Consider the following 144,179-nt stretch of genomic DNA (forward strand, 5'->3'; position numbering starts at 1 on the left):
TAAGGGTGCGGTCCTTGGTAATATTAGGGAGGTTCATGAGCCATCATAATAGTATCTCACAATTTAATTCTTCGCTTACAGGCAGCTGCGGCCGGCCCAGGGAAGCGGCCGGCCGCAGCTGCCTGTAAGCGAAGAATTAAATTGATACCTATTCCAGCGTACGTCGACTTCCCCCCCTCCCAACCTGCCCCGCCTCCACCATCCCACCGCAGTTACCTGTGCCAGCCGCCTCAGCCTACATGTTGGGCCTGATTTAGAGATGGGTGGAAATGGAAAATTCCAATATGTGGAGAAAGATCTAAATCGAAAGAATAGTCTACTTGCATAATTCTCTACAACACAGCGATATTACAGTGGAAATTTGAAATGCATAGTGCTAAATTACCATGGTGTATTGCTTTCTAAGAAAATTGCATTGCTAACAGTTGCAAATGGCCTAGCTATCTGCAGGTATTCAACGAAGACAGTACATAGGCCAGAGGCATGAAGTATCTTTGATTGAAGAATGCAGCCGTACTATTATGGGTTAATCTCATGGTCATTCTTGAATAGATTTGTTAATTTCTTCTCAACTGGAGCCAATACATTTCTTTTGTATCCGTGCGGTCATCCTGTGAAAAATTGCAATATGGACTCTACTTAGGACAATTCCTCTCCCTGCTACTACTTAATATATATATATATGCTTTCCTTGGCTTAATTATTAAATTATAAAGTAAATAACGCAGATGACATGCAGATATACGTCCACCAAAACAAATAGTAGAGAGGTATACCAGCATTGCAGAATGTCTAGACCATATCCACTACTGAATGAAGAGAAGTTATCTTTGCTTTAATGGGTCAAAGGCCATAAGATTGGCCAATTCAGACTCACTGCCCTTCTTTGGGCCAAATAACCTGGGTTCTGAGATCTCTTCCCACCTGGGTATGATCTTCGACTCATACCAAAACGCCCATCCATAAGCTAACCAATTTTTTAGATGAACACATTTGTTTTCATTCTGTCGGGAGATTAATAGGCCCTATGCACAAAAGCTTTAATTTTTTACATGTTCACATTTAAAATTGACATCTTTTTAGACAATGACTTTTAAAACACATTTGCTTGTGCTCCTGTATGAAATAGTGTTCTCAGAGAAGCCTTGGTATAATGCGCAAACTGTAATTGTTTGTTCTTGTCTGTTCATTGACAGCTCTGTATGGGTAGAATCAACAATGACAGATGGCCCAGAACTCAGGCACAGCACGGATGGGTCCAGTTTTGTTATTTAAACTGCACTAAGACTTTGTTCAACAGATATATTGTCGCGATCCCCCCGTGGCTGAATTCAAGCCCAGCGGATATCACTATCCTAAGAGGGACAGCAGCCTGTTATACACAAGACTGGCCATATGATACTGGCATGAAGGTAAATGGGGAGGTAGACTAATCAAAGGTATTTTTGCAGAAACACACACGTTATTCCTTATAGGATAGGCAGCACTAGGTAGGAGTACCATTATATAATTTCATATAATCAATGCATAGATAGAATGGTTGAATTATTCATCTTTCTCAAAATTCTTGTAATGCTGGTTACAATGCATTGTTATCTTTTATTAGTCATTGCAGCAGACCTATTTTACACCACAGTCCAATTGCTTCAATAAATATTTCAAATGTCAATTAGTGTACTTCTTTTGTCTCCCTTTGGACATGCCTGAGTTAACAACATTCCGTGGGGGAATTAGGGTTTTCATGCTCTGAGGTTGCAAATACCACCAAATACCCTGTAAGGTTCAGGGGGCGCACTGTGAGCTAGTCAGGGACTAGGTCAACATATTCTGATTAGGGGTGTGTGGGGTTGTACTCAGGGCTCGAGTCGGGGGTCCACGCGGGTGGACGGTGTCCCCCCACTCTTTTCACAGGGTGGACGCCATCCTCCCTGCCAAGAAGCTGGGCCTCACAGAAATATGCTGAACGTGTCCCAGTGAAATTTTCAGACACCGGGATACGTTAGGCAAGTGACGTCATGAGGTCATTTGCATATTGTCCGTCCCCCCACTTCTTTTTTATAGGACTTGTGCCCTGGTTGTACTCTTCGGAATAGAAATTTGCCTAGCCTACGAGAAGGTAAGTTTCAATTCTATTAAGGACGCGGAGGTCAGGATTATGCTCTAATTCTCTCTTCGCTTTATTCATTTTATCCACAGCAGCTTATTATAAAACCAACACCAACTACACTTCCCATAGCACTCGGGAAAAGAAAAACCACAGTCTCTAACAAGTCCTTCTTCAATCTCCATGAAAGGTCTTCCCATAAATCACTCTGCAACTTCCTGCACTTCCTCTTTCTTCGCTGGAGGAACTCTCCCATGGTTAGGCACTCTGTTTAGTCTGGTCATTCCCTGAAAGAAATTACATCCATCAGCCATAACGTCCAGAACCAAATTGAACAATCAAAGCCAGCAAAACAATGAACATTGTGCATAACTCTGCAATGAACAAAAGCAGAAAATACTTCACATTTCAACTCAAATTGAAAAACAGTTACTTACAACCCTTACGGTGAGGGATAGCAACCAACGCGCTTGCTGGGCGGGATAATCCTCGCCTCCGCGTCCCTAATAGAATTGAAACTTACCTTCTCGTAGGCTAGGCAAATTTCTATTCTATGTCAGGAGCTGAGGCGAGGATTATGCTCCTTCAAAGCTTACTGGCCACCACCTGGGCCACATTCAGCAGCGGTTTAAAATAAAATGTCTTGAAGGTCGAATCCGACGACCAATCCACTGCTCTCATAAGATCCTCCAAACGTACACCAAGGTTAAACGCCTTGGAAGCCATCGCACCCCGAGCGGAGTGTGCACCAAACGTTCTGGTATTAATACCTGCCTCCTGCATGACCCACCGCACCCAGCGGGCTATAGTGGGAGAAGACACCGGCTTAAAAGGCTTCCTGAGGGCTATAAGGATTTGGCGTTCGCCTGGGGGACAAACTTCCTCCATAGCTTCCTCATAAGCTTTTAAGCACTGTACCACACAAAGTTTAGGAGATTCATCAAACGCAGGGTAGGAAATTGTGCGTGTGTTCGATTTCGTGCGTCTACTCACCGTAAAAGTGACCCCATCCGGGGAAAAACCCTGGCTGTGATATCTAGAGCACGGACATCAGTACTCTTCAACAAGACACCAAACATAATACCATGGCCAACTTAGCCGACAATTCTTTCCGGGAGAGAAAACGGTTAGGCTGCCAAGACAACAATAAATTCTGAACTAGGTTCACATCCCAAAGAACCGAATAACGAGGCTCTGGCGGTAACGACAACCTGATGCCCCGCAAGAGTTTGCACACGAAAGGGTGCTCCCCCAAGGGAGCCCCGTCCACTGGAGCGTGGCCCGCTGAAATTGCAGAACGAACCGCGTTCACGGACCTATACGCCAAGTCCTTGTGAGCTAATTCTGCCAAATAATTCAGAACATGGGTTAAATCTGCGACCACGGGATCCACTTCCCGTCGTAAACACAGCATACTCATCGCGTCCATGCCGATTTATATCGTTTAGATGTGCTGTCTGCCCAAGCCCCGGACAGCAAGAGTTCAGCATGTCCGAAAGGCCCGGCAGTCGCCAACGTTGCCTGTAATCCGCCATGCTATGAGCTGCAGGGAGCCGTCCTCCACCAGACGGTGGGGAATCCCTTCCGGACTCAACAGGAGATGGGAAGTTGGGAGGAGTCGGATTGGAAAATCCCAAGAAAGTCCCAGAAGAACCGGAAACCAAACCTGAGACCACCAATACGGGGTTATCAGGACCACAGACGCCAACTGTCGGCGAACCTGGGCTGTCCCCCTGGTGATCATGGAAAACGGGGGAAAGGCGTACCCCCTTTCCCAGCTCCAATCCTGACTGAACGCATCGCACGCTGCCGCCAGAGGATCCGGCCTCCAACTGAAGAACCGGGGAAGCTGCCGATCGAGGCGGCACGCAAAGAGGTCGACTGAGAAGGGACCCCATCTCTCTTGCAGGTTGCGGAAAATCTCCGAATCCAGCTTCCAAACACTGGAATCTCGAAGGTAACAGTAGATTCTCCATTCCTGGAAGATACTCCGCCATCACCGATATCTGATGCGCTAGGCAGAATTCCCAAAACTGTTTGGTCATGATCGCCAATGCCTTGGATCGTGTGCCTCTTAGGTGGTTTATGTATCGTACGGCCGACACATTGTCCATCTTCAACAGGACTGAGGCATGAACCCGGTCTTTGGTCCAGCACTGAACCGCGAAGGAGCCGGCCAGAAGTTCCAGACAGTTGATATGAAGCAGTTGTTCCTGTGGAGACCAACTGCCGCCGGTGGAAAACTCTCCACACCGCGAACCCCAGCCTGCCCGGCTGGCATCCGACTCTATCACCCAGTCTGGTGCCAAGCCGAAAATTGCTCTCCCGTTCCACGCCTCCATGTGGGAAAGCCACCATTCTAGCTCCTCGCGTACCTCTTCCATCAGAGGGACCACTTGTGAATAACTGAGACCCTTCCGCAGGTGGTGCGCCTTCAGGTGCTGCAAGGCACGGTAGTGTAGCGTCCCCGGGAAGATCGCCTGGATCGATGCCAAAAAGAGGCCTACCAACCGAGTGATCTGACGCAGGGAGATTCCCTGTTTGGCCAAGGTTTGCAGGATCTCGTGTCTGATTTTGGCTACCTTCCTGGAAGGTAAACTGAGTGTGGCTGAGGTGGAGTCTATCACGAACCCCAGAAAGGTGGCCTTCTGAGTGGGGATCCAGAGGGACTTCTTCTCGTTGATAATGAACCCCAGCGACTGGAGAAGCGAAACCGCTAGCTGCAGATGGTCTCGCAACTGCGACGGACTCTGACTCAAGAGAAAAACCTGGAGTAAAGACTTGTTTAATGTTGGCTTGCGCCTTGTCAAGGGACTTGAACGTAGCTAAGAACTTCCCCAGTTCTTTTATAAATGGCTCTCCAAACAGCCCTCCTTGCGCTCCTTGCGCTCCTTGCGCTGAGGCTATTGCTTCGGAACCTGCCAAGTCCCCAAGCTTGGGATCGACCTTAATCAATAAGGACCTGTGCCTCTCCGTTGAGAGGGCGCAGTTGGCATTACCTACGAAACATATTGCTCGCTGAGCCCAGGCTGACAACACTTCGGGATCAATCAGGGAACCAGAGACGCGGGCCTCCTCCGCCATGTTCAGTATCTTGGCGAAGGGACCGGTGATGTCAAGCAACTTGTCCAGACATGCGCGCCAGGAGCGATCTATCCCCTTCTTGGGATCCTTAATGAACTTGGCCAGGAAAGTTGCCATCATGCTCTCTATGTCTGGGGTAGTTGACACTTTTCCCTCTAAAGTTGGCCACGGGCACACAGCCCTCAGTCTGCTCTGCGCTTCGTTTTCCAATGGCTTTCTAAGGCGGGAGGCCAAATACAAGGCCGCTTTCTCTGGCGGGACCCACTCTGCAGAGCGGGGATGAACAATGTCATCCGAGTCCAACATATCTGCAATCGTCGCCTTGGGAGTGTCCGTGGTACCCGAAGGCCTGACCATTAAATCAAATATGCCATTTATGGATAACTTATCATGTTCACAATTTACACAGGAAGCATAGCACTTAAGCAATGATTAACATTGGTAAACGTTCTAAAACCATCAACTGTATGTCAGGAAAAATTAGGAGGAAGAAGCAAAAGGTTTAGGAATAACCCAGCAAAACGTCCAACACTGCCTGCCACCCATCACCTCGGAATTCAATAGTATCATCTCCGGCTTACTCCAAGGATCATCCCCTTCCCCATTCAGTTCAAAACCTACATGACACCCCTCACCAACAATGTCAGAGCTCATGGATTTAATATCATATCATATGTAGTGCTGATCTTCGGGAAGAGCATCTCCCTGTGGGACAACGCTGGTGGCCCTCCATGCTCAGACCCACACCCACTCCAACAGACCACCCACACAACCTTGGCATCATCCTTAGTAGAAAACTCACCACGAAGCGCGAAATCAATGAAATCATCTCCTTCTGCTTTCACATTCTCTGCATGCACCAGAAAGTCTTCAGAGGATCTCTGTCAACACTGAAAAGACCATCACTCATGCCCTCATTACCAGCTTGCTAGAGTACAGAAACACGCCCTATACTAGTATTACTGGCCAACTTCTCAAGAGACTCCGGACCATACAGAATGCAGCAGCCAGACACAAGCTCAACTTATCCAGGTGGAACGGCATCACTTCCCACCTCAGGAACCTCCATTGGCTCCCCGTCGAGAAGAGATGCCTGTTCAAGATGCTGACACACACCTACAAGACCCTACTCAACTAGGGACCAGCATACATCAACCATCGCCTGTACTTCACCAACCAGCCAGACACCTACACTCCGTCTCTCTAGCCCTTGCACACACCACGCACATCCGCTGAAGCCAGCACAGAGGTAGTTATTTCTCCTACCTCACCATCGAGGTATGGAACGACCTACTCCTCCACCTATGAACATCGCCCTCCCTTACGGAATTCAGACAGGGAATCAATACCTGGCTTTGTGAATGAGACCTGAGAAACCTCAGCGTTTGAAATCCTCTATGGGTAAAGAGCAACACTTTATAAATACTTCTTAAGCACACACTGGACCCTAGAACATATACAGATCTTGTGTTTACTACAGAATGACATGCTATCTTCAAAACACTCACACACGTGCTCATGCAACACATTTAGTGACCCGCACAATCGCGGGAACCACAGGCTACACAGATGTCACTTTCAATGAGAAATAGCATTTTTAATACCACTGGAACAATGACAAGCCTTTACAATGATGTCGGAACAATAACAATGTAAGTATTTACAAAAACTTTCTTAACCACGAATATGCCTTTAAAATGAACGACTTTACAACAAAAATATAAATAATTCAAAAGGTAAGAGTATTACATGTATAATTAAACACCAGCTCCAATAATTCCCTGATAGAAATCAGACACTGACACAGGGGCTTGACTTTTCTAAAGTTTCTTCACGTCTATTATGCTGCGTTTTGGCATCTCTGCCTTGCTCACACATATTACATATATATTTTCTACTGGCAATCACCAGTAGGTATTTATAGTTAGTACCATGTTTCCATAGAAAAGTGTGTTTTGACTTCCTAATATCTTTGGCACCATTTGACAAATCTTCACTAAATGTTTTAAAAGAGTGCCAGTGATTCTTGAAGAAGGTGTTAGGGTGCTGTGTCAAGCTGGGGCCAAAAAAAAGGTGGGTGGTCAAAAAAGTGTGTTTCCCATGCGAATTCACATAGGCGCTTCAGACATGACTGCACAGCCTTCCTTCCATAGTGGCCACTCACACACCCACTCACAAACCCACTTACCCACTCACAGACCCACACAGACATTTACACACCCACTCACAGACCCACTCAGACACTCACTGACCCACTCGGATACTTATCAACCTACTCACAGACCCACTCAGAGACTTATGCAGCAACTCACAGGCTCACGGACCTACTCACAGACCCACTAAGACACTCCCACACCCACTCACAGACCCACTTATTTATTAATGTATTTATTTTTAAAATGTATAGAGTGCGAACATATGCCCGAGGGCGTCTTGGCGCTAAAAATAGATTCATGATTCCCTACTGATGTTGTCGGCCCAGTCATTGGTTAAACAGCCAAGTCTTTACATTCTTCCTGAATGACAGCAACGTATGACTCATCCGAATTGACAAAGGAAGAGAATTCCAGAGTCTGGATGCTGCAACTGTAAACCGTCTATCACCCCAGGTGACTGTTCTCGTACGGGGAATATTTAGATGAAGCAAGGTGGCTGATCTTAATTGTCTTGGTGGTCGGTATGGCGTTATCTGATTCCTAAGAAACTGTGGACCCGAGTTCTGGAGGGTCTTAAAAACCAGGCACATTGCTTTAAATTTTACTCGATTTTTGATAGTCAACCAGTGAAGATTGTGAATAGTTTGAGAAATGGGTTTGAATTTAGGAGTGTTGGTCAACAGTCTCGCTGCTGCATTCTGCACAGACTGCATTTTATTGATGACTCTAGTCTGTGCACTAGTAAACAATCCATTACAATAATCGAGTGATCGACTTAAAGACTCATGCACCCACTCACCGACCCACTCATACTCATGCACCCACTCAGAGACTCATGTACCTACTCACAGACCCACTAAGAAACTCATGCACTCACTCACAGACCCACTCAGAGACTCATGGACCCCCTCACAGACTGACTCACACACTCATGGAGGCACTCACAAACCCACTTAGACACTCACACACCTACTCACAGACCCACTAAGGTACTCATTCAGATATTCATGCACCCACTAAGACACCAACTCAGAGACTGATGCTCCCACTCACATACTCACTCAGCCACTAATGCACTGACTCCCAGACTGACACATATATGGAGGCACTCACAAACCCATTCAGACACTGTCATACCCAATCACAGACCCACTCAGCCACTCACAAACCCACACTTACACCCATTGAGTCACTCACATACTCACTCCCACTCCCACTGAAATACTCATGCACTAAATCACACACTCACTATCGAAGGTTACAGGTTACAGGGATTTTATAGTTAGGAAATAGAATTAAAAAAACCTTAGAAATTCACTGAAAAACCCAAAGGTTACAGGGACATTATTGTTCGGCGCTGATTTCACTCATACAAAAGCATAGAAAATCAGAAGTTATAGCTACCTGAGCTTACTGTAACTTACTCCGCCTCAATGCACTGCTTATTACCTCACATAATACATCACTCATGACATGATTAGTGATATCACTGATGATGTCAATGAAGACATCTCAAATGACTTTGAACTGATCGTTTACTGCACAATGTGCACTGTTATACTCTTGTAACCGTATTAAAGCTTGATGATCAGTTACAAGCATAAAAGGCTTTCGGTACAGGAATACATTGAGGTTTTCACACACCCACACCATGGCTAAACTTTCTTTTTCAGTAAGTAAATATTTGTAAAGTGCAACGAATGCCGAGGTGTCTTGGCGTTTGATGTGACATGTGGTTCATCTAAGAAGGTGAGGGAGATAATTGCTGTTTAATTGGGCAGAAAGAGCTAGGTCTTGAACATCTTCCTGACAGAATATCCATTTGATTGTAGTCTTATTGCAACCAGCGACGTATTCCCAAGTTTTGCTGCCCGATAGGAAAGACTTCTCCCACCCCCCTAGCCATTCAGATCATGAACCAACCCAGAATTTGGTGATATTAGGTCCCACCGCAGGACATACCAGGAAAAGAGTTTCTGTAGATCATGAAGCCGTTCCCCAAAAAGTGCTTTGTGCACCAGACAGAGTGCCTTACACTTACTCCTTTGGTGGACTGGTTGCCAGTGGAGGTCCCAAATGCTGTTGGATATGGGATAAAATTTGTTGGATATGGGAGGAAATTTAGGAATGTTTAGTATCACCCGAGCTGTGGCATTCTGCAAAGACTGGAGTTGTGATTGTAGACATTTGTCAATGCTCAAAAAAAGGACATTGCAGCATTCTATTTTGGAAAGTATCAGAGCGAATATCACAGTATTTTTCAGATCTTGTGCAATGAAAGGGAGAATCAGGGCGACAACCACAGTATTTTTCAGTTTTTGTGGAATGAAAGTAAGGATTTTGCACAGGATTTTTAGGAAAAAAACAGGAGGATATGACGAGATCAATCTGTTCTGAAAACAGAGCTGATCGTCAAACATAACTCCTAGATTTCTAGGTTTGTTAATCGAATCCGGACTATGACCTGTCTCAGCTGGCCATCAGAGGTTATTCCAGAGTGGAGGTCCCTTTCCAAACTCCACCACCTCAGTTTTATCTGTGTTTAGCTTGAGGAAGCTTTTATGCATCCACCTAATGATGTGCGTCAGACAGTTGTAAAACTGACCAGCTGCCAAGTCTGCGTAGAAAGATATAGATATGACTATCTGTGTATCATCTGTAAAAATACTATCGAAAAATCAAGCGCTTCAGTCAACTTAGCCGAAGGGGTGACATAGATGTTGAATAGAATAGGAGACAATGCTGAGCCCTGAGAAGACCTCAGATGTAGGATTTCCCCAACTTTGGGGCCTACTACGATAGTGCGCCCGCCACCACATAGTTGCATGGGAATGGCCGTCCATGTTGCGGTGGTCCCACCATTCAAATTAGGATGCACCCACCACACTGGCCGGCGCATCTCCCATTTTTTACTTTGCGACGGGTGGTGCTGTACGCAGCACCCGCCACAATATAAAAAATTAACATTGTGCATTTACATGCACAACATGACAGGCACTGCGCAGTGCCTGCCACCTTGTGCATGCAAATGCAGGTGGGTACCATAGGTATCCCCCATGTGCACCCCCCAACACCCTGGGGGCCTGCAACAGGCCCCCAACAGCAAAAAACGCATGCCTTTCCACGGCAGTTACGCCGCCATGGAAAGACTCCTCTCCGCCTGTATCCTGAAATGGATGGCGGTGTCTTGCAGACACACGCCACCATATTATGCCCCTTTTCCACCTGGTCGACGAGTCGACTGGCGGAAAAGCGGCGGAGGTCTTTCTGTCCGCCGGGGACCTCCCAGCCATACTAATATGGCAGGGGGTCTTTCAGGTTTGGATGGTGGATGGATCGTCCCCGCTGGGCCAGCGGTGGCTACCGCTGGCCCGGCGGGGGCGATCCACCCGCCACCCTAATAGGCCCCATAGTCTCTGTTCTCTTGACAAAAGGAAGGAATTGAGCATGGTTAAAGCCGTCCCTTTCATTCCTACTGACTCCAGCCTCTGAGTCAGCACCAGGTGATTAACGGTATCGAACGTGGCTGAGAGATAAAGTAGGATGAGAACAGCCTTCCCCCCACTGTCTAGCTGTTTGTGGATTCTTCAGTGGAGTGATTCGGTCTGAACCCATGTTGGGTGGTGTCAAGAAGATCATTTGACTCCAGATAGCACACCAGATCTTCATTCATAGTTCTTTTAGCAGGAAGTGGTAAGCAAGATATAGGCCGATAGTTTTTAACCTCTGTGGGGTTTAAAGAGTTTTTTTAGTATAGGACGAATGCAAACTTTCTTCCAGGATGTAGGAAAGACCCCTGTCACGAGAATATTATTTAAGAGCTGCGCCAAATGTGAACGGACCATGTCTGATGCTATAAGCCACACAGGTGGAGAACATGGATCAGTCGGGAAACCTGACTTGGTGGATAGTAATGATTCATTTACTCTCCTAGGAGATAAAGAAGAAAAACTAGACAGCACATTGGTAATTGCTTTACCGGATGCATAATAAAAAATTGACTAATCATTAGCCGAGGCAGATGGGTACCCAGAGAGCTCCTCATAAACTGTTTGCACCTTGGCCTGAAAAAAATTAGCGACTTTGTCGCAGATGGTTTGATGAGTTGAAAATTGATTCCTGTGTTGGAACTTAGACAGAGTGTTAACAGTTTTGAAAAGCACTCTAGCAAAGCTTTTTGCTGCCCCTTTTCATTAAGAAATAGCTGATCTCAGCTGCTTTAATTGCTGCTTTGTATTCTTCTACGGTTAATCTGTAATTGTGTTTGCTCTGTTCACTGTAATCTTGCTTCCAGGTACGTTCTAAGCATCTGCACTTGGACTTTATGCTTCTAAATTCAGCGGAATGCCAGGGGGCTGAAGATTGGTTCCTACGATATTTTATTGTTTTCTCTGGGGCCAGGAGATTGATTGCTGAACTGACCCAGTGATCAAAATTGTCTACAGCATTATTATTATATGGATCTAGTATAGGGGGATGTCAATGTAGGGCCTCTTCTAAATCAGTTTTATCAATTTTGTGCCACACTCGGTCTCAATGGCAGGAATTCTGTTATAAGAAGGGACTTCTGCCCCCGGAAGTAGGAGTTTAAAAATATAGCACAGTGGTCAATCCAAGTAAGCGGAAGCAGAGTAATATTGATGATATTGATAAAAATCCCATCTAACGACAAGCTGGCCTTATGTGTGGGCTCTGTAATAATCTGTTTCAGTCCACAACGGGCCAGGTTATCCACCAGATGGGTGTTGTCAGCATTATTCTTGCTGTCAAGATGAAAATGTAAATCTCCTAGTAGGTTAAGAGTAGGAGAGTCTTCACACGATTCCAAGAAAGTTTGCAAAGATTGTTTAAAGGAAGCCCTAGGTCCCTGTGGACGGCATAATAGAGTTCCTGAGAAGATGTTTGTGTTACTAAATTTAAAAATAAATATCAGTGCTTCTACTCCTAAATGCTGGGTAGGGCCAAAGGTAGCTTTAAAATTGGTAAAGTATATAACCGCGATACCGCCCCTCCCATTTACCTTTCCTATTTCAGTGTATAAGTTAGCACATTCCGGTTGGGACAAACTCCTACTTGCATATGCCCCAATATGCTTTCAAGCATTCGGGTGTTCACTATTCTGTGCAAGGATAGCACTTAAACCAGTAGGGCTAGCATCAACAACAACCGTTGTATGAAGCTTTGGATTGAAAAAATCTATTTCAATAGCATTCTTGATGGCTTTTTTTTAAACTGTTCTCACATTTATGTGACCACTGAAATGGAACATTCTTTTTCATCAACCCTCTCAAAGAAGAACTTAAAGTAGGAAAGTCTAATTTATATCTAGAACAATAGCTGGTCATGCCAAGAAATGAATGCACCATTGACTCATCTTGTGGGTGAATCAGCATTCCAATCAATCAATCAATCTGGGTTTGTTGTGCGCAACTACTCACCCATAAGGGTCTCAAGGTGCTGAGGGGGTGGAGGGTGCAGGTTCCAGTCCATCAAAGAAGGGGTCTGTTGAAGAGCCAGTTTTTGAGGTTTTTCTGTGAAGATGGGTAGTGATGTCTGCCTGAGGTAGAACGGTAGGGCCATCCATGCACTGTCCAGCAGGAAGGAGGCTCTTGATCTGGTCTTTTTGACGCGGGGAACCACGGCATAGGAAAGCTGGGCTGATCGCAGAGTTCTTTGGGGTGCGTGGAAGTTGATTCAGGTGTTGAGGTAAGCTGGTCCTGTGTTGTGGAGGGCTTTATGTGCGTGGGTTTAGGATCTTGAAGGTGATTCTTGCCTTAATGGGGAGCCAGTGGAGTGTGTGCAGGTGTTGGGAGATGTGGCAGTGATGGGGTAAGTTGAGGACCAGTCTTGGGGCAGTGTTCTGGATGTTTTGTAGCTTGCGGGTAAGGTTTTCATTCATGCCGGCGTAGAGTGTGTTGCCATATTCTAGTCTGCTGGTGACAAGGGCGTGGGTGATGGTTTTTCTGTGCTTGGAGGGGATCCATTTGAAGGTAGGAGGTGGAGCATGTGGAAGCAGGAGGATGTGACGGAGTTGATCTGGTGGTTCATTTTGAGCTTGGAGTCTAGGATGATTCCAAGGTTGCGTGCGTGGACAAGTGAGCGGGTTGGCTGCCGGGGGCGGTGGGCCACCAGGTGTCATTCCACACATCGGGGTGTGGGCCCATGATGAGTGCTTCTGTTTTGTCAGTGTTGAATTGTAAGCGGCTGCTTTTCATCTATTTGGCGACAGCTTCCATACCTTTTTGGAAGTTGTGTTTGTCTGCATTAGCTTCATTGGACAGGAAGAGGATGAGTTGGGTGTCATCGGCGTATGAAGCAATGTTGAGTCCGTAGGTACTGACGTTGTGGGTGAGGGGAGCCATGTAGACTTTAAAGAGCGTTGGGCTGAGGAGGACCCCTGAGGGACTCCTCAGGTTGTTGGCGAAGGGTCAGAGAGAAAAGGGGGGAGTCTGGCCCATTGCATTTCTACCGGAGAGGAAGGAGTAGATCCAGTCGATGGCCTTGTCCTTGATACCTGTGTTGTGGAGTCTGCGTATTAGGGTGTGGTGGGATACCATGCCGAAGGCCTTGGAGAGTTCGAGGAGAATGAGGGCTACTATTTCTCCTTTGTCCAGTAGGGAGCTGATGTTGTCTGTTGCGGCGAGGAGGGCAGTTTCTGTGCTATGGTTTTTCCTGAAGCCGGATTGTGACGGGTTGAGGATGCTGTGTTCTTCAAAGAAGGTGGCGAGTTGGCTGTTGATGGCTTTCTCGATTACTTTTGCTGGGAACAGAAGCAGGGAGATGGGTAGGTAGTTTTTGAGGTCGGTGGGGTCTGCTGGGGGCTTCTTCAGGAGGGGTTTGATCCTGGCGTGTTTCCAGTCGTCGGGGAAGGAGGCCTTTGCCTGTGAGCGGTTGATAGTATGGCTCTGTTGAAGATGTGGTGGGCAGGAGTCTGTGGGGGCCCAGGAGTGGTTTGACTTCATTGTCTCCAGGGTGTCTTTGGTGGTGAGGGTTGTCCAGCTGTCAATTGTTGGCTTCAAGGCATTGTGGTTGGTTGCTGGGGGTTCCTTGTGTTGGTTGTCTTCATCGAAGTTGTCGTATATGTGCTTTATTTTGCGGTGGAAGAAGGTTTTGAGTTTGATGCAGAGGTCTTGTGAGGGCGGTATGTCAGTCGACTTGCTGGCGGGTTGGGAGAACTCCTAGAGGATGTTGAAGTGTTCTTTGCTCTTGTGTGCGTGTGTGGAGATTCTGTCTTCAATTGCAGCTTTCCTTGTGTTTCTGATAAGCTGGTGGTGGGCGGTGGTGGTGGCTTTGAATTTATTGTGGGCTTATGTGGATTTGGAGTTCCTTCAGGTCTTCTCAAGGCAGTGGCAGGTGAGCCTGGACTCTCGGAGTTGGGGGGTAAACCATCTGGCCTTCTTGGTGTGTGCATTGTCTTCATCTTCCGCAGGGATGGGGTGAAGTTGCTGAGTAAGGAGGTAAGCTGGTTGTCAGTGATTTTGGTCCAGTTTCTTCATGGAAGCGGGTGTTGATGTCTGTGGATAGTGGGTGTTCTGAAGGTGAAGTGGATGCATCGATGGTCTGTTCACGGGAGTTCGGTGGTGTGGCTGAAAGTGATGGAATTTCCTGTTGTGAAGAGGGGGCTGAGGGTGTGTCATGCTGTGTGCATGGGTTCGGTAACGATCTCGCAAAGTCCAATGTTGTAGAGGTTCTCTAGGAGGAATGCGGTTTTGGGGTCTAGTTGGTTGTTGAGGTGGAAGTTGAGGTCTCCCAGCAGGGTGTAGTTGGTGAATACGATGGCATGCTGGGATATGAAGTCCATTCTGGAGTCTGTAAAAGTTTTGCGGGGTCCAGGGGGCCGGTAGATGAGGGTTCATCGGAGGATGGATGTAGGGCCGGCCTGTATCTTGAAGTGCAGGTGTTCTATCAGCATTTGACAGTGTTTGTTCTTTAGCAGGATTAGGTGTCATACCTATATCAGAAAAGATATGGCCAGAGAATTTTAGCTTTATCTTATGGAACTCACAATTATCTTCATTCAAAGTCAAAGTCAAACCAGTACACAACAAACTTGTATGTGAGCGTTAATGTGCTCATTTTGTGTAGCCCCAAAAATCAATATCTCGTGACTAATTGAACACATTCATGGCAGACTATATGACACGTCAAATGATGTCTTGAAAAAATTCTGCAGCTGATGACACACCAAAGTCTTTTGTATCAAGATAGACCAATATGTGTAGAAAAGGTTGTAATGTAGCTGGAGTCTTCTTCGAGTTCTAACTGATGATAACCTTTATTTGAATCAAGATGAGAGAAAACCTTTGCATCTTTTTATTGCATTATCATATCAGAAATGTGGAGACCTGGAAGTCATTCTCATTCAATTACCTTGTTTGCCAGATGCATGTTAATGCATATGTATACAGCTCATCACTGTCCTTTTTGGGAACTACCAAAATGGAAGAAACCCATGGCGTTGGACTAGTAGAGCGCTCAATGAGACATTGCTTAAGCAATAATTCAAGTTCTTTTTCAACAGCATCTTGTAAATCAACACCAATTTGCCTTTTACTCTGAGCAACAGGACAGATGTCCTCATTAATATAGAACTTTACTGTGATAGTCTCGAACATTCCGAAACCAATGCAAAACAAAATAAATAACTTACTATTTCATGGTGAACATTCATGTTGTAGTTTACAGAAACCAGTTCCATATCAGCACCAATGCTGAAGCAGAGTAGTAGACAGGCACTTGACACTGTTCCTTGAAGCACATGGATGGGTGCTTGCACCTTTGTTTTCTTGTGTTTTATTATCCCTACAAATAAACCTTGACTTTTTAAGGGTATCGATACAGTTCATGTATACACTATGGTTTTTTATTTCATACGTTTTGGTAACTGATGCAAATCATTATATTTCTCCTCCGGCGTAATGTTTATTAATGCTCCACTGTCGGTGATGAAATGTATTAATCAACCTTTCACTTTCCGCATAATTTTCAGACAATGTTTGAATGACTTTCGTGCTTTAGCATGTCAGATTATCTTTGACTGACATTTTTCTTCACAAATGCGGCCAGTCCAACATGCGCCTCTTTTTCTGAGGTAAATATCAACAGGACACAACTATGTCCTTCCCTTTCACTTGAATCTGATATAGAAGAACTGTTTGACGATAATTTAGATGACAATCAGCTTTGTTCAGTGTCGATTTGTCATCCCTGACATCTCCACTGGGCCTGTGGGTGCACGGCGAACGTTACTTCTGGAACATTCCTGTGACCATTTTGTCATTGCACTATGACACACTTGTTTTTCTCTTTGCTTTGCAAACCATCAAAAAATTATTCTCCTTCTCAAAGCCCTTTGAGATCTGTCCAATTGTGTGACATTTGTCTTCCTGTGGAAATGAAAATTCACAACAAAAACCTAACTTATTTTTATGTGTAGACTTGTGTCCCTCAGTCTTTTGCTTTGATGTACTTTTCACACTCATGACTGATTCATTATAGACACCCTCAGCCTCCATTTCAGCAGCTCGTCGATTGACACACTCTTCAGCTCTAGCAGCCATTAACACTCATTCCAGACTCAGATTTCCTCTCACCATTCGCCATCTGAATGAATCGGACAAGCATCAGTCAATGACCATAAGACATATGGCTTCTTCATCATTAAATGAATTAACCCTTCCGATGCTCATGACGAGCTCAGCTCGTCATGAGGCACGGTTGAGTTGTGCTTATGACGAGCTGAGCTCGTCATGCACAATGGTAAATCAAGGAATGCAGCACCGGGGAGAATGCATTGAAGGTGTTAAACTTACAATGTTTGAGCCTCCCTGGACTGGAAACAAGCATTGTAGGACCGGTTTTGGGCTTTCGGCCCACATCAGCCAGAATAGCTTGACTCCAGTGCCATGCAGAGCATGGGACTCACATCTGAGCATACCCGTTCCACTTGGGGTGACAAATTAAAAAAGAAACAATTGACTCTGCACCCAATCGGGACAGTCCAGCCCGAACTCCCATGCCAGGTCCTCCCTGGACTGGAAAGAAGCATCCTAGGACCGTTTTCCCTTTTGGTATCTTATTTGGAAGCAGTATGTTCCTTCTAGAATGTGCTGTGAACTTGTGACCTTCTGGTTCCACTGGGTTGCTAGGTACACTGAGTTTGGGAGTGATGACACAATTGAGGTAATGGCAAGTTTTTATTTCCAACTTAGGACTATGTAATAAACTGTTTGTAGTATTTACATTTCAGAAAAATGAACCTAGATATAGGTTTTCACAATTTCGCCGCAATAATCGCAAAAACATTTCGAAAACGAAAATGATGAAAGAGTGGAAATTTGAATAGATTGCCATTTAGAGTTGGTTTTTATGAGGCTGTTGTACCATTCTTGTGATTCGTTTTTACAAATCCTAACAGTGTCAAGAATATTAACAGAGAGCTAGAACAACAATATAATCTACAAACTCAATTTACTGGCATGTTCATAAATTATTAATCCTTCAAAAGTACATGGGAGTTTAAAAAAATCTATGAGATGTTTATTACAGTGTATATTTTATTGCAAAATAACAGTATAGCCTTGTGGAAAGTTGCAATGAAGAAATTAGAATGTTTTAAATGTCTAAACATCATCTGCAGAATAGATTCGTCTGTTATTTGCATTCTAGGAGTTGTAGTACTTACAGTAACAATACTAAACAGGAATAGTGTAGTGAGAAATAAAAGATGAGAACATGTTGTCAACCTGTATATGAATTAGAAAGAAGTAATACTTGTTAGGTATGTATTGGGAAGTGTTTATTCTATGTGGTTTTTACCTTATATGACCACTTTGCATATGCGTAGATGGTGAGATATGGATTTTGTGCGTGCACATAGCTATATATACTGTGGGACTTTTGAGTTTACTTAAAGATGCAAAGAGATATACATTTTTGGAAAGATGGTTTGAAGGTGTACATCTATTAGGAAATCATATATATGTGTACATGGTGATCTATGTTTAGTAAGGCTGATGAAAATGTCATGTATATGGTGAGAGTAGTGCTTTTTCTTTAAAAATGGTTTGTTTAAAATTAAGGAGGATTAATAGTGCACAATGCCTTGATAGTTCTTGTGCTAGCTTCATTTTGATTGTAACTTTTGTTTGGGAAATGCTGAATATATATTTTAGAAGCAGAAGAAGTATTTGAGAAATGATGTATATAACATTCACAAAACGTTTTGTGCTTTGAAAATATTTTAAATGTTGTTTTTCATATTAGAACCTTACTGATGCATATGCATGCTCAGTAACATACTGATGCATGCTCCCAGACAGCCATGTATGCAATTATATACCAATTGTGATATCTAGTAGGGGTGGGCGGAAATTGCGGAATCGTGTTACGCAAATCTCTGCGAAACGGTAAAAATCCCAGCGAACACGTAGAAATTCCACGAACACTCGAAATTGCTTGTTCGCAATGCTTTTTTACTGTTTTCAATTGCTGTTTGCGTACTCGGGGGGGAATATCTTGCGAACATGCATTTGAGAACGCGAACAAGCAAAAAATTTCACAAAGTTTGCGGAACGCAGAATTTTGGGCAATTTTTCGTTCTCCGCGGAACGGGAAATTACCCAAATTCCGCGAGCGTAACGGAATTTACCGCCCAGGCCTAATATCTAGCCTTACCTCATAGCTGAGTAGAAATGCCTATACACAGTAAAACAGGTAGTTTGATACTTACAGATGAAGATAACCACTGAGTCAGATATACAGTCACAACTGTTTTTTATCTAACAGTAACAAAGATACTTTCACAATATTCATGCACTCCTGCAATTACCCAACCATTAGTGAGGCAGTCATCAAATCAGTGATTCAGTAGCCATGAAGTTATTGAATTACCTGGACACTAAAATCAGGCAGGCAAATTATGTAATCATTGATCTATGGAGGTACTACCTATACATTCATCTAATCACTCAGATACTAACGATATACTAATGCAATTAACAGCGCTGTAACTATGCAATCATTATAACATTTGTGAAGAACCTATGCAGCCATTTAAAAACGCACTAACAACCCATGCAGTAATTGAAAAACTGAGTCACACGTGTGCACTGATGAAACACTCAGGCACTACCCATGCACTCATCTAAATATGTACAGAGTACCATTGTGGTAAACCTATCAACCATCCAGTACCTATGCAGTCATTTAATTACATAGGTAGGCTTTCCTGTTTTCAGTTTCTATTTTTGGTAAATTCTGGTGGGTTTTTTCAGTTTTTTCAATGCCTTAAAGAACTGTGTTTATCAGTGGTTACACATTTTGGTGCCATTAAAAACAACAGAAACAGTGTTTTTACCGGTGTTTCTGGAATTTTCATTTAATTTTAATTATTGCTTGCTTTCTGCAACAATAGTGCATGTGTATAGGTAGAGTATGCACAGGGTATATAAGGTCCAAATACATCTTTACTGCTCCAGAATGGACTACAAAGTTCATAGCATTCTTCATTAACTCTGAAGATTGTAAAGATGCTTTCAGTATACCATCTAGCAAGTGACAAGGATCTCTTACAGGGAAGCACTTCAGCTCAGGTATCAATTTTGACAGACCATCATACAACTTTTTCCTATACGTAGCTGAATTGCTGCAAATTCAAACAATATCACTCCAATATTTATTGAACTTGGATGGAATTTTTTTCAGCAGCATTCCAAGTGACACTGCGTTCCATGTTTACCAAACACCTGGGGTCATGTTTTCACCACTATCTCAGGTGCTTGGTGACAACATCCTTTACACATATACCTATCACTACATCTTGCGTTGAATGTTTAAAGACTCTGGTGTTTGGCAATTCACTTACAATCAATACTGACTCACTAGAAAAGGGGGCTGATGTATCAAAGGATTTCACCCATTCTCTATCTGTGGGTAAATGTGATGGTACATATGAGGAAAGATTCTTATGAAACCAGCCATTTTACCTATTAGTGAAATTTAATGTAGCCAACATTTTAAATCTGACTTTTACATTTCCCGACATTTTATAAAATAACTAAATAAGACCTAAAAAATGCTTCTAAACACTGCATCTTTAGACCGAAGACCACAAAACTAAAAAAAGAAGGAAGAAGAGACAATGTTTTAGTGACATCCCTGAACAACAAATTCAAGCAGGACAATGTTAGCGCAGTCTTTCTTGATGCTACTTTGTATGACAAAGTTACATTGTATTGGCCCTTTCAGGAAGAAATAAAAATGACTCTTTCACTCATCTTTTCCTTTCCATGAAAGGCACTTAGTTTGTGGTTAAAAAGGTGTTTTTTCAGTGTTTATATGTTTACACCAGTGATGGCCATTTTCCTTTCGGAGGGGTTTTATCAGTTATTGTAGGTTTAAACCTAAAACCAGATAGCCTATACATAGGCAATAGTCTTCCACTAATACAACCACCCTGGTAATACACTAGTCGTGGTCTCATCTAATTAGCTATGTACTACTGATGCAGGTAATCAATTATCCAGGCAATAGCCATGTAGTTCTCTAAACATCCAGCCACTAAGCTTCACTCAACCATAAACAAATGGGCAGCATCCAATCGTTGAAACACCATTTATGCACTCATCCAGTGGATTTTAGGTGCGATGGATGGACTTAAACTATCATATATGCACTATCCATACACTATGAATCACCTATATACTATGTATGCAATGTTGTCATCATCCAGGCAGTAGAGTTGGACTTGTTTAAACATCCCACCAGTATCTATGCATGTATTGAACTATTAAAGCATTAGTCACACACTTGTCTTATCATTCCGACTCTACTCATGCGCTTATCCAAACACCCATATACTAGTGGTATACTCATGCAAACACGCAGGAAGTAAGTATGCAGATATAGAATGACCTATGAAGTTATGACATAGTTATGGAATCATCAGGGCACTATTTATATCACCAGGGAATCAACTAGGCACTACCAGTGCACTCATTCAATCATCCAGGGAGAAGGGGTGGGCGGCAAATTCCGTTCCGCCGGCAGACCTTGCAACATTTCGTCATTTTCCCGTTCCGCGCGGAACGCGAAAATGTCCAAGGCTTCCGGTGGCATCTTCGTGGATAAATATGCAGGGCAGGATTCTTCCTGGCACAGTGCTCCTGTCACAAACATTAAACCTCAACAGGAAGCACTTACAGATATAAATAAAGCAGGTGCCCGAGTTTAAGCTCAAATTCAGTACCTCATTATTCAGCCCCCAAAAATCATGAGCTTTGTCGAGGCTGGGCAGGTGTGCTTTCTCCCCATATCTACCGCCAAAAATTAGCTGTGATGTTTGATGGAGGCATTTGCATTATTGACTTTCACGAGCGCAATCCCTGTGCAGCTCCTATGACCAGGAGCTTCTTTCTCCTCATCTGCTGCTCTGATCGGTCTCTGACCTTTTATAAACACAAGAGGCATGTGAACTCGCATAGAAGCCCTGCCCATTTGGCCCCGCCACACACACTAGCGGTGTGCACCGTCTTCCCGCCCTTTACCCACTATGATGGACAGCTCACTCAAGGGACCCCGGCGCTCTTCGGCGGGATGGCAAAGTTACACACACATGGTCACTGGAGACAACTCTTCTGGCCCTTTACACAGCTGTAGTGTAGACCTTTAAAGCACTATACAATTACCCAACGAGGTAGCACTTACTGATTAGCCAGTAGAAAGTACTCCAATAGCGTAGAGATATCGCACAAAACGGTGCCGTATTCCTGGATAAATATGCACGGCAGGATTCATTCTGGCATGATGCTCCTGTCACAAAAATTAAACCTCAACAGGAAGCACTTACAGATATAAATAAAGCAGATGTCCCAGTTTAAGCTCAAATTTAGTAACTCATTAATCAGCCCACAAAAATCATGAGCTTTGTCGAGGCTGGGCAGGTGTGCTTTCTCCCCATATCTGCAGTCGAAAATTAGAGGTGATGCTTGATGGAGGCCTTTGCATCCTTGACTTTCACAAGCGCAATCCCCGTACAGTTCCTGGGACCAGGAGCTTCTTTCTCCTCATCTGCTGCTCTGATCGGTCTCTGACCTTTTATAAACACAAGAGGCATGTGAACTCGCATAGAAGCCCGCCAGTTTGGCCCCGCCCCACACACTAGCCGTGTGCAACGTCTTCCCGCCCTTTACCCACTATGATGGACAGCTCACTCAAGGGGCCCTGGCGCCCTTTGGCGCGATGGCAAAGTTACACACACATGGTCACTGGAGACAACTCTTCTGGCCCTTTAAGCAGCTGTATTGTAGGACGTTAAAGCACTATACATTTACCCAACGAGGTAGCACTTACTGATTAGCCAGTAGAAAGTACTCCAGTTGAGTAGAGGTATCGCACAAAACGGTGGCTTCTTCTTGGATAAATATGCAGGGCAGGGTCATTCTGGCACTTATAGATATAAATAAAGCAGGTGCCCGAGTTTAAGCTCAAATTCAGTAACTCATTAATGAGCCCACAAAAAATTGTGAGCTTTGTCGAGGCTGGGCAGGTGTGCTTTCTCCCCATATCTCCCATTGAAAATTAGCTGTGATGCTTGATGGTGGCCTTTGCATCCTCGATTTTCACGAGCGCAATCCCCATGCAGTTCCTGAGACCAGGAGCTTCTTTCTCCTCATCTGCTGCTCTGATCAGTCTCTGACCTTTTATAAACAAAAGAGGCATGTGTGAACTCACAAAGAAGCCCCGCCCCCGAAATCTCCACGAGCACGCAAAATTCCGCGTGTTCGCTGAGTATTTTTTTGCCGTTTCGCGGAAGTTTTCAAAAGTTTTCGCAAATTCCGACCACCCCTACTGAGTATTGATGTATTCAGCCACAAACTCATGTGTTTACAAGTTTTACTGAGGAATATGTAGTCTTTTAGAACCATGTTGGGCATTGTATATGCAACCTGTCACACACTCTTTGCATGTACTCAGAATTATAATCTGTAAGATTTAAGTAGAAAAGTACTGAGAAAATAAATACACCAGTGACACAGTGGTAGAGAGGCACACAAATAGCTCTTATGGTGTGTTTTTGGATTAACATGGTTGAGACACTGTATGTACTCCAACACTTGGGTAATGCGGCGCAGAGCACCAAGCAATTTGGCTGCGCCATGCTGCATTGCTTTCAAAGCACAGGGATGCGCCATATTTACAATATGATGGATCCTTGTACTCTCCCCTCCACTGGTGCACAACTGGCTATCATGCTGCAATGGAGGTACACTTGCACCAAGGTGCAAGGGTGCCTGTGTTGTGGGGTGATGTTTTTTTTGCAGGAAGGCACATCTTCCTGCACCAAACAACCACAAGATGTGTTTTCCGCTTTCTATACATTCTGCAGAATGCAGCAGGCATAGAAAGAGGAGAAAATGATGAGAAATAACATTATTTCTCCTTCTTGTGTTTCCCTACACCTCCCCTAGGGAGGCATAGAATTCTGACACATTCCCAGGTGTATGAATTGTTGTAAATCTGGGAATGTGGCAAAATGCATGGATGTTGCGTGGGAATCCCCACAGCCACACCCTTGGCACAGTGCTGCGTAACAAGGGCCCATATTTACAAGGCTATGAAAAGCCATGCAGAGTGGCTTTACTTGGCCATGTAAATATGGAGCATCACCCTATGTCAATGGTGTGTCACAAAAAGTGCAACTTTGGTGCATGGAGCTTGTAAACACGCTCTCTTGGCTTGAAATTCGTTTTAAAAATGACTACAGAAGGCATAAACTCACCTTTCACCATGTATAAGTTAGAAGTGAGATATGGTGCAGCTCTGTTGTAGGACAGGGTGCTAAAATATTAAAAGGTAACTAATAAATAAAGTTTTGTGTTTTGCTGTGGGTTTGCTATATTGAAGTAAGTGCATGTAGTAATATATCTAGGTTCATCTGTTGATTTAAAACTGCAACATACCATGCATACCCAAGGGAAACAGTGCTGCTGAGTTCGGGCGCTCGCAGTGTTTTTTGCCTATTTTCCAAAGGTTTGAGGTGCTGAGAGTGAGATGAGATAGGAGTAACACTCCTATTACCTGCCTTTTTTTGGGGTGTTTTTGCTCTATGAAGACTCATTGGCGTGTTGGTAGTTTTGGGTCACGGTCCTCGGCCCTGCATGATCGGCGTCTCGGCGTGTAGTGGCGGCTCCGCTTGGACCCGCCCTGGTTTGTGGAGCAGCTTCCCGTATCGGCGCTTGCTGCTCGATCCTCCATGTGTTTCGAGGATGCGTCTCCTCTCTCATCGGGCTTGCTGCTGAGACACCAGCAAAGTTTGCTGCATTGGTGTTTGGCCGTTCTGGCGCTCCGTAAGGGGCGGCGGATCCGGAGCCTTCTGCAGGCCACCCGAGGCTCCACTGAGGGGGTTGGAGACACGAGTCACGCAGAGCTTCAAGGGCAACAGACGGAGGAAGACTCCCCTTCCAAGGTGAGCGCTGAACGGAGGAAAGAGCGCGACGTCCCGACCTGCTTAGTATCACTGAAAGCGGGGCCAACAATATGAAGGAAGGGGAAACGTGGGGCTAAAGCGAAAGCTCATTCCAAGCCACAAGAAGGATATACTATGGGTTTTAGTGACCCTCCTTCAACAACCAAAAGTTTAAGGCTCGGCTCCAATGCTGGAGGCATAAAGGGGAAGGATTCTGGGTCTGTATGGGCTAAATCTCACACTGGGATACAAGGTGTGAATGAGGAGAGAGTTTCCCCATTAGTAGTAACCAAGGGTACAAAAAGTTGGTCACAAGGTCTGAGCCATAGCTCTGCTGAAGTTAAAGGCAGAAGCAAGAGCAAATCCTCCTCTTTTTTAAGCACCGAAGTGAAAGCTAAGCGCTCAAAGGGGGGTAAGTCAGTAAAGGTCACTAAAGCGGTGGTGAGAGAAGTGGTGTGGCTCACTGGTTAGAGGTGGCAGACCCGTAAGCAGAGGACGACCAGGGTTCGATTCCTGACGCGGCAGGGTCGTGAACCAGGGTCAGCGGGCTCGATAATTCTCGCCTCGGTGTCTACTCCAGTCAGGGACCACACTCGGCAACTCTGGGCATTAGCTTGCCTCATCTTCACAACGGCCCCCCCAGACCGCCGGGGATGCTTGGTTGCACCTTAGAGATACCCATTAGAGACCATCTCTCAGGGTGAGCCAGGACGGGTTCCCCAGCGGTCGAAGCGCGGAGATACTCCTCCGGGAGTCGATTCTAGCGCTATATAAACCCACAATTAAATTAAATTTAAATTAAAGCTGCTATCCTAGGCTCAAGCTCAAGTGTAAGAATAATGCCTTCTCTAAGAACCTACTTCACATGGGGGTGGAGTTCCGCCAATTGAAAAATATTTGATATTTTGCATAAGGCATGCCAAATAGTAAAGTGTAAAGTTTGGGACTCCCCATCCTCCCCTTAAGATTGGTAAAGTCATGAATTTAGATGCTCTCCGTATTGCTTTCCCACTCCATAAAAATCGATCCGTTATAGATTGCAATTTTTTCAGTTCTAATGTGGGTATTTCCAGTGGTATTGCTCGAAAATAATATAACACTTTTGGGAGAATAGTCATTTTTAAGACATTTCGTCTCCCTACTAATGATAAATGCAAACATTCTATTTTGTCTAGTTGATTTTTAACTGATATTAATATATCTTCCCAATTTGACGAGACTAGCTGTTGTAGCATGAGCCTAATTTTAATGCCCAGATATTTAGCCTCTATCGTAACCCTGCTGTCGTTAGTACAAAGGCCAGGTGAGCATATGACCTGGGTTTTTTGCCTATTAAGGTTATATCCGGATACGTTACCGAACACACCTGTCAAATTTTCTATTTCGATTAGTGCAGATTCCGGATCAGAAGTTAACACTGCAATATCGTCAGCGTAAGCTAACACCTTTATATCACCTCCTGGTAAAGACATAGACCGAATTTGTTGGGATGACGTTAATGCCTTCAGCAAGGGTTCTATATAAATAGCAAATAATAAGGGTGAACAGGGACAACCCTGTCGTGTGCCCCGTGTGATACTAACTGCCGAGGATTCTTGTCCAGATATACAAATCTTAGCCATCGGATGCCTGTACATAATTTGTAGCGAAGATATAAGTTGTAGACCAAATCCCATTTTCCTCATAACAGCCCACAAAAATGCCCATGATACGCGGTCGAATGCTTTTTCAGCATCTAAGAGCACTCGTCCAACGTCTTTATGTAGCGCAGATGCATAATCAAGTGTTGCAATAACCCGGTGTATATGGTTAATAGTACCACGTTCTGGAAGAAAACCGTGTTTTCAATTGGCGGAACTCCACCCCCATGTGAAAGCCCGGATATTTTCTCTCTTCTATTAGGTCCACAATCTCGTCAAATGCTACTTCGTTTTATAGAACCTAGCTATTATAAAAAAAACAGATTCAAACTTATATTGTCTGCTTTCAAAGGATGGCGTTCTATTCGGAAGCTTAACTCACTGGGTCGTATTAATTTTTACACACCGTGCAATTCTATAGAACTTCTTCCGGTAATCTTCAGGGATCGAACTATGAGCATTTGGCGAGAGAAGGGCATAATAGCTATTGGAGACATGGTTAAAAATGGCATGATTGTTTCATTTCAGGAGTTAAGAGACCAATTTAGCCTGTCGAAACATGACTTCTTTAAGTACTTGCAAATAAGGAATTTTTTCCATACACACCCACATATTGTACCATTAAGCTCTAATGAATTTATGGAAATATTAAAAAAATCAACACACATAGGGACTGTTTACAACTCTCTGCTAAACTTACATCAGGACGATATGGATCAACACGCATTAAAATGGTGTACGAGACTAGGCACAATAACAGTACCAATTCAAGAATCAATATTCATGGCTGATAAAATTATTCTTTCTGCTAATTTATATTCTCAACATTACAAAACTTTATTTAATCTTTATCACACTCCACTCAAAATGTCAAAATGGAGCAATGCATATAACGGGAAATGTTTTAGGTGTCAATGTGATTTGGCAGATATTATACATATATTTTCAGACTGCCCTGTATTGAAACCTCTTTTTATTTCTATAGAACTTTTTTTAGCACATATCACTAAATGCGATGTAAAAATCTCTAGAGAGATGATTATTTTTGGTTTGTCGAACGATAATGAATTGTTCCCAGGTTATCAAGAGAATAGATATGTTATATTCATGGCCATGGCTGTTGCTCGCCTTTGTATATCTTCAATGTGGTTAAAACCTGAAGCACCAACATATGAAATGTGGCGAGCAAAATTTTATAATATCTTTAATTTGGAGTTTAACCTCTATCGCATTAAATCTATCAGGAAGAAGAGAAGAGGTTACAAAATCTGGCAGACTTTGATAGACTATTTGGATCATTAGCGATATGATTTATGTTATTTAATAATATGAAGATGCTGCCTAGACTGTATATATATTAGATGTTAAGATCACTTTTCGATTTAACTATCTCTATGTTTGTTGAAAATCTGTTTTCTTCTTCTTTGTATACATGACTTTGATCTGAATCAATAAAAGAATTTAAATAAAAAGAACCTACTTCAAGGTGGTCCCTCAAATCCTTGATCCAGCTAAAGAGGTACCGGCGTCTGAGCTTAATATTTCTCTTGTCCCAGCCCATGTCTCGTCTATTGTCCCTCTTTCCTTAATTGATTTAGAGGGTAACATACCTGGTCTGTGCAGTATGTCTTCCGACAACATGGTTTTGAATGTTACAAAGGGGTGTGGCAATGGGATAGAAGCTGAAGATAGGTCAGCGGACAAGGCTGGCCAGGCTGACCTACAGCAGCAACCGTTGCAGGCTCCAGAGACTTTGGCTGACCTAGAGTAATCAGGGTCAGAGGAGGCTCTACAGGATGTTATGGCTTTATTGGAAATTGGCCCACAGGGATAGTCTAGTTCCACCCCGGCAGAAATCTCATTGAAATCTATGTTCTCATCATTGTCTTTGGACATAAAAAAGGGGTTCAAGGTTTCTGCAGCCAATCAGTCAGAAATAAAGAATTTTTGTGAGTCCCTTGACAACAAAATTGATGGTCTCAACTCCAGGACTTCGGCCCTGGAGGAAACTGAGCAGGACTCTCGTTATATCTAGACTAGGCCAAGGCAGATATTGTGAGCCTTAAAAAAGAGGATCTTGCTCTTTCTGAGAGAATAGAGACATTGGAGAACAATAAGAGGCGCAACAATCTTCGAATTCTTAATGTTCCTGAAGAGAGTGAGGGCGCAGACATAAAGCAATACATTATCACGCTTTTAAGAGATTCGTTACACCTGGAACAGCCAGTGGAAAATCTGAGTACGGATATATAAAGAATCCATAGGGATCCTTTTAGGAAAAATCCGAAAAGATCAAAACCTAGGAAAATCCTAGTTAACTTTCACACTTACTCCCTTAAAGAGACGATCCTTAGTCAGGCCCTTAAACAGAAGTCTTTAAGTGGAAAGGGCTTTATTTTCCAAGTAAGGTCAGATCTCTCTAGGGCAACTCTGAATAAACAATAGGAGTTGGGGAGGAGACTAGATCCCTTTGAGCAGTTAGGTGCCTCCGCCCAGCTTAAGTTCCCAGCCGCATTAAAGAGCATGTACAACAACAAAATGCACAACATCAGAGCAGTTCAAGCGGCAGACGAACTGCTGTTGGCTTGGGGTAATAGGATGGTCCATCTAGTTAGGTGGGGGTATCCACTGATTTTTAGAATGTTTTTTCTTGGTTTTTACTCCTTTCACTAAAAATGATAACTAGGATAGCAGTGTTGGGAATATGCCTCAATTATATCCTTCCTAAATGAATTCATGTTGTTTAACTATTTTTCATTAAGAAATTAGGAAAGTTAGAGAGAAAAATAAAGAAGAGCTGGGAGTAGGAGTAAAGCAAAAAAAAAAAGCAAAAAAAAAAAAGAAAGAAATACTAAAATAAAAAGGGGGGAGGCTCCATACTCTAGCTCTCCTGCAAACCTAAGCATACTGCGAGTGCTCGGAGGGGGCACGATCTTCTGGACTTGTTCCGGATAGATAGGACAAGGGTTTCCTGGGTGGGGGTGTTAGCATGGGTCACGGGGCAAGGGGTGGGTGTTGCAAGGGGGAAAATCTAAAAAATTCCTCATTTCTTTCCTGGTGGTGCCTGTCTTTTTCTTTTGTAATAGGGTGATATTCGGCATGGTTGTGTTAATCTTTTGTGGGTTTTCCCTATTCGCGTTTGGCATTAGTAGGATGGCAGGAAAGAGGCAGCTCTTCTATGAATAGTTTGTGGATTCTCTCCTGGAATATCAATGGCCTTCGCACCAGTACCAGAGGGTTCAGATCTTGCAATATCTTCGTGATTGTGATGTGCAGGTCATTGTTCTCCAGGAGACACACTTGATAGAATTAGAGTTGTGTGATTTGGTAAAGAACAATCCATGGATTGATTTTTTTATTACCACAACGCAATTGATGAATAATAGATGATTGGCGATTCTGTTTAAAAAATCTTTAAAAGCTCGACTGGTATCCAAATTAACAGACCCAGGTGGCAGATGAGTCATCTCCACAGTTAGCATTGCGGGGGCACAAATTACTATTTTTGGATACTATGGCCCGAATGTCGATGATCCTTCTGCCTTGAAATCTGTTTTTTCCCATTTGCTTTCTTTTCCAGAACCCACTATCTTTGCGGGCGATTTTAATATAGTTCTTGACCCCCTCCTGGACAAGGCACCACACAGTCGGGCTTTGATCCCTTCTAAAGCCAGGTCTTTTCTTTTGGCCAATATGAAACTGTATGGTTATTTAGATATTTGGAGGACATTGTCTGGGCAACAAATGGACGTCTCATTTTGAAATTATAAATACCCTCATCAATCCAGGATTGACTATGTCTTGATCAGTCAGTCACTGAAAAGTGTGGTAAAAAACATCACTTACCTCCCCTCACATCTGTCAGACCACTCAGCGATATCAATGGTAATGGCAGCCTTTCCTCAAGCAGTTCCTAGAAGTTGGTCGTTTGACCGTTCTCTGCTTTCAAGACAAGATGAGATCTCTTTTTTGGTAAAGGAAAGCAACTGTTTTATGAATCTTAATATTGGCACGGCCAGTCCAGGGTCTGTATGGGACTCCTTTAAGGCCTTTCTTAGGGGCCAAATTACTAGCAAGGTCTCCCATATGAGGAAGAAGTATAGAGAGGAGGTATTTTCAAGTGAGGCTGAAATAGGCAGGCTTCAAAGGGAAATCGATTTACAATCATCTACCTCGCCTATTTTACTGCAAGAGCTACAAAACAAACTGGTCAGGGCTAAGGGGGTTTTGGACTCTGTGCTGAAGGTACGTGTATTACAAAGGTGGAAAGCCAGAAAAATTGCCCATTTCCAATATGGTGCAGGCGCAGGGAAACTCTTATCCTGGAAATCCAAGACGATAATGTGGTTTACTCTTCAGACGATGATATTAGAACAATCTTCCAATCGTTTTTCCAAAACATTTATAATCAGGATAAGTGCATTAGCCTGGAATCTATTGGTGAGTGGCTGAACGAGATATCTTTACCATCATTGACCTACGATCAAGCTGCGTCCTTGGATCAAGCGATTACACAGGATGTGGTCAGAAAAGCTATCTTGAACAGTAAGTCCAGGAAGGCGGCGGGTCCTGATGGCCTTCCAGCTGAGGTATATAGGTTCCTAGAGCACGCAATTGTACAATTTTTGACCTCCTTATTTAATCAGATTTTTCAGGAAGGGATGTCACCTCCAAAGTCTTGGGAAAATGCGTCAATAACTTTAATATCTATCTTAAATGCAGACTATCAAATCTTTGCATCTATTCTGGCAAATAGGTTAGGCATGGTCGCAGGTGGAATTTTACATCACAACCAGAGGGGTTTTGTTAAAGGTAGACAACTCTTTGAGTTGACTTATGATCTTATAGGTGCAATTGATATTGCATCTTCTGCTGGTTTCCCCCTGGCTGTTCTTACACTGGCTGCCACCAAGGCCTTCGACAGGGAGAACTGGTCATACCTGTCGGGGGTCTTGGGTAAGTTTAATATCGGAGTGGGATTTCACCAAGCAGTTGGATTGCTGTATCTGAACCCTTCAGCCTGTCTTCTGGTTAATGGATCATTAACTGATCCATTTAACATCACTAGGGGTACTCATCAGGGCTGCCCTCTCTCCCCCCTCCTGTTCGACCTATATATAGAACCCTTTGCCCAACGGCCGCGGGAGGATATTAACATCAATCCTTTTAGGTACGGGGATGGGAGAAAAGGGTGGCCCTGTACGCGAATGACATTCTGATCTTTACCTCAGAATTAAGTACAGCACTCCCTTCTGTTATTAAGTTGGCCCTAAATTTTGGAGGAATCTCGGGATACGAGGTTAAAGCCTCCAAAACTAAGATTATGACTTGGAACCATAATGATTTAGATGGGGGGTGTTCGGACCAGCTTAAAAATGCGATACTTGGGTATAGAAATCGTCCAAGATGTTAACAAAATTGTTGAGACCAACTTCTCCGCTATAGTGAAAGATTGACGGAGACTTATGAGTTCCTGGTCATCATTGCCACTGTCTATCTTGGGAAGGGTTAACCTTATAAAGATGACCATATTGCCGAAGATCACTTTTTTGTTTAATACTATTCCTCTCTATTTTGAACCGTTATTTTTAGTCAAACTACAGAGTGACATTAATTCATTCATCTGGGCCCAACGTAACCCTAGAATTGCCTGGAAAAAACTGAGGCGCCGAAGAGAGAAGGTGGGGCTAGCAGCCCCAGATATTCAATTGTACGCATGGGCATTTCAACTCACCCACTCTCGTATGCTATTGAAAACACCCACCATTACTGGGATTAGTTGCATGTTTAGTGCCATGCTCAGTGGGGCAAGCTTAGCACAGAATGGTTATTTTTTTAATTTGGTGACCTCAAATAAAAAAAAAACCTGAAGGTTTTGCAGGGTATGGTTAGAACATGGTCCTAAGTTAGCAGCCCCATAAAATTAGGATACTTCTCAAGTAAGGCTCATTTGTGGGATCTACCCGGGGGCCCCAATTGACTCAAGGATAGCCTTGTTTTGCCTTTGAGAGAGGTTGGGTTGAAAGTTTGGGGTGACTTGTTCGGTGATGGTCTTCTTATATTATGGGAATCCTTGAGCGTCAGAACAGGCCCTAATCTTTCTAGGTTTAAATATTTACAGATAGCAAGTTGGGCTCATGCGCAATCTACCATTAAGTCTAGATTCCCACTAGGGTGTGGGAACTAAGTATGGGTGGAAAATTCATTTCGCTCGCGAATTTGCGGATTTTCCGCGATTTCACGATCCGCGAATCACGCGAAGTTGGAGCTACATCCGCGAATCCGTGACGAATTTTTCTCAGGAAGCACTTACAGGGTTACAGCAGGTGCCCAAGTTGAAGCTAATTTCTTTGTAACCATTTACAAAATGGTTAAAAAAAATTTACTTCAACTTGGGCACCTGCTGTAACCCTGTAATTTCTTCCTGAGCGCCGCCTCGTTGCCTACTTGCAACTATTCTCTGACCCTGCTCTGACCCTCGAAGCAGGGTCAGAGAATAGTTACAATTAGGCAACGAGGCTCCTGTCCCAAAAATTAAACCTCAGCAGGAAGCACTTAGAGATATAAATCAGGTGCCCGAGTTCAAGCTCAAGTTCAGTAACGCATTATAATCAGCCCAAGAATCTAGTGAGCACGGTCGATGCTAGGCAGGTGTCTTTTCTCCCCAAATAGCTGTAATCTGTGCTGGAGGTCTAGGCATTCACGAGTTTCTCGAGCGCAATCCCCCTTTAGTTCGGGTGACCAGGAGGCTGCTTTCTCCTCATCTACTGCGCTGATCGGCCTCTGAGCTTTATAAACAAGAGGCATGTGAACTCGCACAGAAGCCTGGCCCCACACACACTAGGCTATGCAACCTCTTCCCGCCCCTTCCGCACTGTGATGGACAGCTCACTCGAGGGACCTCGGCGCCTAGGGGCGTGGTGGCAAAGTTACAGACACACGGGGTCACTGGAGACTACTCTTCTGGGCCTTTACACAGCTGTAGTGCAGGAAAAGCACGATACATTTATCCTACGAGGTAGCACTTACTGCTTTCTCCTCATCTGCTGCGCTGATCGGCCTCTGACCTTTATAAACAAGAGGCATGTGAACTCGCACAGAAGCCCGGCCCCACATACACTAGGCTATGCAACCTCTTCCCGCCCTTTCCCCCACTGTGATGGACAGCTCACTCGAGGGGCCTTAGCGCCTACGTGCGCTGTGGCAAAGTTACAGATACACGGGGTCACTGGAGACCACTCTTATGGGCCTTTACACAGCTGTAGTGCAGGAAAAGCACGATACATTTATCCAACAAGGTAGCACTTATTGCTTTCTCCTCATCTGCTGCGCTGATCAGCCTCTGACCTTTATAAACAAGAGGCATGTGAACTCGCACAGAAGCCCGGCCCCACACACACTAGGCTATGCAACCTCTTCCCGCCCTTTCCCCCACTGTGATGGACAGCTCACTCGAGGGACCTCGGCGCTTATCGGCACGGTGGCAAAGTTACAGACACACGGGGTCCCTGGAGACAACTCTTCTGGGCCTTTACACAGCTGTAGTGCAGGAAAAGCACGATACATTTACCCAACGAGGTAGCACTTACTGATTAGCCAGTAGAAAGTACTCCAGTTGAGTATAGTGTGCAATTGCAACAAAATCCACAATTTTGTGGGGAAATCCACGAATTTGTAGATTTTTTTGGCGAATTTGCGAACCGCGAGTTCGCAAAATTCGCCCATACTTAGTGGTAACCATCTGGAGTCTCAGCTGCTCGACAAAACCACGATTAAAAAGGAGATATCATTTTGGTACCACTCAATTTTGGAGGAGATTGACGGTGAATTCCTACTGCCCGAGAAAATCTGGGGGAGCCCCTTTCCAGACCTCGATGTGGGAAGTTTTTGGCTCAACTCTTTAAAGCTATTATGGGACATAGTTAAACCAGCGTGGCTTCGAGGAAACCATCTCTGTTCCCTGCACAGGACCTACTATTTGCCACAAAGGCTTTCAAAATTCTCCAAAGATCAACCAATTGCCTGCGCTAGGTGTGGAGCAATAGCTGCCTCGGATTTACACATGTTTTACGAATGTCCTTTCTTATCTCAATTTTGGGATTCAATATGTATTTCACTTCAACCTCCCTGGGTCGCCAGATTACGATAAATCCTGCACTGGTAATTTTTGGAGTTACGGAGGGGGTTATGGGACTCCCCAAATACCTTCTTTTTTACTCTATTCTTTTGGCCAGGAGAGAAATTTAAAAAAATGGAAGGACTCTATACCACCATCTTTTTCCGATTGGCAGGCAACGATGTTGCAGATCTCAAAACTCGATCTATTGAGATCAGGGAACCTAAATAAGAGAGCCTTTTGGCACCTTTTGAAATGGAATCAACCTTGAATGATATGGTTTTTTTAGGGGTTTTTTTTCCCCTGTTTGGTCCAATGATTATGCTGCCTTCGGTGTTCTTCGTCTTTTCCCTCTGCTGGCATACCCTGACCTGTTAGATCGTGATCCAGTGGCAGGTATACCTGTGCAGCAAAACAGAGCCCTTATGGTTTCCGACTATGGGTCCTGGAGATCGTGCCTTCACTGATAAGGTGACCCAGTTATAATACAGGCTTATCTATCCAGTTATCTGACGCAGTGGGTCGCTCTCCTTTTGACTCTATCAGTATGACCAGGGTAGATAACAAGGACCAAAAAAAAAAAAAACTGCAACATACCATATAATCTGTTTTTGTATTATGTGTGTCAGTAGTAAAATAGTTTGTTCGTTGGCGAGAGTAAAAATTGAAATATACTTTTTCTTTTTTTACAGAACAAGTTATACATAACTACACACAGAATGCCTACCAAAGCTCAGACGAAAAAGAAACAGAAGCAACTACAGTATCTCTGCAGAAAGGAGTTATAAAAGGGGCAAAATGGAGAATAAGTGCTGAATGACAAAAGAGCTACTGGTAAGTTATTTCTTAAAAATATATGTGGACATTTAAAAAGATGACAAAATAAAGAAAATATAATTATGACTATGATAAACAACAATAGTGGACCAAAGGTACATTGGAAGAAGAGAAAAGATTGTAACAAACATGGACACAACATAACCAGGAGACAGAAGGACTTTAAGGAAATTAGAGACAGGATGTTTTGTAGTAGAGTAGTTATAAATGTAATGAGAAATTTAAAAAAGTGTAGAAGAAGGAGCAATACAGTGAAATAGAAAGAATGAGTTGAGAGAGTAGCTTTGAGGCCTTTGCTTAGAAGAGGAAGCTTTGCATTTTGATTCTAAAAAAATAAAGATCTTTTGATAAAATAGTGTTGTGCATGAGGAGATCAAACCAGAAGAAAAGATCAATGAATAGTAGGAACTTTTGTACAGTTTTAGTGGAAAATGGATACATACTTTTGGTACAGAGCCTTTCTTTAATTATGGAAGCTCTCCTTAGGATAAAAGATTAGTTCATGCTATTGATAAAAGAGGACAATATTATGCAATAAAGAATGGAAGACCTATAGCAAAAGACTTGATGGTACCTACAAATGTAGAAGGAGTTATTGCAGGAAGAGGTACAAGGAAGGTGAAGTCAGGGTCCTGTATACAAATGGAACTGTAGTAGTGTTTGAAGTATTAGACATCAATTTATTGATATATTTAGAAAATTCTTACGTATCTTTCCAAGGCAAAGATTAAAACACAACAAAAGTTATGCCACTCAACAATGTGAACTTTAGTTAGGCGGCTGGACTATGTGAAAACTCCTGCTTTATTTGTAGGAGAAATTAATAGAGCACTTTTACATAGTAGTGTGACATACGTAGAAAAGGTTTGTGGTGATGTGCAGTTTTGTTTCTTTGTTCCTGAGCAGGACTCTAGGGAAAATGAAGAGTTGTTTAGAGGAGGAGTTGCAGAACAGGACACATATATTACAGTCGAGAGTTTTAAATAAGAGATCACAAAGTTTAACACAGGATTGTCTAAAAAACCAGAGTATGTTTGTATATGTTGTTGATGCACTTACTAGAAGATTTAAACATAGACTGTTGACTTATAGTTGAAAAGAGAAAAAGTAAATAATGATAATTAGCAAACATTAGCTGTGTATTTATTTGTAGCGGGACGGTTTTACTTGTCTATACAGCAAGTTATATGTAAGCAGAGTTACAATAAATTAGGAGATAATAAAATGAACTGCACATAGATATTATATACTCATGTTGTAGGATAATACAATGCCTTCTAATGTAGAAAGACTATGAAGTGACAAACATAAATAAATCAACATTTATTATTCTTTGTATTATTGCAAAGGGCTGTTATGGACTGCTCTCCAGCACTTTCTACATTTCCACAATCCATGCAGTATGATGCCAAGAGGGAAAACTGTGGAGCCAAATCTTTAAGTTGAGTTTGGACTTTTTAATGGACTCTCTGCTTTGATGATGTTGTGGCTGCTATTGAAATCGAGTGTTCTTCAGCTTTGCGTTGCCTTCTTGCTGCTCATTATGATAACCTCTTAAACATTGTTCTAGATAGGTAAATGGGTGTGTTCTTATTCTTTTAGTTGAAAAGTGTATTAGTCAATGATTTTTCTTTATTTCCTGGCGACATGATTTTCTGCTTTGTTTTTTAAAATATTTTTGTTTAGTTATTTTGTAAAGTTTAAAAACAAATTGGGACTGGAGGAATTCAATAAAAGTGCACTTAGAAATGCGCAAACAAATCTGGAACTTATTTTAATGGAATATTACCATGAGTGTGACTCCATTTTGATGTGTCACTTCCTGCGGAGATCCTAAAGCCACGGGGTCTAAAACCAAAACATCTTCAAGGATTAAACAGGACAGAGCCCACTACCTCACAATACCTATACATTAGAGATGATCATTATTAGAAACCCCCAAGTCAAAATGTCAATTTCCTAATCTAAAAACCAGACCATCGCTAGCTCCGGTAATGAGAACTGAAACAGTAACTCTGAAGAGACTCACCATATGACCTACCACAGATTGTCTTTGACCCTAATACTTGGAATCCTTTTTTAGGTCAGGGCAAACATTCAGGCAAGGGCAGATCACAAGCCCAAAACAGGAGGAATTAGATACAAGACTACGGTGAGCCAGGAGAGATAATCCCAGATTCAGCCTTAGATCTGATGGTACTCGAGCCTCCTGCCTATCAAATGAAAGTCCTTATCTGTTAGAATTTTTTGCCACAAATCCATGATACTTACTACAGCACGGTGGATTTACAGCAACTATTGCGCATGATAAGGCTATAAAATTTCTTCCACAAAAAGACAAAGAGGGGGCTGTTTATCGATGGTTGATGTGGGACATCCTTGAATAGTTGTGTATGTCCTGTCTGCCTTATTTTGAGTTTATATAAGGGTATGCACTCTGAATATGGTGAACAAGACATCCACTAATTTTCTGCCAATGCCCCACAGTTGTCATACTCTAAGAAACCCTTGAAGTCCTGAGGCTCCAACCACTGGTTAAAAAAAACATAATTTATGCTCTCCATACACTTGATACCACACACAGGTTCGACTTGTGAAAACATGGAATGATATGAACAGCTCACCAAACCACTATTAAGAAATACATCAATGACAGAACACATGGGGCCTTATTTATGAAGTCCTTGCGCCGCCGGTGCGCCACTTTTAAAATGGGAGAAAGTGACGCACCGGCGGCGCAAGGCCTTCATAAATAAGGCTCATGGTATTCACCTGCCTACTTAACAATACAGAGATAGTGATCAAACCAGAGCAGAAGTGTAGAGCCACGCAAATTATGAGTACTACTCCTAAAAGTAAGAAGCCACAAGATTCTGATGATAGAAAATGAAAAAATAAAAACTGATTTCACCCCGCATATTGAAACACAATTCCAAACGTTGATAGTGGAAGGTGAACGAGAGCCAACTCAGTAAATCAGAAGCTAACTATCTCTACAATACACACTAAACAATATTGCTTTTTCATATACTGCTTAAAATACATAGGGTTAAATTAAATTTGATGTGCCAGCTCTGTACATAAACACCCCAAGCCAGAAACCCTGTGCATCATTTAAGAAATGCTCTGACACTTTGACTGCCCATACAAGAATCCAAAATGGTTCATCATGACATCTCTCTGTTTGAGTTGAATTAAAAATTTCGCCAATTACTTTTTAATTCCAGAACGACATATTCCCTCTAATAGGCAGCTCTTTAAAAGGTTTCACTTTTGAACCTTTACATCATCCATTTGAAACCGAATGAGATTCTCACAGATGCAAATATTAAACTTCAATAGGAAATAATAACAAATATATTTTAACAACATTGTATTATTGCATAGTGAGGAATATGAAGTTATGTAGTTACCATTTATGTGTGGTTCACACGACCTGCCATTTAGGGATTTTGATGATTTACGAAATGAATGAAGGCTTATCGGTTCCAAGTATATAACAGATGAGATACTGGGTAACCTTCTTATGTACAGCCTGACAGCCTAGAAATATCCACCCAGGAGTACGAAGGTACGAAATATGTTAGAAATAAATGTGAGGCTCTTTTTGTAAAGACTTACCTAACCAACCCATCACAGATTTACATATTATGAACATACACATTTCATCTACTAGGAACGTATAGGGTCTGTCATTGCCAATTGTAAGTATACCCTATTACATGTACCTTTTTAAACATTGCACTGGCCCTGGGCCTGGTTAGCAGACCCGAGGGTGCAGTCAGAGTCAGTTACCACCAGTATCATTCAGCAAAAGATGAGGGTGAACTGGGCAAAATTATGTCTTTCTAACAATGATCAGCGAAAGAAAGTGGTCAAAGTGCGACGCTGGCATCTCCAAACTACTGCAGAAACAAAAAAGCTTCCCAATGCTCATTTAGTCTTTTTACCCGCCTTAATAATTATGGTGATTGGTAGCAATCAGCAAGCCATAGATAACAACATGCAAATGATTGTGTTATTGAAATAATAGGTTGATGATTGCTTTTCTTTATTTCAACGTTTGTAACTATAACAATAGTCTTTAAAAATATTGTTTGCTATTGTCAGCCCACATCCCAAAGTCAACCACTGGTTTTAATAGGGGAGACGATTCCAGAAACTGATGGCTTGTTTTTCATGTCAAAATAACATTCCTGACAATAGCTGTAAATAGCTACCATAACACATACTTTATTACAATTATACTATTCTCTAATGTTAATGAGAATACTGGCATGAAACTATTTGCCTGCAAACTCAACATCCCCAGTGTACTCTGCACCGTCTGTCTTAACTTCCAGCATCAGCACTCTGTGCTAGAAATAAAGGTTCTGCTCCTCCGGTGAGTTAGTCAATGCTGGATGCAGAGAACATCAATTAAGAGTACTCAGAGAAAATATTTGAAATAAAAAAAAATAGCATATCATTGTGATAATGAGCGCTATCCCTCCTTTTGTGGTCCCTTATTTTAGAGTCGGTTACTCCAAATAAGCAGTTTAAATAATCAAACACTTCTTCACGACTGTCACTCTGGAAGGTAAAGTCTATTTTGCAATGCCCAGTGCACGTTTCTGAGCCTGTGTCTAATTATTTTGCTACAACCTGAAAAGGCTTACCTATGCACAGCCCTGGTATGTTTTCGTAGTGCAGGTGTTTTTTCTTGCCAGACTCCCTCTCCTCCGACTGGGGTATGTCACTCTGCAGCAATTTGGTGGCATGACTGGCTTGAGACCAACAAGTCTCAGTGACCGCACTCCACTCTGTGATAAGACGGGGCAGGGTGAGATTAAGTAGAGTGTGACCTGGCATCATAGATCGCAATGTCAATCTACATACACTTTCATGTTTTATTTTTGGTGCATACACCAGATCATTTATACTGCTGCTTCAAGTGCCAACTGAAGCAGCAAAGACATGATTTAGACAAGAGTATGAACTCCCGCCTTGAATTGCACCTACCCGGAACTCGGTATTTTAGACACACCGATTTGCCAGAATAAAATGGAAAAGTAAATTGAAACCATACTCTGAGCAAAATTGTAGAAAAAAAAGAAAAGAAAAATTCACTATCTGCCACACCTTCCCTTCCTTGTTTCCTTCATGCTGGTCTATCACCTTTCGAGCAGCTACACGCTCTGTGCCTGCCATCACATTATACTCATGTGATCTGCAATGGAGCTAAAATACAGCAGCTCCTGCCTCTAAAAGACTCCAAAGGGCCACATATGTCAGTTTTAAAGTTTTGTGGATGGTATTTCCAAAGAGCAAGTACCACAGTGGTGGTCGGCAGGGAACAGGTCTGGCGGGGCAGAGGGTGTGGTGAATTGGAGAGAAAAAAACCTTACCTTTAAACAGCCGCCGCCTCTCTGTCGCGTTGCGGTTCTTCTTGGCAAGGTCTGAAACAGGAGAAACCCAGGCATCCCAAAGCCAATCACATTGCTGCAATGCAGTGTTGTGATTGGTCTGAGAGCCATGGTTTGGTGCGTCAGATGGTACATGTTCCTCACCAGGCTGTGTATTACAGCCTAGTGGAGAAGGTACAAAGGGTGTATGACTGTTTGGCCGCTCCGAGATCATAAGCCAAGCAGTGATGTGTACTTGGAGTGTGCAAACCACTATTCCCCCTCTGATTCCAGCCCTGCCCAGCCCTAACCCAACCCCATAGCAAAAAAAGATAAAATGATAATAAAGAGGCTATTATCATTTTCTTTTAAAAAAATCTGCTCTGTTAACAGTTTGACGACGCTACTCCACCTTGGCGGAGGAGCCGCCCCTGAAGTACCATCCACATAAGTTGTTCTTTGTAAATTAAATAAGGGCTTTAAGCAGGTGTGGCTGGCACAGGTAAGAGTGGTAGGGCGGGGCAGGGCATGGTGGGGGTGAGTTCAACAGATGAAGGGATAGGTAGAATAAAAAATAAATTTAATTCACCTACCTTGCGATGAATGCAATATAAGTGGTTTTATTTATTTTTTATTTCATTTTACCTGCTCTGTCATCTGTCAACTTCACCCTGCCGCCACCCGCCCCCACCGCTCTCACCTGTGCCAGCCGCGCATAGTGCTGGGCGCTGCTTAAGTGCCTGGCTGCCTCTCATGCATGCTGAGATGTATACATGCCAATAGTCTCGATTCAGGCTTGATTCAATAGAGGTCAATTGGGAAAATACATTCTCATGATTCTTTTTTCCAAATCTCCCACTTTCCTCTTATAAAATGTCAGCATGTATGTGTGAAGAGGCAGGCAGCCAGTCACTTTCCAGTAAATGTAAATTGATACTTGTATAGCGCACTACTCACCCGCAAGGGTCTCAAGGCGCTTGTACGAATACCGCTGTGGAACCCATCCTGGCTTTCCCTGTGAGGCGTCCACTCCTGGGCACCCCCAAGGTGGAGGCCAGGCATCCTTAGAGTTGTGGGGGCCGTTGTGGAGATTAAGCAAGCTATTGCCCAGAGTTGCAGAGTGGGACTCCATGATTAGAATAAGCACCGAGGCGAGAATGATCAGGTCCATCAGCATTCCCCCTTTTAAAATAAATCCCCATGTAGGCTAAAGGAGACCCCATATTTATTATGCTAGCAGCATCATACATACAAGCAGTCCCGAGGGTCTAGGGCATGAGCACTCACAAACTTTCTCTTGGGGTCTAAATTTACAGTTTGGTTTGTGTCCAAGGGCTGCACTGGTGGGGGTGGGGGAGAGGCGGGGCTAGAGCAACAACAAAAAACTATGCCCATGAGGTTGATCCCAGGTCCCTGCAGCTGTCGCCTTCGTCCACTGAGCCACCAGACCCGGCATACACACATCTCTCTCACTCCCTCTCTCTCCCTCTCCCTGCCTCCCTCTGTCTCACCCCCTCTATCTCTCTGTCTTCTCTCTCTCTCTCTCTCTCTCTCTCTCTCTCTCTCTCTCTCTCTCTCTCTCTCTCTGTGTCTCCCTCTCTCTCTCTATGTCTCCCTCTCTCCTTCCATCTACCTCCCACTGTCTCCCTCCCTCCCTCTGTCTGTCTCCCTCCCTCTGTCTCCCTCTCCCTCCCTCCCGCTGTCTCCCTCCTCCCTCTCCCTCCCTCCCTCTGTCTCCCTCCCTCTGTCTGCCTCCCTCATTCTGTCTGTCTCCCTCCCTCTGTCTGTCTCCCTCTGTCTCACTCCCCCTGACTGTCTCACTCCCTCTCACTCCCTCTCATTCCCTCTCACTCCCTCTCTCTCACTCTCTCTCTCTCCCTGTCTCCCTCTGTCTCACTCACTCTGACTGTTTCACTCCCTCTCTCTCTCTCTCTCTCTCTCTCTCTCTCTCTCTCTCTCTCTCTCTCTCTCTCTCTCTCTCTCTATTTGGCTCCCTCTCTCTCTGTGTGTCCCTCCCTCTCTCTCCCTCCTCTGTCTGTCTCCCTCCTCCCTCTGTCTCCCTTCCTTTGGCTGTCTCCCTCCCTCTGTCTTTCTCCCTATCCCTCTGTCTGTCTCCCTCCATCTGTCTCCCTCTCCCTCCCTCCCTCTGTCTCCATATGTCTGTCTCCCTCTCCCTCCCTCCTCTGTCTCCCTCCTCCCTCTGTCTCCCTCCCTCTGTCTGTCTCCCTCTGTCTCCCTCTGTCTCTCTACCTCCCTCTGTCTCCCTCTCTTTACCTCCCTCCCTCTCCCTCTGTCTCCCTCTCTTTCCCCCTCCCTCCCCCTCTGTCTCCATTCCTTTCCCTCCCTCCCTCCGTCTCCCTCCATTTCCCTCTGTCTCTCTCCCTTTCCCTCCCTCCCTCCCTCCCTCCCTCTCCCTCTGTCTCCCTCGATTTCATTCCTTTCCTCCCTCTCCCTCTGTCTTCCTCCCTTTCCCTCCCTCCCTCTCCCTCTGTCTCCCTCTCTTTCCCCCTCCCTCCCCCTCTGTCTCCATTCCTTTCCCTCCCTCCCTCCGTCTCCCTCCATTTCCCTCTGTCTCTCTCCCTTTCCCTCCCTCCCTCCATCTCCCTCTGTCTCCCTCGATTTCATTCCTTTCCTCCCTCTCCCTCTGTCTGCCTCCCTTTCCCTCCCTCCATCCATCTCCCTCTGTGTCCTCCCTTTCTCCGTCCCCCTCCCTCTACCTCCCTCTGTCACCTCACCCTGCGTGTGTGTCAGCCCGGGATCAGACAGCTTCCCGGGCACACACACAGCCGCACCCGAGCACTTCACAGGTCTTTAAAAGACCATTTGAATGTTAATGAGGCTTTGATGTATTTCACCTCTTCTTAGGCCTCTGCACCTCCACTCTGGCTATCACTAGAATCGCCCGGCCCCCACAGAGCAGCAGAGTGTCTGAGTTGCGCTGACACTCTTCAAAAAAAAGTTTTAAAACACAGGTACGATGTAGGCAAGGTCTGCGGGCCGCCCAGGAAGGCTTCCCGTGCCGCAGGTGGCCCGTGAGCCGTACTATGAGTACCCGTGGTCTAGGGCATAAGCCCTGTGCCCAGGAGTGCCTGTCAATCACTTTCACAGGCTGTAAGCAACACCCTTTCCCAACTCGTCAACTGTGAGGTGTTGGGAATGGGTGTTGATTTCAGCCTGTGAAGGATTGCAGGCATATGGCTGGAGGTCTCAGACTCATGAGCCTCTGTGACCTGAGCCACATGCATGCTGTAAACATAGAGAATCTGTTTATAGCAAGTATTCACATCGGAGGCTAAGAGGGCACGCTTGGCTCTCTCAAGCTTTCCATCCTGGATTGGAACAGTAGCAGCAGACCCTGTTTCAGGCCTTTATGTGTGTTCTAGAGCAGGATTTGTAGGTTAAGTGGAACTGGGGTATGGAAACCCAAGTCCACATTTACTCCTTCACTAGCTCAAGTAGGAAAAACCATGAAGGTCCTTGAGACAGCAGTTGAGATTTATATACAAAGAATTTTAACAGAATCACACACTATTTTCAACAACCTGACAAAAGCTCAAAGATAACCTATAAAGTCTCTAAAAGAGGATCCACATTTTACGATAAAGCCTGTGGATAAGGGAAGAGGGGTAATGGTGTTTGACACCACTGACAATGAAAAAGGAGCAAATACATTTTTACTAGTGAATGAATGAATGTTGGATTTATAGAGCGCATGGTTACCCTGGGGTGTCCCAGCGCTGTAGCACTGGGGAACCCGTCCTGGCTTTCCCTGTGAGATGGTCCCTTTACTGGGCATCCCCACGGTGCAGCCAGGCATCCCCTGCGGTGATGGGGCCGGAGTGGAGATTAAGCAAGCTATTGCCCAGAGTTGCAGTGTGGGACCCCATGGTTAGAGTGGCACCGAGGCGAGATTTATCGGGCCTGCTGGCATTGGTCCTGCACCCGGCCGTGTCAGGAATTGAACCCTGGTCCCGGGCCGACCTCTGCCTCCGGGTCTGCCGCCTCTAACCTTTGAGCCACACTTCTCCACAGAAGAGTGGAAGAACATTATGAAAAAGTTCAAAATAGCATGCTTATGACTCTAAAAAAGGAATATCTGGAACTATTGATTGAAGCTAGAGACAATAATTGGATATGTAAGGAGGAGTTCAGATCCTCAATAATAAGGCACTTAAGATTCCTGCCTTTTATGGACTTCCCATGGTCCATAAAGATAACACAGACTCCTGACTGAGACCCATAGTCAGTTGCATAGTATCATTATAAAACAGCTAAGGAAATATAGGCCTGGGCGGTAAATTCCATTCCGCTTGCGTAATTTGCGGAATTTGAGTAATTTCGCGTTCCAGGGAGAACGCAAAATTACCCAAAATTCTGCATTCCGTGACTTCGCGTATTTTTTTGCTTGTTCGCACACACATTTTCAAATGCGTGTTTCCGAGATATCATATTTCTCCTCGAGCATGCAAACAGCATTTGCGAACAGTAAAAAAGCATCGCGAACAAGCAATTCCGAGTGTTTGCGGAATTTCTGCGTGTTCGTGGAGATTTTTTACCGTTTCGGGGAGATTTGCATAACGCGATTACACAAATTCCGGCCACCCCTAGAAATATGTTGGCTGCTTTCTGAGACCGCTAGTTAACAAATTAAAATTGAATGTAAGAGATTCCACACATATTATCTCTTAATTAGAGTATCGTTTTTTTAACAAAAACGCCCAATGTCTGGTTACACTAGACATTGAGGCATTATATATGAGTATCCCTCAGGAAGCAACCATAGAAGTAGTAAAGAAAATATAGGAGAATGTGGAGTTGGAAGGAGGTAACAAAGATTGTATTATAAAATTTACTCTATGGTTCTAAAGAACAATATTTTTGTCTTCAAGGACCAGCTATTTCACCAGAAGAATGGGACCCGTATGGGAGCCACATGTGCTCCTAGTCTGGCTCGCTGGTATGTAGGAGAATATGAGAGGAAACATATTTATAAGTAAATGGCCCACTTTTTTGAAAATATGGTTGAGTGGTTATTCTTTATAGATGATATCTTTTTTACCTGGGAAGGACTAACTTAATAATTGGGAGCATTTATAATATGGTTGAATTTGGGGTTCTGAATTTGAGATTCACATCCCATCAATGCAATGAGAGAGTGGATTTATGGATATCTCTATAAAGGAAAAAGAAGGCAGACCAGAGTTGGAACTGGACACTAAACCAACGGATAAGAATACCCTCCTCCAATATTCTAGTTTTCATCCTCAATCACAGAAGGACAACATCCCCTTTAGTCAATTCTTCCGGTTGTGGAGGGATTGCTCAAACTTAGATGATCTCTATAAACATGCGGAGGTCGTGGAACTAAAATTATGAGATAGCGGTAATCCTAAAAACCTAATCTCTCACTTGTTCAAAGGAGCTGGATTTTCTAATTGAGAAGCAATGCTGAATAAACTAGGGAGAAGGAGAAATAGTTTTTGTAAGTCAGTTCTCGAGGATTAGTAATCAAATAAAGAACGTGATTAACAGAAATTGGGAAATTCTATAAGGTGACGAAGATATTCATTTGGGAAAACCCCTCTTTGCTTTTAAAAGGAATAATGACATCAGAAGTGAATTGGTACAAATTTACAGAGAAGATAAATCTAACTCACAATTGACTATAGACAACAATATGGCAAGGGGGAATTGTAATGTTTGTGATCAGTGCCTACTAGATAAAGAAACAGAACATAATGGAACAGGAGAGTTGGCACAAGTATAATACAGGTTTTATTTGGTCGCAAACGAAATGTCAATAGATTGTGTGATAGCAATATGCAGGAATGAGGGGCATGCATCAGATGCCAATAGTGGCAAGATTTAGCACCTGGAGCCAAAGGTGACACAAGTCTTTGCGTTTGAGAGAAATCACAGTATATTACGAGATCTGTCTCTGCCATAAATAAAAATCCATTACATCATGGGATGTCAATGACCAGGAATAAGATGCCTAAAGTACAGAGATTCAGTCACTTTGAGACATTTGTGACATGCTTAAGAAATACCTCGAATTCATTTGCGTATGCTGCCGGCAATATTACAATTCTGTATTTTTAATTTAATGAAAATGAAAAGAGGTTTCCCATAATGTCCTATTAGGCATGGGGAGACAGTTGGTGGTATATAATATTATTATATGGGGTATATGTTTTCTACCTTAAGGCACCATTAAGCTGTTTAAAAGAAAGGAAAGTTAACATATCAGCAAGAACCAGGACATAAGTAAATACATGTGACTGGGTGATCGAATATTTGACCAGGAAGGAAAGTGGATATTATTTGAACTGCGCATACCAAGGAATTATTTCCTCGACAGAAGGATGAAACTATAAAAGATAGGAAGATATAACAGAAAAAAGTCGGGGGATTTTAGGGGGATTGAAAGTAAACAGGACCCTGTAAAAACTCCCTATATTCTCAATTTTGTCTACAGAAAGAATATGGGTCCACATTAATATGGAACTATACGGGGAACTTTAAAGAATTTTAAAAAACTTGAGCCTAAAGCTATAGTGAAAAGTGAGTGCTCGCTACTTCTCATGCTGTGTACTGGTTTGACCTACCATGAGTGAAAATAGATAATTAGGACATAAAAGAAAAGAGTGGTTGGAGAAGTAAATGATTGAATGCGAGTGACGGGAAATGAGCAGGAACACATAAGTACCCCAAAGCACTAAGATGTGGTTGCCTGGACGGGTTGGATAGAAAATATACACAGTACACAAGGGTTAAATATAAAAGGAAAAAGAAATCATGGTTATAGAACATATTGGTCTTACCGTTGTTTTTATGTTTTATGTTTTTTCTATATTAACTTTGTAATGGTGTGAGACATCTACATATCCTGAAGAAGGTGGTTGTGAACAACAGGATTCCACAGAAACGCGTAGATGCAAAAATGTTTCTGTGCTAAATCAATCAAGCATTGAATGACATTGTAGATAATAATGATTTTATAATGTTTTGCACCTTGATCAATGACCATAATTGATTAGTGACAATTTTAAGACAAACATGATTGTCCAATGTACTCTCCCTTTCTATGTTTTTATTCATGCATCCATTTTATTTACTTTTATGAAATGTTTTTGTACTGTTGTTTGTAAATTTCAACTTATGTGATAAGAAGAAACCAAGGGGATTATATTCTTCTTCTTACTGTATAAGAACAAGGTTTATGGTCATTGTATTGGGAATAAGAATCTCTTGCTCTAGAAGGAGGATAGTTTGATCCCACGATTATTTGCACATATTTATTCACTTGTATAATAGATTATATGTTTTTATGAATAAAACAAAATAGTTTTATATATATATGCCTTTGAGGTACTATTGTAGAGATATTGGTGGTACATTGTAATGAGTGAATGAGGAATTTGTGATAAAAGTACGAAATAGGTAGCTGATTTACTAATAAATGCAAAGGGAAAATTCCTTTTTGACTGGATATTCGCTTGCGGTGTCCTGTCTCTTTGATTGAGGGTGGCCACTCTGTCATTTTCGATGGGTTTCCATCATGCCTGCAAGCCTGTGGTTTGTGGGGTGTTTTACTTTAGTACATCAGTTTATATCATTATGTTGAGAGGCATTATTTCAAACTGTTAATAAATGCATTTCAGGATATTGATATAAACTGATGTACAAAAGAAACTCTGCTGCATGTTAAAAGCATACAAGAGAGCACTTTTAAATATGTGGGTTCAGGAGTTGTGCTTCCTTAAATGACGTATTGAAATGTACTCCAGTCTCTTGTATGCTTTTAATATGCAGGCACATTTCACTTAAGTACATCAGTTTCTATCACTATATTGTGAGGCATTTATTAACAGTTTTAATAAATGCCTCTCAATATAGTGATATAAACTGAGCACTAAAGTGAAACGCTCCTGCGTTTTAAAAGTTTACAAAGACCCCTTTCACATTCCACCAGGAGCCACTGTTAAAATAAGTGTTAAACATGCCCCTAAGTGCCTGAATATGAGTTCCTCGTCATATTCCGGCCATGTGCAAACTCCTGTTTACACATGGGTCACAATTACGAGTTTGAAGGTATTTAACACATCTGATCATTATTGAATGCACTAAATAACTCAATGTTGATAGGCCCTTTGGAAGATGAAGACTGGAGGGACACTCTGATGGCTCCCAGAACATGCACTATATTTGCCAAGCTCTGCCTCATTCAAATGTATTATCTACACTGCGCATATCTTACACCGCACTGCTTCACAAAGGGGGATTTCTGTCCATGCTGTAGGGGAGAACCGGCTGATTTCTTGCAAATGGTCTGGTCCGGCGCCATCCTATCCAAATACTGGGCGTCAATAGTATCTGAACTGACTGGCATACTGGGGTGGGAAGTCCCTCTTAATCCCCTTGCCCTTCTCCTGGGAGTGATGGAGGGGATGGGCGGCCACCCGGCCAACAAGTTTTTTCTAGGAACAGCCATTTTGATTGCTAAAAGAGACATTGCAGAGGCCAGGAAAAACTCAACACCTCCCTTTATTGCAAATGGTGTAAGGGAGTGGACTGGTGTGCCATCCAAGAAAAAGAGGTGCATGAAGCAATGGGGTGCCTGACCAAACATAAACGTATATGGTGCAAATGGACGGGTCTACTGGACTGATTACTCACAACATGGGGGGCTTTCCCTTTTCGTACCAGCCAGATAGGGGGAGAATACCTTTAACCCCAATGAAATGTCTTACATGTTACAGTGATATTACCTTGTTTACTTTGTTATAAAAAATGGCAATAAATCTGGTTATAAAGAAAAAAATCAATCTTCCTTAAACTTCGGCAGGTTAGCAGGAAAAAAGATGGTATTTACTGTACACATGCAGACTTTGGTGCATTAAACACCAAAATCTGCTTCCTATTCCCTATGAATTTATTATAGCTGTTATTTACAGCACCCTATAAAAACCCTATCCCATTGTATCATTATTTATCTGTAATAAATAACGCCGTAGCTCATAATGTGAAACTGCTGGTTAGGTAATGGGCAAGAATTCATACATTGACATGAATGGCTGAGTCAACGATTGTTTTTTTTTTTTTTTTTTTTTTAAATTTTCATTAAAGAACCAGTATAAGCATAAGACAATACAATTAACTTAGCAACACTGAATAAAGTATATACACTAGCTCTTGGATGAGTCAACGATTGTAGAGGTGGACTGAGAGGGAGGTGAACATGAACTGAGTCAGAGGGTAGGTTAATGATAGTGAATGGGTGCCGGGTGAATGTGAGTGAGTGGGTGGATGTGGGTGACTGGTGGGTGAAGTACAGTGGGAAGCTTTATATGGAAGGAAAAATGTGAAGGAGTAGCTGAGTGAAGATAGTTGGTGAAGGTGACTGAAGCATTACATGTGTGAGGGTGATGGTGGGAGGATAGGTGAATGAGAGTAGGTAAGTGGTTGAATGTGTGAAGGTTAGGTTAGGAGGCTGGGGAAAAGTGAGTTGAAGCAGCATGAAGTGACTGAAATGCAAAGCACAGCTCTAACGAAAGCCTTTTACCAAGTAAATAGAAAACAGTGGGTAGGTGGGTGAATGTGAAATCAGTGCATGAGGCAAAGAGCATGTGAAAGAGAGTGGATGGGTCAATGTGAGTCAGTGGGTGGACCAATCTGTGATGACTGCAATTTATGTACTGTTCAGACATTAAAGCCTGTTTATGACCTTATGAATATTGTTTAAACCAATATAATTCCTACAGTATTCTTTTTATGTATTAGTGCATACGCTATGTCTTTTTTTCAAAAAATAGTAAAGGGGCTACCTTTTTTCTCCCCAGTTGCCACCTATTTTAACAATTTATGATATTTGTGTATGTTGTAGATGACATAATTTTGAATAAATATATATACATTTTTTTTTACTAAAAACGTGTTGGAGTCAGTACATTGAGGCTTAAATACATTCACAGTTGAACCTTTTACCTGAGCATCTTCAGGACACTTGTTGCCTAGGAAATGTATACTTTACTTGTATTTGCCCTGTCCTAGGAACGTTAAGTGGATTCAGGGGGTCCTTGTTATATTCCAATCTGTGATATTGGCAGTTGTTAAAAGAGATACAGGTCACGAACAGCTTTTAGCCTCATAGCCTCATCTGATGGCTCAGTGGCGTAATGCATATAGTGCAGGTTTCTATGTTTGTCCCTTTGGTCGCATTTCTGAATTCCGACAGTGCCATCTACCCTGTTATCCTCTTACGGTTAATACAATGAGTACCATACTATTGAGCTGGGTACCATCGATGCCGAGATACCCACAGGTGATTGGGATTTTTACAAATCTATGTGTCAAAACAAATATTCCCTCTCTTTCTGTCACTGTTGTTTTTTTTACTTTGTGGCACGTGATCATCGTATTGCTGTTTCATCCTCTCTTCAGCTCAGTGGGAATGTTTATTTCTACTGGGAAATAATATTGGTATATGCTTTTTAATTGAGAGTGTATGTGATACAGCTGTGCAATCATTTATTTATCGTTGACCAGCACACTCACACAACCATGTATAAACATAGTTGTGGACAGGCACAAGAAAACTGACACATACATCATATAGATGCACTTAGACACACACTTACATGTACACACATGAACAGACAGATGTAAACAGGCAGAGATAAACACACGCTCACACATGCACACACACATACACCTAAGAAAATGGGACTGGGTTTCAAATTATGTAATTCCCCAGTTTACAAACCAGAAGGTAAAAACATTTTTTCAAGCTAGGTAGCTGTTCAAGACACAATTTCGGTAACTCACAAGCCATGTGCCATCCGTCATTGTTTTCTTCACAAGGGAGGAGTCAGTGAGTGAAAATGGCTTCCGCACTGTATTTGAACAGCAGCTCACAAGTACAAATGGCTGCTTAGAGAGAATGGATTCATTTACCACAGGAATGTGTGAAGAAATGACAGGTGAAGAAGGGTTGTAATACTACAGGAGTTTTTGTTAGAAATGCATATAAAACAATGGGGCATATTCACAAGGAGCTATTGCCGAATTAACAGCACTTTTGCGCAATCAAAGTCGTGATAAATTTACCACCCCATTCACAAGCTGGTGCTAACAGCCCCCAGCACCAGTTTACCCGCGACAGCAGCCACAAAAAACATCGCAACATAGGACCCCCGCAAATATCGCTATTGAGATGCAGAGTAGGTGTTACTGTGCTAAAAGCAGCAACAACACCACACCACAACATTAACAATGACCAGACAGAACAGTGAAAAAAACACAAAACACGTGATAAGCCACGTTAGCAGCAGGAAATTTTCACCTGCTCTGACCTGGTGTAAAGTCGGACCACAGTCTGCACCACAAAATAGAGCACAGCCCACAGCCACACCTGAAGACAAACAGATGCCATGGAGCAACTGAACATGCAGCACGGACACCCAAGAGGGCCACAACACCCACCGATACCACACCCAGGCAGGCAACCCACCCCCCTCCCCGGGCCCACCCCCACACCGGATCAAGAAACTGCACACCAACACCAGGAATCACAAAACAAATACTTTGCCTGAGGTCGCACAAGTGGGAAAATCAACATATATGCATCCCCAGAAAATGGAGAACCAGTCATACAGCAATGCAATAACCAACACAAAACACCATACAAACAAAAGATAAAACAACCATTTGGAGGAGTCCTAGCGGGTCCACACTGGACCATCCGTAGGGCATAGCCTGGAAGACAAAATTCAACAGTAGTAGGTGTGCCATGCGCCCAACAAAGGAAAGAGAGGGTGAGAGATGGAGTAAACAAGCAGCACAAGGCCTTGCAGAGCACCTGGCACCACATGCCAACGTGTGTGTGTGTGTATGACCATCCATACACCATGAGCCCAAGGCCATGTCCTAATCTCAACCACAAAGCCACATCACATTCCGAAACCGCAAGTAGTAATCACACAAACCTCTGGGATGAAAGCTCCTTTGTTTCAATGTATAAGGGGGGAGGACACCTACACCTCTGACCTTGGTCCTAAACATGCCTGGAACACCCTGAGAGAGATGCCATGGCAGATGTTGATGACATTCACACCACGCATTGTGCAAATGAACCATCCGACTGATCCACACCCCACACACAGAAGCCCCTGCCTGAGATACCCCTGCATGGGATGTCCTTGACTGTCATGTAAACAGCAACCCATACCGCCCAACCTTGCACACACATTCGAATCATTACTCAGAGCTGTGGCATATCCTCCACACAACTGCCACAGTGCAAAAGAGTGCTGGTTCCACGAGACGCACCAAAGCAATGTAAGGCCATAGCGGGCACATGATCAACCCCGTCACGTGAAACACTACTATGCACGTATGCTGCATTTACTAGGCGCAGTGCCACTGGAAGTGATCGGATCAGTTACTGGCTCACCTTCCGCATTGCCTATCTCACCTGAGTCCAGCCCTGGTTCCACTGCCGAACATGCACATTCGAGTTTCCAATGGAAGTCTGCCTATACAACACAACCATAGATGAATTGGACTATGACTTGTGTCTGCGCCCCCTGTTGGATCACAAACAGGAGTCTAACAAAGACAGCCATGCATGTGATGCCTTGACATACTGCTTATGTATTGGTAGTTGTGCATGGGAGATTCCTTGTGTGCAGTGACCACATAGAGGCGCTACCCTATTGGGCTGTCTTGTGGATTGGTGAAATGGCGTGGGCTGAGCACACCTGGCTGGACCAGTTAATGGATTGGCTCACCCTGGTGTTCCTTGAACATGACAACGACGTGCCATTGGAACACATTGCATATGAAGCTGCGCGGGCATTCATGGACGAGTAACTATGTTTCTGCAGCCACATTCGATTGTTACCCACAACACAGGCCCCAACAACATGTTCCATCGTGGAGATTGCTCACATATCTCACCACAACAGAGAACACATCTACCATCATCTGAAGTCTAGATCCATGCGCGTGAAACCATGCGTGACACCTTTGCAAGGTGAGGCAGGTCCATGGTATTAGCAACACAGCTTTGTTTGGCAACATTGCCGATTCTGACACACTGCTGGGGTACAGCACACAAACAGCACTGTGGCACGACATGTGAACCTGTCGGACCCTTTCACCTGTACTACTCACAGCCCTATTCAACACATGGATGTGTGCCTAGTCTGGGGGGTCGTGAGATTATGTTGATGTGCAATGGGGACACAGCTAGTACTCTCCTTCACAGTCAACCAATTTCCCATGTGTCTCAGGAATACGCATAGATGTAAGTTATCATGGTGTACCTTCATGTGCAATCATTGTCCCTACATCCAACCATACTTCCATACATGAGTGAACATAGTAATGACACATCAGTGTGATTTGAATGTTTTACTCACATTCAGGTGAGTGACAGAGCTGGTGCTGTACATGGACATCCAAGCCCACATCACATGGAAACGCAATAGTGGGACAAACACAGTCGTTTTGGGATTGCAAAGTGATTAGGAAGTGGGGGAGTGTAGTCCGCAGCAGGATTGCCATGTAATTGGCCAGCACTGATGAAATGGCAGTCCTTGTCGGGGTATGGTGTTGCCCAGGGCGTGATGCATAGGTCATAACCAGACAGGGACCGGCATATAGCAGTGATGGATGCTTAGGCCTCCTGCCTCACAAAGTAATTTCCATCCCCTTCTTACTCCCCTGATAGGGATTCTGTGTCCGGTGTGTCCGGTGTGTGTGGTAGGGTGATGGCTGCATCAATGTGTACCACTGACACAACAGATTGTGAAGGTGCTGGTGCAGCATCACTGTGTGCACGGACATATCAGAGCTCGGAGCTGTGTGTGTCGATGTTCCTACTGCAGTCATCTGGGACTGGCTCAGTGGCAGCAATGGCGAGATGAAGTACTGCAGGGCATTGAGGTTCCCAGTTACTACTCGCTGGTGTCCAGCCATGGCAGACAGACTTCCAGCCTGCATCTGCTCCATGGTCTCCATTGACCTCCACATCTGTGTCAACTATGTGCTCTGATCGCTGGTACCTGTCTAACCACACAGTTCTTGTATTAGATTCATTGCCCCAGCAAGGTCAGCCAAGGTCTGTGGTGGAGCATGGTGCGTACAGGGGGTGTCAGATAGGGACTGTACGTGGTGCCTGATGAGTCTCAGACACCCAAGTATGGCATTGAGTTTGGCTGCCACGAGTTCGAAGCCCACCTGCAGCTGGTCTGCCAACTCCACCTAGCAACGCCACAAACGTTATTGGAACTCCATAAATTAAATTGGTTGCGGGGTGCTGGGAGACAGCTGTGGTGATGTGTGTTTCCTGCTGTGTGGTCTGTGCAGGTAGTGGAGATGGGATGTGGAGGCTATCGATGATCCGTTGGAGGGTGTCAGTGCAGATGACCAGGGGGTCCTCTTCATCGTCACTGAAGATATGTCTGGTCTGCTCTGAAGGATGTGTTGTTTGTCCCTCTGCAATGTGAAAGGGGAGATGCAGGTTAACAGAGTTGTACATGTATATGTATATTGGAGATTTGCATATGTTTGCGTTCAGACTGCATAGCATTGTACATTGTGACTGTTTTGGTGTAGCTGGCTATTTGATGGCAGTCAGTGTGTTTTTTGACTACATGACAGATGTGTGGTAGTACCTGTGCATTGTCATCACACAATATCAGGCAAATGCCTGATCTGAGTGGACAGTTACTACGTACGTACGGGAACTGTTGTGAGTCGTGTCATATGGTGCTGGTGTTGCAATTTGTTCCTCATTGCCGTCATTGCTGATGTTCTGTGATTGCTATGTGTGTGCTGCACTCCACCTCCCTTTGAGGTGGAGTGCCTTTGAATTGTTTGCTTTTCGGGGCCTGATTTGTTTTTGACTTGGGTCTTATGTGCTCTCTGACAGATATTGTGGCCTGGTGCATTGTTGGTCTGCTGCGTGGATTGTACGGCATGGGTTGTGTGTGCACGTGGACATGTCGAAGTGTGACGTGCTCCTTTATGGATGTGATCCGCACTGGGGTACCTCCATGTTCATTCATGGGCCATCTCCTGTTTCTGGGCTGCTGCCACTCTATCGGGCATGCAGTGTTACTTGCATAGTCAGTGTAGGTCACAGAGCCGCTGCTTTGCTGGATTGAGAACATGTGCATGGGTCGGTTGTGTTATTGGTGATCGGGAGGGGGCCCCCTGGTGCACATTGTGGACGAGGGCCTACTTGGCATTTCTATGTGTGCTGCAATGTGCCAAGGCTCTCAGTGACATGATCCAGGGTCATTCCATGGCCGTTACTCACCCTGTTGCTATTGGGTCAGGTTGTATCGTCGTGCTGTGTCCAGGCCCCCAATTCCTGCCACCGTCTCCACACTGCTGACTGTGGCCACCATTTCCTTCAGCTCATCAATCCCCTCCTGTGTTGCAGGACTCCCACCTCCAGTCGCCCTTGCTGCCTTCCTGTTGGCAGAGAGCTTCTCCTTTGTGTGGCTGTGCACTTCCTGTCAGCGCCTTCTTGACCTCCTCCAGTGACCTCCTCGTCACTCCGACTGCATTGAAGTTGTTGACAATGGTCTGCCATATTTCCGTTTGGGTTTCCAGTGCTGCAGTGGTGGTAGCGAACAGTTGTTGATAGTGTCCTTTGACCTCCGTGACAATGATCCGGTCTTCCTGCAGACTGAACCCCATCTTCCTCTTGTTCTTGTCCGTCCCTGAACACGGGGTTCCATTCTGGTCCTCTGTGGGGTTAGTGGGGTTCAGCTTGTCCTCTGCACTCGGTCCGGGTGCATCCTGGTGCGACGCAGTTTGAAATGTTTCTTTTTTTTTTCTTTTATTGTGCATTTTCCAGCCAGACGTGTGGGATTTGCAGGCCTGTGGCTGTTTTTCTCTGATTTTTGTACCGCGATCAGCCTCATCGCATGTTTTTTCGTGTTTCGCATTTTTTAGGCGTGGTGTTGATTTTCTCGCTGTTTTCTTATGCGTTATCTGTTGACTATCGCATGCTTCCGCATTGTTGTGAATTCCAAGTTGACACAGGGTTATTTTCCCGCGATGGGCTGCCATGTTGAAAGTTGCGTTACGCTACTCTTGCGGTAGTTATCACACGTTCTTGTGAATATACCCCCTTTTCCTTTAAGTCAGTTTCGTGAAGTCACCTTTAAAAAAAAAGTTGGGTTGCGCCTAGTGAGGTCGCCGTGTAAGGATAGATTTCGCTCGATGTGCTTGACAACAACTTATGGCTTTAAAGCGCCAATACTTTTTTAATTCACCTGATTCACTGGCCTGAGTGAACTCCGTTGATGCCTTTTAACTAAGTAATTCGGAATTTCTACCTGAGTCCTAATCTGTGAAGTAAAATGTCTTCTAAAGATAAATCACATTTGAGATTACTAATAGTTTCTGACCATGTTGTGGGCCTTTGATCTGAACGTAAACTGGTAATAGATATTAGTATTTATGAGCCCGATTCACAAGAATTAACTTAAGACAAAATCCTAAACTTACTACTTTTGGTATTCACAAAATGCACTTACTACTTTTGGTATTCACAGAATGGATTTACGACTACTAACTGTACGTCTGCACTTCGGGCTGGAAATTCCGGCCCGGAGGCGGAGCTTCCGGCCTGGAGGTGGAGCTTCTGGCCAAGAGGCGGAGCTTCCGGCTTGGAGGGGGAGCTTGCGGCTTGGAGGCAGAGCTTCCGGCCCATGGCTGAAATCTCCACCTCTTGTCCGGAAGCTCTGCCTCTGGGCCAGAAGCTCCGCCTCCAAGCCGGAAGCCCCGCCTCCGAGCCAGAATTTGCATTCTGTGAATACCAAAAGTAGTAAGTGCATTCTGTGAATACCAAAAGTAGTAAGTTTAGGATTTTGTCTTAAGTTAGCTCTGTGAATCGGGCCTTAAGTCATTAAACATACAATAACACAAAGGCACTTCTGGGCTTCATGTTAAATCTACTCATATAGCTAACTTTCAAAGCAACAGCTAACTTTGTCTTCAGAGCATTTGACTCTATTGCTATCTGGTAGTTTGCAAGTCCATGATGCAGGTTTTTCTCCAGTTGTTAGAGGGGAAATCTTTTTGAGTCTGTTCATATTTTCAATTTGACCTCCATTTAGCCTGCTCCACCTGTGCACATATTACAACGGGCTTACGAAAGGGTCAAACAGGCTTATTTGAAATTTCCAGGATGCAAAATTATTTAATGGGAAATATGGAAAAAAAGATGGACTCCTCTAAACATTTATTCTACCTTTTAATTTTCAGCTATGTGATTGTATGTATGTATGTTGGATTTTATTTAGAGAAAATCTCGCCAAAAACCAGTGGTGTGCTGAAAATTATGTGTCAGACATACCTAATGGTTTCTTCGCTGAAAAACTTGGCATGCACGAGTGCTGCAGGAAATGACAGCTGGTCTGTCTAGTCTTCTGACAACCATTGACTACTTTCTAGTTTCAGCTTTCTGCTTCTTTTGAAATCACCTTGTCAAAGCAGCTGCCATTTAATCATTTTTTAATCCTGCCATTTAATCGTTCATTAATACTGCACTCAAGGACCCTGTTGCAAACAGCATGTCTACAATAGATCTTAAATCAAGAAAAGGAGCTATCATAGTATTTTCTAATTATGTTGCTATGGACTTGGATTTATTCCATACGTTCTTCATGAGTAATTGTAACTCATTAAACTGGACAAGGGGCAGTATAAGTGTTATTTAATAGCTAATTAAATAAATACTAGAATCAAATGATACATCAAGGAAAGAACTAAAGATTTTAAAAATAGCTACTGCTCTTCAACTACAAGGACAGCTAAGGACCTAATATTTCAAGGTGTTACCATCTCAAATGCATCTGAAATAGATCAGTGTTGCACCGTAATAGCAATGCTGCTTGGAGATATGTTGCTTCTGTATAGAGTTCGGTGATAGGTACGTCCTTGGCCTATAATAAATCAGTATTGCACTGTCAAACAGTTAACACTTCTAGAAAAGTCATCCTTTTCTTCCCTGATCATCCCAATTGTTTGATTGATACTGCTGGTCACTGACTCTTAAAGTGCCCTTTGCTCTGCTAACCAGTCCCAGGGTGAGTGCTTTGTCCTTAAAAGGAATAAGGTAATTGATGTCATCACAATTGGCTAAGACAACCTACCTGTAAATCCCCAGGATAAGGTAGGACATGTAGGTTTATAGACCCAAGTGGACTTAATGCACCCGACTGTGCACTGCTGTGGTGTCTGGTGTCATTTTAAAGCCAACCCTGCCTTGCAGGCTGGTTTTGAAATAGAATCTTGTCTAAATTCGACTAAAAAATACTTCTGACATCCAAAACTACCTTGTTATTACATATACGTCACCCTTGAGGTCTGCCCTAAAAACTCCAATGGTACGGTGCCTTGTTCTAAAAAGCAAGGACATTATAAAAAAATTTATATGCCGTGATGAGGGAAAAACAGCCAGAATTCTGTAACCCGCATGGGCACAGCAACCCACAAAAGCAATATAGGTTGCACAGCTTTCCACCCCAACAGCACTACCGTGGGTCCTATCTGCGGGGTTCCAAACAGTATGGACGGTGGTTACACCCAGAGCCCCCCTTACCTGTTCTCCTGAAGCAATTGCCTAGCAAATTTGTTCAGCAGGGAGCAGGAGCTTCACTGTGATGCTCTTGTCAGAGGGCTCTCCTGTGTACCTCAGTCAGCAGTGCATCTAACGGGGTAGGATAGTTTATGCATTATACCCCTTCCACTGCCAGATGCCTAGGGACTGAAAGAGGGAGAGGGTTCACCTCAGAGTGCTGTTCCATCACCACAGATGTTCCAATGACACACAGTCACTGCCACAGGCTAGCTGCGCGAGAGGGCATACTTCAGATTGGGAAGTGTTTTGAATAGGATGTCACCACATGTGTGGATGTGTACCGGCCTCAACCCACAGCCAAAAGAGAACAATGGTAGGTTTTGCAACCAATTAAACTGGTTGGCTTTAGTTTCAAAGAAGGCGGACGTTGCTGATGAATGTCAAATGGCACCCACTGATGAACTACGCTCTACTGGCGGTTTACCGAGTTTTTGTTGCCATCTTCTGCATTCCAAGGAAAGCGCAGAGTGGGAAAAACTCAGTGGAGACCGCCAGCAGAGCTGGGTTCACTACCCACCGTTAATAAAAAGCTTCAAATTTAACACGAAAATGTATCCTAAAATCTAAATTGATCTTAAAACCTAAAAGTCGAAAAAAAATTCACTTTAATGACAAAGCTAAATGAAGTAAAAAATCTTCAAGAATTAAAAAATAATGCAATTAATATGTGCATAATAAAAACAATCAATTTTAAAAAGATGCTTAATTAAAAAGTTCTTGAAACTGCATGAATGTTTAAATGTTCTGATAGCCAGTAGACACAATGTTGCTTCCAGCTTCTGCTGACGATACTTTCTTTGGCATGGCACCCTAATCACAAGTCAGAAAGAACAAACATGGTTCCATCCCAATCAGCAGCTGCTGAAGGTGTGAGAGCCAGTAATGCATACACAGGGGATGAGCCAGGTTTAACAAATCATGGCATCCAGGCATCTAGAGAAGGCTCATAATATGCATTTTGCATAAACGGCAATCACAGAGGACACCTTTGCAAATAGATTTTTAACGGACTCATTAGCAGTTCCACGTCCGTAGTTTGGTTTAATTGCAATCCATGGCATGTTCCCAAGATACAATTGAAAGTGCACAGCAAACAGCATAATCTAGTCTGTACACAATGTAACCATACAGGTTGAAAGGACAAGGACTGATTGCATTAAGTCCCTGAAGTAAGGGCGGGATAAAATACTTCATCATGAGTTCATGACACATTAGAACATGTGGTAGTGCCATTCCCAGTTGGCCCTGTGGTGGAACATCCATTGTGGACCAACAAAAATAGAATCAGGATTCTGAGAATTTGAAATGTATTAAGCGGTATGCCTCCTAATATGCTGGAAACCAGGGAGTATATAAAGGGTGTGATCATGCTGAAAACATTCTGGAAATGCTAACAAACCTTGTCCCAATCACTTTAAAAGAATGTACTACTCCTGCAGTATTTGAAGCATTAAATATGTGGTGCACAAATTCTCTGAAGTGTTGTGGAAGGTTAGTGCATAGTAGCAATTATGTTTCACGAGAAGACCTTGCAACTTGAAGATCAAATGTCTCCCTTGCAGATGTTAAAGAAACTTCCTTCTGAAACAATGAGGTTTCCCTATGCTCTGACTATTAAAGTTTGCAGTAAAAATAGAAATTGAAGACCGAATCATCACTTCTCTAACTGTAATGACTGGTGGAAAAGCACATTTGTACAATAGTCTATCCAACAGCAACCGTGACCATTTCATATCAAATAACTTCCATTGGAAAGTAATCTGATTGGCAGATGAATCACAGCAGCTGAGGAACTATGCAGATAACAAGTTAAGTTTGGTTTTGAAGCTTTGCAAGCTCCAGTAAGTGTGGCCTCCCTGCAAACTAAAGAATCGCCAAAAGTGTTCTTGCAGTCTGTACTGCTAAAAAAAGAGATTGGTTTCCCCATTTCTACACCTGTAATTGAAAGGCGGGTTCCATTTTGCATGTACAAATCTCTCCTCCAATTCTTCATATCTGCCTACCTGAAATTATTTTAAACAGGTCGTGAAGTGAAATGTTGAAATTGGCAGAGAAATAAACCCATGAATTATCGAATCAGCTGACAGTGTTTCCACTACAGTAAATGGTAATTTATCTAGATGCTCAATGTTTAATATTGTGTATGTTGCATCCTTTTTTGCTAGTATATTCGGCTCTCTAGTCAAATTATAGGGAATAAAAGAATTAGTGCTTGGAAGGCATATGACCATTACGCAGAGTTTGTAAAGTCCAGCTTAATAGCATGTAAAAGAACAACAGGGTTCAACCCACTATAGTCATTAGGACCTGGGTAAGCTATCAGTATGAAAGGAAGGGGTCCAAGACCAAAAACAAATGATTCAAACTTAATTACAATTAGTATGCAATAAACTCAGAGAGCCAAGCTATTAGATGCAAATGAATTTTATTCGGATTTGCATGTTCATCTTATTGAATGGTTATAACTCATAATACATTTTATTATAAACATCACAGATTTAAATGCTTGTGCCCACATACACAACAGGAAGGGGAAGGGGGTACGTGAGGGAAGTGTCAAAGAAGGGTAGGGGTAATCTGTGTCATTCAGTGACAAGTCATCATTCTAAATTTCAAAGACAGTGTACATGTGGTCCTTTAGATAGAAGGCCACACAAGAGGCTCAAAAGAGACCTACAGTATTACTGATAAATAAAGGCCTGACTCCGCTGAAGCTATTAATGTCTTGTTTGGGATCGGAGTAGGTCAAGGATTCCGTAGTCTACGTTTCAACCCGTAATATCCGTAGGATAGTGTTCCTTACAAGTCGGGTCTTCGTCAGGACGTAGAGAGTTGTGGGTGGGCGCCTCCTAGGAAATAGTTAAGGAACCAAATTAGAACACACCCAACCTGTCAATTAATTACAAAGAGGGTGGACAAATGAAGAGCAGTTCATCAATTAAAAATGTGTTGTCAAGTTGTGCTAAAAGCACGTACTTGTACATTAAAGATTCAACAGAATCCAACATAGGCTCACCTATCTCAAGAAGCGAAAGAGGCTGGGTTGGTGGAAATTGATTAATCTCCAGATCAATATTGCGCCCTGTTCTCTAGAAGTTCTCAAACAGTCATGATGGCCCAGTAGTCAAACAATAGGAGTGGTGGATGGGTCACCTAGATTAATCAGACAGGGTATTATCATATCATTAAGGTATAATATGCATGGTGATTCTAATTACCAAAAATAGTTTTTATAAAACCTTACCAATTGTGCTCTTTTTGAAATCAAGTAGGTGTGACTGAAGGGATTCAATATTAGATTCTTACAAACTGGTTAGATGCTGTCACCTTAAATGGGGAGACAGGGTATTACCATTGTTGTATAGTATACATATTGGTTCTATAACAAGCAAAGTCCTGTTCTGTGGACTTACCACTAACACTCTTATTTAGCAAAAAAAATGGCAGAGCGGATTCTTCTCATACAGCACTTGGTTTTCACTTCGATATTAGTTATCATGCGATTCAGAATTGCGGCAAGAAAATGCCTACACATGAAAAACATATAAAACGGGAACAGATTAAGGAACTCAGAAAAACTTTTTAATTTGTCCAATTTACACAGGTGGTGGATGGATCACCTAAATTGATCAGACAGGGTAGTGCCATCTCATTAACATATAGTTTATATGGTAATTCTGGTAAGCCCAAGTAGTTTTTCTTACCACTTGTGCTTTATTTAGAAATCAAGCGGGTCGGGCTGGAGGAGTTCATAGAACTGGTTCGTGTCACCTAGGCTAGGGAAACAGGGTGTTATCATAGGTACATTTTATACATAAAGGTTCTAGGTGTAAAAAAGTACTTCTGTTCTGTGGACTTACCACTATTACTCTTATTAACAAATGAGGTAGAGTGGATTCTTCTCACATAGCACACAAATTGCGCTTCAATAGCAGAAGATAGCCTGCACTTAAGGGACATAAAGCGGAAACAGATTCAAAAGTAACTTCAATATTATCTAAGATCAAAAACTGCTCAGCAGTCAACATTTTTGTCGATTACCTCTCGTGAATGGAATTAATCAGCAGTTTACATGTTGTAATGGAAGTGGTTTTGAAGTTCAACCTGGAAAAAATATATATAAGGGAGGCATTGTGAGTATTAATGTCCAATTTAATTAAAAATAGGGGGGAGGATAAGGCCGACTGTGTCGGGTGGCTTACCACCACTCGTCGTCAAACACTCAGAGGAGGGCACGGTCGTATGTGGATTAGACTGCCTCCTGTAAAACAGTAAGGCGATCGACAATTGGATTAAAGCACCACACTTGTGCCGCGTTCTATGCAGTGAGACAGAGAGTTGGAGACAATATCATACGGTTTTACCTGGGCGTTTTGCTAACGTCTCGGATTTAATCCATAATCGTCCAAGGTGCAGAGAATGTTGCCGTCGCTCACGTCAAAACCAGTTACTTCCTGGTTTGTATTTAAAGGGGGGCGGGGCTTCGTAACAGAGTTCGCGGACATAGAAAAAAGACTGGCTTGTCTTTGTTGGACAATAGTGCGGAATTGTCAATTTCAAAAGTATTCAATACATCGAGTAAAGGCTAGCTCAATGCAGATCTATTATAAGATTATGTATAACCATTACAATTGTCCCAGATGGTTTTCGTTGTTATACATATCAACAATGCGCAGAGTGACTTTTGAGATCCATATCAACACGGTGTAGAGTGACTCCTGTAATCATAATCCAGGATTTATCATAGAAATTAGCAAAAAGTCGAATTATTGTTCCAACAACCAGTTCATATATAAATAAACATGGATTGTAAAACTAAACATACATATTGTGGAAAAACAGGCATTGTACTCAATTCCTAACATATTTCACCTTCGAACCATCCATGAGGTCTGTACTTATCAAGACGTACCAAATCATGTAACCAGAGTGCACTTATCGCGTAGGATAGTGTAGACTCAGACAGTTGATTATCAATACCATTTAGAAAGTATGTATCAAGCTATTGAAATAAGAGTGCACTTATCTCGTAGGATAGTGTAAACTCAAACATTTGATTTCCATTATGGTTATAAAGTTAGAGACCGTACAGTGTCTGATCTGATATTGCAAAAAATTCACCCTTTTGTATTACAATTGCAATCACAGATTAGCTAGTTGCAAAGTTAGAGACAGTACAGTGTCTGATCTGATATTGCAAAAAATTCACCCTTTTGTGTTAGAATTGTAATCACAGATTAGCTAGTTGCACAAAGCTGTTCTCGAATTGATTAAGACCCTCAGCTACGGAGTTAAAGATGTGAATCCATTTTAGCTCCCTGATATTCAGAATGTTGGGTAGATCCCCCCCCCCTGGCACCGAGTGTTACATGTTCCAAGACAACCCATTTTAGGGATTCAGGCAAATGGTTATGCTTTTCACAGTGTTCCACAAGGGGTGCCCCAGATACCTTACATCGGATGCTGCTACAATGTGATAGAAAACGTGCTTTAACGCGCTGCTGGGTCTGACCTACATAAATGAGATCGCATGGGCAGATTATACCATAGATCACATTCTTGGTATTACAATTAGTGTGACTTTTGTATGTGTGTCTATAGTTTTTGAAGACAAAGTCTTTGGATTGTATTGTTGAAGGGCAAGCTTTACAATTTCCACATTTAAAATGTCCTGTTATTGGTGGTTGGTTCCAGCATGAGGCAAGGGTAGGTTCTGGTGGGCATTCCAAAAAGGATGAGACCACGTAGTCTTTCACGTTCCTCGCCTTTTTGAAAGCGTGCATAGGTACATTTGTGATTTCTAGATCATTTGCAATGAGACCCCAATGTTTGTTTATTGCTTTCTTGATCAAATGGCTCTTGGTTGAGAAAGTGGTTACGCAGATCATACGTTCGTCCGATTGGCATTTTCGTGTGGAAGGTTCTAAGAGTGTTTCGCGGTGACAAAACCACACCCTCCTCCTCGAGCGTTTGATTAGCCGTTTAGGATAGCCTCTTTCTATTAACCGTCTCATCATGATGTCTGATTGTGACATGTAATCGTCTTTCTTGCTGCAGTTCCTTCGGACACGAAGGAACTGGCCAAAAGGCAGGTTGTCGCGAAGGCTCCGTGGATGGTGGCTCGAGTACTGTACCAACGAGTTACGTTCCGCAGGTTTTCGAAATAGGTTGGTGTATAGTGTACCCTCCTCAGCTATTATGGAGATGTCAAGAAAATCAATCTTGTTGTTGCTGGCCTGTATCGTAAATTGTATGTCTGGTGATCGTAAATTTAGCCAGGTATGGAAATCCTGTAATTCATTGTCATTGCCCTTCCAAATTATCAACACGTCATCTATATAGCGAACCCAAAGTTTTATTTGGTGACGAAAGGGGTTCTGATCACAGATGACAAAAGTCTTTTCAAAAAAGGCCATGAACAATATTGCAAGGTCCGGGGCAAAGGCTGCCCCCATTGCCACGCCCTTCGTTTGTAGATAGAAGACATTTTGGAACATGAAAAAGTTCCTCATCATGGCGATCTTCAATAGGAGGATTATGAATGAGGTGGGTACCTGTACCGGGGCTACCCGGCTGTGCAGGGCTACAGTGGCCACCATCAAGGCCTCATCTTGGGGGATACTAGTGTAGAGCGACACAATGTCGGAGGTTACTAGTAGTTCCTCATCGGGATTGAAGGATTTGCCATCTATGAGAGTAATGGTGTGTGTTGTATCCCTCAGATAAGTAGGGGTGGCTTCCGCCAGAGGTTTTAAAAAGAAGTCCACATATCTGCATAGAGGCTCCAGAATGGATCCACACCCAGAAACGATAGGTCGTCCTGGGGGATTGCGTAGATCTTTGTGGACCTTGGGTAAGGTGTATATAGTAGGTATGCGGGGATGACTTTGATTGAGGTACTGGTATTCGTGATCAGTAAGGAAACCTTGTTGAACACCATCTTGAGTAACCCTCTGGATTTCAGCAGCCAGATCTTTCATGGGGTCTGATGTCAGTCTTTTATAACTTACCCCATCATTTAGTTGACGCCAAATACGTCAGTAAGGAAACCTTGTTGAACACCATCTTGAGTAACCCTCTGGATTTCAGCAGCCAGATCTTTCGTGGGGTCTGATGTCAGTCTTTTATAACTTACCCCATCATTTAGTTGACGCCAAATTTCTTCCTTGTATTTTGATGTATCTTGGATTACGATGGCTCCGCCCTTGTCGGCTGGCTTAACTACAACATCATGATTGGATTTGAGAGTGTCAAGGGCTGTCCTCTCGGTCTTTTGAATGTTGTATTTTACATAGGTCTTCTTACTCAAAATTTGCTTGACCTCTTCAGAGATGATGCTTTCATATGCCAGGATTCAATGGCTCATCGCATTCGATGGAGGTACAAATCTTGACGGGGCCCTGAATCCGGTTACAGAAGTAGTCTTGGGGGGTGGTCTGTTCTTGAAGAAGAATCGTAATCTTATTTTGCGGAAGAATTTTGAGAGTTCCATAAGTGTATTAAAACAATTTGGAGGAGTTGTTGGAACAAATGATAGGCCTTTGCTCAAAACCCTAAGTTCATCCGCGTTAAGCTCTTGAGATGACAAGTTAATGATTGGTGTATCTGTTGTTTTTACCACCTGTAGTTCTTGCGTCTTGTCGAGCGCTCGCCGTGTTCCTCCGGTTGGAATCGAACCTGTTTCATCCCACGACCTCTCCCACCTTCGTTGTCCCACTGTATTGGGGGGCCTTGTTGACCACGTCCAGTCCCTCGGTTCCAATTGTTGCCTCGTCCACGGGGCGGTCTCCATGTTCCCTGTTCTAAAAAAGAGTTAGATTGATATTGTGGGCGATATGTGTCCTGGTAACCGTAGGAGTTGCTAGTGCCTGCTTGTTCGGAATCTTCTCCCGAACTGTAGGAGGAATTGGAAAATGTGGTGAATCGACCTCTCGATCTACCCCCTCTGTAGCACCGATTGGTGAATCGTCCCTGTTGGTCCTGTCGAAAGTATTCGTCAGACAGGTAAGGGTAAGTTTTCTTTTTATCGTAGAACTTGAGGTCCCTGGCTAGTTTATCAAGTTTCTTCTTGATGGTCGTGGTTTCGAAGTCTTGGAGGGTTGCAACAAGTTTGGATAATGCCTCTTTTGAGTTGGTGAGGGTACTGTCACCTGTGATGCTTGCCTTCAATTCAGTTATTTGTTTAGTGAGGATCGCAACTTGTTCGGCGGCTGTCTCAATACCCAACACCATCCAGTGTCGGGAACAGTTATTCGCAACAAAACTGAATCCCTCACGAAATTTGGGAATATCTACAAAGATGGCTGGTTCAACTCTGACTTGTAGTCCTGAAGGTATTATATTGTTTTGGAGACACTGTGCGAGAAAGTGACCATGTAGTTTGGTGCGAATTAATTTTTTCTCTAGCCTCCCTAATTGAGAAATTTTATCATTAAGGGTAATGTCAATGATAGGTGTACCAACTGACAAAAATTGTTAGCTGGGTCATGCAGAAGTTGGTCAATGTAATCTTCAGTATAAGTGAGAATTTCTTTGTCTACCATGATTGTGAAACATAGAAGATTTTACAAAAAATTCTGAAAATATGACAACACGTATGGACCTCCAATTAGGAGGTGACGTAACCTCACAGGCCAGCGCCTGTACAAAGTACGTAAAAGAACAACAGGGTTCAACCCACTATAGTCATTAGGACCTGGGTAAGCTATCAGTATGAGAGGAAGGGGTCCAAGACCAAAAACAAATGATTCAAACTTAATTACAATTAGTATGCAATAAACTCAGAGAGCCAAGCTACTAGATGCAAATGAATTTAATTTGGATTTGCATGTTCATCTTATTGAATGGTTATAACTCATAATACATTTTATTATAAACATCACAGATTTAAATGCTCGTGCCCACATACACATCAGGAAGGGGAAGGGGGTACGTGAGGGAAGTGTCAAAGAAGGGTAGGGGTAATCTGTGTCATTCAGTGACAAGTCATCATTCTAAATTTCAAAGACAGTGTACATGTGGTCCTTTAGATAGAAGGCCACACATGAGGCTCAAAAGAGACCTACAGTATTACTGATAAATAAAGGCCTGACTCCGCTGAAGCTATTAATGTCTTGTTTGGGATCGGAGTAGGTCAAGGATTCCGTAGTCTACGTTTCGACCCGTAATAACCGTAGGATAGTGTTCCTTACAAGTCGGGTCTTCGTCAGGACGTAGAGAGTTGTGGGTGGGCGCCTCCTAGGGAATAGTTAAGGAACCAAATTAGAACACACCCAACCTGTCAATTAATTACAAAGAGGGTGGACAAATGAAGAGCAGTTCATCAATTAAAAACGTGTTGTCAAGTTGTGCTAAAAGCACGTACTTGTACGGTAAAGATTCAACAGAATACAACATAGGCTCACCTATCTCAAGAAGCGAAAGAGGCTGGGTTGGTGGAAATTGATTAATCTCCAGATCAATATTGCGCCCTGTTCTCTAGAAGTTCTCAAACAGTCATGATGGCCCAGTAGTCAAACAATAGGAGTGGTGGATGGGTCACCTAGATTAATCAGACAGGGTATTATCATATCATTAAGGTATAATATGCATGGTGATTCTAATTACCAAAAATAGTTTTTATAAAACCTTACCAATTGTGCTCTTTTTGAAATCAAGTAGGTGTGACTGAAGGGATTCAATATTAGATTCTTAGAAACTGGTTAGATGCTGTCACCTTAAATGGGGAGACAGGGTATTACCATTGTTGTATAGTATACATATTGGTTCTATAACAAGCAAAGTCCTGTTCTGTGGACTTACCACTAACACTCTTATTTAGCAAAAAAAATGGCAGAGCAGATTCTTCTCATACAGCAGTTGGTTTTCACTTCGATATTAGTTATCATGCGATTCAGAATTGCGGCAAGAAAATGCCTACACATGAAAAACATATAAAACGGGAACAGATTAAGGAACTCAGAAAAACTTTTTAATTTGTCCAATTTATACAGGTGGTGGATGGATCACCTAAATTGATCAGACAGGGTAGTGCCATCTCATTAACATATAGTTTATATGGTAATTCTGGTAAGCCCAAGTAGTTTTTCTTACCACTTGTGCTTTATTTAGAAATCAAGCGGGTCGGGCTGGAGGAGTTCATAGAACTGGTTCGTGTCACCTAGGCTAGGGAAACAGGGTGTTATCATAGGTACATTTTATACATAAAGGTTCTAGGTGTAAAAACGTACTTCTGTTCTGTGGACTTACCACTATTACTCTTATTAACAAATGAGGTAGAGTGGATTCTTCTCACATAGCACACAAATTGCGCTTCAATAGCAGAAGATAGCCTGCACTTAAGGGACATAAAGCGGAAACAGATTCAAAAGTAACTTCAATATTATCTAAGATCAAAAACTGCTTAGCAGTCAACATTTTTGTTGATTACCTCTCGTGAATGGAATTAATCAGCAGTTTACATGTTGTAATGGAAGTGGTTTTAAAGTTCAACCTGGAAAAAATATATATAAGGGAGGCATTGTTAGTATTAATGTCCTATTTAATTAAAAATAGGGGGAGGATAAGGCCGACTGTGTCGGGTGGCTTACCTCCACACGTAGTCAAACACTCAGAGGAGGGCACAGTCGTATGTGGATTAGACTGCCTCCTGTAAAACAGTAAGGCGATCGACAATTGGATTAAAGCGCCACACTTGTGCCGCGTTCTATGCAGTGAGACAGAGAGTTGGAGAAAATATCATATGGTTTTACCTGGGCGTTTTGCTAACGTCTCGGATTTAATCCATAATCGTCCAAGGTGCAGAGAATGTTGCCATCGCTTGCGTCAAAACCAGTTACTTCCTGGTTTGTATTTAAAGGGGGGGGGCGGGGCTACGTAACTGAGTTCGCGGACATAGAAAAAAGACTGACTTGTCTTTGTTGGACAATAGTGCGGAATTGTCAATTTCAAAAGTATTCAATACATCGAGTAAAGGCTAGCTCAATGCAGATCTATTATAAGATTATGTATAACCATTACAATTGTCCCAGATGGTTTTCGTTGTTATACATATCAACAATGCGCAGAGTGACTTTTGAGATCCATATCAACACGGTGTAGAGTGACTCCTGTAATCATAATCCAGGATTTATCATAGAAATTAGCAAAAAGTCGAATTATTGTTCCAACAACCAGTTCATATATAAATAAACATGGATTGTAAAACTAAACATACATATTGTGGAAAAACAGGCATTGTACTCAATTCCTAACATATTTCACCTTCGAACCATCCATGAGGTCTGTACTTATCAAGACGTACCAAATCATGTAACCAGAGTGCACTTATCACGTAGGATAGTGTAGACTCAGACAGTTAATTATCAATACCATTTAGAAAGTATGTATCAAGCTATTGAAATAAGAGTGCACTTATCTCGTAGGATAGTGTAAACTCAAACATTTGATTTCCATTATGGTTATAAAGTTAGAGACCGTACAGTGTCTGATCAGATATTGCAAAAAAATCCCCCTTTTGTATTAGAATTGCAATCACAGATTAGCTAGTTGCAAAGTTAGAGACAGTACAGTGTCTGATCTGATATTGCAAAAAATTCACCCTTTTGTGTTAGAATTGTAATCACAGATTAGCTAGTTGCACAAAGCTGTTCTCGAATTCATTAAGACCCTCAGCTACGGAGTTAAAGATGTGAATCCATTTTAGCTCCCTGATATTCAGAATGTTGGGTTGATCCCCACCCCTGGCACCGAGTGTTACATGTTCCAAGACAACCCATTTTAGGGATTCAGGCAAATGGTTATGCTTTTCACAGTGTTCCACAAGGGGTGCCCCAGATACCTTACATCGGATGCGGCTACAATGTGATAGAAAACGTGCTTTAACGCGCTGCTGGGTCTGACCTACATAAATGAGATCGCAAGGGCAGAATATACCATAGATCACATTCTTGGTATTACAATTAGTGTGACTTTTGTATGTGTGTCTATGGTTTTTGAAGACAAAGTCTTTGGATTGTATTGTTGAAGGGCAAGCTTTACAATTTCCACATGTAAAATGTCCTGTTATTGGTGGTTGGTTCCAGCATGAGGCAAGGGTAGGTTCTGGTGGGCATTCCAAAAAGGATGAGACCACGTAGTCTTTCACGTTCCTCGCATACTAATTGTAATTAAGTTTGAATCATTTGTTTTTGGTCTCAGCTTAATAGCATGATAGATCTAAGCTGGCTAAGGCCATGTTGTAAGAGGAACATGTCACCTGTATGACGTTTATGGGTGACTACACAATGTTACTCAGAGAATAAGTTCTAGTGGATAATTCCATTGTCAACTACTGCTAATGCATTTTTTTAATTTATTCTGTCAATCTCACATAACAGTACAGCAGCTTCCAGCTCACAAAGATTGTTTATAGCATGGTGTTCTAAGACCTAACAACAAATCCTGTAAATTCATGTCATCTGAAAGAAGTGTTCTTTCACCTCATCTAACATGGAATGTATAGTTATTGAAGGCATACCTGTACCAAGCTCCATGGTGTTCCCACTCATGGGTGTTATGCCTGCATATAACATGGGTCTGGCCTGTTTATTCGAACACCCTTTGCGTTATTTATAAAATGTGCATTACAACTATTACTATCTGGTGACCATACGGGAAACAACTTTTACAACGGGGTTGTTACATCATGTTCCAATAAAACATGGTCGTTACAACGCGCGCGTCGGTGTTGTTAGAATGCGATACCTTAACAACGCAAGTCATTAGATCGGCTTGTTCTAGATGGCGCTCCAACCTAAGGAATAGTATGATTTACTATTCCAACACCTTCCCTACTGTTGCGCAAGGTGGAGTTGGAATAGTAAATTATACTATTTGAATACTGCAAAAATGAAAAAAGCTGCAAAAGGAGGAAACTCAGCTGGATTTTCTGACCAGACATTGAACAATTAAATATATATTTATCTCAACAACTAGCCTGCAAGGTAAGTTAAACATATTTAAACCAAATTTGCATCACCTTTGCACCACTCAATGTCCTATATGTGGCCTAGGGTGGCTACATAAATCTGGAGTAAAGCAATGCATTTCAAATCGCTGTGTTGCCTTACTATGCGATAGCGAGGCGTTTCATTGGGCATTGCGTGGGTGTTTCCACACAACTCCCATGGTTTTTGCTGCATTTCCAGATTCATCAGCACTGGTAAACCTGCAAATGCGCCAAACAGATGCGCTTTGCCAGAAGAGGGGTAACAAGAAAAAAATATCCTAATTTCTCCTTGTTACTTTCTCTTTCTATGTGTGCTGCATTTTGCAGTAGACGTAGAGGAATATGTCTCTCCGGATTGTTTTCGTGCAGGAAGGTGCCCCTTCCTGCACAAAAAAAATCTTGCATGCAATGGAGGCCCCCTAACACCATGGTGTAAGAGTGCCTGCTTTGAAGTTAGGCTGCAAAAGGGTGCCAGGGCCGAGAAAAAGGCAGAAATGTGCTGGATTCTTTTAAATATGGAACATATCTGCCCTTTCCTTGTCATGCAGTGCAGAAAGGTGAGTTGCTGCACTGCACTGTGTGACAATCTCATGAATCTTCCCCTAAGTGTACAATATGCTACGAACATTCAATATGCCTTTGAAATATAAAAATGTTAGCACTAACTCATCTCCCTGCCACTGAGGGAGCTAACCATTACAACTTACTAATAGAAAGTCATTCCACCGACAAAAGGAACACAAACTATGCCCCCTCTTGGATTTTTTTAAGATACTTGGGCTGGCAGACTATAATGCTCCAGAAACAGATGCCAACCAAAATTCCAAATAAATGGTAAATTTGCTATGACAGAATCCTGGCACAGGAAGTCAAAACAAACAATGCAGTGGAAGGATCTTACAATGCCTTCTTATCCAAACTGGACATTACCCACAGTTTATAAAAACTTTGCAAAAAAAGCAAAGCCACCAACAACTACAAATGGAGCAATCAGCAACCAAATTACACCTAAACTTACAACAAATTAAAGAATATACAACATGCTAAAATCTTCATAAAAAACAAAGGAGTGATGTGGCCAACCATCATGGCCGACCAAATGTAACTCCAGGCCCCATCAAATGAGAAGGTTTTGAGGTGCTTGGCAGCTTGCAGTCGGGTCACCTGGATCGCCTGATGAACCGGACAAGGTGAAGCCCCTTTAGCGCCAACGTGCGCCAACTTGGGGCCCCGGAGGACAAGGGTGCTGTGCCGAGGAGCTTTGGTTGGGAGACACGAGGCTCGCAACAAAATGGCGGCTGGGGGGGGGAGGACGGGGCACTGCGCGATCACCATCAACGGACTTGAGGGAGTCCCAGAGCTGCAGACGACCAAGGGTCCTATCCGCAACCCCAGAGCAGCCTGATAAAATGATCCTGCTGCGCGCGACTCATGATCAGTTACCTCAACACTGGTGTGATCCCCCAGGTGAGGAGTGGGGTTCCACATGCAACAGAGGCATCCTGACCACCGAGTGGGAGGTCCCTGGAGGGCCCTTCCAAATTTTAAAAGTGCAGCAGCAGAACCCCCAAGATCGTGCTGCCTGACCTCAACTTGGCGCTAGTCAGGCACCCCTCCCAGTGAAGGCAGCTTTGAGTCGGGGGCCTCGGCCGGGGGTCTCAGGCTACTCGTTTAAAGTACTTCTCCCATGCACAGTGCCTCTAAGTCAGGGAACAATATTATTCCAGAACAGTCCAGACAGTAAGCGCTCTGCCCCTATCGCATACCAAGCTGTGAAGCTGCCGACTGCAACCTTTAATTAAGATCTACAGTGCCTCTGCAATAGGCGCCCACAAAGCCCACAGTCACCTCTGCAAGCAGAAGGCCCCAGGCTGAGGTCGGGCTCTGCTCCTTATGCCACCAAAAAAGGCACAGTCCGCAAAAGTCTCCAGCTTCTTTACCCGCGCGATCACTGGGGCAGACAAAGATCGGACAGCCCAGCTTAGAGGTAGCATGGCTCTCACGAGGAAAGACCTGATGATCTTGCTGAAGAAAGAGCTGTGGGATGACATCAAGGTGGATATAGAGACCTCGTTTGACTCCTTAAAAGCTTAGATGAGAGGAAGACTAGTGGGCTTACAGGCAGATGTAGACTCAATTGGGTTGCGCACCTTGGACATCGAAGCAAAGTGCCTAGAGCTGGAAGAATGGCTACAGCCATTGAAAACCCACTCGGGAGATCTGCGTGATCAACTGAAGACCAGGATCGTCAAATGAGATGACCTTGAGAATCGCTCCTGGCGAGACAACATCTGCGCAAGAGGCCTGGAAGAAGGCTGTGAAGGCCCAGATTTGGAAGCTTTCATGATGGGTCTTTTCGCGACAGTGCTGGGAGACAATGGCCCGGAGATCAAACTGGAGAGGGTTCACAGAGTGGGGCAGGGGCTGTTAGGAGAATCCAGGAAACCTAGAGATATGCTGGGTAAATCCAGCTCCTTCAAGACCAAAGAATTGATCCTCCAAAAATCATGAGTCCTTGACAGAGTCTCCTTCCAAAATGTGACCTGCTCATTATTCCAAGACATGGTCCAGATCACACTAGCCTGCGGCCAACAGTTCAGGCCGATCACTGAGGCTTTGATAGATCGCAAATTGAAATACCGCTGGACATATCCCTTTGGTGTGGTGCAGCGGCCAGGGCAGCTGACTTCAGAGCACAGGGTTCATAATTCGTTCCCCGGCTACGGTGGCAGCTCAGCTCAGCTCAGCACTGTTTGACTCTGGGCAATAGTTCACTTAATTTCCACGATGGCCCCCAGCACCTTGATATCCGTAAGGGTGGGTAGTTCACGCTTTACAAATACGATTTATATTTTTTACATTTTTTAGCCTGGCTTTTTCTTTGGACAAAAAGAACTACCACTGCACGGAGTTGGAGGATGCAGCTTCTATTCTAGAAATAGAGTTATCCACACCAAAACAGATCTCAGGACAGGGAGACGCTGGATTGGATTTGCGAGTGGAGAGACGAGGCAGGGGTCCCTGGCTACAGCAGAGAGAAGCAGGAAGAACTCGCTGGGTTGACACGGACAGAGTCTTGACAGCTTGGTCTGCCTGATTTGTTTTAAGAAGTTTGATGGCGGCAAGATCCCAATAGTTGCCTGTCCCCACCTACCGCAGCTATTGCCTATTATGTCTGTTATGGAGGAGTTAGGGGGCTTGAGGCTTAGAAAGGGGTAAAGGGACGATGATTGGATACAAAGCCCGGTGGCTTCTAAAGCAAGCTTGCCAAGTAACTGTTATATAGGCCGTGGAGGCGGAATTTGGTCCGCCCCAAGTAACGCCGAGATGAGGTTCTCTACTGTGATTGAGAGCCTTTGAGTTTGAAGTTTTAATTTGTATTTGTATATGTTGACTTTATGGTGGTTTCACAGTTCATCTTGTTTTGAGTGCAGGCTATTGGTAGTGGGGGGCAGGGGAGAGGAGGGAGGAGGCCACCATTTTCAGAGGCTCCTTTAGCAAAGAGGGGGGTGGGGTTCAATGTGGATTAATTGGGATTAATTGCTTCACGTGGAATGTGAGGGGCCTGAATTCCCCCAACAAGAGGCTAAGGGTATGGAAATTCTTACTAGACCATCAAGTAAAAATACCTGCCCTTTAGGTAACTCATCTCCCGCAAAAGGATGACCATTGACTGAAACATAGGGCCTTCCCACATATTTTTCGCTCCTCAGCACACACTACGCACAACGGGATGGCTCTCCTCTTCCATTCTTCTGTCCCATTCCTTCTCCTGGACCTCAAAGCGGACAAGGCGTTGAGGTTCTTGATGGTCAGGGGTGAACTAAGGGGAAGATTGTTCACTTTCGCTATGATTATGCACCCATTACAAGGCAATACGATGTCCAGAGCTAATTTCTTATGGCACTAGAGAGGTTCAGCAGGGGCGACATGCTGCTGCTGGGGGATTTTTTATTCAATCTGGGACCCGTCCCTAGACACAACCCATCCACATAGGGCCACAGGAGGGATGTTTAGCAAGTCACTTAAAAATACACTGCAGGGGCTGGGTCTTCAAGATGCATGGAGGAATTCTCACCCCACAACACGGGACTTCTCACACTCACATAGGTCCTACTGCAGGATTGACCATGCTTTCATTAGCCAGTCCCTCCGCCACACTCTCTCAGGTTTCCAGTTCCTCTCGGTCTGCCTCTCGGACCATGGCCCCTTAGAATTGCTCCTGGATTGGCCCACCCCGCGCTCTAAACTCACCAGATGGTACTTCCCCAATTTTCTCTGCCCTAACCGACTTCTCAGCGGTGAATTACGAATGGCAATTGAGGATTTTCTTTACATCAACGACCCTGCCCTTACCTCCCATGCTAACAACTGGGACGCTTTAAAGTAGTTATAAGAGGGAAATGTATCAAGCTTTCTTCCACACTTAAACACTAACCCAAGGGGGAAAGACAGCTTCTAGAAGGGGACCTCCAAAATACCGAAAAAGAACAAAAGACCAATCCCTCGGTTAGGTCTCTATGGAAAATTACACAGCTGTAGGGAAAGTTGCAAGCCATCTATACTAAAGGGACAGAGAGAACCCTACTGCGCCTGCAAGCCTGAAACTATGAGGGGGTAAATAAAAGTCAGTACCCTCCTGGCTCGCCAACTCAGAGCGAGGCAGGAAAAGGGATACTTTGCACAGATAGTCAATGGGAAGGGGGTATCCCAAAAAAGTGATGCGGGGAAATCAGGAGCTTTTGGGGAATTTTATCGCTCCCTGGATACCACTGATCCTCTGGTGGCTGAGGTGCAGGAGCAATATCTTGAGACTATTACTCTCCCACAGGTTCTAGATGCTAGCTTCCACAAATGAAGAGTTAAGCAACCCGATTTCTAGTGAGGAAGTCCAGAAGGTAATAGACACTCTTAAGATTCAAAAGACCTCTGGTCCTGATGGGTTGAAAGCTCACTTCTATCGTACCTTTGCGCTGGAGCTGGTTCCTTAATGAGTGACCCTCTTTAACGATATATCTGTCTCAGGTTGGGGACTCCTTGTATGGGGCAACCGTTGATCTCCCTCGTGCCCAACAGGGAAAAGATCCCACAAATTGTGCCTCTTACAGGCCTATAGCGATCTTGAACTTAGACGCCAAATTATACTCTAAAATCTTAGCCACTCGCCTAGAGAATGTCATGCCGGAGCTCATCAAGGCAGACCAAGCGGGCTCCATCAAGGACAGACAAACCCATGTTAATTTAGGGAGGGTGTTACACATTATCAAGAAAGTACAGAAGAAAGACATCCCAGAGGCCCTTTTTTCGCTCAACGCGGAGAAGGCCTTTGATCGGGTAGACTGGTCCTTCATGACTCGAACGATGCCGCGGTTTGAATTTAATGAGACATATATAGGCATGGTGCGGACCAACTATTATGCTAGAGATCCCGGGTGATGGTAAATGGGGTTTCTTCAGAACCTTTTAGTCTCTTGCGGGGAACTAGGCAGGGTTGCCCGCTTTCTCCACTACTTTTTGCTCTCAGCATCGAGCCTTTTTCGGAGTGCTGAGCACAAGATCTCCCTCTTCGCAGATGACGTTCTCCTCCCAATCATGAAGCCGGTGTCCACTCTTTGGGCCACCCAAGCAGAACTCACCCCCTGTGAGCGGGTGGCGGGGTATAAGGTAAATATGTCGACGTCTCATCTCGTCAATCCAAATAATACCCAAAGAGACCATGCGGATCATAGAGGTAATGTCTCCGTTCCAAAGCACTCATGAAACTTACTCCTAAGGTACCACACCTCTATAGGGTTAACTATCCTCCCTTACTATTCCAGATTAAAGCAGACCTGGCCAGATGGAGAAGAGCATACACCTCCTGGTTAGGGCGAATTAACGCCATCAAGATGAACATCCTTCCTAGGCTACAATATATTTTCGAGGGCTTACTGATCCCAGTAGATAGACTTCTGTTTGCCGACCTGAAAAGATGATCACTACATTCATATGTTTAAACCAAAGGGGTTTCGTCCGTTCTGGGAGCCTGGCAGGACGTCTAATACATTTTTCAAACAAGGGGTACCAGGCCACCAATTTCAGTACTGCTAATTAATACTGCAGATTCGAAATACAACGCAAAAAATCATTGTACTTTACTTTCATATTTGTATTGATTCAACTTCATTTCAAACAACTGTTCATTACTCTTGATGCATAGGAGGAATACACATTTCATTCAGTATATTGTGCGAAACAAAATTTTATGAAAAACATTTTACAAAAACATATTATAATCAAAAACAAAGACAAAACACTGTTGTATTTGCATCAATTAATTCCACCAGTCCAAAATTTCAACAATTGCCTGCAAAAATTCAAATTCTACGTGGCACTATGACAGGCAGGCTGCGGGGAAAATTATTTTTTATAAAAGTTCGCTCTAGGGGTATGTTTTAATTATGACACCCTCACTAGAGTCCCATTCAATGTTGGTCCCTCGCAGACGATTAAAGACGTGCCGACACGTTTCCAATCCCCTTCTGCATTGGGGGATTATCATCAGGGCTTTAGACCTCGGTGTAATCCTGGTAATTAACAAAATAATATATAATGAGTAGCGCCCCTCTTTGCCTCTCCTTATCAAACTTTTAAATAAACCAACCCACTAAGTACATACCAAGAGTACCTTATAGCTTTTGATGGGGTTCTTTTGAAGGTCCATCTTCTGTCCCTAAACACAACCAAATTGATTTTATATAAGTTTGAGTCTGACGTTATGGGACAATCTTAACTACTATCTTTGTTTTTTTGACTTAGAGTTGGAAGCACTTACTGGAGTCTTCGTACATCTATTTCAATGACTCCCCACTTGTGTTCGTGTTTCCAGACACAGTGAGCTTAGGACGTTTTGAATTCACCCTGCAAACAATTAAATTGCCATTGTCTATACAGAACGAAGTTGCTTACTGTTTGTGTCTTAGGAAGAGCTTTCCACTCCATTTCTCTTACTTGTATGAAAGGTTCCTCTTCTACCAGATGAATTGTATCCTCATCTAAATTTGGGGCAGCATCATTTCCTGTCGCAACCAAACAGAGGAAACTTTTTTTTTTAAAACGCAGTGTAAATGGAAAGCTATTTGTTTAAATGTGCGCTTTCATCGTCCTTATTAATCTATCTGCTGCGGCCCATTATGTTATTACATTGCACATTCACACGCTGGAGTACTTGAATCACTGTGACATTTTTGTTCTGTATGGCAGTTTCACCGCCCGTCTACTTTACATTTCATAACGGTGTTTGCAGCGGGTTTCACTTACTTTGCAGCTGTGTTCTTCTGGCATAGATTCAGTCTTCTCTCACCAAACGTGTATCACTCGATGCTTGTGCTGTCTCTGCCTTTATGCGTGTCATCATCATGTTCCATGTCATTTTGGATTCTGGGACTTGTGGTTCCCATATTCAAGTTTGTGCTTGGTTCAACTCGCTTAGCTCATTCAATCCTCTTGTTGTACAATGGAACTTTAGAATTAGATACGCTTCTTTTTTAGCCATCATATTTTCTAAATTGCCTCCGCTTGGGGGCAATTTAATACCGGATAGTACAGACCATTGAAAGTCTCTTTCTGAATGTTGTTGGTCAACAAAATGTTGCACCATTGGGGCGGTCAGTACTTGATTTTTGATGCGCGATCTATGTTGTACGATTCGCTGGTTCACCTGTTGGGTCGTTTTGCCAATGTATATTTGAGAACATGGGCATTTGATCGCATAAATGTTATTCCTAGTTTTATAGTTAGTGAACTCCTTGTGTGTCCATTTAATGCCGCCATGTATAAACTCATGGCCCTCAATTGTCGTACCGCAGACGGAGCAGTTCCCACATTTTCTGTGACCTTGAACGGGCGGTAACTTCCACTGCGTGCGCAAATCACTGACTGGCGTTGGTGTTCGTCCCAAGTCGGCAAATAGAGGTTTTTCCATCTGGAGGTCCAATACATTCATATGGCAGGGTCAGAGGCCGTGCTTATCCCATCTGGTGTTAACAAGAGAGCAAGGAGTGGGGGGACTAGTCTTACCAGATTTCAATTGATATTATATTAAATTATGTTAAAATGTTTCTAAAGCGCTCGAATACCCATGGTTGTCTTGGTGCTGATTGGATAGCAGTAAGGTGAGAGCAGTGGGAGGCTACAGGTTAAAAATCCAGGTTTTTGTTAGTTTCCTAAAACTCAAAATTGTGGGAGCTGCTTTAATGTTCAAAGGTAGTCTGTTGCATAGAACCTGGGCTTCAGAGGAGAAACAACTGCCTCCCTATTTGAGTCTCTTAAAACTGGGACGCAACACCCTCTGGGAATTTTAGAACATAGGTCTCCATTGGGTATGTACCAGGAGAGGGATTGTTTGAGGTAACTAGGACTGAGATCATGCAAGGCTTTATAGTTGAGGCATAATACCTTTAATTTACTGCAGTTGTTTACCATAAGCCAGTGAAGTTCCTTAATTGAGGCTGAAACTGGGTGGAACTTGGGAAGATCAAAAATAAGCCTGCCCGACGCATTCTGAATACTTTGGAGTGTTGTTTTTAGAGCTAGACAAAGAGTCCATTACAGTAGTCTAGCTTCTTGAGAATTAGTAAGGAAACAACAGTTTTTCTGGAGTTGAGAGGAATAAAAGGAAGAATCTTCCTAATGATTGTATAAGTGTTGAAGCAGGAAGAGACCACTGATCTGATGTGCTTATTAAAGTTCAGTTTGTCATCTATTGTTATGCTTAAGTTTTTTGATTTTTGGACTGCGGTTGGGAGGGTTCCCAACTCTGCTGGCCAGCGTGCTGGGCTCCAAAATTGTGGTTTATTACCAAGGAGTATCACCTCAGTTTTCTCCGAGTTCAGTTTGTGAGAATGCCTTCCCATCCAGTCACTAACAGCTCTCATACAGCTGTGAAACTGAGAGATGGTGACTTCTGTATTGTTAGAGGCAGACACCAGTATTTGAGTATTGTCTGCATAATATGTAGGAGAAAATCCAAAAGATCTAATCAGGGGGGCCATTCTGAAACATATACATTAAGAGCAGAGGGCATAGAGAAGATCCCTAGGGGACCCCGCATGGAAGAGAGAAGGAGTTGGATGAAGATTTCTACAACATAACTGAGTAACTTCTGTCAGTTAGAAATGATTGAATTAGGATCAGGGCTTCATCCGCAATGCCCAATTTTTTGAGGCGGTTGACAAGAGTGACGTGATCAACCGTATCGAAGGCTGCCGACAGGTCAAGGTGAATGCTGCAGAGCCTCCCTTGTCCAGGATAGTTCTTAATTCATCTGTGGTTTTTATTAATGCCATCTTGGTATTATGTTCAGCCCTAAAGTAGAACTGAGAAGGATCCAAAAGAGGAGCTTTCTGAAAAAACTGTGTCAGTTGTATGTTGATCAGTTTTTCCACTATTTTGGCTTGGATTTTGGCTTGACTTCCACTATTTTGGTTCCTACCTAGTGATAGGATGATAGTTGGCTGGGTTGTCAGGGTCTACGTTGGGTGTCTATAGGAGGGGCAAGAGAGAGGCCTTTTTCCAAAGATCAGGAAAGGTGCCAATGCTAAACATACCTTTGAAGATGCTAGCAAGAAATGTAGCGATCAGAGCCAAAATCTATTTTAGTATGGAGGGGGGCATGGGTCATAAGGTGATCCTGACTTTGTAGGATTACAAAGCGGCTCAGCTCACAGTGATCACTGATTGGTCGTTCCATGAATCGGAGAAACTCTGGTTACATATGGATCACCAAATAGTGGTCAGGACGATTTGGGATCTCCTTTGGAAGCAGAAAGAAAATCGACCTCTAAATCCTTATCCTAGCACCCCCTGCGGCTACTACTTTGAAGGTGTGGGATAATCTGACCAGATCCACGCCCCTGACCACCATCCCCTCTCCCTATACCCCTATCCACTTCAACTCCGAATTCCCCCTGGCTCTCCAGGAGGGACCATTCAAAGGCTGGTGGGAAGGAGGTTGCCTCATGATCTCTGTCTTTTTTAAACTGAGAAGTTGCTGTAATTTGAGGAGTGCGCCCAACCATTTAAGCTACAACCCTCTGAAAACTTCAGTTACTTGCAACTCAAACACTAGGTTCAAAAGCCACAGGTTCAGTCAGTAGCAACTAAGGAATTACTCCCAATCTAACAGCTGGCAAAATCAGGGGCATCCACAGGGAGACCATCTCTTTCCTCTACTCACTCATACAGGCTTTGGGGTTGCACTCATCCCCAAGACACCAAAAGTTTTGGGACTCCATAGAAGCTAATCCATTGGAGGACAAACAATGGGAATCCCTATACAGTGACATCCTCAAAAACACCTGGTCCATGTACGATTGGTACCTACATCCCCAGAAGCTGCACGAGATCTTCCTTAATTCCTAGGGGGATGCAGGTTGTTGTGTGACTTCAGGCACATTTGGTGGGACTGCCCCTACATTAAGCCCTTCTGGAAAGAAATTCTATCCCAAATCAAGTCAATCCTGGACTACCCGATTCCCGTGACAATAGAACACACGTTCCTGTGGATTCGGGATCCCAGCTGAAACGTCAGACTCAGGGGGACCGCTCAGTGATGTGGTTGTGTTTGGGGGCATCTAGGATGGCGTTTGCGGCGGAATGGAAGAAGGTGGAGGCCCCTCCCTTACGCAATGGCATGCCAGGTTATGGAGAGCTCTAGCAAGGGAACGAATGGCAGACACAGTGGAAGACTCGAGAAAGGGGTTTGACTATGTGTAGGCCCCCCTGGTTGAGTACTTGTTGGAGGGGCTACCCTTGTTTGTGTGTGGGCCAAGACTAAGGGCTCATCACCTCTTCCATATCTGATACTCCTGGGAGGCACCTTCCTCTGGATTTAGAACTATTGGGAACCTGATTGCTCCCGGCCCTCTGTGGACTGTTCTCATCTGTGACCAAGCCTGAAATTTGTCTTTCTCTTTTCTATTAGGACCGTGATACCATAGTTTGTTTTGTTATGTTTCTTTTTTAGTTATGTGGAAATAATGTGCGTTGGGTGGGAGTCGTAATTTCCATCAAATACCATGACCAATACAGTGAGATGTACGACCTGTAACTCATAAGCGGCTCAGTGATGGCCAATAATGGTCATGAACAGGGTTCTGACTACAGGTCGACTGCTAGTACACAAACTGTCCACGTTACGTTAGAAGTTCTGTAACATTTTATCTGTGAACCTGACTGGTGTCTCCTACCACTGTTTGTCATGTAATGTTTTGAACATAAAACCAATAAAAATATTTTGACAAAAATCTAAACCTCACTCAACAAAAAGATGAAAGAAAAACCTCAATCTGTTACATAAAATACACATTTCCAAATAACATTCACACACTACTTTAAAAAGATTAAAATATAAAATTTCCCACGAAAAACAAATACATTAAATTTGTCTCACTGCTGTGTAGCTGCTGATGATCATCTGCATTTACTTAATCAAAAAGTATAATTCACTGAAAATAGAACAAATATTTTCCAAAAAGCTCAAAAAAATGAAAAAGCAAAACAAACCCAATGGAAATCCCTTGAAGTAATCCATAGCATATAGTAACCATAAAAAAACTGAAAAAGCATTTGAAAAAGTACCACTCCTCGAAACCTGAAGAAAAGAAAATAAAGTTAAAAAATATTGCTTTATTATACAACAAAACAGATTTCCTTTGAAAACAAGCATTTGCAATGCAATAAGTCTCGCATTAGGAAAGTTTGAGGTATTGGTCTTGTAAATGACACACTTTTTATTTATGTGTTGGTTTTGAAAATAGCAAAATTAATAGCTTTGTCAATTACAATGCCAATACTTTTATCTTTTGCAAATGTGACACCTATAGCACTTGTAATGCAATATGTTTTGTATTTATGTGACTTAGATGTATTGATATTACAAAAAACAATGGCTTTTCATTTTTTTAAATAATTAATACTTAAATAAAAGTTATTGTAATTTATAATGGCAATAGCTTAAACTTTTGTAAATAACTTTTGTGAAGATTATATTCAGTGTATTTTATTGTGACGAAAATCCAAAAACAGAAGTGAAATATTAACATCTTTTTGTGACATTTGTATTAAAGCTTGAAATATTGAGAGAACATATTTGAACCAGTTGTTGTTGAATGGTTGCACAGATTGATGCTGTGGTGGGGCTGAGTGATGCTGTGGCATTCAGTGATGCTGTGGTGGCGCATAGTGATGTTGTGGTGTCCCTGAGTGATGCGGTGGTGATGCGATAGATAGTGAGGGTGATATATATATAGATTGAGGGTGATATGTAGATAGAGTGAGGGCGATAGATAGAGTGAGGGCGATAGTTAGAGTGAGGGCAATAGATAGAGTGAGGGCGGTAGATAGAGTGAGGGCGATAGATAGAGTGAGGGCGATAGATAGATAGATAGAGTGAGGACAATAGATAGAGTGGGGCAAGGGGAGATGGAGGGGAGAGAGGGGAGTGAGGAGAGAGGGGAGTGAGGAGAGAGTGGAGTGAGGAGAGAGAAAAGAGAGGGGAGTGAGGAGAGTGGGGATTGAGGAGAGAGGGGGAGGGGACAGAGAGATTGGAGAGTGAGGAGAGGGGAGAGTGAGGAGAGGGGAGAGTGAGGAGAGGGGAGAGTGAAAAGAGTGGAGAGGGAATATTGAGGTGAGAGGGGAGAGTGATGAGAGAGGGAGTGGAGAGAGGGAGGGAAGAGTGAAAAGAGGGGTGAGTGAAAAGAGGGGGGAGGGGAGAGTGAGGAGAGAGGGGAGAGCAAGGAGAGAGGGAAGAGGGGAGGGGTGGGAGAGAGAGGGGTGGGTAGAGGAGAGAGAGGTGTGAGGGGAGAGTGAGGAGAGAGGAAGGAGGTAGAGAGGAGAAGAATGAGGAGAGAGAGGAGAGTGGTGAAAGGGGAGAGTGGTGAGGGGGGAGAGTGATGAGAGAGGATAGAGTGGTGAGAGAGGAGAGAGTGGGGGAGTGAGGATAGTGAGGAGAGGGGAAAGGTAGAGAAGAGAGGGGAGAGGTAGAGAAAAGAGGGGAGAGGGAGGAGAGAGGAGAGGGAGGAAAGAGGAGGGAGAGGAGAGTGAGGAGAGGAGAGTGAGGAGAGGAGGGTGAGGAGAGTGGAGAGAGGGAGGGGAGAGTGGAGGGAGGGGAGAGTGGGGAGAGTGGGGTGAGTGTTGAGAGGGGAGAAGGGAGAGTGGGGAGAGGGGAGAGTGGTGAGAGGGTAGAGTGGTGAGAGGGGAGAGGGGAGAGGGAGGGAGTGGAGAGTGAGGAGAAGGGAGAGTGGTGAGAGGGGAGAGTGGTGTAAGAGGAGAGAGTGAGGAGAGTGAGGATAGTGAGGAGAGGGGAGATTGAGGTGAGAGGGGGAGGGGAGAGTGGTGAGAGATGGAAGAGTGGTGAGAGGGGAGAGTGGGAAGAGTGAGGAGAGGGGAGAGATAAGAGGGGAGAAGAGAGAGGAGAGAGAGGAGAGGGGAGAAGAGAGAGGAGAGTGGGGAGACTGAGGAGAGGGGAGAGTGAGGATACAGGGAGAGGAGAGAGGGAGGGGGAGGGGGTGAGGAGAGAGGGGGGAGGGGAGAGTGAGGAGAGAGGGGAGAGTAAGGAGAGAGGGAAGAGGGGAGGGGAGAGAGATGCGGGATTTCAGAAGTGACTGATAGCCGAGAAGGCCGGTCAGCAGAGAAGAAGAGCATGTGGTCTTGGAAGAGGGAGGGAAGCGGAGAGAGGGAGGGAAGCAGAGGTGCTGGGGGAAGAGTGCCCTGGCGGTCTTGTGAAACTCGAGCTGCAGTACCAGTGGGGGAGGGACAGCAACACTGAAATGTTGTTGTTTTTCAACAAAACATTTGGGAGCAAACCTGGCGGGCTAGAGCAGGGGCATGGAGAGGGCATTTTAGAAGGAGTGATGCCTAGGTGAATTAATCAAATTGGTTACGCAGCAGGAGGTGGTGCGGGACAGACGTCGAGTCAACAAAAAAAACAACTAGTTGGAATGAAGTGACTGATAGCAGAGAAGGCCGGTCAGCAGGGAAGAAGAGCGTGTGGTCTTGGAAGAGGGAGGGAGGCATTCCAATGAAGTGTGGTGCGAGGCGTGGGGGGCGGGGGAGGGGTAGCAGGGGACCAAGTACACAAAAAAAGTAACCTCCACAATTCAAGTGTCCTCTAAACCCCTGCGTAGGGTAGAGAAAATAATCATCATAATCTTTATGAAAAAATGAACGAAAGAAAATGAAACTACTGACAAGTATAGTGTATTGCAACACCATGCTATGTGAAATATTCCTTAAAAGGAGAAATATGCCGTAGCTGCCACAATAATAACCCAATGTTCCACAGGAGTAGTTAAGCACGACCCTACAAATATAATATGTAAATGTAAAACCGTTACCAATATTAAAAAATCGCTCACTATTCATGCATATCAAAAGAAATCTTACCAACACTAACAAGAAGATAAAATGTTGTAGCATCGATAATAGGCTCAGGAGATGAAGAATACTGCCAAGTAAATAAAATAATAAATATAATAAAAAGGAGTCAGTAAAAAAAACAGTAATGGAATTCGGTATGAGATACGAGTAAAATGTTTATGAATGACAGATGACGACTTGTCTAACAAGTCGGCAGCTATGGCGCTTACTCCACATTCTCTCCTTCGAAGAAACAGTGGTGAAAACCCATATCCCATCCCCAGTCCTACTCTGGAGGAGTTTAAAGCTTTGATGACTAAAGTCAAATCCGGCTCCCCGGATGATCCTATGAGACCCGTTCAATTCCGGGAACTCGCCCAGTGTTGCTACCCTGCAATGCACAGTTTGATAGATCTGTCCTTTACTACCGGCAGTGTTCCTAGGGCATGGAAGCAGGCTACTGTCATTCCTATTCTTAAAAAGCCTGCCCTTGACCCTACAAAATCTGAACACTATCGGCCTATTTCCCTCCTTCCCTGGCTCGCTAAATTAGCAGAATCTCATGCTAATCATATTTTATCTTCCCATCTGCAAGAAGCTAATATTCTGGATAATTCCCAGAATGGGTTCCGTGCGGGCCATAGCACCGAGACAGCGCTCTTGGTCATGGTGGAACATATCAGGAGGATGTTGGACCAAGGTCAGACGGCGGCACTGATCCTATTGGATCTTAGTGCCGCCTTTGATACGGTTTCCCACCAGATCCTCCTGCACCGTCTCATGGAGGCCGGAGTTGGAGAGTTAGCACTTGAATGGTTCCGATCCTTTCTCGTGGATCGAACCTTCAAAGTATCCACTCCTCCCTTTGTTTCGGCCCCTCGTTCCATCCATCAGGGTGTCCCGCAGGGATCGGCCCTTAGCCCTACCCTTTTCAATTTATATGTTCAGCCTCTGGCGGAGGTAGCCCATAGCTTTGGTCTCACCATGGTGTCATACGCCGATGACACACAGCTGGCGGTGGCACTAAACGGTGATTCCAACATGGATGCCCCTACCTTTCAGTCAGCCCTCAAAGCTGTGGCAGGCTGGATGGCTAACAACCGACTCCAACTTAATGCCTCTAAGACCGAGGTCATTATTTTTGGTAGAGACAGCGGACTCTGGGGAGATCAATGGTGGCCTTCTGAATTAGGCCCTGTTCTCACCCCCGCGGCCGAAGTCAGAAATCTTGGGGTGTGGCTTGACGACAAACTCTCCTTCACATCCCATACTAAGCGTGTAGCTGGTACTTGCTTTGGTGCCCTGCAGTGCCTTCGACCCATCTTCAAGTTTTTTGATGCGGATACCAGGCAGATCATAGTCCAAGCTCTGGTTCTTACCAGATTGGACTATGCCAGCTCCTTGTTTTTGGGTGTGATTCAGGCAGAATTAGCTCGTCTTCAGAGGGTACAAAACGCGGCTGCCAGGATGCTGGTCGGCCTTCCAAAGTTTGTGTCTGCCCGCCGCACTATCCAAGACCTCCACTGGTTGCCTGTAGGGCAAAGAATTAGGTTTAAAGCTTTGTGCTTAACTTTTAAAATTCTTAAGTCTGCCTCCCCTCCTATCCTATCGCAGACAATCCAGCACTATGTCCCTTCCAGAGCCTCCGTTCCTCAGGCTCAAATCTTGCCATTGTGCCTCGCTTTAAAAGAGCAAGAATGGGCGGTCGCTCTTTTTCAGTGTTGGCGGCAGCACTCTGGAATTCTTTACCTGCTACTCTCCGCTCCATTCCCGATCTGCTCCCTTTTAGGAAGGCTCTGAAAACCTTCTTATTCTCTTCAGTTTAGCTTTCTCCCCTGGTTTTCTTCTGCTGTGTTGTGTTTTTTCTTTCTCCGAAAAGCGCCGGGACGCCTCTTGGCTGCGGCATCTGCGCGCTATACAAGCGAAAATAACATAACATAACATAACATATTGTTGGTTACAGAGCTAACCTAAATAGGGAAGAATAATACAGACTCCAAGAGAACTCCTTCGTTTATGACTGAATTAGAAGTAACGCAAAGTGCTCTCGGAGATGGGCCCTTTGAGCAGCATGACAAGTGTAGTGCTGCTTAAAGCGCAGTCAGCAGCCATCCATTTCGCATGTTGGAGGCAGCTAAGCGCCTTGCTTTTGCTTTTGTTTCTTTGTGAATAAACGCTGCTAACTCTACAACGCAAAGGTAAAACGCGAGTTTTCAAAGGTAGCATTGATTCGCATTAAATGAACTTCTTCATCATGGAATTCAACTGTGGAACCGATTATGGCCTTTCTGGGACAGTCGTGGGCATCTGCAAACGGGGGGATTCCTGCCCCCTACGGCACAGAAGCCGCAGCAGGCCAGCAACCGAACCACCAATGTCAACGCGCTAAGAGCCGCCCATTAAACTGGCATTCGCATCAGCGCACACACTGTGGATAGCTCCCTCGGGGTGCTATAGATCACATCGCAGCACTTTTCCCTGTGCACAGCCGAGGTCAGGCCCTCGCCCTCTGACCCTAAACGCAGTTTTGATAGCAGGATTGGTTTTAAAGCGTGCATGAAAGGCAGTGGTGTCAGATGTGTAGGTCTTTAGGAGCTGGTGAAGGGCACAGAGCGATGGGCGATGGGCGGGGGTGGCCCAATAGGTCAGAGATGCAACACTCAGCGGAGGCGGGGGTCACTGTGTGGTGGTGTGTGACAGGCCAGGGCGTTTTCAATTTTCTTCCATCGCATGAGAAGACAGACTAAAAGTGGACGCGTCACACCAATAGAAATACGTCGAAGTGAGACATTTTTTGACACAGCAGCATAGAAGAGTATGCTTCATGTACATGCTTATCCACGCTGAGAAGCACTAGCAACACCAACAGGTCTGAACTCTGGGTACCTCCAGTGTCTGTTTCCTGTCTGTGTTTCCGGACCAACTCTGGGGAAGGCTTCATTCTAACAACACTGCACTTGGTGTAATGCATTGTATTGATGTGGTTATTGTGTCCGACTGTAACTGTCCTTAAACAAGGAAAGGAGAGGAATGAGAGGGTAAGAGCCATTTGTTAAAATAATGGTTTTCCGCAAGTGAGGTGGAGCGAGACAGAGATGAAGAGGAGGAAAGAGAGAGGGGAAGGGGCAGCGGCAGACCAGGAGAAGTGGACACTGACTGTTGTTGATAGAAAGAAGAGTAAGTAAGTAAGTAAGTAAGTAAGTTTATTATGCATAGTTAATTAAAACCAGTGCAAAGCGTAGTACAAACAGTAAACATAATAAAAAAATAGACATTAAAAAATCATTAAGATTTGTACATTGTTATAGTCATTAAAAAGCATACACAAAAAACCCAGTCTGATTAGCAAGGAGCAATTGTCTTTAAGGCAGGGCAGCATATTCCTGTGAGTCCTGTAGGCCGCCTGCATGTTGTCTGTGTCAATGTTCAGAAGTTTTTTGTTTTGACAGTTTTTGCTCGATCATTGCAAGAAACTTAACGTATCTGCAATTCAGTTTCGTGTTCGAAGGGTTCAGGCAGGCGAGAACCGCTTGCCTTCGTGTGCGAGTTCCTAGCTGCTTAAGCTGGGCCTTTAAGAGCTGTTGACGGGCTGGCCGTAGCTCTTCGCAAAGGCAGGTCAGATGAAGTATATCGCCATTGTCTGTGTTGCAAAACGGACAAACTTCGTGCCCATTTCTCCTGAGCCATGGTGAAAGATACTCTCCGCTGGGCAAAAGCCCTAGTCTATATTTCAAGAACTTCAGTTTTGTTGTCTTAGGATAACCCTGGCTGAAGTAAGGTTGTGGTGTCAGCGTTTTATAGGAGTTTAATGACATCCAGGCATGGTTTCTTTTGGCGAATGTGGCCTTGTCCTCTAGTAAGGATAGTGTTTTAACAGTTTTCCAGACTAGTTTTTTAAATGGGTTGTGCCCGAGTTGCATGTCCCAAATCACAGTTAGATTAGTAGCCACCAGAGCAGTCTTCAGGTAGGATCTTGCCTGAGATGTATCCCTATTTTGGATGTCTTCCCATAGCAGCGAGTTTAGAGTGTTGGTGGGGGCCGAACGGAGTTTCAGCAGTTGATGTACGCTCCCTGTCTGGCAAGGGCTTGCTTTTGCAATCCAAATTCCAGCCTAAGTTGGGCCGGCGATGTGTAGGATGCTAGGGAAAACATTGTTCTATAGGCTTTTGTCTGGATTGTATCCAGGTTCTTGGAGTCTCTCCCACGCATTGGAATCTCTCCCACGCAGCGCCTCGCTGCCATAGCAGATAGAGGGGAGTAGCTTAGCCTGGATAACTCTCAGATAGGGGGTTAGAATTGGCCCCATCAGTTGATTGGCTATGTTTTTTAGTGTAACAGCGATGCACGCCCCTCTCCTTTTTGCTTCCTGCTTTTGTTGTGCAAAGGTGCCATCTCTGTCAAAGAGAACTCCCAGGTATTTATAAACAAAAGCCAACTCTATTTTTTGACCGCCTAATGCCCATGACTTCTGAGACTTTTTCTTGGTGTTGATCGACATGGTGCGTGTCTTGCTCAGATTTATTTTAAGTTTGTTTTCCGTGGCATAGCTGTGCATTTAGATCAGAAGCTGCTGGAGGCCGATGTAGGTATGGCTAAGTAGCACGACGTCGTCCGCATACAGCAGGTTGCTTAAAGTTTTCCCCCCCAGCCTCGGGGAGTCGGAGTTGCATATGTTGAGTGTGTCTGATAAGTCTGCCATAAACAGATTGAATAATATTGGGGCAAGCACGCACCCTTGCTTCAGGCCTTTGGTGGTGCGAACTTTAGATGACAGGTGTGTGCCGCCTCCTAGCTTCACCTGCACCCAGGTATCAGAGTGTAGAAGCTTCAGCATGCTTAGGATCGGCTGCGGTAATCCCCATTGTGTCAGTTTCCCCCAAAGTCTGCCTCTCTCGATGTTATCAAACGCTGCACTGAAATCGATGTAGCACATGTGCAGCGGCAGTTTTTTTGTTTTTGCTGCGTTGATCATTAGAGAGATGGCCAGAATATTGGTACCTGTTCCAGTATTTTTCCGGAAACCGGTCTGGTTCAATGGTATTATCTGATTTGTGTCCACCCATTGCGCAATTTCCTCTAAGAGAGTTCCCGCAAAGTATTTTGCCTCATTATCGAGGAGGGCTACTAGTCGATAGGTATTAGGGTCCGTTTTGTCGCCTTTTTTTAATATGGGGACAATCGTCGATAGAAAGAAGAGGAAACGAAACGAGAGACGGCCTGGCGGCAGTCAAAGTGAACGCCGTGGGCAGTGAATAAATTAGGGGAGGAGAAATGCCTGAGGCACAGCGCACGCTAGGGGATGCCTGTGGGAGAGAGTCTGGTGGCTTTGATGTGCACACGCTTTTTAGGTCAATGCGCTTGCTCGTTGAGCTTTCTTTTCACGGGCACAGCATCAAATCGCCCTATGGTTAAGCTCTGGTTAAGCCCCAATATCTCTCGCAAGCTCAATGCGCAAGCGCATTGACAGGCGAGACCTAAAAAAGGGTAAATCCAAATGCACATATAGACGGAAAATGACACAAATAGACTACAGAATATAAGTTAGTGGTAAAAAAAAATAGCCACTAAATAAAGCTGAAAAAGGCTATCTTCCCATAAAAATCGAAGGGGAACATGAGTAAAAAATGTTGAGAAATGTATTAAAAATGTAGGAAAAATATGTAAATAATGTCAAAAACTGTTTTAAAAATTTTAAAAAATTGTAAAGTATAAATGAAATAATATATACAATTATTTATTACAATTTGAAATATTTTTTGGTACAATAGCTTTGAAATAGGTCCCATTGATAACTACCTATTGGTGATCGCTAGTAGGTAATATCCTGCCTGGGCCTCTCTAACGACTACAAAAGGTTTGCCAAGTAATATATATTTATATATTTCCAGAATGTAAAGGTAGTGAAAGCCTAACTTGTAATGTAATGATGACTGTGATGTAATGGTAATATACCCATTGTAATTAAATTTTTTATCTATTCAGATCTTTGCCAACAGCAGACTCAGTGATAGGCTGATCTGCCTAATTTACAATTCTAACACTAGCTGTGGTCAAACTGAGTGGCTGCGGTGCTCTATGCAGCACAAGCATAGAAGACAGCTATATCAAAGTAAGCTAGTAAAGAAATTGCTGGGCTATAAATTCAGTCAAAATATGACTAAAAAGCTAATGTGTATTAAGATAATTTTTAACTGAAGAAACTTATGCCAAAAGACCAAGGGTGGGCGTAGTCTGCATAGTGGGGCTACGCAGAGTGCCACTGAGGGGAAAACAATCTCCACACACTCCGTGTAGCCCCACTACGCACCACCGCCTCTCTCCTGCCCAACTAACAATTAAATACAAGCCTTAAAAACGCGGGCCCGCGGATACACAGTTTTGATGAAGAAGTCGCAATGAAGGAGGAAGTGGGAGCCCCGGGATGCCGCAGCTAAGGTAAGTCTTTTTTCGTTACTTTTAAACTGTTTTTAAAGCTTGTAATGTAATTGTTAAAAGGGCAGGAGGGAGTCGGGGCTGGTGTCAACTTCGCTTCGCCATGGAGTGTGTGGGGTGCTGCCTACTCCGAGGATTCGCGAAGGGCAGAGTAGCCAACACTCCGCACTCTCCACCCAGGGCTACAAAAGACCTAATACCTGAAAGAATTACAGATAGTTAACATTACAAGACCAATCAAATGTGAAAAGGGGCCTTAAAGTGAACACTCCTCTCTTTTTTGTTCTAGGGTGGTAGTTCAGCCTTTTTTGAAAATTGTCTTGACCTCAGAGGAAGTTGAAAAAAGGCTTTTTGTTTGAGTCTGTTTACACATTTTTAGGATATTCATTTGCTGCAATGTTTAAACTCCTGCAGCAAACATCCAGCACTTTTCTTTCTCATGGTGCAACTATCTGTTTTTTATTTAATTCCTTCAGATAGGATGCTTGTTTTCTGGACTGCAACTATTAATTTTTGTTGTTTGTACCATTCATGAGATTTGCCATTCCTGATTGCTTAGTGATGCCTTCTGTCTTTGACCTGTTTCTTGAGTCAATAGTTGTTACAAAAAAGTACTGGTATTCTCTTACAACCTTCAAATTCTCATTTTGGTTGCCCCAAAGGGATCTTTGGACGAATATAAGTGCTTTAAGGCAAGCAGACAACATCTGCTTATGTGGCAGGGAATCAGACCAATAAAAATTGCAATTCACCTAAACGGAAACTAAATAGTATATACACAGCTATGACTACAGTTTGAAAAAAAGATACTAGAAAAACACCATGCGAGATGTATTGAATGCAATTCTCAAAGTCTATGGTAAGTAAATTGGCTGCCCAGGGCTCTAATGTATTGTTGGGCGTTCCACAAAAATCTTCAAGAGTTTTGCAAGAAGTGCTAAGTCCTCAGTAGGAGAAAACCTGACAGAATTTCACTGAATCAATCTCCATTTCTGTAGAATAGCTAGTAGACTAATTAGTGATTGCTCCAAAAGTTTGAGGATGCTTCGTTAACACCCAATTCTGAACGCATAATACATATGTGTTTATTTTTGAAGGCTGTGTCATTTAAATAGGGGTAATTTGTGCTTTTTTGAGGCATGGACATAATTTAGGGGTTGCTAGAGTGACAGCTGTGACCCCTGACTACCCCTGGCACTGCATTTGTGACCCTGGCCTCAGAGGTGGCAAAATTAGTGTCAGGAACACAGTGTCAGCTCATCCTTATGGACGTTGATTGGGACTCCACTTCCTTTGTTTATTATGTTAATAGTGAATAATGATTTATTATTCACTATTAGTGTAGGAGAACAATTAGCTGAACGAAAAATGTGTTAAAATGTATTTTATGTGTATTCTTGGGGTGAATGTGTGTTTACATGAGAGAAAGAGTGTGCGTAAGTGTGAATGTGTGTGTATGTGTAAGCAAGTGTGTGAGTGAAATTGAATGTCAAGGGGCACGTGATTTCATTTCCACTATCCCTTATATTTTGGTGAATTGATGTATATGTTTTTAGGTTTTAGGGATGCAGAGGGTTAAGAGGTAGAAAAGGTTTTTAGGACTCAGGGATGGCTAGTGTTAAGGGATAGTTAAGATTTTTTGAGCTTGGGGTGCTTTAATGTTCAGTGATAGTAAGGGTTTTTAAGGATTAAGGGTTGGCCTTACTATAAAATAAAAATAACAAAAGTAAATATATATATATATATATATATATATATATATATATATATATATATATATATATATATATATATATATATATATATACATATATATATGTATGTATGTATGTATGTATGTATGTATGTATGTATGTATGTACGTATGTATATATATATATATTACCTACTGGCGTCTCGCCAGTAGGTATATATAGTTAGGATTAATTCTCTATGGAACTTTTGAAAATTCTATGTCTAATAACTTTGGCGTTTGTGGACGGAATCGGCTGAAATTTTCAGGAAAATGGCACATTTTGTTTCTGAGCAGCCCTTGAAAATTTGGGGGGGGTTCGGCAAGGGGGGGCCGAGAAAAAAGGGGGGTCCCAAAACGCGTTTTTCCCATGTTAATTTCCATAGGGCGGTTGGCCTCACTTTTAGCTCGAACGGCTGAATGGATTTCCACGAAACTTGGCAAAATTGTAGGGACTGTTAGCCCGATGTGCCTTTGCTAGGTCTCAATATATGTGCTTCCGTGGATTTTGAGAAATTAACGTTTAAATCAAGATATATATCTGTAACAGCGCTCCGGGCAGCGATCCAGTTAGCGAACTTTTCGCGTATCGGAACTTTGCGATGCGAAGCTGATTGGCCCTCCGGTGTCTGTCAACATTCTAAACAGTCCGGAGCGGCCGCCATCTTATCTCTCGGTAGGATCGAGAGAGAAGAAGAGGTGAAAAACGAAGGGGGAATTTAATGAAAGGGGGCAAGGTATACCTCTCTTGACCCCCTAGGAATGATGTTGGGGTTATTAAAGGGTCTCGTGGGGAAAATAAAAAAAAATATATTTTTCAGGGTAGAAGCGCTTCCCGAGCCGCGAACTGGGCCGCAAACTGGTAGCGAAAGGGGAATTCGCCATTTTGTGTTTCGTTTTAATTAAATTACTAGGTATAAGGGGGTGCGGGAGACGTATCCTGACCCCTTATGTTTTCTGAATATGTTGATACATGTCTTCCAGCGGCTGTGCGTGAGCTTTTTTTTTTTTTTTTGCTGCGTGACGTCTGTTAACGTTCGATTCGATGGAAATCAGGAAGTGTTGACCACCATTTTGTCACTGCGAGTAAATATTTTGTTATAAATGAATCCTTATTGATAAACATTGTCTGCGCCATCTTGCCTTTTTGTCCAATGCCACAATTTTGTCGTGCACGGCAGCCATTTTAGATGCCTTGACCAGACCCACTCTCTGCACGCCGTCGATTCTCAGCACGGCTCCCCACCCTCGCAAGCATCTCCCCCACGCACTGGTCACCCCCGCTCTCTCTCTCATGCATGGGCCATATACTTCCCCCCATCTGCGCTGCTCTTCCCTGAGAATCACACCCTGTGCCCGCCCGACACCTCCCTTTCACCCTATTCACTACCGCACCCTCTGACACTCCTCTTCCTCTGTGTCCGATTGTCCAGGCCGGACCCAGGCTATCACCTAGCCCTGTGGATGTAGTTTATGGCCCCAGCTGTAGAGAATCCAGACATGCCAACCCTCCCGATTCAGGCGTGAGACTACTGATTTCAGTGCTAGTCTCCCGCCTCCCGATTCCTGCAAGCAAAAACCCGGGGGCATATTACCAACAACTAGCGATAATTTTTGTCTCTAACTTGTTTAGAGACAAAAATTATCGCCGCACATCGGCGATTTTTATCGCAGATAAACCTTGCTATTAGCAAGGTTTATCGCAAATGCGATAAAAAACGGCCGCAATGCATGAATATCGCAGAAAAGTCAGCGATATTCATGCATTATCCAGCAAATGCTCTTAGCCATGTTATCCACCTCCCATTGGATAACATGGCTAAAAACTGCTCAGGGCAGGTGTTAGCTTTTGGAGATATTCGCGCTTAGCGCAAATATCTCCAAAAGTTGGTAATAGGAGATAGCGATGGTTAGGGACTGTTTCCAGTCGCTAACATCTTGGCACGCCCACTTTGCATGTCATTAGTGATAAATATCACTGACATGCAAAGCGGGGCCCAAGATGGTTGCTATCTCCTTTTAGCTGTCACTAACTGGTGTTAGCGACAGCTTGGTAATAGGGAGATAATTTTATCTCCTTTTTTTGGCTTTTAAAGCCAAAAAAGCGGAAATAAACCCCCTTGATAATATGCCCCACGATTCCTCGGGGGTTTCAGCTGACAGGGTTTGGTATTGTGTTACGTGCTAATTCTTCCAGGAAACGTCAGAGGGTCGATGCAGGGGTTCTAGAAGGGGTGATAAACCATTTAAGCCTCATGAACAAGCGCATGGTCTTTTAAAGATTTGTGAAGTACTCGGGGCGGCGGTGTGTGTGTGCCCTCTTTCAAGAGCGGGCGGGGGGGCACTGCCAGCAACTTGCCAGGCCAGGCAGTGTTCAACACGTGCATCACCCTTTCTCTGCCTGCTATTGCGCTCCATGCTTCGGAAAGGTAAGAAAAAGAACGTGCATTTGAGTTTGAAATGTCCGATCCTGTAGCAGTATACTTGCAAAGCCCACACATGACAATAACCCGATTCAAGGCCCCATTCACCCGATTTTTAAAAAAAATATAGTACTCCAAGACAGTTGGATTATAAAACTTTATTAACTTTTAAATATAACGAACGCAACAAAAACTGTAAATATATTTAAACATTTTTTGATTAAAAAAAACAACAATGGTCAGAAGCTGTCTTTTGTGCGAATAGTCCCAAGGCAGCACAACGTGCTGAGTTGTGGAAGGCACCCAGGTGAAGAACCATCCCTTCTTTAAACCCCATGGTGACCAACTATAGTTTCAATGAGTGCTATGTCCCAGGTTTTACATAAAGTAGTGTTTACCTAGAGTGGTGCTGTGTAGGACACTCTGAATGGAAATTAACTAGAACTATAACGATAACAACAACAACAACAATAATATAACTTTTATGCCTAAATTACGCAAACATTTAGCTAATCTGCTAAAGGGGGGAGTCGCCATTTCTTTACAATAATCAATAATGAAAAATCAACATCAATAGGGTTGTCCGTATTCCCGATGCAGCACTATAGTGCAACATACACAGCACCTGGGGTGTCAAGAGTGAACAGGTCCTAGCTGCTTAACCAATGACTGACAAATGCTATATTAAACACTTACTATGTATAATACTTGCGTTCACAATAGTTTTACTTTACAAAACAGAACAAAAGATGTCCCCTGTAAGTAAACCCATATTAGCTGTTTCAGTTATTGAACATCCTAAGGTTTTATGACATGGGGAACAGTGGTGATATCCTGGGCGGGTGATGGAACTGGGATTGTTAATGGGAAAACATCTACAAACAAAACTATTGGTGAATTATACTTAAAAGGAAACTATAACCATAACAACAACAACAACAATAATATAACTTTAATGTCCAAATTACGCAAAGATTTAGCTAATTTGCTAAAGGGGGGAGTCGCTATTTCTTTTGATAATTTATTTATCCATCCGTAGCCTCTCTAATCTCCATTACAATATGTTTCTTGCTGTCGCTAGCTGATGAAAAAACTAAAGTGATAACTTCCTCATCCTTATTTTGTCTTTCTTTGTTCCTTAAGATGTTATCTGTGTCAATCTCTTCCGAGAATGCTGATGCGTTAGGGATTTCCTTGTGTTTCTTAATAGCATTGGTGTCTGCACACTTCTTTGTCAATTCTGTGAACATGATAACTGCTTCATAAACAGACGATATCTTTGTTTAGTCATTAGTGTTAAGTGTGTCTGAAACTACAGTGCCCTTTTGTTTTTCTTTCTTCAGGCTCTATAGAGTTTTGTGTGTTGTTCTTTTGAGCGACAATTTTTCCAGAGGTTTCAGGTTCACTTGTTTTGTCCTGCAGTGAGTTAACAGCTTTAGAGACTTCATGTTTATTTGCTATGTCCTGCTGTGCGTCAACTGCTTCAGAGACGTCAGCCTCATTTGTTATGTTTGACTAGATCCTGGACCTGCCCGGCCGCGCCCAAAATGGCGCTGGTGTAAATGGGACTCGTAACTGCTTGTTGTGTACTGATTGCCCAACCTTGATATCACGAGATACGTATGCAGTTTTGAAGCACATGGCGGAGGCTCGTCTGCTGTAGTGGGGCGCCCTTTTATCGTTTCAGTCGCCATTCCGCCCGCTTTTGCTACACTGTGCCTTTTCCGCCATTCAGCTGTTTACCGCCCGCTTTTACGGCTACAGCGTCTCGCTCACCATGTAGTTGAGTTGCTCCCACTCTTGCGGTGCAGCGATAGGCGGCTGCCACAGGACTCTTAAAATGGCGGCCGGCTCTTCGGATTTGGGCCTGGTCCAGTAAAATGGCCCTGGGACACCTTGGAACTCGGACGCTTGTCTGCCAGGGCTTGGGTTCCATTCTCGAAAGCGTCCCCTCAGCCTTGAAGATTGTACAAAAGTCTTGGGGGCCCTCGACTCCCGCAGGCTTCCGGTGGGGAGCGGCTGCCATGATTGCTTGCGGAATGGCCTGACGGAGCTACGAGATGGTGGTGCTCTCATGGTGACGCCAGCTTCAGTCTGAAACATCCAGAAACAAGGTGGGGCTTTCATCGTTTGGGAAAAAAAATGTTTTAATCCAATGAAAAGTGTTATTTTTAGGTCACATGACCTAGTCTTACATCATTAGGAAAACAAAAGTAAAATGAACCAATGAAAAGTTTTATTAACAAGTCACATGACCTGTTATGCTTACGTTACGCGCTGCGCGCTCTGGATCGTTTCCGGGAAGCTGTGCCTTGCGCACCGGAGCACTTCCGGGTGCGCTAACGCGGCGCGTCATATGACGCATTACGCGAGAACGCAGGTCCAGAATATAGTCAAAATGTCTCCACCAACCAGTGGTCGGAATACAACCGCTTTCAGCAGTCCAAAAAGTTCGGTTAAATTTTAAGAGCGGGAGCAACTCAACTACATGGTGAGCGAGACGCTGTAGTCGCAAGAGCGGGCGGTAAACAGCTGAATGGCGGAAGAGGCACAGAGTATCAAAAGCGGGCGGAATGGCAACTAAAACGGTAAAGGGGCGCCCCACTACAGTGTGTCTTCAGGTCAAACGGATTGTGGGACAAGGTCCAGAATGGAAGAGTCATCAAAAGGGAAAAAATTCCGCCGGACCCCGGGAGCCGGCCGCCTATGTCGGGGGCGATCTCAGGCCACACCAGGGCAACACGACTTGGGGAGGGGGCAGGAGCCAAGCGCCCCCTCTCAGTCCGCGCCATCTCACCGCCCCTCGGGGGCCTCCGTCAAGCGGTTTAGGGAGGCACCGTATCACATTTTTTTTTTCCAATGCAGTCAGGTCCACAAACGGACCCCACTTACTTTGAATAGTGAAGCTGCAGCAGGTGCAAATAAGGTTTAAACAGTGTTACAAGCGCTGCTTAGAACTCTGAAGTATGGCACTCAACATCCAGGACTTATGCCATTTGTGTAACGCAGTGACATCGAAGCAACTCAGGGACAAAAAGCATGAACGAACATTCACGTATGAAAATCTTATTTGGGGAAGGGGCAGGATCCAAACGCCCCCTCCCAGTTCGCGCTACTACACCGTATGTGGAAAATCTGAAGCCATCGTTCTACAAACTCTCAATGCTTGCTATCAGTGCATGAGTTTCATGCTCGATCGATTGAGCTAGCCGGATCGGGCATTAAAAAGTATAAAATAGTAATGTAAATAGATATTTAATAAAATGTTTTACCCTGTTTCTTTGCTGGTGTGTTGTCTATATTTATTATATTTGCATAAAGTTTGTTGTTATTTTGGGCGGGGTGGGTGGCGGAGTCGAGCTGTCTTGCAGCCCTCATGGTGTGGAGCTCAGTTCATTTCACTATTTTCGTATTTCTCATGAAGGGTTGTTCATAATGTTTGTATTTTACCGAGGTCAAAAAGGGATCGAATTAGTGGTCTACTGATTTTGCTCGATTACTTTTATTTTTTTACACGATTTTTCACTATCTGCAAAGACTAAACAGAGTATTGCGACTTTGTGCATGTTTGTAAATAGAGAATGATCCAAAGAGAACCAATTCTAAAACAGTAAATGCTTGGATAACAATCAATCAAATGGAGAGACAAGCAGGTACGACGGATTACAACGGGGGTAAAGGTCTGCGTTAACTACCGTTCACTATCTGCAAAGAGAGAGTACTACTAAGAGAAAAGAAGGGAGGGGGGGGCAGCGTTCAAAGCACATCAGCGTGCATAAACACGAAAACGTTTTTACCTATCACGTACTTCACATTTGACAGCTTTTGATATTTGCTATTAAAAAACCATTGAAATTCACAGAAAAAACCATAGGTTATAGTCCATATATAGTTAGGAATTTGCATTTACAAAACCTTGAAAATTCAATGAAAAAACCATTGGTTATAGACCATATATAGTTAGGAATTTTCATTTACAAAACCTTATTTTACTCGCATAAAACCATTGAAATTCCATATATAGTTAGATGCGCTAACTATATATCGCGCACCCGCAATCCACTGCTGATGATGTCAAATATTACATCATTCATGACATGGTCAGTGACATCACTGATGACATCACTGATGACATCTCAAATGACATCACTGATGACATCACTGATGACATATCAAATGACATCACTGATGACATCACTGATGACATCTCAAATGACATCACTGGTGACATCATACATGATATCATTCATGTGATAATACAATGAACCTCTTCAGACTCTAATATAACCTTAGATACAATCAGTGTAAACAGACACTCACAGACTGTCACTCATCCATGGAGTTACTCACACAACTAGTCAGTCATGCAAACAATCAATCACACCTCCATTTCCTGAACTATACAGTTATACAAACTTTACTTATTCAAATATATACTAACACATATTTTCTCTCTTATACAATCCCTGATACAAGTTCACAATGATCCATACAGCCACTCACACATTCACTGGCTCTTATGCACAGTTATTTATATATGTCAACTCTCACATGTACTGTCTTTTACATATGTACTTACTTTGACATGTAGCACTGAGATATCCATTCACTCACCAATACACTCATACACACAGTCAACCACCCATACAGTTGTTTCCACATGCAGTTTTGAACCCATACATCTAGTGAATCAGCTGTTCACACATCTATGCACAGAGTCACACACCTCCAAGCCACTCACACACACACTCACTCTCCCATTCAAATATTTGGGCAACCAATCAATAACCCATATAGTTACTCATATAGCTACTGATCAACACATGCAGCACTTTACAGAACAACAGATATAATGATGCACAAATTAATACAGTTTAATCACTAACCCATGCACTCAGTGAGACACATTTAATCACTCCCTCATACAATCAGTCATGCACCTACTAAATCCTTCATCCAGACATTTATACATCCACTCATTCTTCAATATGTGAGACATATTTTAACTTTACAGAAACATACAGTCACTGGGTGTTGTCATCAGTGATGTCATCAGTGATGTCATTTGAGATGTCATCAGTGATGTCATCAGTGATGTCACTGACCATATCATGAATGATGTAATATGTGACATCATCAGCAGTGGATTGCGGGTGCGCGATATATAGTTAGCGCATCTAACTATATATGGAATTTCAATGGTTTTATGCGAGTAAAATAAGGTTTTGTAAATGAAAATTCCTAACTATATATGTTCTATAACCAATGGTTTTTTCATTGAATATATATATATATATATATATATATATATATATATATATATATATATATATATATATATATATATATATATACACCAAACAATTTCCACCACTTCCGGCGTGCGGCGAGGAAGGAACACAAACCACCACAGCGAGTCAGGCAAGATGCAGATTTTATTTGCGTTTCTTTTCCAGCTTGCAACTGTATGTATGTATGTATGTCTGTACGTATGTACGTATGTATATATATATATATATATATATATATATATATATATATATATATATATATATATATATATATATATATATATATATATATATATATATATATATATATATATATATATATATATATATATATATATATATTCACTGAAAAAACCATAGGTTTCACACCAGTTATAGTTAGCTGGAAATTTTACTGACATAAAACCATTGAAATTCCCACGTTATAGTTAGTTGGACTCACTATAACTTGCGCGCCTGCAATGCACTGCTGATGACGTCACATATTACATAATTCATGACATGGTCAGTGATAACACTCATGACATCACTGATGAGACACCATCCAGTGAATGTGTGTCTTTCTGAAAAATAAATATGTTTTATATTTTAGTTTCTATTTTTGAATATGTGTTTCAATGGTTACATTACACTGAAAGGAGGTCTGTCACTCGGTCACAAGGATGGTGTCACTGTTTGTTTTATTCTTTTTCGTTGTTTTATATTTTTTAGTATCAGTATGAGTGTCTGTATGGTTTGGTGGGCGTATTACTTAGCACATAGATGCATCAATGAATGACTCACTGTTTGTATGTGTTTTGAAGACATCATATGTGCAGGACTGTATGGGTGGATGAGTGTGTAAATGAGTGTGTTAGTGAGTGAATGACTGTCTCACTAGTGTCTTTATCAGTAACTACATATGTTTTAATCTAGTATATGTGAGTATTGATGTATATAAGTGAGTATATGTGAGAGTGAGAGATTGTAAGAGTTCCTGTTTAAATAAGTATGTGTTTCTATAAGTGATTGTTTAAGAGAGTAAGTATGTGTAAGTTTCCTTAGAAGTAAGATGGTAGTGTGTGTATAGCTGTATATGCAAATAAATGGATGTTCAATAGTTTATTGCATGTGTGTGTATGTGTGTGAGGAGCTTTTGGATGAATGTCGGTGTGTAACAGGATGTATATGTGTATCACTACATATGATGAGTGAGTATATGTATGAGTGACTATATAGAACTGATGCTGAATGAGTGGATGTGTATATAGATGGTGGTATTACTGAATTGGTTGTTGTAACTGGTATGGGTATCTCAATTTTTTTGAAAATGTTAGTTTCTATTTTTGAATATGTGTTTCAAGGGTTACATTACACTGAAAGGAGGTCTGTCACTCTGTCACAAGGATGGTGTCATCAGTGATGTCATGAGTGATGTCACTGACCATGTCATGAGTGATGTAATATGTGACGTCATCAGCAGTGCATTGCAGGCGCGCAAGTTATAGTGAGTCCAACTAACTATAACGTGGGAATTTCAATGGTTTTATGTCAGTAAAATTTCCAGCTAACTATAACTGGTGTGAAACCTATGGTTTTTTCAGTGAATTTATTAGGTTTTTTAAATGCTAATTCCTAACTATAACTGGTGTGAAACCTATGGTTTTTTCAGTGAATTTCATAGGTTTTTTAAATGCTAATTCCTAACTATATATCAGGCCCTAAACCTATGTTTTTTTCAGTGGATTTCAAAATGTTGTTAATAGCAAATGTCTATAGCTATGAAATGTAATATTTTTGAAAATGAATGAATCCTATATTATATTTGTATTTAAAACAATTTTTTTAATGTATTTTTTTTTAATTTTATTTTTCCATGGTGGGCTCGCGGGGCCCACCCCGGTGAGCGTCCCAGAAAGCGTAGTCTTTTGAAGCGGTCCCATTAGCGCCAATGCCGCGGCCGAAAACATCATTGTGACGTACCGCGTAGCCGCGTCCACGTGATACGCACGGCGTAAACGCACCCGGAAGCACTCGAGCGCATACGATCACGCAACGTAAGCATCCGACGCACTTACGCGACGCGCCCCAGGGCGCGCCCCCGGGCGCGTCGCGTAAGCGCGTCGGGTCATGTGACCTGAAAATAACACTTTTAGTTGGTGCAGAACAGTTTTGGTTTCATAATGATGAAACCCCTAGTCTTGTGACCTGAAAATAACAATTCTCATTGGTTCAGGAATTATTTTTTTCTCCAAATGATGAAAGCCCCCACCTTTTTTCCTTATTCTGACTTTGTTCTTTGACTGAGGAAGACCGGTTTTGAAATCTTTGAGGTATATTTTGTACTTTGAAATGGCTACAGTAGCAGCATCAGCTGGAGCATCTGCACCACCACCACCACCAAGAGGACCAACACAACATCACATTGGTGGTCAAGAAGAAGAGGAGGAGGAGGAAGAGGAGGAGGGGAGGAGGAGGAGATGGCTGGAAGAACGCAATACCCCATACCAACCCAAGCCACACATTGTATGGGAGTTTTTTTCCATCCCTGAGGGAAAAAAGAAAGTGAATGCGGCAAAGGTGACTTGCCTTATCTGTGACATGGAACTTTCAAGGGGTAACCCAAATAAAAAATATTCATTTGGGAATAATACCATGATTAGGCACATGCAGCGCAAGCATCCGAACAACTATGCTGCCGCAGAGATGAGAGAACTGGCCAGCAACCCTCCCCAATCTACACCCAGCACCTCCAAACGAAAACAACCCACTCCATCGGGACCAGAGACAAGGGAGACAATCCCTTGCATACAACCACGGTTTGGAGAATTTAGGGTCACATGTATTTTTTGTGGTAAGACCATCTCCTATGGTGAGCAGAGCCTAAAGCTCATACTCCTTGCTGGTGACAACCACAATTGCCCCAAAAACCCCTAATTTTTTCCTTATTTTTTTTTACTCCTGTTGAGCCATTTTCAAATCCCGTTTTTTTGTTTCTCCCCATAAAAATAACAAAAACATACAAAATAGTTCATAAAAGCCAAAAAAAGTACAGAATGTTTAAAACACCATTAAAAAAATATAAAACAACAAAAAGAAGAAAAAAACTGTTCTTTTTAGACTACCTCCAAATTATAAAAAAGGCTACTTTTTTAAAAACTCTATCATTCTTTTTTCCCCATGGAACGCTCCCCGGTCCGCTCCCCGGAGTGCGTACCGGGCGCTCCCCCCGCGAAAATAAAAAAATAAAAAGAATATTTTTTTGCCCCGCGGCACCCTTTTATGACCCCCACATCAAACCTAGGAGGTCAGGGGGGGTCTACTCTGCCCCCTTATGGTCATTTCCCCCTTTATTTTTGCTACCTCTTGTGTCTCGATCCTACAGAGACACAAGATGGCGGCCGCTTCGGACTGTTTTGAATGTTTACAGACACCCGAGAGCCAATCAGCTTTCTGTGCGCACCTCGCGTGGCGCGCCAGATGCGCTCCCCGGTGCGCGTACTGGGATGCGGCCATAGATATATATATTTTTTTGAACCTAAATTACTCAAAAACCACTGGAGCACATTTCTTGAGACATAGAAAAGGCACATCGGGCTACCTATCCCTACAATTTTGCCAAGTTTGGTGGAAATCAATTCAGCAGTTCGGGCTAAGAGTGAGGTCGACCACCCTATGGAAATTAACATGGGGAAAACATGTTTTGGGACCCCCCTTTTATCTCGGCCCCCGCTTGACGAATCCCCCCCAAACTTTCAAGGAAGGACCGGAGCGCCGCACCGAAAATTTATTTTGTGATGTAGGTAGCACTTCTAACAGTGCTACAGGGCCTTTAGAATTCGGTATTTACCATGCAATACAATTGCATGGTAAATTACGAATTCTTGTGTACATGCACATCTGTGCATGTACACCTGTGCCATGTGGCACACAGACATGCTATTGAATCCTATGGGCTTCAAGGCCCATAGGATTCAATAGCAAATACCGATTTGGTATTTACCGAATCGGTAAATACCGAATCTTACCGATTCGGTAAAAAATACTGAATTTTTAGCTACATCTCATTTACAGATTCATAAATACCGAATCGGTAAAATTCAGTATTTATGAATCGGTAAATGAGATTTACCTACATCTGGCCCTTGGTGTCCTATAGTTAGTAGTGGCTCAGTGCCTTAATCCAAATGTGTTGTTTGTGCCGCAACCACAGTTTAACAGTGCCACAAATAATTAATGACATTTCATTTATCTATGCCACATGTATTTCATTAATCTAATGTCACCACATTTTTAGCATGAATTTTCAAATTCCATTTCATTTCAAGATTGTCATTATATACAGTATTAAATCATTCACATTATCAAAAAACTTCACAGGTGCACATATAGCTCCTGATCCCCATTCAATCCCCACAGGTTTCTGGTTTTGAATCTTATTATAAGTTTTGATTCAAGGCGTCTCGGTTTTTTAGTACGATCTTTCGTTTTCGCTCACCATGGCGATTCCAGCATATTTCATATCTTTCCAGGTTTTTCCCGGATGAGTTTTTAGATGTTTCGCTGTCGCGTAACTGAAATCATTGTTTTGGATAGCTCTTGTGTGCTCAAGTATTCTTTTCTTGAGTGGGCAGACTGTAGAACCAATATATTTTTCCCCACAAAAACATTGTATCTGATAAACCACAAATTGTGATTCACAAGTTATTTTGTCCTTTATTTCAAAGATCCTGCCTTTTGGGTCCTTTATGGTTTTGATGTTCTGACCTATTTTACACGCTTTGCAAGATAGACATTTACTGAACCCTAGTTGACGTTTCTCTAGCCATGTTATAGGTTTCACTTTTTTAAAATGGCTGTTAAATAGGGTATCCTTAATTGATGCAGCTTTGCGATAAGATATCAGTGGTCTATCTCCAATGAGCGAACCTATTTCTGCATCTTTTTTCAGCACATTGCAATATTTCATTAGGATTTGTCGTATCTTGTAGATTTCCTTTGAATAGGTAAGAATCAATCGTGGTTTATCCTCATCTGTGTTCTTTTCAGTTTTGTCCCTTGGTATCAATGTTTCTGCTCTTGACTTGGCTCTAGATCTTTGTTCACCTCGTGCTATGTCTGCATGTTTATATCCACGTTTGGAAAAACGATCTTTAGTTTCTTTGAATTTGTTTTCCATTTCTTTTTTCTTCAGAACAGTTACATTTCATACGTAAAAATTCACCGTATGGGATGATTTGCTTTAGTGAGACTGGATGGAAACTCGTTCCGTGAAGTACACTGTTCGTCAATGTTTTTTTTCTAAGTACTGTAGTTTCCATTTTGTTATTTTTTACATAGACTTTTGTATCCAGGAACTCTATTTCTTTTTTCTGTATGTTCGAGGTGAATTTTAATCCCACCTCATTATCATTCAAAATGTCAATGTACTCTGTATGTTTTTGTTTCAAACCCTTCCATAAGAGGAACAGGTCATCGATAAACCTAAGCCATAATAACACCACATCCGTGGTGTATGGCTCGTTTTCTTCTCTCCAAGCTATGTTTTTCTCCCACCATCCCATGGTGAGATTGGCATAACTTGGAGAGAAGGAAACGCCCATAGCGCAACCACATACTTGAGTATAGATGTTTTTGTTAAAGATGAAGACATTGTTCTTTAAGCAGAAGGTTATCATATCCAGTAGCATATTAGTATGCCGTAGTTCTGATAGTGGTCTCTGATTTAGGAAGTATTTTATTGCTGTTAGGCCTATGTCATGCTGTATCGAAGTATACAATAATACAACATCTATAGTGGCTAACCAATACTCAGATTGCCATTCCATTCCCATGATGATTCTTAAAAAGTCACCAGTATCCTTAATGTATGAACTGAGAGTGGGTACTATTGGAGCCAAAAAATAATCTACATTAGATGCAACCTTCTCACACAAAGATCCACAACTAGATATTATTAGACATGCAGGCGGTTTAATCAAGGTCTTATGAATTTTCAGCAGGAAATATATTGTTGGTATTATGGGATATGACACAATCAAGTAGTTTTTCTCTTCCTTACTGATCAATCGTTTTTCTTGCCGTGCCTCAATTAGGCATGTCCATAATATGCGCATAAATTATAATTATGATATGAACCAAATATCCGCCTGTGTCGTAGCCTGTTGCAAACTGGTCGCATGCAATGCTACAATAAGTCAAATAGTGAACTTAAAACTACTAAACTCTGCGCTGGGATGCTTTAGGGTTACTACGCGCTCTATAAAACCTTAAAATAAACTCGCGGCTCGAGGTTTGCCGTGACTGGGACCTTCTGCGGGATCGGAGGATTATCTTGCCCACTTGAAGACTCCTTGCTGCCCTTTATTTGCTGTGGGGAATTGGCGGGTGCGGCGGCCAGGGACTGCGAGTACCAGCATTCCCTGACATTACCAACAGCTGGTACTCTTCCCCAGCCGGCCCCGCCTCCTGCTTGCTGCCCTTTTGAAAATACCTCTCGCCGCCCCCGCTTCGCGGGAGCGACTCGCGGCTCGAGGTTTGCCGTGACTGGGACCTTCTGGGGGATCGGAGGATTATCTTGCCCACTTGAAGACTCCTTGCTGCCCTTTATTTGCTGTGGGGAATCGGCGGGTGCGGCGGCCAGGGACTGCGAGTACCAGCATTCCCTGACATTACCAACAGCTGGTACTCTTCCCTAGCCGGCCCCGCCTTCTGCTTGCTGCCCTTTTGAAAATACCTCTCGCTGCCCCCGCTTCGCGGGAGCGACTCGCGGCTCGAGGTTTGCCATGACTGGGACCTTCTGGGAGATCGGAGGATTATCTTGCCCACTTGAAGACTCCTAGCTGCCCTTTATTTGCTGTGGGGAATCGGCTGGTGCGGCGGCCAGGGACTGCGAGTACCAGCATTCCCTGACATTACCAACAGCTGGTACTCTTCCCCAGCCGGCCCGCCTCCTGCTTGCTGCCCTTTTGAAAATACCTTTCGCCGCCCCCGCTTCGCGGGAGCGACTCGCGGCTCGAGGTTTGCCGTGACTGGGACCTTCTGGGGGATCGGAGGATTATCTTGCCCACTTGAAGACTCCTTGCTGCCCTTTATTTGCTGTGGGGAATTGGCGGGTGCGGCGGCCAGGAACTGCGAGTACCAGCATTCCCTGACATTACCAACAGCTGGTACTCTTCCCCAGCCGGCCCGCCTCCTGCTTGCTGCCCTTTTGAAAATACCTTTCGCCGCCCCCGCTTCGCGGGAGCGACTCGCGGCTCGAAGTTTGCCGTGACTGGGACCTCCTGGGGGATCGGAGGATTATCTTGCCCACTTGAAGACTCCTTGCTGCCCTTTATTTGCTGTGGGGAATCGGCGGGTGCGGCGGCCAGGGACTGCGAGTACCAGCATTCCCTGACATTACCAACAGCTGGTACTCTTCCCCAGCCAGCCCCGCCTCCTTGACCTATTTATACAGGCCTTGTTTCTGTCCCGCGGGACGCGCGTGGGACAAAGCGCGGGGCTAAGCCAGGGCAAAGGGCGGGCCCTCTAATGCCCTCCAAGGTCTGAGGAGGACGGGACGGGCCACCTCCCTTGGCATCCTGACAAGAGAAAGTACTGTGATCTACTCTACACCATACTGTGACTTTCCATGGACACTCTATCTTCCAGTTAAAGACTTTAATATTGAATAAAGTTCATCAAACTTGACACGCAACGGGGGCTTACAACAAATCTATCCCACAGCGGGGCCCGGGGCAGGGGATGGAAAAGCTAATCCCGAGTAGGTGGATACTGCCTACTCTAAGTGAAGTTGACACTGATGAATCTCGCCAACCTCCAGATACTACTCAACCTCTGCAATCTCCTCCTTTAACCCCGAATAGTCCGCAAATCTTGTCTTACTGGGAGGAACCTAATGCTTTGTGTGGCACGAAGTTCATTCCAGTAGTAACCCATTCCCTTGTAAAATGGTCCAGTATCGACACCCCCGTTGACAGACTGCCTGAACCATCGCTATCATCTAAGGGGGTCAACATCCAAGCTACTGTACTGCCCCAGAGGCCAAGCGCTGAAAGGAAGCATGACGGGGTTAATGACCATGGAAATCAACCTAAAGTACAAGAACTATTTGTTGGTCCCTCATCGCCCGCAATTAACTCTGTTTTATCTAAGGGGGACGCTGAAAGTTTGGATGACCAAGTATCATCGTCCCAGCTGCCACTACTGTTTCAGTTTGAGCAAATGCTAAGAATTATAATAGCTCCCTTGGTAGAAAAAATGAATATCCTGGGGGATAGGCTGACAAGCATAGAGAGAATCTTTAAAGTCATTTCTTCACCTCCTATAAAGACGGTAATATCCTACTGTCCCAACCCACCCACCGCACCCGAAGTGCCTATGCCAAATAATAATAGAAAAATTGTCCCAGCTGAAAGTCAAACTCCAAACATAAAACCACCAACTGTTACTAAAATTGCCCCCAAATCTGTGTTAACTACCTACACTGTTGACAGAGCGGAGCGAAACAGAGTAGCATGTATACATTTACCTCCGGAAGCAGCCCCCTTTGTGCTTGTTCTCTCAGGAATACCTGCACCCACTTATGGGAAACCTGAAAGACATCAGGACCTATTAAATAAGGTCATATTCTGGTTAAATAAAAACAGACCCCTGTTACCCAATCAAGATGGTGGAATCCTGAGCGTTAGAAGGGTGGGATGGTTGGGTCACTACCTAAAGACATCCCTGGGGACTTAATTCTAGTTAAATTTAGAAATCGGAACATTGTCTCTATCTACGTTCCTCCCAGCCCCAAGAAGGAACCGGCCCCATTTCCATTTGGGACTTGCACGATTTTTACCCAAGTACCCCACATATCCCCCTACCAAGATCAAAGGCAGTACACAAATATCTGATGGGAAGGGGACCTTGTGCTTTTACTGGTAGAAGCTCTCCTGCCCTCAAAAGATTTGATTTACAGTATAAAATTTTTTATTTCTGAAGACCCCATTATAGAGGGACAAGCTTATGTATTAACTCAGACGATAAATGCTAATTTTATGTACAGTGCGATATAACTAAGGAAATGTTTTCAACAGGCTGGGCACACGTCCTTTTTTAACTTGTAGATATATTACTGTATGTATGTTCCTCTGTTTTTACTCTAAAATTGTCTTTTTTATCTGTATGCTTTTATGATTTTTAAATCAAAATCGAATAAAGCTAATTACTGAGCCCATAATGCATCTTTACAAGCCACGTGGTGACTTTAGTTATAAATATTAGATACAAATGATGGACATTTGTTTGTAACCGTGATCAGGGACAGTTTATATCCAAAACGCGTAGGTGGGGAACCTACAGGAAATAAAATAACAAAGTTAAACTTTCGAAGTGGTGTGCGGCGTCTTCTTGAAAGAAGGTTTTTTGCTAAAAACATTAACTGCGAGTGGGTCCCGAACCACGCCGCCAGCACCAGCAATTTAGCAGCTCCTCTCGTCTTGGGACATTTGTTCAGCAAGTAACACTGTTCTTGATCCGTGGATTAGTAGCACAGGTACTGGTTTTCTGTAAAAAGGCCTAAATTCCTTCTTATCCTCAATGTTTTCTCTGACTAGATCCCCAATCTTTGGAATCCAGGCAGTCCTTGCTGGGACGGGTGGTTTCCCTTCAGTGGTCGTTGGCTTCTGTAATGAGTTGCTTTGACTTCTCCTTGTTTCATTTAAGTCCTGCAAAACAGCCAAATGGTCTTTGATATCAAACGGTTTTTGTTCTACCACTGAAGTGTGACGATCAAGGTCCAGGACAATCATTCTAGTACCAAAAAGGATTTCATACGGAGTGATTCCACCCAGAGAATTTCTTGGCAGAATATTTAGACTACGTTGGACACTTATTAGATGTTTGCCCCACCCGTCACCCGAGCCTAATACCCTAGCTGTTATAGATTGCTTTATGTCCCATTTTTTTCTTTCCACTACAGAATTTTCCTCAGGATGGAATTGACTAGAATAGAGCAATGCAATGTCCAGATTGGCCATGGCATCCTTGAAAGCTTCGGAGCTAAACGCAGGACCCTGGTCAGAATGTAGAGTGCCGACTGCATATGTGCCGATAAAGACTCGCAAATCTTTTATAACAGTTTGGGCGTCAGCTGAGCGCTGAGGCCACATCCAAATGAATCTTGTACTAATAGTTGTGGCACCACATTTGTCCATAGGGAAGTCTGCGTGTAGATAGTCTAATGTTGATTAACAACGGTATCTGTACTGGGCTGGCTACACTGTAGTCAGGTATCTGGTGGCGTTCTTTGCTGCGATCTCTGTTGCAGTCATGGCAATTAATTTCAAATTCATGAATGTGGGCATTCATCCCTGGCCACCAGTATGTCTCCTTTAATTCAAGTATAGATTTAGAGATCGCTTGATGTATCAGACCCTCTTCCAAATGTGCTTCATGTATCAAAGCTACTCTACTTTTCCTGTTTGGGATTACTCTATCCCCCAATCCAGGAATTTGAGCAAAAGGAACCGAGTTGGCATCAATTATGTATGAATATTTGGGTGGATATTTTTTAGGTAATGCTGCACCGCTGCCTTTGCATGTGGCATTGACAGCTAGCATTATTTTGCCGTCTATTTTTGTTTTAGAACGAGAGATTGCAGCTACGGACGCCGTTTGCACAGCTGCCTTTGCGTTTTTATCAGCCAATGAATTCCCTGCATCGTGAACGTCATCATGCTAATGACTCAGTGTATGGATCACGTGAGTCTTTTGTAGTTCTCTCTGTAATTGAACTACTTGTTCCAAAAGCAACTTATGCTTGATTGTGCCACCTTTTGCATCTTTGAAACCATTTTGTATCCAATTCTGCAAGTGTTCATTGTAAGAATGAACGCAGTAATTCGGATCGCACACTACGAGTGTGGGGAATTCACGATCATTATTTTCAAGCTCCATCTTGAATGCCTGTAGTTCAGCTCGCTCAGCTGTATAATCTCTGAGAGTTTGCATTTTTGTTACCATAGGTCGGAATTTACCATTGCGCCAGCGACTTTTAACAATCGCTCACGCAGCACTATAAGCTTGTTTACCCCCAATTACGGGTTGTGCTGATCCGTCTGTATATATTATACATTCGAACTGTTCTAGAGGCAGAATGTTAGTGGGCAGAGGACATTCTTGTTCGTATTGTAGAAATTCTTGTGTTTTTAAGTAGGGGTCAAAAACGTATTCAACATCTGTTGCAGCAAGAGAGTTAACCCATTGTATCCATCTTGGATGTAAAGCCTTTGCATTCGGAATGCTTGCCTTTGTCACTGCCTCTAAGACAGGTACAGGAGTAACAACCTTTATGCGTTTACGCTGTGCGAGGGCTCTCTCCTTTGCTACCGCTGTCAGAATCTTTTCTGTAGAAGTGAATTTCTTTTCATCTTGTGTGTACAAGTGTGATTTATAAGTAATTGGTACTTTTTCACCTTCATTAAAGGTTAAGTACGCAAATCCGCATCTTCCTGGGATGATTCGGATTACAAGGTTGCGTACGCTTATGCATGTCTGTAAATGTGTTGTTGCTAACATGTCTGTTTGCACTGAATGCAAAGTTTCTGTATGTTTTTGCGTAGTTTAGAATGTAAGTTCTTCCGAAATTCAGGAAACCTAGAATTGACTGTAAGTTTTTCAGTGTTTTTGGAGTTTGTAGGAGCAGCGCACACTTTTCTAAAAAGTTGGCTGCCAGGCTTTTGCCTTCACTTGATAACTCGTATCCTAGAAAAAGGATGTTGAGGTGGGCAATTCTTGTTTTCTTAAAGTTGAATTTATACCATTCAGAGGCGAATCCAGGTATAATGGTATTCACTCTGTTCAAGTACCTGTCCAAGTCATCGTCTGTTAGATAGATGTCATCGAACTAAGATAATGCCTCATCATCATACGTTTGTAGTAACTCAGACTATTGAATCCCTGGGGGAGATGACAGAAGTGACGCTGTGTCCCCATAATTGAGAAAGCGGTCAAGTACCTGATTTCAGGTGCAATGTTTTGACTCAAGAAACCGTTAGAAATATCTAATGTTGTTTTATATTTTTCACGCACAATATTATTCATTAGTGCTGCACTGTTTACATTTTGTACTGCAAAGGTTTTGCATCAAGAGTTTGAATGTCCAAAACTAAACGATATGTATTGTCTGGTTTGGAGACAGGAAACAAAGGATTGTTCATTGAAGAGGTGCATTTTTCAATCACCCCTTGATATTCAAGTTGATCTAATATCTCACTGTCATGTTTTTTAGCTTCTTGCCTAACTGGATACTGCCTCTGTGCAGTTGGTTGAGTTTTTAACTGGATTTTATGGCGAGGGGAATCCTCATCTCATCCTATATGATTTTTATATAATGCTGGAGCCTGGGCTACAGCCCATTTTCTGGCATAGGTGTATTTTAAAGGAATTGCTATATGATTGGAGAAGGCTGGCATGATGATGTCTTTGCGTTGTGGGCACTCCCTGACAAATTTTGGTGGCCAGTCTTTTTCAGCTAGAAGAATATCATAACCCATAGAGAGCTTCTCCCAAAAGAGTGCTCTTATTTTGCTAGTTATGTCACCCTCCTTCCGGAGCATTTCTTCATATAACTTATGGGGTACACTAACCCTGGTATTGGCAGTTTCAACTTGGATGTACTCATTCTAGTCTACTGTCTCCAGATGATCCTTCAAGATCTTGCGAGCTATAGTAACTTCTGCTGCGCTGTCCAGCATTGTCTGGGCCCACTCCCCGTTCTTGAGTTGTGTTCTCAAGATCCTGGGCATGTCTGATTTTTAGTCCTGCTACCTTCTTTTTGGTGAATCGTGTTTTCTTATTTGTTGGAACGTGTTGATAGACTTTGGACTTCACGCGTTCTTCCTTGTGTTCTGACGGTCCTCTTCTTTCCGATTTCTGTGAGGAAGTCCGAAAAGTACGAGAGGAACGTGTATCAGTATCTTGATATCTATCAGGTTTTTTTCAAATTATCCCTGTTCCTATGGTTATACTTCTTTTCAGAGGGCTCCTTTTGAGGAGACCTTCGTCGGGACTGAGAACGCTTCTCTTTAGAAGTTTGTTTAGTGTTCTCCCACTTCTTTTTGGGAGTAGTGAGAGTGTTTTTGATAAAGAACTTCTCAGGACTTTCTGTTAGTTGGGGGGCTTTACTGGTTCCCAACCAAACTATCTCTACCCAGTTCTTCATAGGATGTTTCAATTATTCTGGCCAGCTCATATGGTTGCTCAGTGACATCAAATTGTCTTAATTTTTGGTGGAGCACCACGGGTGCTGCCTCACCTGTAATATTAGCTAAAATTATAGCTGAGACCTGTTTGAAATCTCTCAGTAATTTCATACCCAGATTCAAAGCAAGCTCTGCCCCGTATTAATTTTGAATCTGTTTCAGGATGTCTGGTATTACCGCCACAGACGGAACACCATGTGTTTATGTGTAGATTGCAGCAAAGACTGTACCCCATGTGTCACAGTCCTTCAGGTGTGGTGCGATCCCCATTGGTAAACAGATTGTTAAAGTCCTGTGTTTCTCATGTGGGGTAGTATCGGGAAATACTGCCTCGATTGAGTAACTTTTTGAGCTATCCAGAATGGAATTTGTTCCCAATTTACCAATGACTGATTGTATAGTCTGTGGTGTGATTTTATTTGTGTTCCCCTGGTGAGGGGTTTGTTGTGGAATCCGTATAGGAGGTTGGGCTGATAGAGTCCACATGACATATTGAACCAATTGTCCATGTATTTTTATTAGTTGTTTTAGTTGAACTAATAATTCCACACATGTCATTTCCTCAATGGCAGGATGTGGTGTATAGCTGGCTAAACCGGCCATGTTGCTCCTGGTCTACCTAGAGGACCGAGCCTGGTAATGTGATTTTTATGTTGTAGGGTGCCTTTAAACTACAGCGCATGCTATTGGTATGTTAGTGGAATTTCAACATCCTCGAAAAAAGTGTATTCCGTTGGAGTTTCCTCTTCTTTGTAGAAGTGAAACACATGCGATACTGCCTTTGCTTCAGGGAAGAAAATCCATGAATAGAATACCTCTGTCTGCCGATATTCATGTGCCTCTATGACAAAAATTAACCTACCTCCTCTTGGTGATAAGCCATTTGTTATAAGCTTTATAGTGATGGTTTTCCTTAAGTTTTCCGGGATGATTATAGCATCCGAATCGGTTTCTTGGAAACCTGTAACGTCTATGCCAGGATGAATTGCAGTTCCTGCAGCTCCACCGGTCGCGTAATTGTCGCCGTTAAGCGACATTGTTTTATGAAAGTTTGCAGAGCAAGTTTCAAAGAAACAAAGATATGGTGCACAATATTTTGAAACACTGCATCCTTCAACGTTGAACAAACCAAAAACTAATACATACGTTTTTCGTACTACTCAGTTATGGTGGATTTGTTATCCTTTTACCCACTCCAGACGTCTATTGGAGTAATTTAAGGGAAAAAGGGGTCTCTGAGAAAAGCACGACTGAGTTACTATAGTATCTAGTGTTAAATGAGTGCCTTACCAAATGTTGGGCACCATGTAGTGTAGTTCCTACATTCCCAATAGGCTCTTCGCATTGGAATCTTATATCCTATCGTTTTGAGGTAGGACTTATGTCTACTAGGTCTCTATCGAATATATTAGACTTAATTGTGAGTGCCAGATAGCTCAAAGGTCACTAGAAACTTTCTTGAATAAACAAGAAGGGATTTTTTTCTGACAACCGCATAAACATGACAACTCTGTTTCCCCAAGAATAAACGTATATTCAGAGTCGTGGAAACAATAGATAGATATTTTACTCAGTCAATCAAGCATGCTTCGTTTCATCAGAGGTGCAGAGAAATAATGAGTCGAGCCTTTTCAATAAAAGGTTTATTGAACAGTCTTCTTTCTCATGCAAGTAAAGTGATCTGCTACAGTCATAAGACAGGCTATAAAGTATAATGCATTCAGCGAGAAGAGTATTATAAAATAATACTTTAAAAGCATTGTATGGTTTCTAAACCATAGATAAGTACATACATAAATAACAAAGGCTAAAAGTACTCAACTGGTGCTTCTAAAATACGCCTACCCCAATGTACCTACCCTTAGTCTAGTACAAGGGAAGAAGTAAGTGTGGTGTAGCATCGGTTTTAGTTTTCTTTGCAAAGAATCTATCCAAGATTTCTCTTATGGTCTAATCAGCTCCGTACCTTGGATTTAGAGTGAAGGAGGCCTGGTATCTTGGGACTCGAATTCTCAATACCCCGCGAGGGGAGCTTGGAAACACTGGAGCTGGATTCTCAGTGAGAGAAATTATAGCTTCTCGATCAGTGTGTCAGTTGAAGGGTCGGCTTCCTTCGGCATTTGCTGTAGCGAGCTGCGTCGGGCAAGTAGATAGTCCAGCTGCTCCGAACCACCGCGTGTTTGCTAGGGCAAGTGTAGGCATATTTATACCTTGAAGGTGCCTAGTTTGACATAAATTTGGGCATAATAATGTCATCAAAGGACCCCAAAGGAATGGTAGTTCTTTGAAAACTCAATGTTCAAGCAAGGGTATGTCCCTGACTGCTTAAGCCGATTTTTCCAAGAAATTGTTGTGGCTTTTTGAAATGGGTGGAAGTAGCCATGCCTGTATTTGGACTGCATGGGCTATGTCTAAATAAGGTTATGATTCCTATGCCTATATAAGCGCAATGTGAATTGTACCTATATAAGGGCATGAATCTGAAAATTTAGCTTGGATCCTAAAACGCCATACAACAGTACCTTGGCACTCATTAAATATCTCACAGTTGTAATATAGTGTGACACAGTTAGAATTCAGCAAATAGTATGATTACTCACAGGAAACCAATTCATACAATTAGACTATTTAATATCAAGTGAAAGCATTATAAACAAATGTACACTACCAATAGTCAGGGTGTGATCCAACTTATAAGCATATATTACTTAACAACATTTCTGTTGTTATTAGTGAGTCCACGGGGGTCAAGATCATATGGCCTCCCTGTTGGAAATGATGAAAAACAGCTGACACGTGTTTCGTTACAAAGTAACTTCTTCAAAGCTTTTCGTATGGATGATTGTAGGTCCAAGGAAGTAAGACATCTTCTAAAAATCTTTTAAAAAGTTATAGTCCTATTCATTTTGACAATGGGAAATTAAAGAGACCCTTAATTGCAAAATTGTGTGAGTCTCTGGCCAGTCGTGCAAGGTAAACCCAGATGGAGAAATATTATAAGGAGAGAAATAATCAAAATGTGACTTTCCCCCCAATAACACGAAGCACCTGTCAAAAATCCCCAAGATAGGGAAGGCTCCCCAATAGTTCATTTAATCTGATGATTCTCCTAGCGTAGAAACATACTCTATCTAATATTGTGCTAAATTCCCGCTTGAGTTATGCTGACCACAGGTTATGAGGTGCAGTAACGTTCATCTAGTAGTCTAGTGTGAACTGGAAAAGAAGGCTGTAATTGGCCTATCTCGAAACAGTGTTTAAGCCGTATTCCAGCGCCGGGTCTTAATGTGCATGAAACGGGAAATGGAAGGCATGTATGTGCACTGTTGCCTCTGGATACGTGGCGCCTTCATGCCAAAACATGTGCCAAGATCTCATGCCTGCATCTTGGGGCAAGCGGTTATAAGACCGCACCCCTAGCACAAGGCTTCACTTAGCCTTGCCTTTGTATTGAACTCACCTGTTCTCCATTTTGAATTCTCCTGTGATGCCTCCCGGTTCCTCCAACAATGCCTCCCGGCTCTCCTATGTCGTGTCCTTCCATCTTCGGACTTCTTCGCCACTGCAAAGAACCTGGAGAAACAAAAGGCAAAGCAAAGAATAAAAACAACGTTAATGCAAGATATCTGCAAACACGTAGCGCAGCTGTAACAGGTGCGGGAGGAATAGGCAGGAGACGTGTCTTAGTTGCTGTTTGATTTATTTTAGTCAACAGAAAGTCAGTGCAGGTTTTATGCGTAGTGGCTCTCCTAGGGGAACGGCTCCTATCCGTCTGCCTTCTCCTTCGGAGTGCGTCCTCTGCCTGCTGGATTCGTGGGGGACTCCTCCTGGGTCTCGTCTCGATCTGCTCCGTGGTGCAGGGTCACGCTCGAGGCGGGGAAAAAAGGTGAGGAGAGGAATCAGTCCGAGTGCACTAGTATACAGTGAAAAGGGGAGGGAGTGAGGCAGACACCACTTGTGATATAACGCGGCGTCAGGTGCTCGGGGGAACTGGGAGGTTTGTGAAGGTAAGGGAACACCGGGAAACAACCAAAGGAAGCGGTCAAGTGACAGACTCACCCTTAGGTCTCACCCAACCCGCTATACGGTCACGTACCTCGCGGAGCCACACACTTCCTCCTGGCGTGCGGCTGGGAGGCTCGTGAAGTCATTGGCCTCCTGGCTCCAGCACCACCGTCCCGACTCCCGTAGATGTTCCTTCGGTGTTGGTCTGCTCTTCAGATACTCCTCCTGTTGTTCCGTCTTTCTCCCGCACTTCTCCAAACGCCTTCTCTCCCTCTCGCCTCCAATCGCCTCCGGTGTACAAGCACACCTGATCCTTGCCATCCTCTGCTTTTGACGGCACGTCAGGTTCAGCCCACTCTCCCAGCCCGGACCAGTTAAAGGGGCAGTACTCCTCTTCCTCCTCAGTCATACACCACGGCTCGCCAGGCTGTCTCCATTCAGGCTGCTGCAGAGAAAAGAGGGGGGGGGGTCACGGGGTAAGTCCCCACGTGGGATTACACGGGTCCCTTTTCGCTGGGGCACCGGGTCCCCCTGGTTACAGCAGCGCTGCTGAATAAAATAAAAACTGGCAAGCGCTATAGATAGTATTTTTATTTCAAGACAAGAGTCTTAACAAACTTGGAGTTTGAGATAAGCATTTAGGTGTATTAAGGCCCAAATGCATCAACATGTGTGTGCGCAACATGAAACTAAAGTGCATTTTTCAAAGTTTTTGCAAATTACCATGAAGTTGAACTTCATGGTAATTTGCTACTCCTATTAGCAAAATCGCTAATTTTTTAACTTTGATGCATTGCATTTAAGGAATCTCAATTTGGGATTCCTTCAATGCAATCGCAATTTAATGAATCTCAATTTAGAGATTCCTTAAATTGAGATTTTTGCATTTGGGATGAGGCATCCCAAATGCAAAAATACCGGTCGTAAAGGGGCAGATTCTGAGAATCTGCCCGTTTGCGACGGTTTTTGCTTTGATGCATGTGGGCCTTAGAGACTAAAACATTATATTGCATGCACATTTGATTTCAACTGGACGTGAAAGAAAACAGAGAGGACCAACACTATTGTGTGTGCATTTGATCAAACTGTTGGTGAAACAAGACTTGTTTTTCTCTGATTAATATGAAGCCAGACCAGAGCAAAAACTTATACTGGGAATGTGAAGACTTGCTATTTGGGACGGAAGCTGGAGGTGAATCCTCGAATGTATGAAGGTATAACCTCTATTTGGCTAGTGATAATTAGAATGTCAATAGAAGAAGGCTGTAGTTGGTGTACTAATTTTTTCTGTCATCAGCAAATAAATCCTCAACCACAAACCAATGTTCCAGGTGGTGGGTGTCAGTAGAGACCAGGAGCATAATCCCAGTCCTCAGAGTGTCTTCTGTCTCTCTTTCCCTACCCTCCTTCCCTTCGGTTAAAATTGCCAGTGCAGTTCCCACCGACTGCCACTGAGGGTACTTCCCAGAAGGATAGGAGGTGCAGCGTTGCCCCATTGGAACCACCTGGAGTTCAGGTAACGGGCTTCGCTGACTCAGTAGAGATGGCACTCTCCTGCTCTCTACTTGTCACGTAACACTGCGCAGCATTTTTGGCTGCTGTCCTGCAAGAAAATGTTGTAAAATACTAAGGCACCTATATTTTTACTTAAAAGTCAGAACAAAGACTAACTGTGTTTTAAACAACATGGCTGCCTTTTACTTTGGTAAAGACAGTCATTATTAGCCAATTATATAATGATTTTCTATTGGAATCCACTGCAAAATTAGTGTGTTATACTGAAGAACAATATATCACTACATTTTTGTTCCTTATAACTTTATACTACTAAACCAATTTAGGTCTAATACCAAAAAGGACCCTTCCCACCTCATGATCTCTATTTATGCAAAATTTTACAACCATTCAGACATTTTCTCACTTGGTAATTTTAAACAAAACCTAACGATATGCCACTGCACTCTCTAACACGTCACTCCATTCTCCCATGCGCCACTCCACTTTATGACATGCCACTGCACTCTAACACACCCCACTCCACTTTACGACATGCCACTTCACTCTATGCCATGCCACTTTATTCTACTCCACTGTATGCCACTCCTCTGTCTGTCACTCCACTCCCCTCTACATCTCTGAACTCTATGCCACACCACTGGACTATACCCCACTCCCCTCTATGCTATTTCAGTCTATGCCACTCCACTCTATGCCACACCAACCTATGCCCCTCCAATTTATGCTATTCCACTTTACACCTCTTCACTCTACACTCTCTGTGACACTCTACTCTATGCCATACCACGCCACCCCACGTTACACCACTCCATTCTATGCCACTCTACTTTACACCACTCCACCCCATGCTATTGGACTCAATGCCACTCCACTGTACGTCACTCCACTCTATGCCACCCCTCTCTATAACACTTCACTCTATGCTATTCCACTCCACACCACTGCACTCTATGCCACTCTACTGTACCCCACTCCCCTCCATGCCACCCCACTGTTTGCTATTCCACTGTAAGCCAATTGTTTCTCCAGCACTTAATGCAACTCCACTATAACCTATTCCACTGTACATAACTCGATGTCACTGCACTCTATGCCACTCCACTCTGTCCACTCTTTATCACTCCACTGTATGCCGCTACACTCTATGCCACTACACTGCAGGCTATTTTATTGTACGCCACTCCACTGTATGGCACTCTGCAGCACACACATTTACTCAACTTCACTCCACGCCACTCCACTTTATGCCACTGCACTGCACTCTACTCCACTACACTTTATGCTATTCCACTCCACATCACTCCATTCTACACCAAGCTACTGTATGCCACTCCACTCTACACCGCTGAATACCACTCTACTGTATGCTGTTCCACTTTTTGCCACTCCACTGTTCCACTTTATGCCACTCCTATCTATGCTATTCCCCTCTCCCCTACTTTACTCCTCTCCACTTTCCACCATTACTCTCTATGCCACTGCACTCTATTCACTCCCCTCTATGCCACTCAGCTGTATGCCACTCCACTGTACACAACTCCACTCTATGCCATTCCACTCTATGCCACTCCACTCTACACTATTCTACTCTACCCCACTCCACTCTACACAACTCCATTCTAGGCTTTTCAACTCTACGCCACTCCACCTTATGCGATTTCACTATACTGGATGCCAATCCACTCAATACCACTTTAATGTATGCCATTCCACTATGCACTTTTCCACTCTAAATATAAAAGGAAGGGAGGTCTCCTTATTAATCCAATTAGGGACAAGGAGATAAGAAGTGAAAAACTAAGAGGTCCCAGCAAGGTTCAACTCTAAAGAAGCCCTGACGTGTATTACCCCAATAACTCACAATGCCAGCTCACTAGAGACTTATCCACAATTACAAAATTTCAAACATATATTGAGAACATCATAATATCAAAATTCATAACAAATTACATAAGAAATACATGTGTGTGTGGTTAAAAAACAGTTTATTACAAATAAATAAAATCAATGTCATATAACATTAGTATTTCCGTGCATACAAATAAAGATTTCGATTTTTGTTAAAAAAAAAGTGAATGCCTCTATAAGTATCAAGATAAAAATATATCTAAAAAAGATCATGCAATCGGGGGGTTAGCTCCCAAGATGGAGCGCAGCAAAACGGAGATGGTAATTCTAATACTTTGCCCATTGGTAATAACATTCCTGCTGCATCTCCTTTGGTGGTAAACCATAATGTTCCCCCTAACGTCCCTCCGCCATCACTAAGGGGAAACAATGTAGCTAACAACAATGCTTTATCTAGAAGGGGGGTGTCTGGGGGGAGTGTCTGGGCGTATGGATAAACAACTTCAAGGAAGCAGAAACATTCTTGAGGAAGAGTTAGTTAAAGCCTTACCCTCCATTGACCTTCCCCCAGAGTCACCGCCATATGTGGTGGTGCTTGCAGGGGTTCCAGTCCTAAATCAGGGCAAAATTGAGGATTATACTGAATTTAAGAATAAATGTATACATTGGCTCAATTGTAATAGGCCTCTTCCCTTACAGGTCTCCGGTGAAATATTGTTTGCAAGACGAGCTGAGTGGGTGGGGCCTAGACAAAAAACAATCCCGGGATATTGTGTGATAATCAACTTTAGGAATATTTCTGCAGTGGACTTCATTTGTAGTGGGACTCCAGTCCGGGCTGAAACACAAATCCAATCATTACACCTATCCTATTTCTATCCTGCTCCCCAGCTGGGTCCCAAACGACAGGGAGGCAGGCAGCTCTGGGGGGTTCAGAATGCACATATCTATAGAGATCAAGAGGAGGCAACCAATTGGAGGGGTCCATATTTATCTACCCCTTTTTTTCCCCAAAGCAATAGGTTCAGTACTTTAGAACAAGTGGATTGACTCCCTGAGAGCCAGCAGTCCTCATCTCCATTATTAGTGTTCTGAGCTTACAAGTAGAAAGTGTGGGGAGCAATGCTGATACCAACACTATCACCAACCCAATAACTATCCAACAAGAGGGTGTTGGTGGTAGGGTGGTATCTAGGGCTAACAAGGGGCAGATTAATGGAAGGGATTATGTGGCTGAAGATTCTGGCATCCTATCATGCCTGATTCGGGTGGAGACAGGTGGCGCCACAGCTGATTTGTTAAAGAATGGGGCCAAAGAAAGAACGCTAGAAATTGAACGGCCAGCGTGCTCTAGAGGGGTAGAACCCTGTGAAACATCACATTTCGGTGAATATAGCCCAGTAAGGGAATTAGGTCCAACTAGTTCCAGTGTTATGGATGATAGCATTAAAATCTTGTCCTGGAATCTGGCAGGGATTAGAAGTAAATTATCTTTGCCTGAGTGGGGATCTTTTATGGCAAAGCATGACATCTGCTTGATGCAGGAAACGTGGGCATTGGAAGAGACTGTGAAGGCCTGTTTTGCCACTTTTAATATCATGGTTACAACACGGGGTAGGAGCAGACCCTCGGGAGGTCTAACTGTATGGGTGGGTAAGCACTTGGGTGCTAAAGCTGCCCATATACCAACTGAATTGAATTGAATTGAAAATTCCATTTATATAGCGCATAACTCACCCGATGTCCAATGAGTCCTTCTAACACTCCCTGATTCCTCCCAGTTTGCCCTACTAAACATCTATTCAAGGCCTACACAGAGTGGGCAAGAATCTGGCACTATCGACACCCTAAGGCAGTTTATCCTGACCCTTGATCCAACAGTAGCCCTATTAGTTGGTGGGGATTTCAATTGACAATTTGAACCTCTTAGCAGTCTAGACTTGGGAGGATTAACTGATGAGGATCAATATTGGCGTATTCCCAATCCGCAGATACCTCCTGTCAGAGCATGGACCCAGTTGGTTCTCCAAATTAATTCGTTTTCCCTTTCAGCGTCTTTGCGGGCGTGTAACGGGAGGACAAATTTGGATAGACTAAGTTCATCAACATTTATTGGAGAAGGGCAAAATTCCATTATCGACTATATAATGGTCGAACTTAGACATTGGGATAAGGTCCTGGATTCCAGGGTACATTCGAGGAAGGATAGAGACCATAATGCCCTGATCCTGACATTGAAACCTGGAAGCTTCGGGCTGTCAAACCCTGCCCCTGTGCCTAATGCTGCTCAACCGCATAACAGGCAGAGAGTTAAATGGTCTTATCTGCAGGGTTCTCCAACTAAACTTGCCGGAATATATCGGCTGACTTTACCGCAGGTGATAGAAATGGGAGAGATGGTAGATAAGGATTGCCAGCAAGACTCTCAGATTGGGACTTTAGAAATTCATAAGCAGCTGGTCCTAAAACTGTCTGATGTGTTCTACCCCAAAGGAAGTAACGGGCACATGCATCAAGCGATTTTGGAATCGCAAATGGTGCGAATCGCAAAAATCGGCCGTTTGCGATTCCAAAATCACTTTTTGGGATGCATCATTCATTTCACATTTATCGCAATTTAAGAAATCGCAATTTTTTCCGATTTCTCAAATTGCGATAGCATTTACAAAATCGCAAATTTTGCGATTTCTTAAATGCTATGCATGATTTTTTTTTTTGCGAATTCGCAATTTTAAAGGGAAAAATTACCATGAAGTACACCTTCATGGTAATTTGCGAAAAGTTTCAAAAATGCAAATAAATGCATTTTTGAAAGTTACATTTTACACACACATGCCCTTGGGACATGTGTGTGAGTAAAATGTACTTACGTGACATTTCAGGGGTGCAGGGGGGGGGTCCTTTGGACCCCCCCTGCACCCTTAAAATTGCATTCTCATATTGCGATTCCTTAATTGCGAATTCGCAAAATGAGAATGCCTTCCCATTGATTCCTATGGGCCTCTAGGCCCATAGGAATCAATGTAAAGCGATTCCTTATTTGCGATTCGCAATTAAGGAATCGCAAATAAGGAAAATTAAGAAATCGCAAAAACTTTTGCGATTTCTTGATGCATCGGAATTTGCGATTCCTAAATTGTGATTCCTTAATTTTCGCAATTTAGGAATCGCAAATTCCTACAATGATGCATGTGGCTGTAAGAAGCTAAGCTCAGATCAAACCCACCCCTGGTATAATGCACCCTGTCGGAAAGCAAAAATAGATTTGCTAACCGCAATAAAAACAAAGGATAAATCAGGAATTAAGCAATGTCGGCTCAAGTATAAGCAGATCATCAATAGGGAAAAGAAAGACTGGGAGGCAAGCAGATGGGAAGAAATAAGAGGAGCTCCCTCACGCAAGGATTCCAAGTCATTCTGGGCTGTTGTTAGCTCTGGGGTGCGTGAGGGCCGATTAGCACCAATACCTAATATAGCACCTGTGGTTTGGGAAGCCCACTTTGGAGCACTCTACACAGCTCCTGGTGAAGAGGCTTCTTTGCTTCCTACCCAAGGACCCCCCACCATGAGTATCGATTGGAGGGGCGGTTGGATACTGTGTTGGGTGAGGCTGAAGAGACTTCTTTGCTCCCTACCCCTGGACCCCTTCCATGAGCATCGATTGGAGGGGCCTCTGGATACTGTGTTGGGTAAGGATATGGAGGCTCCCTTGCTCCCTATCCCAGGACCCTGCCATGAGTACCGACTGGATGGGCCCTTGGATATCACATTTACTGAGGCTGAAGAGACCTTCCTGCTTCCTACCCCCGGACCCCTCCATGTGCATTGATTAGTGGGGCCATTGGATACTGGGTTGGGCAAGGTTATAGAGGCTTTCTTGCTCCCTACCCCAAGACCCATCCATGAGTATCGACTGGATGGGCCCCTGGACATCACATTAACTGAGGTTGAAACTGCAATAGCCAAACTTCTACCTAATCAGGCGCCTGGCCTATATAAGCTGCCAGGGGACCTATCACAGTCCCAACCAAAAATTTGGGGGCACCATATTTGGTTGTTTTATTTATTTGTAATACTAAAGGGAATGGACCCGCCAGATACCTGGCTTAGATCGGAAATAGTCCCTGCCCACAAAAAAGGCTGTCCATTAATCCCGTCTAATTATAGGCCTATCAGCTTGATAGACACCACGCAAAAGCTGATGGGCAGGATTATTCTAGATAGAATTCAGGGGTGGATTGAGGAAAATGACACTTTGAGTACTCTCCAGGTTGGATTCAGGATGGGTATCTCAACTATAGACCAAATATTTAGACTCCAGGCACTGTTTTGGAAAACGGTAAGAGTGGAGGGTGGCAGCCTCTACCTCATCTTTGTCGACCTGCGGGCCGCATTTGATCTAGTGCCGAGGGATAAGTTGTGGAGAGTACTAGTAGATTTGGGTTTACCCATTTATTTATTGAATGTGTTAATTAAACTTCAGACGTATAACTACACTCAAGTCAGGTGTGGGAGGCATGGTGAATTGTCGGCTCACTTCCATGTGAAGAATTGGGTACGCCAGGGGTGTGTCCTTGCCCCAACTAGGCATGAGCGGATTTTGCGGATTGGCAATCCGCGGATTTGCGGATTTGCGAACTCGCAATCCGCAAAATCCGCGAATTCCCGCGAATTTGCGGATTTTTTTTTTTTTTGTGTTCGCCCGTGTTTCTGCCAGTTCGCGAGGGTTTTTACAATTTCGCAATTTGCGAACTTACCTGTCGGGTCGCAAGTTTTGCGAACTTGTTGTTTCTACGTGTCCAACCTGTTTGGGACACTCTTCTTCATCACTGCCACTCTCTGTCACCACTGCCACTCTCTGACTACTCATGCCACCCTCTGGCCCACCCATGCCACCCTCTGTTTCATCACCACACCCTCTGGTTGTCCAGTGTACATTATTTTCGGCAAAGCAAAGCACACCTTCCCTGCCTCAAGTGACCTGAATTAATTTGGGGCTGATTAATGTGTCACAGAATATTTTTTTAGCTGGCACCTGCTTCCTTAGTGCGCCCTGATTAGTGATCTTTTGCACTTGCTAAGTGCTTTCATTGTTGCAAAATTAGTTACAACACCTGCCCTGCCCCAACTGACAATAATGAATTAGGGGCTGATTAATGGATTTTAACTTCCAGCCTGGCTCCTGCTTGTCTCCCTTAGCTGTAATTCATGACCTTTGTGGCATATGTGTAACTATTCTGAGGTTCAGAGCAGGGTCACATAATAGTTTCAACTGGCAACTGAACTCTGGAGGGGCCCCTCAGGAAGCACTACAGGAAATGGCTACTAATGATGTGCCTGAACTTTTGAACCTGGTAAGTAGTTACTTTCAGTTTTGCTTAGATCGTATTTCTGCAATTTCGCACTTATTCGCGGGGCGCGAACTCACGCGAACAGTGCGAGCAGTGCGAGCAAAATCCGCTGCTCGCGGATTTGCGGATTTTGCAGGAAATTCGCAAATCTCGCGGATTGCGGATTTCCCGAAAATCCGCAAAATCCGCGAGCGGAACGGATTTTCCGCCCATGCCTAGCCCCAACCTTATTCTGTCTCTATATAAAAAGGCTAGTAGTTCATGTACTTAGAGTAAAGGATAATGATGCCCCGCAGCTAGCATCCGGGCGGGTGCCCATTTTCATGTTTGCGGATGACACTCTGTTGTTGTCCAAAACATCTACGGGCATCCAACGCACCCTGGATGGATTCGCAGCATTCTGTGCACTGCGAGGTCTAGAGATAAACTTAGACAAGACTAAGTTTATGATTATTAATCCTCCTAAACTGACCCGCCCAAATCCACTTTTGAATGGTACGGCTCTGGAAAGAGTCAAGACTTTTGAGTACCTAGGTATTACCTTAACTGAAAATATCAATTGGGGTTTTCAGACAGCAAAAGCGGCCCTTAGGTTATCCCAAGTGGCGGGTGGAATTGGTAAAGTGCACAGAATCTCAGTTTTTAAGCCAGAAGCCCTGGTCATAGAAATTTATAGACTTCAGGCCAGAACGGCATCTATGTACGGGGCAGAACTATGGGGAGATCTATGAATAGCAAGCCTCATGATGGTGGAACATACCTTCATGAGGAATTTATTGGGCTTGCCAGTTAGTACACCACTTATTCCCTTACGTATAGATCTGGGGTTAGACCCTATAGAGGAGGCAGTAGCTGTACGGCCGCTGCTGTACTGGAAGAGACTATGGTCAGAGCCTGAATTGGTTTCCTACAAAGAAGAATTCATAGAGGTGTGGTCTTCCTTAAAAACAAAGAATATTCTGTGGCTCTTACATAATAGGGCAATTAGTAACAGGATTGGTTTACCTGAGCTGTGGGATAATCCCGAAGAAAGTTGCCCAGGGATATCCAAGGCGGAGCTCTTGCGTCATTTTAGGCACCACAATCAATTATCTCTACAGAGATGTATCACTGTGGGAAGACTGACAATAGAGTTCCTCCAGGTTAAAATTGAATCTAAAAAGGAGGATTTCCTATATGTAATCAATTCCCCACTTTCGAGGAAACTATATATGCAGCTTTTAATTGGTAGTCTCCCACTTAGGGCATTTACCGGTAAATGGGCTAATATAGAGAATACCGTGTGCCCGGCATGCAATTACAAGTGTGAGGATGTATCCCATGTCCTGTTTTTCTGCCCTGCCTATCAGGCAATAAGGAAATATTGGTTGATTCCACTTTGTAGAAATCTAGGCTTCAGGCAGTGTGACCAAGCTTGCAGGGTCCTAAGATATGACACCCATCCCCCAATTGTCTTTGCTGTTTCACGGTTCCTAATTGGTATGTGGCGCAGACGGAACACTTTTCTATAATAATCATGATTATTTTATATTCTATTTTGCATACTTGATAACTACCAATGTTTAATCTATTTTTAGGCCCAAATTTTATTGGATATCTTATTTATTGTCTTATCCTTCTGTGCTTGTATGTATGTATTGTATATGCACTTTTATGGTCCAACATGGCTGAAATAAAGTTATCAATGATGATGTTGATAAGGTGAAAAATGAACAAGGTGAAATAAAGAACATCCAGGAAAGAATCAACATAGCTTTTTATGGGTTTTTACATAAGGCTTTATAAGGCCAGAAAAAACAGTGAGTTAGAACATGTGAATTCTTACCTAGATGGGGTGAAACTCACTAATGTGCAACTGGATACTAAGTTGGCACTAAAGCAGCTGATCTCAGAAGAAGCTATTCCTGAAATGGTAAATGGGAAAGCTCCAGGCACAGTAGGATTCCCAGTAGAGTTTGTCACACATATCAGGACAGATTAGGCCCCTGGTAAGCAGAAATGTATGCAGAAGTATTCAAGATGAGCTGTTTATCACAAGTGGCAAGAGAGCCTAACAGCATTTTTGGAAAGGTTTGGAATAACCGTGGACAATGAACTCCGCTAGCAGAGGTTGCTACGCATTACATTGCAAAAACTGACTCCGCCACGTAGCGGAAATCGCTACTGTACCCACAACCCTTTGATAAAACAACTTTACCTTTACATGCTAAAAAGCATATAACCAATTCACAAAAGTGAACTTTGAAAAATATCCGGCAATGAGAGAGGTGATGATTTCGGGATGCCTTGAACACAAAGAGTGTATAATGCTGAACGATTTGCTGGTGACCCCATACTCCTAGGACCACCCCAAGCAAAGTTTTAGGGCAAAAATACAATTCCAACCAAAGGCCCAGCACAACATTATGGGGCGAGACTCTAGAATGCAGTGAATATTATAGTATAGCTCTCAGCTGAGCCTGGAGAGCCTTCCCCTCGAGGAATGTTGTGATATTGGATACTATATTATTCACTGTACTCTAGAATCTCATCCCATAATGCTTTGCAGGGCCCTTGGTTGGGATTGTATTTTTGCCCATAACTGTGCTTGGGGTGGTCCCAAGAGGATGGGACCTCCACCAAATCGATCAGCATGATGTGCTATTTGTGTTTCAGAGCAGGCGATGGTCCTATGACCAAGGCCTGCTCCTGGAAATGAAAAGAAAACTTTTCAATTTTTTGTAACATATCCAGTTTTTCTTTAACCCGTTCCATGCTTGTGACAGAACCGTTCCGTCACAAGCCTCGGGTGAGCTGTGCTTGTGACGGAACGGTTCCGTCACAGCCCGCTCGCCGCGCCTGCGCGGCGCGAATTCCGCGCCTGCGCTAACGAAATAATGGGCGGGCGGGTTCGTGACGGAACCGTTCGTCACAAGCACAGCTCACCCGCGAGCCGTGACGGAGCGGTTCCGTCACAAGCACGGAACCGCCGCGCGCCCGCCCCACCCCCTTAGCGCTGCGGCGGAATAGCCGCCGCAGCGAAAGGGTTAAGGAAAATGGGTTGCTTTAAAAAAAAAAAGAAAACAGATTGCTTTATTTAAAAAAAGTCACAGACAGGCCACGGTACCTGTAATTTTTGCAATTCCTAATGGTCGCAAATTGCGAACTACTTCATTAATAATCATGAGGTAGGTCATTTGGAACCTACTATGATTCAAAGAAAGTGTTCATACCCACTTTCTTGCATTCCGTTTTGCAATTTCCTAATTCTGAATCGCAAGGATTCACAATCAGGGATTCGCAAAACAATTTCTTAGTACATCTGGCCCTATGAGTATGATTCAAGGAGCAATAAAACCGGCATTAAATAGATAGACAATAAGAAAGAATGTAGTAGGCTAGCAGCTTTAAGACTTGTCATCAGGTTCTTGGTAGTCCTTGATGATTAGAAAGTGCAATCAATGTGCAACAAGGCAATAGTAAAATATAGATTAGTAGTCAACAGACTGACATTATGAGGCTAGCAGCTTATATACTAGTCAGCAGGTTCATAGCGGTCCCCGGTGATTGGCGAACAGCAATCGAAATGCATAAATGGGCGACAGTGTTAAAATATGAACTCTGTTGTCCAGAGATAGGAACACATAATATGCTATAGGACCTGTATGCTTATTTAAAAATAACCAAGAAGTGTGATTCAATGAGCAATAAAAAGAACATTAGCTAACCTTTTAGATGAACCCCCACATACTCGTAGCAGGTCTCTTTTAATTAAAGTGCAGAGGTAGCTTATTGCCAGAGGGGCAGGTGATTAGTAAGTGCTTAAAGTGCTGTAGTGCCATTGAACGTTATCGCCTGTTAATAAACTGCATCCTCCTGCTATGGCCTCCTGTGCCTTTCAGGTGTGTCCTTACTATTTAGTATTTTTCAGCTGTGGTCAGGAATCTTACAAGGTATTACAGAAACAATGGTTCTTTTCAACATTGTACAGGATAAATGATACGTAACTGCAAATCGCAAATTCGGATCAGCAAAACAGATGTCAAAAGGAGAAATTGTTATACACAAACAATAAATAAGCAGTCCAATTCTTGTTTCATACAAGCAATATCTGCACTAAGAAATAGATAGTTTTCGGTGTCCCATGTGAAAAAGAGCTGAAAAGGAAACGTGGCATAACACAATATGTATTGGGCTTCTTAAATTACATCAACAACCATTTACAGTTTAACAATATCTTATACAGGCCACCTGTAAAATTCAAAGAAGCCAGAAATGAATTGTTATAACATTAGTCGACGACTTTTCGACCCCGTAAAGGGTTTGGGGTCTCATCATAACCTTAAGATAAGGGACATCTGAAATGAAACAATGTGACAGGTACCTAGCTAGGAAAGAGAAAGACTTAAGTGAGATCAGCAGTAAACATAGAGAAAGGGATATAAGGTGTACCTGGTGATTAATGAGTACAAAATATCAACGTGTAGACCATACAAGGTGAAAAAAACTGAGGAAGTCTTACTCGCTTAGGGCCCAGTGGGCGCCTAGTGAGTGTGGGGAAGGGAGTGCAACCAGTTTGATTAATAGTACTCCGAGTTGCTTTTAATTGCCTTAGCTACCTTTGGATATGGATTCCAGGCTCTGTTGATGAGGATTCTGTAATGTTTTGTTTATTGCCTGCATAAAGAGCCTGATTTGAACGTTCTGCATGTTAGAGGACCTCCCATGATGAAGTTCTCCTGTTGTCCTTGGTTGTGACTTTTCTATTATTGAATCAGCTTCCCCTAATGCTTTTGTGAATCTTTCCCAGCCAACTATGGCATTCAATCCTGTAATTTGATTATTTTGCAGAAGCATCTTTGCAGAGGCCAGCAGATTTTCTGGGCGATGAGTTTTACTTTTGATCCTTTTGTTATTTACTGTGTGTATGGAGCTATGCCACTCCACTTGCTGGATTGGTATTATAACTTGTAAAGATGGGAGATGATCGCTGTTGTCCTTTGCCCCCAAATGGAAGTCTGCAATTTTGCAGATCAGAGTAAGGGTTACAAAAGTATAATGTAATGTTGTGATGGCTACCGCAGTGTGGTAAGTAGCAGCTGGGCAGTGGTTTCCCGGGAACGGGTCATTTAGTGCAGAAATGCGAATAAGTTCAAGGTCCCCTAGTAGTTTCCTAGCTAGCTTAGTTTGCCTTCTCCAATTGTTTCCATCCTGTGGCGGTATATGCAATCCAAATGGTTGGTTTCCCAGAATTTTATTATCATTTGTTGTACCCAACATGTGTAGGTTGAAATCACCAGTTATTTTGAAGTTTGGTGTTTGCCCATCCATCAGTTACCTGTTTAACTCTCCTCCCAGCAAGTTGACACCCTTGGCCTTGTCTCATGCATGAAAATATATGGTTAGTAACACCAACTGCATGTCTTTATTGGTGCTTTTGATTGTCACTCTGAGAGCTTGTATTGGATTGGTCTCTGCTTATTTAGATTCTAGCTCCTTGACAGAATTGATACTTGGTATAGAGGTATATATTGCAAGTCCTCCTTTGAGGTAGCCATATTTGGCAATTTTAGTGGCTGGAAGATGATGGAACTTGTAGCCTGGTAAATTAAATGGGTGTTCTAACTAAACCTTTTGTAAGAGGACAAGGTTAAAGGATTGAAAATATTGCAACAGCTGAGGGTTTGATGTTTTATTTCCCAGACCATTTATGCTCCTAGAGCAGAAGAGTATGATGTTTTTGATAGTTGGTGTCAGGGGTTACTGCTCCGATGTTTATTGTGCTACCAACCCCAGTCTGGCGCCCCACCCCATCCCACCACATCATTGAACAGAGTAACAAAATCTCTCCCCTCCCAGTTTTAGTCGAAGTTGGTACCCCATATTTTCTTAAATTTCTTGGTGCCACCCATTCGTAGTGCAAAGATGTATTCACTTCTCCTAACCCTTCTCATCTTCTGACCCCACTTTTGGCATGATGGGTTTAGATCTGATCGCCATTTTTGCAATATCAGCAATCTAGCAACTGCCATAGGTATACACAGAAATGTTGTCGTTGCATCGGTAAAGGGAAGATCAGGATCAAAACAAAATAGAATTAGCCTATTATTAACCTCAAGTTGGATATTACATTCCTGTTCCAGATAGGCAAATAAATCTACCCAGTAATTATTAATTCTTGGGCAGCTCATCATAGCATGTGACCAATTGGCAGCTGGATGATTTGTGCACCGAAAACATTGAGAAGACTGATTGGCATACATCTTTGACATGGAGCAGGGAGTTCGATACAAAAGCTTTTGTATCAACCCCAGTCTTGTAGTGCTGAAGTTCCGGGTCACAATTGGAAAAGCTCCCTGTGAACTATTATCTCCTTGTGCATCGGAGATGCAGTCTAGACACCCCTTTAATACGGAGTATGTCCATGGGCATGCTCATTGCAGGATTGCATGGGATTCATGGAGCAAAGGCTCCATGTATCCCAGTTTCTGATAAGGCATCAGCTTAATTTCCCAGGTATTTAATTGTTCTTGCTCATCCAGACCCTCTTGGCCATTCCGGGTAATGCCTAGATCACTTTTTTTTCTTATTCCTTAGATGGTTACTACGTTCCAAGAATTCAATGGATTTCAGGTTGCATGATTTTAGACTCTCAAGTTGTTAGCAGTCGTAAGATGATCCCCCTGTTTAGAGTATCAGCACGGTCTTTGGTCTTATAGAGTATAAGAGGGTAGCAGATGTTTCTGGCTGTGTGTACAGCCTTCTGGAGGCCTTTATTTGTTGTATGTTCTCCCCGGGTTCTGGGAGGTTCAGTGAAACTATCTGTTTAAGTGATAAAGATTCTGAACCACTTCCAGGAGTTAAGTCTTGATCCTATTGAGCGTCCCTGACTCTAGTGTCTAAGGTAGTTAGTTACTGCAGTGTTTCTCCTCCCCTAAGCATTACTCCATTTTCAGTTGTCACCCTGCCCTGAAAGTTGGTTGGGTTCACTTGGTGTGACTATTGAAATGACTCTGGTTGCCCCCAGCGCTGGCCAGCTAGATATTGGTATCGTGGAGCCGGACTGAAAGTACGCCATTATGTGCGTCATCCTTTTCCTGCCCTTTCTTCTCTGGTTTTGTCATTGCTTTGGAGCAATTAGCCGGGTGTTGTTCTTTTTGATCTGTAGTGACCTCCTTGGTGCTCTTAAACATTACTTCTCACATCCAACATTGAGTTCTCATCTTGGGTTTGGCCGTTTTCCTTGTTGAGACTGCTCTCTTGAATCTCTGTGCCCATTTGTTTGACTGCTTGATCCAATGTCAGGACAGACGCAGCCTGGGGACGTTTTAGTAGCTATCATTATGTCAGACAGAAGGTCCCCTATTGCAGATGGTAATGTTGACAGTTTCTCTACAATGGCAACACAGGTGCAGCTTGTTTGTGCAAGCTGTTTCTCTGTTTGGGCCTGTCTAATCAAATTCTTTAAGTGTGTCAATTTGACTTCGATATTTGAAACATAGATAGCTAGTGAACTGAGTAGTGATAGTGATAGTTGAATGTCCATTTCATCAGTCTGATATTGCATTGTGTTGACTGACATTGGCATGGTGTTCAGTAATGATGTCCATATAGTATCCGTCCCATTTTGTTTGTCCTTGTTGGTGTCGTTTTAGGCGTCTTGATGTTTTTCTCCAGAGATAGATCAGGGGTATAGGAGGCTACCAAATCTTCAAATTCTTGTGTTCTAAGATAGGTGAAATCACATTCTATGATTTAAGTGTCTGGCGTATGTAGCATTAGATTATTATTGAAGGAACTGTGAGGGGCTTTGCTTGGGGATCGGGATATAGTCAAATGAGGTACGCCGGTTTGGCATCCAAAAGGGGGTTGTTTTGCTTTTCCTGTTCTTCTTTTTTGATGAGGCCTGTTGGCTGTCTCTCCAAGAACTCATGTTGATTAATTTAGCTGTGCCTCTTTTGGTGTGCCTCCTTTTTGATTTGTTGCTGTTGTCTCACTTTTTACCTCCCACTATACAGTCAATGTTAAGTAAGCAGTTGTAAGAGTTTGCCTATGATGGGCTAGCCGTTTGTAGACGATTAGATGATTGCAATATTACCTGGGTCCCAAAGTTGATCAGTTATAAGATGCTCCTACGAAGCCGCTCCCAGATGTTGGGGATAATATTCTGGTAATGTTGCTCGCTCGTTGCCTATTGATTAGCACTTCTTGACCAGCACTCACTGCTTTCGTACTCCTCCTTTCTCCAAGACTTGAACCTTAAATTGGGTTGTTAATGGGGCCACTGGAGGTTTGTTGCAGAAGGATAATGAGAAGTAGCAGCAGAGAACAGCAGCAGCAAGCTGGGAGTAACGGGGCAGCAAACGGCACCACAGCCTAGAGTGGCCACCTCTGCCACGTACAACTCTCGACCCTCTACCAGTGGTAGTCCACTTGGCCGCCACACTAGGACACTTGATTCCCTTTAGCTTTGCTGTCTGCCTGCCTGTCTTGGTGGCACCCTCAAACCTCTGACCCAGACTGAGCACTGATCTGTAGCACACCCCGCCAGCTTTCACTCTTTACTCAGAGCTCTTCAGCCCTTCATGCATAGCCTCTCACTGCCCCCGCGTCCCTCACGGAACCTGCTCATAATCACAGCAGAAACAGCAGCAAGGGCAGTCCCTGAGGCATCAGTAAACCACCAGAACTCCAATATGCCACGATAGACATGGAGAGTTGCCAATAATCAGGGAGGCTGGAGTGTATGGGTGTTGATGGGCTGGATGAAGACAGCAGCCCCCGTCTTTCTCCAGGCCTTCAAACCTCAAATGACTTCCTCCTCCATAAGCTCTGACTGCAGCCTCCCTTCAGTGGCCTTTAGCGCCTGGCTGACTTGTGGGAGCAGGCATAGGCCAGGTCTACTGTTTTCAGCCAGCCAGGTACTAAATGCTGGGCTGCCGGTCGCAGGTTCCCGCTGGCTGGCTAATTTGGCTGGGTTGGCTGTGGCCCCTAAGCCTTGCTTCCTGGCTCTTGTATCTACTGCAGTGTGCCAAGCGGAGTCGGTCTGTGCCAGGAAGCCGAGCAATGCTGGCCCGCGGGAACTGTAGGAGACCAAGTAATGGCGTCTGCTCGGAAGCACAAGGTGAGCTTGGCTCAAAGTAAGGGATAAACCTCCACCAGACCTGGAAAAGACTTCCAGGTCTTTGAATTGGGTTAGGAGTAATTTTATTGGATGAGTTTCTTTGTTATCGAATACCCTTTGGTTAGGTTAAGCCTTGGTGAGTTCCTATCTGCCCAGTGGATGGGGTCCTATCTCCCCACTGGATGTGAATCTAGGTAATTAAATAATGGCATTTAAGTTCACAAATAGCATAGCAAGCTACTGCCACCATCCATACTGAGGAGGATAGCAATTGTCGAAATGGTGATGTTGCCCTATCTCTTGTATTGCTCTGCATACCTCCTGTAATTAATGCTTGCCACGATGTTTAAAGAGCCTAATACACTATTCGGAGATCTATGTGGGATTAGAGCAGCGTGGAGTAGCACTGAGTAAACTGAAACTCCTGAAGGGCGGCCTGGTAGTCCAGGATGTTAAGGATGTTATTTATCAGTACAAGCTCAGTGGCGGCCAGGTTGTTCATGGGCTGCTATGTTATGAATATAGGGGCCCATTAGTGGCAGATAAAGTGTTTTTGTTACATGTTCTTCAAACACAACAATACAGCAGAGTCCTCCTAGGTTGGTTTGTGTTGCTCTCAAATAACAAATCTGACCTCTAAACAGAATGCAACAGAAAACACTAAATACTCCTAATTTTCAACTGGGATGTCTCCAGGAAGATATAGGCCCCCACTCTTGTAATGATCATCTGATATTCGAACATGCAGAATTGCCCACATTGGGATATTTGATCAAAAACTGAACACTGATTTCTTTTCGGACTTTATAAAAGGAGATGAGGTTACCAGGGGGTCAGTTTCTACAAATTGCTTTTCTGGGAGCAATATGGACCATATTGGGCACATCATAAAAGGATCCTACAGGAACAAATGTAGACAGTGTGTACCACAGATGATGGGGAGGGAGACTAATAAACTGGTTCGACAGAGCCATACTTAATAAATCCAGTGCTTCCCTGGTCCAGCTTTAGAGATAAATGTGAGACAACTCAGGAAGAAGTATCTACAAAAAGGAATTGGAGAAAATGTTGCAATGCCTCAGAGTCCCACGAAATCCAAAATTCAGATATATTCAATATGACATATTGGATGGAGAGAACAAGGCACCCAATATGGTCAGGAAATTACGTGATAATACTAACGAGTCTTGCCCAAGATGTGGTCAGTGGCAAGAAGATTTTAACTATGTTTTAGGGCTATCCCTATGGTAGCTAAGTTATGAAGCGGAGTAACAGACACTAAAAGATTGGCAGTGGATCATTTGGATTTTTGTGCACAAGTAAGCTGCATATTAGTTACTTTAGAACGCCTCAAAGAAGAAAGAGAAGGATCTATATTTGTGGATCTGACACAGTTGTTGGCCAAAATCAATATGACTTGGAATGTACAATGGACCCTCCAATGACTAGATGGTTCAAGTCATTTATACAATGGGCAGAGGCAGAAAGTACATCACTGCACAGGGGAGAGCGAACCTAGTTGAGGGCATACCCTATAGTTGCTGCTCATGATGAACTAGCTTACCCCTCGCGCATTGCTGCAATCTCTGTTTCCAATCTTGATTCTTGTTGCTTATTCGTTTGAGAAGGGGCTTGAGCAGTACGTACTCGATCGGCTTCCAATCTTGATTCTTGTTGCTCGTTCGCTTGAGAAGAACGGGCCTGATCAGTTTGTGTTTGAACAGCTTCTAATCTTGCTTCCCATTGCTCGTCTGTTTCTGAAGCTCGTAATGCCCTTTTCTTTCGTCCTTCAGATGTAGATCGACCAATCGATTACCGTTTGGGGGGCATAACTGTCGACAATGCTTGGAAATTTGCTGACAATTTCAGTATTCAAAAGCTTATGAGGGCCCTGGGGGGCGGATATTTAAAAAAATGTTATGCCAGAAACCTCGCAGGAGTGTACTCAACAACTTATCAAAGTTTCATGGTGATCGGATGAATGGTGTAGCAATGTATAAAGGACAAACAGACAGACAGACATACATTCGTTTTTATATATATATAGATTAATTCATTGTTTGAACAAACTAAAAAAGATTATGTGAAATCCCTCTGATTGATGCTCCCTAAAAATGCTTCAGAGACACTCTGTAAATTTGGAAAAGAAGTGATTAACTCAAGTATCTCACACTCAGATATCTCGTCCTCAGATCACATAAGTTAGACACTCAACATACTGTAAGGAGAACATGCTGCTTACAATTGATCATAACGAAGAGCCTCTATGCACTACCAAGTGAACTTTAATTTTCAAGGTTATGTATTGTTTATTTAATAAGTTGTTTTTTTTCCTTTGAAATGATGGAATTCTGGATGAGTTTGTATAATGTACCCTACAAAGAAATAATACAATCTCAAGCTTACTGATATTACTGATATTAGTGAACTGTAGTACACATAAAATGATGGTGAATAATATTGTAACTGTGGTGATACAGAGAATATATGAAGTGAAGAGTCAATGTATTACACTGTATATGTGAAAAGAAATCAAGATACCAATCAGAAACATTGTGCCATTTCTTTAGCTATTAGTAATTTAGCAGAGAAAAACTGTACATCTTTGAAAATATATCTCCTGTAACCATTATCGGGGTGTATTTTTATGAAGACTGAAGCTCCTTATGCAATCAGTAGAAATCATATGCCAATGTTCAAGAACCACTTGTGATGGTTGTAGGTATCTAAAAGTCGTAGATTGAAGGAGCTTATTCTGGGCACAAAAATATTTTTTTTACTGAATGCAAGTCCTATCTTGGGATCCATCTGTTTTGAGCCTTTGTGGCCCTGTCTAGGAAAGAGTGAACTATTTCTAGAAGTCGTTGAGTGGGAACTACAGGCTTCTCATAAGTAAGTGATTATGCAGAGTAATGGCTCAACTGAGGACAAGCCAACATATTCTTTGAATCAGAAATATAGGTAATAGCAAAATAATGTTGTGCAAGGAAAAATACCCACACAGCTTGGGGTTTATTCCTCCAAAGACAATTTCTCAAACACTGCAAATGTTGATGATCAGTTCAACTTTCAAATGTCTCTATTCACTACAAGCAATCTCCATGGATAGGAGTTTTCCTTCAAATACTGAGTAGTTTTGCATGTACTCTGATAAAACATGAAATAGATAAAAGACAGGATTTTTTTTTTCTGCTACCTTTTCTCTTTTTAGGCCCTCAATTCTTGTACCAGATCTGTGCCACTGCTCGTTCAAGGTCTCTATTTACACAATAAAGTTACTTGAGGTATTAGGGTGACATAAGATTGATGCTTGGGAAAACATCTGTTCGAGTGTATTAGACGTTCTTTCAACATCATTGCCCCAGCAATACGGCTAGTTGTTTTGGTCCAATTTCAGTTTAAAAAAGTTTGCAAATCTAAGTAAAATGTGGGTCTGTATAACGTTAGGAGATGAAGGCAAATTTAAAATAATTGACAACTATGGGTAGTCCAGAGCCATTCAATCTAAATATAAGAAATTCAACATCTTCCTTTTTAAACTCCTGCATCTCAGGTCTAAAATGCAAATGATGGTACTGAAGTCATAGTACATATATATGTTATGGATGCACAGCACTAGAATATTATTTAAACTGAGGAATGCAAACTGACAACAGAATATATGTAATCCATAAAGCATTACACAGAATTGAAAATGTCCAAATAGGATGAGGAGTGACATTATTCACTTATCACCTTCCTTAAATGTATGTATGCATGTGGTATTTGTATAGTGCAAACTTGACCACAGTCAACTGAGTGCAGTACAGAATCAAAGGCAAGGATACAATAACAATTGTTTTAAGATATGGAGAACTCTTTGAAGTGGTACATCTAAAAACGCTGCTGAACTGAAGCAGGATTCAACAAGGAGGGTCTGAGAGATAGAAGAATCAGCTCTAAAGATGAGGCTCATACAAAGAAAACATGGCAGAACGAGAATCAAGCTTATCAGAATAGCAAGAGCACAAGTGCAACACTTCTGGGGGCAGTATAGCTGAGCAATGTTGTAGTGCAACTTTTCTTGGTTCATGTTTCCTATTGGTATTAGTTCATGCACCTTTGGTTTCCTGGACTTTTGTTGTTTTACCCCTCTGCTCTATCTTGCTGTTAGACCTGACAACCTTGGTTGGTAGTCCCCAAACATTTTGCATTTACCCTTCCTGTTTTGCTGAATTTGTTTTTGTTGGCCTTAGAAGGCTGTGCCTTTTACCACTGCTACCCAGTGCTAAAGTGCTTGTGCTTTATCCCTAGAGCATGGTAAATTATCTTACAACTGAATGGCATATTTAATTTACTTGTAAGCCCCTAGTAAAGTGATATTTGACCTAGCACAATAAACCTTTTTCAATGCCTAAAACTCCCTTTTTAATACATATAAGACACTCCTAAGGAAGGCCCCATACAGCAATTACGGACGGTGCAATGTATTTAAAAAGCTGGATATGTACCTTTAAAGTTATACATGTCCTAGCAGTAAAGAATTCTCAAATTTGATTTTCACCACTGTGAGGCATAACTCTTTTGTTTGGGAGCATATAGGAATCTCATGTTTGGTGTCTAAGGAATTGTAAGTTAAAATCCTCCTCAATGGTAAAAGCTGATTTTAAGTCTCAACTCTGAATATACCACTTTTAGAAAGTTTTGACATAGACTTTAGCAGTAAGAAGGCGCAAGGTCAGAGGAAACAGATGGAGCTGTTGAGAAATGAAGAACGGAAAGTGATAGAGACCCACAGTCTAAATGGAATTTATCGAAAGAAAGGTTATTTAATGCCACCTCAGTGCATCAATCAATCACAAAATTTGTATAGCGCACTACTCACCCGTAAGGGTCTCAAGGCGCTGAGAGGGGGTTCGGGGGGGGGCGCTACTGCTCGATCAGCCAGGTCTTGAGTTGTTTCCTGAAGGAGAGGTGATCCTGGGTCAGCCATAGGTGAGTGGGGAGGGAGTTCCATGTCTTGGCTGCCTGGTAGGAGAAGGATCTTCCTCCGACGGTGGATTTCCGAATTCTTGGGACGGCGGCGAGGGCGAGGCTGGCAGGACGGAGCTGGCGGGTGGGTGTGTAGAAAGTGAGGCGGCTGTTGAGGTACTTCGGGCCCAAGTCGTGGAGAGCCTTGTGTGCCTGGGTGAGGAGTCTGTTGACGGGGAGCCAGTGCAGGTCTTTCAGGTGGGCAGAGATGTGGCTGCGGCACGGGGTGTCCAGGATGAGTCGTGCTGAGGCGTTCTGGATGCGCTGGAGTTTTTTCTGGAGTTCGGCTGTGGTTCCAGCGTAGAGGGTGTTCCCGTAGTCCAGACGGCTGGTGACGAGGGCCTGGGTGACCGTCTTCCTGGTTTCGGTGGGGATCCAGCGGAAGATCTTTCGGAGCATGCGCAGGGTGTTGAAGCAGGATGATGAGACTGCATTCACTTGCTCGGTCATCGTGAGAGAGGAGTCCAGGATGACGCCCAGGTTGCGTGCGTGGTCCATTGGTTTGGGTGCGCTGCCCAGGGCAGGGGGCCACCAGAATCGTCCCAGGTGGAAGGGGATGGTCCGAGGATGAGGACTTCCATCTTGTCTGAGTTCAGTTTCAGACAGCTGATCTTCATCCATTCTGCGACGTCTTTCATTCCTTCCTGGAGGTTGGCTTTGGCGGTGGCGGGGTCGTTGGTCAGGGAGAGTATCAGTTGGGTGTCATCGGCGTAGGAGAAGATGTTAATGTTGTGTTTGCGTGCGATGGCTGCGAGGGGCCTCATGTAGATGTTGAAGAAGGTTGGGCTGAGTGAGGATCCTTGCGGGACGCCGCAGATGACTTCGGTGGCCGCAGATCGGAATGGGGGCGGTGGACTCTCTGGGTTCTTCCGGCGAGGAACGAGATGATCCACTCCAGTGCCGCTCCTTGGATTCCGGTGTTGCTGAGGCGCTGTATCAGGGTGCGGTGGCAGACGGTGTCGAAGGCTGCTGAGAGGTCCAGGAGGATGAGGGCAGCCGTTTCCCCGTTGTCGAGCAGGGACCTGATGTCGTCGGTGGCTGCGATGAGGGCGGTCGGTGCTGTGGTTTGCTCAGAAGCCGGACTGTGAGGGGTCAAGGGATCCGTTGGTCTCGAGGAAGGTGGAGAGTTGTCTGTTGACGATCTTCTCGATGACTTTGGCTGGAAAGGGGAGGAGCGAGATAGGGCGGAAGTTCTTCAGGTCCGTGGGGTCCTCCGGTGGGTTTCTTGAGGAGGGAGCTCAGCTCGGCATGTTTCCAGCTCTCCGGGAAGGTGGCGGATGCAAAGGAGGTGTTAATGATGTTCCAGAGTTGGGGTGCGATGGTGGCATCGGCTTTGTTGAAGATGTGGTGTGGGCAAGGGTCAGTGGGGGAGCCGGAGTGGATGGTGTTCATCATGCGG

This window comes from Lissotriton vulgaris, chromosome 3_1 (genome assembly GCF_964263255.1).
Source record: "Lissotriton vulgaris chromosome 3_1, aLisVul1.2, whole genome shotgun sequence".
Classification (NCBI taxonomy): Eukaryota; Metazoa; Chordata; class Amphibia; order Caudata; family Salamandridae; genus Lissotriton; species Lissotriton vulgaris.